This window comes from Haliotis rubra, unplaced genomic scaffold (genome assembly GCF_003918875.1).
Source record: "Haliotis rubra isolate DU_JTF1 unplaced genomic scaffold, ASM391887v1 Scf2, whole genome shotgun sequence".
Classification (NCBI taxonomy): domain Eukaryota; kingdom Metazoa; phylum Mollusca; class Gastropoda; order Lepetellida; family Haliotidae; genus Haliotis; species Haliotis rubra.
Window position 1 is genome coordinate 1,291,255 of NW_025766002.1, and position 144,179 is coordinate 1,435,433.

Here is a 144,179-nt window from a genome sequence, read left to right on the forward strand (position 1 = left end):
TCTCTCTCTCTCTCTCTACCTCTCTCTCTCTCTCTCTCTCTCTCTCTCTCTCTTTCTGTGTTTGTGTGTGTCTGTGCGCGCGCGCAAAAACAAAAAAGTCATCATGGTTTTTTTATTGAGAATATTATCAACAACAAGAGCAGAGGAGTGCGCCAAAAAGGAGGGGCGCGGAAATGACTCGCTTAACAATGCCAATACCAGACGTGACCACCATTTGCCTTGATAAAAGCGACAGAGGGCATTACATGGTTGTACACAGCTTGAGGGATGATCTTCAAATTCCAACCAAAGATAGGCCAACCTTAGCTAGCTTTACCGACTGGTTCTGGTCCAGACGTTGTCGTCATCCCAGGCATGTTCAATGGAACGAACGTCACCGGACGGCCATGGTAGTATAACAAGTAATACTGCCTCCATAAGTCTGTTACAACATGTGTAACGGCTGGATGGGTATAATCCTGCATTAATGTAACGGTACGTCCCTGCATTTACACAAAGTGTACAACATGATCATGGCACCGTACGCCATTCAAATTGGCATTAACAAAGAAACATTTTACCTAACATCTGAAGACCTTGAGGAAACCTTGCATCGATAAAACATTCTCCTGAGACGCATGAAGACCCTTTCACGACCATGAGAACTGTCAAGATGAAACCTGGACTGATGTGTGAACAGTCTACTGTTCTAGTCTTGCCTTCTGAACTTCCGCTCGCGTCTTCATGAAACTAGGTGTTTCTGCCGGTGATGTGAAAACAAGAACTGGATGTCGGGACCGGATATTTTTCATTTTATCCCAGCTGACAGGACGGTTATAAGGCAAAGCAATACCGAGATACAACCAGCCCCAACTATGCTTCTAGATTTGTCAGCATCATACCCGAGACAAAGGTGCATATTCTTGTTCATTTGATTCGCCTCAAATTATGTTTCTGGGTTTACGAACATCATACCCGTACACGTATTCGTGGGTTTCGCCAAAAAACTTCAAAGATATTCAGAACTTTGGGGTTTCCTTCCAGATTAACCTGAGACTCCATGATATAAATGGAATGCTGTTCAAGCTGCGTTAAATCCAACTCACTCACTCACTCACTCACTCACTCATTCATTCACTCCAAATCACCAAACCACCCACCCACTTTGTGTTGTGCACTGAAAACATTTTGTAACTGTGTTCGCCAAACTTTAGGAAGCTTGTATGTTAAAGTTATCTTTAAAATATTAAAATGTAAAACATTTATCTTTGCAACATCTGCATAGAGTGTAAGGTGTATGTCTTGACAAGTGAAATATCCAGCTGGTAATCTGAAAGAATGCGTCCTTCAGGCTTGTCGTGACATGCATTATCTATAGAAAACATTTAAATAGAATCACAATGTATGATACTGAGCAGAAGCAAAATGAGTGTCCAAAGAGCTGTTTTGTTCTGGATTGTTGGAACTTTTGTTATCTGTGAGTGTGTGGAGAAACCTCATATTGTGTTTATCGTAGCTGATGACCTCGGATGGAACGATGTCGGATTCCGGAACCCTCAAATGATCACCCCTAACCTGGACAGACTGGCCAAAGCTGGTGTCATCCTCAACTCATCTTACGTCCAGCCTCTATGCTCGCCCTCCAGAAGTTGTTTCATGTCCGGGTATTTTCCGTATCACACTGGTCTACAAGATAGCGTTGTTAAGATAAACGCAGCAAAATTCCTTCCGGCTAACTTAACAACAATCCCGCAGAAACTGAAACAACTTGGTTATGATGCCCACATGGTTGGGAAGTGGCACCTTGGCTTCTGTAACTGGAAGTATACACCCACAGACAGAGGCTTTGACTCCTACCTTGGATATTACGCTGGAACGGAGAATTATTTTACTCACATTAGAAAGGATGACGAAGGTAACGTGGGACTGGATTTTCGCCTCAACAAAACTGCCTATAGAGACGCCAACGGAACCTATTCTACACATATATTTGCAAACAAGGCCGTTGAAATCATTGAGAACCACGACAATAGTAAGCCACTTTATCTATACCTTCCTTTCCAGGCGGTACATGAACCTCTTCAAGTTCCACCTAAATATGAAAACATGTACAAGAACATAGAAACCATAAATAGAAGGATATATTGTGGAATGGTAACTGCGTTAGACGAAGCTGTAGGAAATATCACTAAGGCATTAGAAGACAAAGGTCTCATGGACAATCTACTGTTGATCTTTACAACTGATAATGGTGGTCCCACATTTATTGCTGCCAATAACCTGCCTTTACGGGGAGCCAAACATACTCTCTGGGAAGGGGGAACGAAAGGAACTGGATTCATCTACAGTAAAACCCTTCTGAAGAAAACGGGCTACCTCAACACTGGAATGATGCATGCTGTGGACTGGTACCCTACTTTGGTGGAGCTGGCCGGTGGTGAAAACACAGATCCCAACATGGACGGAGTCAGTCAGTACGATATGCTGATCAATGGTGGACCCAGCAAGCGGAATGAGTTCGTCTACAACATCTATGACGAGATTGATGCAGCTGCAATCAGGTACGGAGATCTCAAGCTCATGCAAGGGAGTCCAGGAATTCACAATGGTTGGGCTCCTTTGCCACATCTGGGAATTGATGAAGGTGTCTATGAAGCTGATAACCAAGTGTTCCCTCCCTTCATGCTCTACAACATTACTGCAGATCCAACCGAACACTTCGACCTCTCAGCCAAGTATCCTGATCTTCTGGACATGATGAAGAAGAGGCTGGTGAACTGGAAGAAGTCTCGTGTTCCTGCCCAGAACAATTCTCCTGTTCCTGCATCCTACCCCAAGAACTTCGGTGGCGTATGGAGTCCTGGGTGGTGTTGATTTCTATATCAAGCAGACACTTCCTGTTGCACAAGTATTCTAAGGCTGTGAATGAAAGAATAGTGATGGAAACTGAGAGTTCGCTACATAACATTTACTTGATTTAAACGAGAATACTAACGCCAAATTGTTTTTTCATAGGGGTTAAGCATTCTAAAAGTCACCTTTCTTGATTTAAATTGAAGAAATCGCAATAAACACGCACTCGTCTTTCCGCCTTTCACAAAAACACCCGACAGTTAATGAGCAGAAGCTGCTATCACGTGACATGGCGTCAGATGTAGCTATTGCCGATGACTTCCACTATGATCTTATCGGACATCTTGACAGTGACCATAGATTCTGAAGCAGTTAAAAATGTTCAAGATGTCATTTTTGACATGGATGCTTGACCGTATCAGTATAAGCCGATTTTAAATCTTGAAAGGGAACTTACACTGACGATAAAGGAGAATGAAGCAAGGCACTTTCAACTTGTCTGTTACACGTCCTCAATACAAACTGTTTTGAACCGCAATGTAAACATGAACATATCTATTCCGAAAATGGCATAACGGTATCTTAATAATGTAGTATGCATCATCCTCGATAATCTCCAGGGTATATGTTACGATAAATCTTCACTATAAGCTGATGCCTCTACGTCTCGGCACGATGATGTTATTACCTCCCTTGGCTGGTTTTTATCCAATCAGGTGTCTACGCTTGGAAGTTGAGCGTACCAATCACAACTCACTTTCGCTTCTTTTATCTAACAGATCAAACTTGGCAACACAATTGTTGCAGAGGTACTCTGAAAGAGGTAGAAGGAGTTCTTGCATATATTTTTTAAGGTTTCAGACCTGTCAATTTGTATGTATGATTTCCCCATAAATCTAAGTCGCACTGGGAACAAACTTTCGCGGCTGCAACCGCTATCTTTGGTGACACTGGCAAGCTCGGTTGTAACGGCGGCTTATCCAATTGGCTACAGTGAGAATGCGGAGCCAGCAAAGGAAGCCATAGATGCATCCAGGGTACTAGTGGAGATTTATCGTAACGTATACCCTGGAGGTTATCGAGGAAAAGTATGTATCTGAAGTACTGTTTCATTGAACTTCTGTATCAGTAAAATTGGCTGAAATTCAATGGAATACATACATGATATTGCTGATCGGATAGGAGGCTCAGCATCACTTTTTAACGACGTGCTGAACGTGCGACTCGAGTTGACACTTAGTTTATATCCGCGCACAGTAATACCAGGCATATCATTCCTTGTTAGTCGTATTCTTCTTATTAATTAAGGGGCAGTGGGGTAGCCTAGTGGTTAAGGCGTTCGCTCGTCACGTCTAAGACGCGGGTTCGATTCTTCAGATGGGTACAATGTGTGAAGCCCATTTCTGGTGTTCCCCGACGTGAAATTGCTGGAATATTGCTAAAAGCGGCGTAAAACTAAACTCACTCACTCACTCACTCTTATTGATTAAAGCCGTTAGTATTTATACATCCAAACATCATACATAATAATAGTCCATTTTTCATGCGCATTGCTCCATGCACAATGCATGCTCGAAGCGCACAAACAATCTGATTATTATTACCCCGTCTGTTATCGAGAAAAAAATGTGAAAATACACAAATGACTGATCAATACAAACGACAGCTATCACAGCCGAGTGGGTTGGATCCTACTAGCATGTATTGGGACGTTTGGCTGGGCTGATTACGTAATGATCTTGTTACTTTTGTTGTTGTTATTGTTCATAAAGATTAGGGGTTTTTTTTGTCGGATAGGTACACATTAAGGACGCTTTTTGCAACTTGTAAAGCCCCCTCGTAGCGAAACGGGGAATCCTGTGACGTCATTAGGAAGCCTATTGACACCTGTGAATCCAAACCTTTCTCTGGCATAAATCTGTCGTTTCACTTGGAAAACGGAAGAAATGGTGGCACTTTCCACTGTTCGATGATGCCGTGCATCCCCAGGCAACGCAATACACCATCTTACCATTTTTAAAAAACGACAGAAAAAAGCGGTTGACATTACTGTGTAGCTTGGTGTTTGTCAATATGGCCGACTTTAGTCTCATATGACGTCACGAGTTAAAAGTCAACGTGGTAGAGAGCAGAATATGCATCATGGCCGAAGCTGAGATAACAGAAACAGTTTTCGCGATTAAAATATAGACAAAAATACTTATTTAATTTTAGTTGAGATGTAGTGTATGAATACAAGAACATTACAAATGTAGATATAGATGCTAGCATAGTCCTAGACTAACGCTTAGTCTCTGAATATATAATTTTGATAATAACAAACAAGCCCATTTAAATTGAAAAGGAGCCCCAGGGAGACCAGAGATTCAGAACCTGAGGAAATCTAGACTTGCTTTATTTAGGACTTTAGCACTGCAGAAAGGAAGTATTCAGGGACTGTGAGACAGACTAGCATAGTCCCAAATATCTGCCGAATGTGGTTTACGCCTTTTTAGTAATATCCCAACGCCAGTTTTGTGTTTTAATACTCAGCAGTATTCCATCCATATGGTGGCGGTCTGTAAATAATCGAGTCTGGACCTGAAATCCTCCACACATTAACCATATAATGTTCATGAATGCTGTATTGAAAGATGTGAGCGCATTAGTGCAGTGGTAAGGCGTCTGTCCGGATTCGATCCCCGGTGGAGGCACCTAGGTTCGGGTCCCAAGGTAGGCACATTTGTGTAGTATCCTCGGACAAGATACTTAGATCCACATTGTCTCAGTTCACCCAGCTGTGAAATGGGTACTCGTGAGGATGTGCGGGCAATGTGAGTGATAAGTTCATTGAGCCTAACAGGCAGGATGGCTGTATGCTCCCCGTGGAGTTGAAAAAGTATCGGATAATACGATGGTGTCCTATGACCGGGGATAGTAATGTACGTAGCGCCGTGAGCAGGTAATGTGCCTGGATAGGTTTAATCCCATAAGAACTACATCCCATTTGAACTACATCCCAAAATAACTACAGGGATTAATTAGGGATTAATTATCTGGGTAGAGGCACCCCCACGGCATGTAATGAGTACAGCCCACCAGCTCTCCCTGAAGAACTACGGACCAGTAACTATGTTGTTGTAAAGGACAAGAGAGAAGGGTATGCTGTAGTTAGTGAATGTTCTTGTATTCATATGATAGAAAAACAACAAGCCAAGCTTAGTATATTAGAGTAAAGGTAAAGGTATATTGGAGAAAAGGTGAAATACAAAGGAAATAGTTTTTAAGTTAAAATAGTAGTGTTATAGACTGCAATCCAGGACCTCGATGCAGTACGCTACTTATTGAAGCTGGGCTAAACTAGTTCTACATGGATCAGATTGAACACTGAGGATGAAAGTGACTCTAAATTATCACACTAAATGTATAAGCCTATCTATAGTATAGACTTTATCTGCACAAAATCTTTCGCTGTTCAACGGCTCTTCAGGTGTACAATGAAAAGTGTCATGTGTTGTTTTAAGCTGTAGTTCTTATGGGATGTAGTTCTTATGGGAGGACACCCCTGGATATGAGCGCCATATGCAGCCTTATGTTGACTCTTTTTGTCATGAATCTTTAGGCATAGATAAATACGTTACACATTATCTCCTTTAGTTCAGGTTCAGATTGGACATTTCTGTTTGAACGAATTTGTAAGGACCTTTGGAATGGGTACATATTCATGTTTTAGAGTCCAACCAAAAGTTGGTAGTGTCGATGAAAGGTTTTTGCAGAATACTCAGTTATCACACTGGCCTTACAGTATTTAATATGACACTTATAATAAGCTATTTGATAAAGGATTAATGTAGTGATTTGTGGTGAGTCGTTTCGTCATGAATCTTTAGGCATAGACATAAATATGAAGAGTGCTTTAGTTCAAGTTCAGATGGTACATTTGCTGGACCATCCAGCAATATATTTGAATATGTTTGAACGAATTTGTTTGGACCTTTGGAATGCATACGCTTCAGGTTTTAGAGTCAAGCAAAAAGCTGATAGTGCCTATGAACGGTTTTGGCAGAATTCTTCCTCAGTTATATCACATGTGGCATTATTTGATGACAGTAGGCTGGGACGGAAACAAATATGGGCCCGAATCTAATGATTAGCCGAATATCTTCATTTTCACGTACACCGACAGATGCATCGGATCACACTACATGAGACATCCAAATTCAATAATCAGCTATCGTTTAAAACGTTTCCACAATATCCCGGTTTAATATAAACCAGTGCTAAAAAGAAACTATACACCGCAAAATATTACATAAAATTCAAAAAAATATAAATGATGTCATAACACCATACTGAGCCATGTCACACACGTACAGACCCATCATTTCCGGGAACAAACGGCGAAACAAGTTAACGAATCGCCTAAACTGTCGAGTGAGTGAGTGAGTTTAGTTTTACGCCGCACTCAGCAATATTCCGGATATATGGCAACGGTCTGTAAATAATCGAGTCTGGACCAGACAATCCAGTGAACAACAACATGAGCATCGATCTGCGCAACTGGGAACCGAGGACATGTATCAACCAAGTCAGCGGCCTAAACTGTCGAGAGCTGTCGGAATGGCCCAACAAGGAGCTGACCACACCGTCATTGCCAGAACCTGCGAATGCACCCGAGCACCTGTCATCAGACTGGTGCAACAACTAAAACAAAAACAGGTAATACATCAGACTGGCCTAGGAGTGGTCGACCAAGTGTGACAACGGCCGGCGATGATCGCCACATCCGGACAATTCATCTAAGAAATCGTTTTATAACGGCGACGGCATTAGGATACCGTATCTGTCGACATACAGTGTACCGGCGACAAAGCGAACATGGTATTCGAGCACGTCGACCCAACAGCTGAGTGCACTGTTGAGCTCACAACTAGTTAATACCAAAAATTAGCATGCTATCAGAAGGGCACGAAGAGGTTAGCCTTTTCGCGAACACCTTGTGTAATCCCTGAGTTTCAATGATCCATTTATTGTTTTTACACAGCTTTTTTACTCTTACACCAAATGGAATCTGTTTCTGAGGATAGACCTGGTTTTCTATTATTTATAGATGTCCTGTCCTTTCAACAATAACCCCCTACACAAGGCGACCAATGTGCCCGTGTTGCTGTATACCCAGACAGGTGAGGTAAGGGATATCACGCCTGGGATATAATAATAAACAGTGCATTTATGATGCGCTAATCTCACTAGGTGAATGCTCATAGCGCTACGAATCTGATTATTATAACCCCGGACAACCCAAGATGCGTGTGAGGCGCTAGAAGGTTAATAGTGGCATGACTTATCACACTCTATACCCATTTTCTAGTGGGTGAACAGAGGCAATTTTGAACAAACTCACTTTCCTAAGGTGAGACCACATGTATCACATGTGCTTCGTCACGGGGCAGGAGTCAAGCTGCAAAACATGGTCACCCATCCATGGACTCTCCGCGCTCAACGTTGCTTAACGTCAACTGATTTGTGACCTGTGCTGTATGCATAGGACCACACACCACCATATATATATATATGTTTGGGTTAGGTTTAAAGTACACATCATTTCCCTTAATCTCTTGGGAGTAGTGAAACAAATGACGCCACATATTTAATAATATGAATAGGTTTTGTGGTACCAGCACAAACACATGTTGTGGCAAGTCAACTGGCTATATAGATCCGTTTGAGTGCATTACCTAACTGATAAGTGATATGACTCATTGATTGAGAGACTGTTCTTTCACATAAAGACAATTGATTTTCCCTTCAACAATCGTACTAATCTGAAAATATGTGATCATGTACCAGTCAGATTAATGAGCACGATGAAGGCCCCAGGTCTCCCGGATATGACAACACACGACTATCAAACTACTATCAAACTCACAGAGCCTCATCACATTGGTTTTAATATATTTATTTCAACTTCGTGTTATACAGCGTATAGGATGTTCGCCGTAGATTTTCCAAAGTATAAACATCAATGAATACCAGTACAGAAACAGATGACAGGCTGAAGCTATTCATGGTATGATTTGCACATATAATTAACTTAATAAATATCAGAAGATATTATACATGAAATACTATTTTGAGTGGTTCAGAATACAGGATGTCCTCCGTACATTTTACAGAGAATAAACATCAATGAATACTAGAACAGATACAGATGGCAGGCTGAAGCTATTCATGACATGATGGTCTTGCAAGAGTAAAAGCCTTGGGGACCCAACATTCATCCCAGTCGTGTCTATATGTTTCCAAATAGGTAGTTCATTTAGGAACAATTAATCGGAGATTTTGCAACTACAGGGCATTCAACGTTATTCATTTTGAAACGCGAACACATATACATGTACATAAAAATACATAACCACCAAACACACATTCACAGGTATTGCTTTTGAAAGCTCAGTACCACCAGGATGAAGTACAACATGGCGCACATGTTTCCCCAGAGAAAGATCAGCTGTCTTAAACAGCTTTCAGATTCTTGTATTTAATTAAATAAGCGTAATTTGGATAGCTAGCACGATAACACTGTCTTTCTGATATAGATCAGTTCTTTCACAATTTATCACCCATCGCATTCTTAGAAACAATCAAACACATCTGAAAAAGTTCCACACATGCATCCAGCAACAGGTATGTTAGAATAGAATATTTCATACAACGTTTCACTGATGCCATGTTACCATGTACAGGTATAATGTTTTTAGTTACGTTGACGACATCAGCACAGATTCCATGGTATGTGCCTTGACCAGTAGATTATCTAGATGGTAACCATACTGAAAGAACGCATGTCGTCACGATTGTCTTATCTATCACAAACATACCTAGAGAAGCACAATGTGCCATATTGAGCAGAAGAAAAATGAGCCTCCTACGAGCTGTATGTATTCTCACGACTTTTGTGATCTGTGAGTGTGCGGAGAAACCTCACATTGTTTTCATAGTTGCGGATGACCTCGGTTGGAACGATGTTGGATTCCGGAACCCTCAAATGATCACACCTAATCTGGACAGACTGGCCAAAGCGGGAGTCATCCTCAACTCCTCTTACGTCCAGCCTCTATGTTCGCCCTCCAGAAACTGCTTCATGTCGGGGTATTTCCCGTATCACACTGGACTACAAGATGGCGTTATTCAGACAGAGGCAGCACAATTCCTTCCTGTCAACCTGACAACAATCCCTCAGAAACTGAAACAACTTGGCTATGATACTCACATGGTTGGAAAGTGGCATCTAGGTTTCTGTAACTGGAAGTATACACCTACAGAGAGAGGCTTTGACACCTATCTTGGATATTACTCTGGAATGGAGGACTATTTTACTCACATATCACAGAATCACGGAGGTGACATGGGACTGGATTTTCACTTCAATAAAACTGCCTACAGAGACGCCAATGGTACATATTCTGCACATTTGTTTGCAGACAGAGCCATTGAAATCATCGACAACCACGATAAAAGCAAGCCACTTTATATGTACCTCCCATTCCAGTCGGTACATGAACCTCTTGAAGTTCCGCCCAAATATGAAAACATGTACAAGAACATAGAAACCAAAAAAAGAAGGATATATTGTGGAATGGTGACAGCGTTAGACGAAGCTGTTGGCAATATCACTAGGACATTAGAAGAAAAAGGGCTTATGGACAATCTACTATTAGTCTTTACAACTGATAATGGTGGTCCTACGTATAAAGCTGCTAATAACTTGCCTTTGCGAGGTGCCAAGGCTACACTATGGGAAGGGGGAACGAAAGGAACTGGATTCATCTACAGTAAATCCCTTCTCAAGAAGACGGGCTACCTCAACACTGGAATGATGCATGCTGTGGACTGGTACCCGACATTGGTGGAGTTGGCTGGTGGAGAGAACACAGATCCCAACATGGACGGAGTCAGTCAGTACAACATGCTCATCAATGGTGGAGCCAGCAAGCGAAATGAGTTCGTCTACAACATCTATGACGAGATTGATGCAGCTGCAATACGGTACGGAGATCTTAAGCTCATCCAAGGCAGTCCAGGAGCTCACAATGGTTGGGCTCCTTTGCCACATCTGGGAATTGATGAAGGTGTCTATGAAGCTGATAACCAAACGTTCCCTCCCTTCATGCTCTACAACATCACTGCAGATCCAACCGAACACTTCGACCTCTCAGCCATGTACCCTGAGCTGGTGGACATGATGAAGAAGAGGCTAGAAATCTGGAAACAGTCTGGTGTTCCGGCGCAGGACAATTCTAGTATTCCTGCAGCAAACCCAAAATACTATGACGGTGTATGGAGCCCAGGCTGGTGTTAATTTCTCTGAACTGATAAATGGACATTTCAAACTGCATCATTTCCATTTATTTTCACGTACATACAATTTCTTAATAAAAATCTTTATTTCAGAAAATGGAAGGAAAAAGTTACGATAATGAAATCAATCGCTCTTGAAGAAACCATGCACACTTTGCATAAGCATTGCCAGGACGTCAAGGTGGCAAGGTGCGAAGGTGGCAAGGTGGGCGAGCTGTCAAAGGCGCCGCGCTAGTAAGCGAAAGGTGCCTGGATCGATCCCCACTTGTGACCTGGTGTAAAAACCTTGGAGCTAACATTACTTGCAGGCTCTTTCATTGTTGTCACAACCCCTTGTGTGCAGTACACAACCCTCTGCACTTAAAATAACCCACTAATCCGATGGTAGGTGACCAAATGGTGGACACACGAACACGTGCAGGCACCTAGTTGCGGGTATAGTAACGTGAAGTACCATTGGGCAAAGGACTGTGACTATGTGTCCCAGTTCACATAACTGCAAATGGGTACCTTGTGAGGATGAGACTGTGTGATAACTCGCTGCTCCTAACGGGTTACATGAATTGAATACTCCCCAGGGAGTTGAGTTGGTTAAAAGAATGCCAGGAAAAAAGACCGTTGATCAAGGGAACACTCCAGCGCCTTGAACGTATACTAGTTGCGTGGATATGTGCGCTATATAAATATCCTATAATAAAGTCAAGTAGACGCTACGTATCTTGTATTCAAAGAGCATATCCAAATTCAAACAAAATTCAATAAAATTATATAAATCATAAGAAGATTGTACGATGAGCATTCTTCTAATAGTATTTCAAGTAGGTATTTTTAAAGCGTCACGAACTTAATATGCCACCATATCCACCAGCATACAAAACAGACAGACAGACACAAAATGAAACATTTAACAATACACAAATACAAAGTGCAAGATATTATGAAGTCACCTTGCCTGAAAATATTTATAACCTTCACTGAAACAGTTTCACATGGCCAATAGGCCGACGTTTGGATTTGTTTTCTATTTTTATGCTTTTGACATTTTTGGTGCATTAAAAAGGCCAAATGCGGGATACTAGGCAAACCGCAGCAATGGAGAATATTGCCCAACGAAAAAGGCCAACCCGTGCCTAAATTTGGAGGAAAAATGTTAAGTTGTAATTCGACGGTGTTGCATTTGATACGGGTATCCCAACCCACCACAACTGCAACAATATTATTTCACCTGTTTACATCCAACACCTTCAAAGTATAGAAGCCTTCTGCCAAAATCGGACTGGTGGAACAAATATGTACTTGGGATTATAATCTTTTAAGTTTTTGTTTTTGTGGTGTCATCTTGCACATGAAATGAAGGTTGTCAGATATCTTTATATCTTGAATAAACACCATGACTAGTCTAACAAAAATCACTACAATTAAGTGAAAAACATTTTTATTTATATTTTTGTCTAATTCTAAGGTAAAGTTTTTGTAATGTAGTGTTTAAAAAGTAAATATAATGATGAGATTATTATAGAAAGATACTACATTCAAATATGTTGTAATAATGTTTCAATAATTAAAAAACAAAAGCACCACAATGAACTTTTCGTCACTTTGTATTTGATCCGTTTGTTTGAGTTTTTTGGTAATTACTAAAAGTTTGTGCTACAGATTTTGTAACCACTAAAAACAAAACTTGACAAGACTTTGCATTGATTATGACGGGTACCACCGGTAAACATGGTTATGCTCACCTTTTCGCGATCACCTGGTGTCATTCACTATTTCACAGTGATTCATACACACATCCTGTCATCGTATCGCATGGTGGCAATCACTGGATTGTCTGCTCCAGACTCGATTTGTTTACAAACAACATCGTATAGCTGTACTACTGCTGAGACAAACACTACCCATCAAAAGTTTAGACACACTTAACGCACTCGCTAAATGTTATGTATGTATGCATATTATCAGTTGTTCGGGCTCAGGGAACATAAACAAACATCGAGGGTACATCAACCCATGCCCCCCTCGTGACCAGTGAACAACGTATTTTTCTTACCGAACACCTTGATATGAATTTTAAATTGTTTGAAGCACGGGTACAAATCTTTTTGTAGCCATCGCTAGATTTTGCGGACAAGAAAAACACATTTAGAGTTATCTCCCTTCCATCGATTTGCACTCGCAAAACATCGGTAATTTCCGTACATCATACGTGATTCAATGTTATTCGAGATAAAGAATTACTACCACGAAGTACAGAATGAGTTGCCATTAACAGCGGGGTACATTGAACTGTTACTCGCTTGTAAGCGGGGTACATTGAAGATAATAGAAGAGCGCTCAGACAATCAGAAAGCGACATTTATGTGTGCGGTAAGATAAATAGAGAATACTACACGAGGTCTCATTACATACCAATTGCACGAAACGAGTGTCCTTCCTATGGTATCTGACCGAGCGAAAGCGAGGTCAGATAACATAGGAAGGTCACGAGTTTCGTATAATTCGTATGTAATGAGACCGAGTGTGGTATTTTATTTATTACCCACGTCTTACATGCATTTAAATTGACAAAATAGCCTATATTTGTTATGTTTTTGGTTTCAAACCGAAACCGGTTTCATAAAGAGGTTGCGGAAGAGTTTTGTACTGTAGTACAATATTTGCATGACGTCACACTAATGACATCACTGCCATGGTAACCGACGTCACGATGCATGTCAGTTGTCATCGCCTCGTACAGCCTCCTACAGTAAACTACTCCGTTGCACCTCGTTTCTTGGTTTCCAGTTGCTTCATTCGGTTAACATCACTGGTGGAAACATTGCGTTTATGTTTTTCGACGGATATAATGTCTCAGTTCGACTCACAATTAAACAGCGACACGGCAACGTTCGCAATGTTTACATTCCCACAATGCATTTAGTTGTAGAATGAATGAATTCACGTGTTTGTTATGAATGAAAAAATAGTTACGTCAGAATGTGACCTAATTGAAAGGTCATCGGTTATCCAATCAAATCGTTAGAATTTCAGGTCAAGTCGTTACGACACAGGTCAACGCGATACGACACTTGTGTAACGTACGAGATTAATATGCAACTACCCATACGTTGACCACGTGGGTAATAAATATATATATTACCCATCAAAAGTTTAGACTCACCTAAAGCATTCACTATATGTTATGTATAGATATGTGGTTACATCGAAGATGAAATTCTCCACTAACTTAGAGGAAGCAACTGCAAACTTTATGCAGATGAATTGCACGAGGATCACGCATCACATTGCTGAAAAGCATGTGCAAATATCGTGCATGTGAACAGTTGCGTTTTGTCACATGCAACGTAAAACACAACTTTGCAGATTCTGATACCTTTCGGTATGGACTTACCGAAACAAATCATCAAAAATGCAAATTCAACTTATAAAGTTGAAAAATAACGCGATGAAAAAAACCGCGCGAAATCGGAGTTCAACCGATTCACTAATTTTCCCCCGACTTTTCGGGGAAAACTGGTTTCAACAACTGCGCTGCGCTCATAGCACGTGCGCAGTGAAATAGGTTCGCGCAGCTTGGAAGTGGGTTGTCCGGTGAAAACTCGGTGAAGGCTTTGGTGTGAGCTATTTTTCTAATGTTTTGTTGATATTTCACAGGCGCGAGCTTTTTATATGTTATGACAGTAGATTAACTGTTTATATAATTTCATTTGTCTATTTCACCACACGTTCTTCTTACCGAGTCACTTTCTCAGTTCGATACTTAAAAGCAATGTCATTATTTAGCGTTGACACAATTTCAAACTGTGATATAGATATGTCGTTGTCACAGACAAAACTCAATGTCTGTTTATTGACACCTATGTGTCTGCCTGCCTGTCTGCTAATGACCATATTCAATACACAACTGCGATCACTGACCAAATGCAATTTGAACTTAACACCAATCAGGCTATACACCATAAACAAAATGCATTGATTTATGGCCCGAGTTCGGTCTATGTCACATTATGTAATTACACAGACAGGCAGGTGCGATACTTGTACACATGACATGTTATGATGTCTGTTGATTGCAAAATGTTATGCACAAAAAATGAGCATGTATTTACAAAACCCAACATCTCTATATATACACACACAATTAGCCGTGAGGGGATCTGCAAATGAACCAGCCGTTACACTTGACTGCACACCCACCTGCTCTGACTGGGTTCGGTATCCCGGCTGCTTCGTTTCTTGGGAAGTAAACCCAAGTACACAATATTGCACTTTTGATTTGCGATTGTACGCTTATAATTTTGTTTATATGTTTTTTCATAACCAGCAATGTATATTATATGTCATGAATAAGTGATAATTGTGTTTTAATTATGTTTGATTTTTTGGTTGCATGTGACCTTTAAGAATTCACCAATTTTCACTGAGTTTCACTGTGTAAACAGTACATTTAAACAGTATGGAATATTTTGCAAAATCTATATATAGTTTAGGACAGTTAGCTGAAGTAAGTGGCTAAATTTACATTAGTGAGTCTTAACCTTTGATGGGTAGTATATATAGTCATGCTACAGTCTGGATTGTACAATCGACTCTTTCTTATGGATGTGGAAAGGGTTTTGTCTCCTGAAAACAAGTATTAATGTTTAGTCACTTGGTATTTTCAGTATTTATAATTACTAAAAACATTTGTGTAGCAAGTAGTACAAAACCCGACATTATAGATGACCTTGGGCCCAAAACAAGGTGGAACTGTCTGAAATTCAAGACAATTTACATTACCCTCTTGTATCAGAGAGACCACCAAAATATACCCCTGGCGCTTGCTTGTAAGATGGGAAAATTATACGACACCAAAGACTGCTTTCTCCTTCTTCACGTCAATACGTATGTACTAAACGAGATACTTGTTCACTGCAACCCCAGAGAATTAACAGTTTCCAGCGTTTGACGAAGCATATTTCGTGGATCGTTAAGACAAATTAGTAAAGAAATTTACAGGAATGGATCACTGACAACAGCGAAGAAACGAAAGGTCTAAGCCTGTCATGTTCTACCGGAACCACCATCTAGGCAGACGTGTGATAACTTCGTGGTTTTGGTGAATTCCTCTGAATGTCTGCCATAACATGTACGCATGCCAAGAATGGTTGTCACCCCCTTCAATTTTTTTAATTGGAGAGGGGGTGTGGGGTGGGGGTCTGAGGTGTGTTTGGGGTTGGGGTGGGGAGGGGGCGACAACCATTATTGGCATGAGTATATTCTGGAATGATTAAACCAGGCCTTTAATGATGAATCCTTGATTCAAGGCTTAGCTTTGTCATCCAAAATCTTGTCGAATGACAAAGACCTAAAGCAGCAAATCAATTGCAGAACTGGAGACATCTTGAGTTGATAGTATATTGCTCGATTAGAAAATGGAAAACCAAAAGAGGGAAACAGTTGGTTCACATGATAACTGCTACTTCTCATAACGTAATGTTTCCAAAATTGACAAAGATACTGATCACAAAATACATTTCCAATAGTTTCTGGAACAGTGTGTCTTTGTCAACAATACAGTAATAATACAAAGAGAAGCAATTAATAGAAAATTAAAATATTATACCTGGATGGTAGGCGATATTTTGCCTCGTTTACATTCACCACAACCAAAGACACACAGACATAAAACAGGCATACACACAGACACAGACAGACGTTTAAAAATCAACTGACATTCTTCTTTTAAGCTGCTGGACTACAATATGTAATATAGGCCAGTCTAGTATCTTTTTGATATTCATCGCATTTGTTAATTACTGTGTTATGAGAGTGTTTTTTTTGTAATTTTGTAATAACATTGATCAAGTGATACTTATCGCATCATATATGTTCTATGGTAGTAGTATTTGTAGCGGCACGCCTTGTTGATAGCGCTTCAGAGTTGCCTCCTTTAGGGCAACTATTTGTATAACTTTCTGTTTTGACTTCCGGGTCTCGTCACGTCTTGTGTTCACGATACCTTTCGTGAATGTTCTGAGAGGATAATGATGCCGCCTGGCTTTACAGGAATTCTCTAGAATCTATGTGAGAGCTATATAAAGGCTGGTCAGTGGATTTGTGTACATCTATCTGCCATCGTCATCATCTGAACTACATTTCTGACTGACCCAGCTCGTCTATATTCAACATATGTCATTGTAAACAACCTTCAATCAGTATGTCTGCTCTCACTGTAAATGTCAAGACTCTGGTGTGCTAATATTTTATATTTGTGACCCAATATTTTAGATTTGTGACTCAATTGCATTGTATTAGATATCTGTATTGTCATTCATTTTAGTTTGCCCATTGTTTGCTCAATATATTATTGAATATTTTAGACTTGTCTGTGTTCTATTTTGCTGGTTCAAAGGGGACTTTTAAACCTTTTATCACGGGAAAGTATTAACCTCAACAACTGATACACGCTCATTTTTCTTGATGTATTTGTAGTGACGGGTTATAGCAATATTGTATGTTTAGCTCATAATTAGTTGTCTTCTTTAGTCACAAAATCAGTCCAAGAAAGTCTACATAATATTTGGCAAGTCTAGATTACTTTCATGAAATGACTCGAGGCTCATTTGAATATAATTTTATCAAGACAATTTAAGAACTGGATTTTTTTCACGTAAAATATGTACATTTCAGAGACAAAGTGATAGTGCAGCCTTATCATAGACCCCATACCTTTAACATGTCATATGACAACTGTGTTTGGTATGCAAAGAATGTCTTGCTGTTTCACCAGACAGGTCAGATTTAGATATAGGTAGGGAACAACATCTAAAAATAGATATTTTAGGCTCAGGGCCCAGTATCAAGTTGATAAATGTTCAGTCAAATTGATTACTGAGAAAAAAAGAAAATATGTGAGTAACATGCCATAAAAGTGGGATGATGAAATGACTCAATTACGCAATGTCAATATCAGGTGTGACCACAATTTGCGTTGATAAAGGTGTGATAGCGACGGCTCATTGAGGACATCAGATGTTTGTATGAGGGATGATCTTCAAATGTCAACCAAAGATAGGCCAGTGTTAGCCAACTTCACCGACTGGTTCTGGTCCAGACGTTGTCGTCATCCCAGGCATGTTCAATGGAGGGAACGTCATGGAACGGCCATGGTAGTATAATAAGTTATACTGCCTCCATTGGTCTGTTACAACATGTGTAACGGCTGGATGGGTATAATCCTGCATTAATGTGACGTTACATCCCTCACTTGCACAAAGTGCAAAACACTATCTTGGTACCGTACGCCATTCAAATTGTCATTAAAGAAGATAAGTTCTACCTAAAATGTGACAACCTTGAGGAAACCTTTCATCGTCCCGAGACGCACCAAGAGCCTTGCATGCCCACTAGAGCTGTCCAGATGAAAAATAGATACATCTGTGACCTGCAAACTGCCCCAGTCTTGTCTTCTGAACCTCAGATTGAGTCTACACCAACCTAGGCGTGTCTGACGGTGACGGTAAACCAGGACTGGATGTCGCAACATAAAGGTTGTAAGGCAAAGCAATACAAAGGCGAAGCAATACAAAGGTACAGCCATTTATCAAATATGTGTCCAAATATGTAGCTAACATACGTTTAAACCGAATAACAAAGAACACTATTTTGTGAATTCGGCTGGATGGGTATAATCCTGCATTAATGTAACGGTACGTCCCTGCATTTACACAAAGGGCACAGCATGATCATGGCACCGTACGCCATTCAAATTGGCATTAACAAAGAAAACATTTACCTACCATCTGAAGACCTTGAGGAAACCTTGCATCGATAAAACATTCTCCTGAGACGCATGAAGACCCTTTCACGACCATGAGAACTGTCAAGATGAAACCTGGACTGATGTGTGAACAGTCTACTGTTCATGTCTTGCCTTCTGAACTTCCGCTCGCGTCTTCATGAAACTAGGTGTGTCTGCCGGTGATGTGAAAACAAGAACTGGATGTCAGGACCCGATATTTTTCATTTTATCCCAGCTGACAGGACGGTTATAAGGCAAAGCAATACCGAGATACAACCGGCCCCAACTATGCTTCTAGGTTTGTCAACATCATACCCGAGACAAAGGTTCATATTCTTGTTCATTTGATTCGCCTCAAATTATACCCGTATACGTATTCGTGGGTTTCGCCAAAGAACTTCAAAGATATTCAGAACTTTGGGGTTTCCTTCCAGATTAACCTCCCAATTAAATGGATCAGCCTTCACTTCTTCTAAATGTACACACATATTTGACATAGTTCTGTAGAGGTAAGTCTGCATTGGAAGTCAACGATATTTGCAATCTTTGTTTCCCCCGATTTTATCAAACCATGTCACCAAAAATATGGAAATGTAATACATGTGATGTAAGTTACAGGCATTGCTATAACAATTATGCTTTCAACATCTGTATAGAGTTTGTGTTGTATACCTTGACAAGTGAAACATCCAGCTGGTAATCTAAAAGAATGCGTCCTCTAGGATTGCCGTGGCATGCATTATCTATTGAAAACATTTAAATAGAAGCACAATGTATGATACTGAGCAGAAGCAAAATGAGTGTCCAAAGAGCTGTTTTGTTCTGGATTGTTGGGACTTTTGTTATCTGCGAGTGTGCAGAGAAACCCCATATTGTGTTTATCGTAGCTGATGACCTCGGATGGAACGATGTCGGATTCCGGAACCCTCAAATGATCACCCCTAACCTGGACAGACTGGCCAAAGCTGGTGTCATCCTCAACTCATCTTACGTCCAGCCTCTATGCTCGCCTTCCAGAAGTTGTTTCATGTCGGGATATTTCCCTTATCACACTGGTCTACAAGATAGCGTTGTTAAGATAAACGCAGCAAAATTCCTTCCGGCTAACTTAACAACAATGCCACAGAAACTGAAACAACTTGGCTATGATGCTCACATGGTTGGGAAGTGGCATATTGGCTTCTGTAACTGGCGGTATACACCTACAGAGAGAGGCTTTGACTCCTACCTTGGATATTACACTGGTGATGAGGACTATTTTACTCGCATGGCACACAATAAGAATGGTACAGAGGGATTTGATTTTCACTTCAACAAAACTGCCTATAGAGATGACAATGGAACCTATTCTCTGCACATGTGTTTGCCAACAAGGCTGTTGAAATCATTGAAAACCACGACAATAGTAAGCCACTTTATCTATACCTTCCGTTCCAGGCTGTACATTTACCTCTTGAAGTTCCACCAAAATATGAAAACATGTACAAGAACATAGAAACCATAAATAGAAGGATCTATTGTGGAATGGTAACTGCGTTAGACGAAGCTGTAGGAAATATCACGAAGGCATTAGAAGAAAAAGGTCTCATGGACAATCTATTGTTGGTCTTTACAACTGATAATGGTGGCCCTACTTTTGTTGCTGCCAATAACCTGCCCTTACGAGGAGCCAAAAATACTCTCTGGGAAGGGGGAACGAAAGGGACTGGATTCATCTACAGTAAATCCCTTCTCAAGAAGACGGGCTACCTCAACACTGGAATGATGCATGCAGTGGACTGGTACCCGACATTGGTGGAGCTGGCTGGTGGAGAGAACACAGATCCCAACATGGACGGCATCAGTCAGTTCGACATGCTCATCAATGGTGGACCCAGCAAGCGGAAATGAGTTCGTCTACAACATCTATGACATAAAGGATGCAGCTGCCATAAGATACGGAGATCTCAAGCTCATGCAAGGGAGTCCAGGAGATCACAACGGTTGGGCACCTTTGCCACATCTAGGAATAGATGAAGGTTTCTATGAAGCTGATAAGCAAACATTCCCTCCATTCATGCTCTACAACATTACTGCAGATCCAACCGAACACTTCGACCTCTCAACTAAGTATCCTGATCTACTAGACATGATGAAGAAGAGGCTAGAGAACTGGAAGAAATCACGAGTTCCGGCACAAGACAATTCTCCTGATCCTGCAGCTAACCCCAAATACTTCGGTGGTATTTGGAGTCCAGGCTGGTGCTGATATTCAAAATACAAACTGTCTCACGGACGGAAATGGGGCTTCATTTGTATTCAAAAAGAGAAAGCAAATTATACTGTTAATGTTGCCTTACTTGAAATATGTATAAACCGGATAAAATAGGATAACAGAAAAATGATTGGCTTGTCAAATCATTGTTGTCTCAAGTTGGGTTATTCTATTATAGAGGGTCTCGGGAACAGACAGGCGTGACCACAGATACAGTTCATCTTGACAGGACATCAAGTGAAGATTCGTTATCCTGTGTTTCATGTAACAAACTAAATCCAAATTAGAATATATTCAAATTAATTACGCCAGAATGAAATACACTTATCATCAACATTGTTTTGACAGTATTCAGGTATAACACATGTTGTATTTGGGATTACACTTTCTCAGTAAAGTACAGATTCTAGTACTTTTGTTTGCTTGAGTGCCATCCGGGATTCGAACCCTCACTCTGGTCAGGCACCCAATCGCCAGCACAGAAAGTTATGCGCCGTCTAACCCACTCAGCCAGCGCAGTTTCCAAAAAAATGGAAGTCGGACAACTGGTAATCTAGACCACGGGCTTTGTGTACCCGTCTGCTTAGTGTAAATAGCCACGGCTCCCACTGCCCAAAGCTATGAGTACACATTTAGAAAGTGGTCAAATGTAACACATGCTATATTTGGGATTACACTTTCTCAGTAAAGCGAGCCGTGCCAATTTACACTTACACTTACAATGTGCACTAACCTGCATTGACGCATAATGTATACCCCGTCAGCACCAGAAGATAACCAGTCTCGATTATACACATAAACAGATTCCATTGGGTTTAAAAGACAAAAGAAGAGGCGAAATTATTTCAGTGGATCACTTAAAATCTTATAAAATGTTCTGGTTTTCTGTAAGCCGTGGCATGACGTACGCGCAGTTTAGGTTGAAATTAACGTGTTTTCCACAACATTCAGAGGCACGACAATAATTAACCTTTCTTCAAGTTTCAATACCAAGTGTGTGATCTTCAGGTGTCAAAAGCATGCTAAACGTGAGTAAGTTCATTGTGCACAAACTGCAGGTACCACGCAAAATATGTGACATCCAATAAATCCATTGCAACATGTTTATTCAGGCTTTATATGAGCTTTCAAATAACTTTTATTTTATGCAATTTGATGTTATGCACAGTTACTTTTTTCAGTTAGTATACTTCCCCTTTCATGCAGCTACTACAATGCATGCCACTGATGTTTAATTGATTTTAATTTTTACATAACGTAAAACACTGAGATCATTGCACTTTGTCCAACAAGTAAACATCCCAACAAGATGTCCAATGAAAAACGTTACGGTATGCGAAAATGTGTTTGTTAAAGAAGAAATGTAATACAGTGATTCATACGAATATATACATTGGTAGCGTTTTTGGGTAGACTGCACTGTACGGGTCCCCGGAAGTTTACGCTACAGACATGCGCAGAAGCCATATTTACATCGAAGCGAGCACTAACGCTGACGCCATTTTTTGTGTACTCTAGCGATTGACAATATCGCTGTTTTGGCCTATTCAATAGCCGTTGGATACTAATCGATAAAATTTTCTAGCCCTTTGTTCCCCTTCAAAACTGATTTAGGGTTAGTATTATTTTCTGGGTTTGCCAATTGCAATTTTGATTCATATCTTTTATAAGACGCTTAGCATAAAAATACCCCAGTAATGTATTGTTTCGTGTTAGCCCTTGACATTCAATAAGTATTAGTATTATATAATTCCACAATAAAATATATTTTAGCCCTAAGATGCATCAATGTATCATTCATTTTTCATTTTCATTTACAATACTGACTGACTGAGTTTGGTTTTACGCCGCTTTTAGCAATATTCCAGCAACATCACGGCGGGGGACACCAGAAATGGGCTTCACACATTGTACCCATGTGGGGATTCGAACCCGGGTCTTCGGCGTGACGAGCCAACGCTTTAACCACTAGGCTACCCCACCGCCCCTCATTTACAATAAACAAAATAGGAAGTGTATGTGATATCTAGCAGATCATCTCCATTTGTTGTCTCCAGCGTTAGGACAACAAATATCAAAATGCTTCACTTACCACGTACTCTGCTGAGGCATTGAACTCATCTGTAGGCATGTTTTCATTTCCATCTTCATTTTCTTTGTTTTCATTTTCATTATTCGTGGTTTTGAATTAATCATGTGTTTTTGGGGATCAAATACACGGCGGATAAGGTAAAAAATGTAACAAAAGGATCATCGGAACAACGTAACAACTTTTTCATCACAATATACTCAACAAAATAACTATCATGCAATCCTTTCGTAGTTCCATAACCGGTCCGGGACGCTTTCACCGCTCTCCACGTACTCTCAGTTTTATTGGTACACGCACCATTCTCTGCATTCACAAATTCCTTACTATGATTCACTGTCACATGCTCATATCCCATCTCATTCAGTCTGGCATACGCCTTCCAACAATCAGAATGAATTACTGATTCCAGTCGCACCTACTTTCTCAAAAGGGTATCCGCATCACGCTCTACAACTTCCAAAAACATCCTGTTACTTTCCTTCTCGATACCCCCAAACACCCACACACCATCCACTCGCCTTCCTCGATGAAACTTGCGCTTCCCAAACTTACTCTCATCAATCTCCACTTCAATCCCTGGCCCACCTATCATCTCATTCTCCTCTTCCATCACAAACAAACACACATCTCTGCAATAATTAAACCAGTCAACTAAAGTATGATCCGACCCCAGACGCAACTGCTTTTTCACAAAATTCTCTCTCACTTGATAAACCCAATAAAATGTCAATTTCATAAATTTACTAACGGACAAATGATAATTTAAAAAACAAGAATCACGCTTTGCTACAATCTTATAATTGCATTTTTTATTCGAACAACGCCACACATACCCCTCACTCCGACTGGAATCCTTTCGCTTCCCGATACTACCACTGTCAAACCTCACACACTTCCCACTGAAATCTCCAATCAAACGAGCTATATAGAATACATTTCTACTTCCGGGTCGGGGACCCGTAAAGTGCAGCTTTCCCGCGTTTTTGTTCTTATTCCATGCAACGTGATGTATTATGGTTGCTATGATACATAGGTTTTGTAAATACACTTTGTTCCTAACATTTGCATAGATTCTGTGGGGTACGTCTTGACAGGTGAAATATCCAGCTGGTAATCTAAAAGAATGTGTCACCCAGGCACGCCATGATATGTGTTATCTTATAGAAACCTTTAAATAGAAGCACACTGTACCACACTGAGCAGAAGCAAAATGAGTTTCCTAAGAGCTGTATTTATTGTTTTTGCTTTTGTAATATGTGAGTGTGCAGAGAAACCTCACATTGTGTTTATCGTAGCTGATGACCTCGGATGGAACGACGTCGGATTTCGAAACCCTCAAATGATCACTCCTAACCTGGACAGACTGGCAAAAGCGGGAGTCATCCTAAACTCTTCTTACGTCCAGCCTCTATGTTCGCCCTCCAGAAGCTGCTTCATGTCGGGATATTTCCCTTATCACACTGGACTACAAGATAGCGGTATTCCGATAGACGCAGCAAAATTCCTTCCCGCCAATCTAACAACGATCCCACAGAAACTGAAACAACTTGGTTATGATGCTCACATGATTGGAAAGTGGCATTTAGGTTTCTGTAACTGGAAGTATACACCTACAGAGAGAGGCTTTGACTCCTACCTTGGATATTACTCTGGTGATGAAGAATATTATAGTCACATGGCTCTGAATCGTAACGGTACAGAGGGATTTGATTTTCACTTCAACAAGACTGCCTTTCGAGACGACAATGGGATCTACTCTGCAAATGAGTTCACTAATAGGGCTGTTCAAATCATTGAGGGCCATAACAACAGTAAGCCACTTTATCTGTACCTTCCATTCCAGTCTGTACATATACCTCTTGAAGTTCCAGCTAAATATGAAAACATGTACAAGAACATTGAAAACCAAAACAGAAGAATATATTGTGGAATGGCGACTGCGTTAGATGAGGCTGTGGGAAATATCACTAAGGCATTAGAAGACAAAGGTCTCATGGACAATCTATTGGTGGTCTTTACAACAGATAATGGGGGTCCCACATTTGTTGCTGCCAATAACTTGCCTTTACGAGGAGCCAAAAATACTCTCTGGGAAGGGGGAACGAAAGGAACTGGATTCATCTACAGTAAATCTCTTCTCAAGAAGACGGGCTACCTCAACACTGGAATGATGCATGCTGTGGACTGGTACCCGACATTGGTGGAGCTGGCTGGTGGAGAGAACACAGATCCCAACATGGACGGAGTCAGTCAGTACGACATGCTCATCAATGGTGGACCCAGCAAGCGAAATGAGTTCGTCTACAACATCTATGACGAGAGAGAAGCAGCTGCAATCAGGTACGGAGATCTCAAACTCATGCAAGGGAGTCCAGGAGCTCACAGTGGTTGGGCACCTTTGCCACATCTGGGAATAGATGAAGGTGTCTATGAAGCTGATAAGCAAACATTTCCTCCATTCATGCTCTACAACATTACTGCAGATCCAACCGAACACTTCGACCTCTCAGCCAAGTATCCTGATCTACTAGAAATGATGAAGAAGAGGCTAGAGAACTGGAAGAAGTCTCGTGTTCCACCACAGGACACTACCGCTGTGCCTGCAGCGAACCCAAAGTACTTCGGTGGTGTATGGAGTCCTGGGTGGTGTTGATGTCTCACAAAAATACATTTTAATGCATAATAAAATACCAACGGTCACAGCTACTTGTCAAATCGAGTTTCAACTGCATCAAATAAATAATGCTAAAATAGTGAACATAGAAAGATTACAAGAATGGATCAAACATAATTGAATGTAACCCGGATACCTTCCATTACCACAAATGAGTGAGTGATGATGGTTTTACGCCACGTTTTGCAAAATTCCAGCAATATCACGGCGGGGACACCAATGGGTTTCACACATTTTACCCATGTTGGGAATTGAACCCGGGTCTTTGGCTTGACGAGCGAACGCTTTAACCACTAGGCTACCCCACCGCCCCTACCATAAATGAACTTTTGGTCACAGAAATATAGGTATCTTTTTCATAAATATGCATCCACAATATATTATCCATAAATGTCTGAATGAATCCAACAATGCTAGATGTGTAACATCGTTAAAGGCTTCGGGTGGGCTCATGTATTTCCGAGGCTTGAGAAACGGACAACTAGCAAGTGTGAGGATGCGTCATCGTGTCACTCACCTAATGTGCTACCATCAATGTCGCGCAGACATGGACACAAACGTAACGGATTTCATGGAACACATACATCTAACAGTGAACAAAAAACGACAATACATGATAAAGACTCACTGTAATCTGCCACGCCTTTCTGTCCTTCATGATATTTTGGTGCTCTTGAAGTTTAGGATCAAAATATGTGATATAGGCCAGTTATATATCATTTCGATATTCATTAAACTGTAACTAAAATCGACAAAAAACATTTCCATAATTACAATATAGATATGGTACAAAAGAATACGTTGTCTTGACTATCTTCAGAAATAGATTCCCTCTGGTGTAATAGGCAAAATAGCACCGAAAAATAATGGATCGCTGAACATCAGCCATGACCCCAGGTGTTCGCGTGAAAACGTAAATACTGTACTGTCCGAAGCCACACAGTGTTAAATATATCTATTAAAGGCAATGTCCATTCACGTTTCCGACTGTATAATAAGCACATATACTAAGCAGTATGAAAGTGAGCGGGAGTAACTATTTGAGTGGATCACTTAAAATCAGTGATGACACCAAATGTTCTATAAAAGAGTAGGCTTCTATAAAAGAGTAGGCTTGCCAGTCCCTACCAGAAGCACCTTACGCACACAATTTGCTACAATTTCGCACACGTCGTACAACAGCGCTCCTGCCATGCGACGGAGGGTGTCAACAATCCAGACAATCAAGTGTAAAAGTGAAGTGATTCTGATGCTATAATGTACAGAAAAGGTTTAAATGCATGTCAGTTGTTCCCCATGGACAGAGACAGGGTTATGTGGTACAAATCAAAACAGGTCATTATGTTACTTTCTCAATGATGCGTCAAATTTGAATATGTTTCCCTGAAAAGATTGCAGAATCGTGTATGTTCTATTACAATTTGGTGGAAAGAGTATGCTTGACTGCACCTGAGTAGTTGTAAAATGTAATGGCTCGAGTCTGAAGATGCTCGTCTTAGCTGGAGAGTTGACTATTGACTAGTTGAAGTCATCCCACTTGTGTTGCAATCTTAGGGAGTGTCTTTAGTCATTTTGAATCGTTACGCACATATCAAATACTAAATATGAAACGTATGAGGGGATTCATGTGGTCATCCAGTCATACGTTTATCATTTTGGTGGTACTAAAATAATAGTAATTATAAGTGCGTTTTGATAACCCAAGCTGCCTGTGAGGCGTCAGAAGGTTAAAAGTCACATGACTTATCCCTCTGGTACCCATTTTCTGCTGGGTAAACAGAGGCAATTTTGAACAAACTCACATGCCAAAGGTCAAACCACATGTATCACATTTCCTTCTGCACTGATTAGGTCATAATTAGTTTTCTCTTTCAATTGAGGTAGTGAGTTTAGTTTTACGCCGATTTAGCAATATTCCAAATTTGTTTCTGTGTCATCCTGAATGCCACAAAAGGTGTATTTTATCTCTGACCAAAATCCGCTATATTCAACCCAACTTTAGAAACAGTGAAAAGCATTAGAGTGACGTGTAAAAAGATTTACTTTAAAAAGAACAACGATTTTTTGGATAAGTTATTCACATTTGAAACATGGTGTCGTACGTCTTTCCGTGAGCTTCATGTCATTATGAGTTCAGGTTTTCTTAAATGCAAGGTTTTTTTAGAATCAAACATTAAGTTACTCAATTCAACAACACAGTAGCGGTGAAGACGGATGTTTTTACTTAAGCGTTTATGTCAATATATTTCATATTCACTGACTAATTCTAACATTTCTTTGATGGGCTTTTTAGAAGTTGAGTTGATGAAGAATAATGACAATTTTTATGGATATACTTGCTTGGCAACGACATTAGAATCTATGTCGAAACGTCGCCTCCACAGAATAAAAGAAGTTTTATATCCATAATAATTATCATTATGCTTAATCCTAACATCCAATGAATCAGCACATCAGTCAAACCAAAATCAAAATTGTTTTCTGCAAGTACAATGTAGACTGTTCCATTTTGTGCTTCATCAAAAAATGATCGTCTGGAAAGTGTCGATGTAAGCATTCCTTCCAAAGATAAGAATTTAAACTGACAAAAGTAAGGTTAGTCACATGTTATGTTATCTTTGAAACAACCTTATAAACGAATGCGTTTTAAAGCACATGTTAGACACAACATGCATTTGTCATCAGCTATAAGCCTCCTTTTGACCGCAGTTCTCTGTGACTGTGCAGAGAAACCTCACATTGTTTTCATAGTTGCTGATGACCTCGGATGGAACGATGTTGGATTTCGGAACCCTCAAATGATCACACCTAACCTTGACAGACTGGCCACAGCGGGAGTCATCCTCAACTCTTCTTACGTCCAGCCCCTGTGTTCGCCCTCCAGAAACTGCTTCATGTCAGGATATTTCCCTTATCACACTGGACTTCAGGATGGCGTTATTGGGACTGACCAAGCAAAGTTCCTTCCTGCCAATCTAACAACAATCCCACAGAAACTGAAACAACTTGGCTATGATACTCACATGGTTGGGAAGTGGCATCTTGGCTTCTGTAACTGGAAGTATACACCCACAGAGAGAGGCTTTGACTCCTACCTTGGATATTACTCTGGTGCTGAGGACTATTTTACTCACATAAAAGCGCCATCCGATGATGAAGAGGGGCTAGATTTTCGCTACAACAAGAGTGCCTATAGAGATGCCAATGGAACGTATTCTGCATACGTGTTTGCAGACAGAGCTGTTACAATCATTCAGAACCACGATAACAATAAGCCACTTTATATGTACCTTCCATTCCAATCGGTACATGAACCTCTTCAAGTTCCAACTAAATATGAAAACATGTATCAGAACATAGAAACCAAAAACAGAAGGGTATATTGTGGAATGGTGACTGCGTTAGACGAAGCAGTTGGCAATATCACGAAGGCATTAGAAGAAAAAGGGCTTATGGACAATCTATTGTTGGTCTTTACAACCGATAATGGTGGTCCAACATATGATGCTGCTAATAACCTGCCCTTACGAGGAGCCAAAGATACTCTCTGGGAAGGGGGAACGAAAGGAACTGGATTCATCTACAGTAAAAACCTTCTCAAGAAGACGGGCTACCTCAATACTGGAATGATGCATGCTGTGGACTGGTACCCGACATTGGTGGAGCTGGCTGGTGGTGAAAACACAGATCCCGACATGGACGGAGTCAGTCAGTACGACATGCTGATTAATGGTGGACCAAGCAAGCGAAATGAGTTCGTCTACAACATCTATGACCACACTGATGCAGCTGCAATACGGTACGGACATCTTAAGCTCATCCAAGGCAGTCCAGGGATTCACAATGGTTGGGCTCCTTTGCCACATCTGGGAATTGATGAACGTGTTTATGAAGCTGATAACCAAGCGTTCCCTCCCTTCATGCTCTACAACATCACTGCAGATCCAACAGAACACTTTGACCTCTCAGCCAAATACCCTGAGCTTGTGGACATGATGAAGAAGAGGCTGGTGAATTGGAAGAAGTCTAGTGTCCCGGCCCAAAGCACTTCCCCTGTTCCAAAAGCGAACCCCAAATACTATGGGGGTGTTTGGAGTCCTGGGTGGTGTTGACAGAAGCTAGGATGGGATACAAATTAAAAGTGCTCGGCATAGTTATTAAATATCCAAGATAGACTTTTTCGCATTTGATTGTCTGCAATTAGATTCGTATTTCTGATCATTTATTCGGATTTGTTGGTGACACCTTGAAACCAAAATGTAGAAAGTTAGATACAAGTAAAGATGTGTTTCGTCAACAAATTACCAGTTGTCCTGTTTGGTGTAAGGGGTGACTTAAGAAGTGAGACGGTCAGCCTTGCTGACTTTCGCTGATGATTGTGATTTCAGTTACTGACCCACCGTTACTGTCACCGACTTACGAGAATGTGGTGGTTAGACTTACTGACTTGGTTGATGCTCATGATATGAATAACTGGATTGTCTGGTCAAGACTCTAATATTGAAATAGAACCGACAAAACCCTATCCCTTTCTTACGGATGTGGAAAGGGTTTTGTCGCTTCTATTTACAGCTGCATGATGTTGTTTGTAAACAAATCGCGTCCGGACAACTGCCGTCACATAACTGGAATTTGTTGGGTGTGGCTTTAAACAAACAATCAATAAAATGGTAAAACACCCAGTGGGACAGGTCGTCTAAGGCGCTATAATTCGCTGTTAAGAGTTGTCTTCCTGATATGTATGTTTATATCGTAGGAATAAAACCTTACTCACTCACTCACTCACCAGCCACTCTCCAACTCACTCACACACTCACTCGCTTCTATACTACTGGTCTATTGATGTCAAACTCTGTGCAAGCATACACAGGAGCACTAAATAAGTACCATCTGAACCGAAAGGTAAGTGTTTTATTGGTACGAGCAAGCGATCATACCCCGGCATACTAGAATGCACATGTAAAGCACGTGCTTCAAACTATATCTCTACAGCTCTGGGACGCATGTTCACGTGCTGCGAAGCCGCCAAGTATATACGGGTACACTTTTCATAAATGCAATATGCGCACATAAGTGTTCTGAACTGATTTAGAATAACTTTTCTTCACAAGTCAAGACGCGGACTTTCAGAAAATACATGATGGCAGAACAATGGTATAGTATACATGGAGAAGGGATGTCCCATCGCAACATCCTGTCCTGTCAGTGCTTACTTGAACATTTACCACGCAGTTGTTAGTCCACTTGTGAGGAAGCCCTCGGACATCGATAAAGCAGAGGATCCTGAAGACTGGAAAAGACAAATGACCATGATGACCGAGTCCAAATTAATCTCGTAAGACGCAATACAATGACCCATGCCGAAGAACTGCACCGGCAGTGGAGAATGGGAGTGTGACTAAAGTACTGTCGGAAATAGAAAAAAAACTGTTTTTAGGCTGTTACTCTGTATCCCTAAGATTTACACAATTGCAAATAGTATATGTCGCAATAATCCACATCGGCCTAACTTGGCGTCAGTGGGATGCTTAATTGGATATCCAGAAAGCACGTTTACTCGTACAATCGGGCAAAAAATACGTATAGCTGCATGAGATGCATGAGGTACAAGGGTCCATCTCAAAGATATTTGTTCTTTTTCATGTGAGTTGAATATGTCTCATTTAACATCTTGTGTGTCTTTCTTTCATAAGGTTTATGTGAAAGAGTATGATACCCATAGAAAAGCTTAAATCAAACCATCGTATTTTATGTCTCAAAATATATATGTGGCATGACCACCCGAAGATCAACAGGGCCCCGTTCCTCAAAGCGATCGTAGCGCTACGACAGTCGTAAGTCTATGTTAAAGTATGGGAGTTACGATCACCTTAGCGCTACGATCGCTTTGAGGAACGGGGCCCTGGGACTGCATATTTTTTGTAAATTGTTATGACATGCCGTTTACTTCCCCAGTGTAATTCCCCTAAAGGATTATCTCATCTTAGCTGGTATCTCTATCCAGATATCTACCCAGTCCGACCCCAACCACCGTCTGCGACACCCGTCCGGGTTTTGCTTTTGAGACGACCCCTCCTACCGGTTTCTTTTTGTAGTGATAGTCAGACTCCAAAGTAGCTACATCCTTAACAGTTTCAGTATTAAAGTTATCATTGTAACGCCTTTTGTTGACTGTAGTTCTCTCTCTGTGTGTGCAGAGAAGCCTCACATTATATTGATGCTGATGACCTAGGCTGGAACGATGTTGGGTTTCGAAACCCTCAAATGATCACACCTAACCTGGACAGACTGGCCAAAGCGGGAGTCATCCTCAACTCTTCCTATGTCCAGCATTTGTGTTCGCCCTCAAGACACTGCTTCGTGTCAGGATATTTCACATATCACACAGGACTACAAGATGACGTTATTGCAGTAAACGAAGCAAAACACCTACCGGCCAATCTAACAACAATCCCTCAGAAATGAAACAACTTGGCTATGATGCTCACATGGTTGGGAAGTGGCATCTTGGTTTCTGTAACTGGAAGTATACAACCACAGAGAGAGGCTTTGACTCCTATCTTGCATGTTATTGTGGTGCTGAAGGATATTTTAACCACACGATAAGGGGAGGCCATGGTGAAGTAGGACTGGATTTTCGCTATAACAAGACTGTCTATAGAGATGCCAATGGAACCTATTCTGCACACGTGTTTGCAGACAGAGCTATTGAAATCATTCAGAACCACGACAATAGTAAGCCACTTTATCTGTACCTTCCATTCCAGTCTGTACATATACCTCTTGAAGTTCCAGCTAAATATGAAAACATGTACAAGAACATTGAAAACCAAAAGAGAAGAATCTACTGTGGAATGGTGAGTGCTTTAGACGAAGCTGTAGGAAATATCACTCAGGCATCAGAAGAAAAAGGCCTCTTGGACAATCTATTGTTGGTCTTTACAACTGATAATGGGGGTCCCACATTTGTTGCTGTCAATAATCTGCCTTTACGGGGAGCCAAAACTACTCTCTGGGAAGGGGGAACGAAAGGAACTGGATTCATCTACAGTAAAAACCTTCTCAAGAAGACTGGCTACCTCAACACTGGAATGATGCATGCGGTGGACTGGTACCCGACATTGGTGGAGCTGGCTGGTGGAGAGAACACAGATCCCAACATGGACGGAGTCAGTCAGTTCGACATGCTCATCAATGGTGGACCAAGCAAGCGGAATGAGTTCGTCTACAACATCTATGACGAGATTGATGCAGCTGCAATCAGGTACGGAGATCTCAAGCTCATCCAAGGGAGTCCAGGAATTCACAACGGTTGGGCACCTTTGCCACATCTGGGAATTGATGAAGGTGTCTATGAAGCTGATAACCAAACGTTCCCTCCCTTCATGCTATACAACATTACTGCAGATCCAACCGAACACTTCGACCTCTCAGCCAAATACCCTGAGCTTGTGGATATGATGAAGAAAAGACTGGAGAACGGGAAGAAATCCCGTGTCCCGGCCCAGGACCCTTCTGTTGTTCCAAGAGCGAACCCGAAATACTATGGCGGTGTTTGGAGTCCTGGATGGTGCTGAAACAAACTAAGATGGTACACACATTCAATGTGCAAGACATATTTTTGCAACAGATTCTCTGTAAATGCTATTGACATTGACTGCATTTGCCAACCGCAGTGTTTATTTACGAACATTTGGTGCAATATGTATGAAAATAATAAACAAAATAATAATCGATCTATACATTTTAGTCTGGATATTATCTGGTTTTCTTCATCAGGTGAGCATTCCGTGAAGATTCCATAGGATGTAATAAGCGCGTTACTCCCGCAATCAACCACCTTCTCACTCTCATGCACAAACACACTTACTTACTTTTTTCTCGATATCAAAATAGAAGCAAGCGGATTTAAAGAAGATTATATTTTCGTGAGTGAGTGTGGTTTTAACAATTATCGAAAAATGTCACGGCAGGGGACATAAAAAATAGACTTCACAGTTTGTACTCGAAAATCCGGTCTTTGACTCGACGAGCAAATGCTTTAATCCATCGGCTTTCCCACCGTCCCTAGATGTTTTGTTTTAGCAGTTGGCAACTTGTAAGTATTAAGTTGGAGCACGTGTACCTTAGTCATGCAAAGTTTGCATCTCTTAGCTGTCCTTCGATCGATAAGTAGATTTGCCTTTGGTCCTTTATATTAAGAAAATATCCATTCCTTTGGGCTTTACTGTCCCTGACATACCGTGAAGTAGCTTCAATACTGTTCAAACGGGCGGTGTTAAGTTCAACTCACTTTCAAACAGCCTTGTAGAAGAAATAGGAATTAGTGCCCTGGTGTATTGATTGTAATTTTGACAATTGGCCGAAGGGAAAACTGTTTCGAATCTTTGGTGGTGTTAGTGGCAGCTTCTCTTCGCCGTTGGTGTCGCTGTTTAGAACATATATAAGATATCAGTTGAAGATATCAGTGTCCGTGACAACATTAACACTGTACTGTTAGCCATAAAATGTGAAACTAGTCGTAGCCAGGCAACAACACACTCTGCATCACCTTCACTGAAACATTATGAAAGTGAAAACACTTCGGCTACTGAGAAAAAGATTAAATTCCCGGGGTCCAAGTGCCGCCGTCTCCGACCGGGTCCTGAAGCCCATGAAGCCAACGCATCAATGCAAATTGCCTTCTCAGAAACATCACTGAAAAGGATGCGTTCAGACCTATTTGTGTGATTTTTAACGGATTTATATTTTAATGTTTCACATGAACCCATTTTTTTTTTCTCGAGAGCGTGACATGAGTTGTACTGTGATAAATCTCAGGCCAAATACATGAGAGATGGCAGGTATGAAAATATGTTCTAACCAACGTTCATTTATGTTGTATTCTTTCGACATCAAAATCAAATTAAGGAGTTTCTGTATAAACACGTTGCTGAGGGTTATGAGATATTGTAACTGACATATTTAACTAATCACTGATCTGGAACTAACTGTCAACTATCCATTAGTTAATAACTAAATGTCAACATTAAATTCCTGTACAAATGTTACCATTACCTGGTGTACCAATACGTAAGAGGCGACTAACGGGATCGGGTAGTCAGGCTCGCTGACTTGGTTGACACATGTCATCAGTTCCCAATTGCGCAGATCGATGCTCATGCTGTTGATCACTGGATTGTCTGGTCCAGACTCGATTATTTACAGACCGCCGCCATATAGCTGGAATATTGCTGAGTGCGGCGTAAAATTAAACTCTCACACTCACTGGTGTATCAATATACCATTATATTCTCTAATTGTTGTATCGATATTTCATTATTTAATCAGTAACTGCCCAACAAACATCTTTCAGTGCCATCTTTATCGTCATGGCCAGTCGAGACAATAGAACATTCAATAAAAGTGGCATAGCCTTTCAGTAATCATATAAAATATCTGCTGAAAGCAAAGTCAGTTGTACCGATTCCTACTATACTGTAAGGATGGTCCTGAAATTCGCCATCTTGAAGACTAATAGTTAACCAATATGTCCGATATTGCACAAAGCACTTGGTGAAACTTTGGCAAAGCATTCTTCCTCATGTAATTATGTTCCTCAATTCCAAACAGTATCAAAAGCCGCAAAAACCTATAAATTTCAGTTAGATAATTCGGAAGGTTATAAGGAAATAATTCCTTTTCAGTTAGCAGCATACTGTACAAGCTCACGATACTGCTACAGGGGCTGATAATATACTCAGCAGCAAAAAAACATCAGTACGAATTCAAAATTAGATAGGCACTGTAATCAAATCATTACAGAAATTGACATAATAAGCGGATCAAAAATGTTTTTTGTGTACAATATCTTGACACATCAATGAATAACTCAGCACAATTTCAAGACATTACGCGAACGTTTGCAGTCCATTCAGACTCTTGACTTCAGTATCTAGTGTGACCACCACGAGCGGCAATAACTGCAGCACAGCATCTATGCATGGAGTGCACCAATCGATTGATGAAGGCCATTGGTGCCTGGAACCACACTTTGAGAAAGGCATGGCGCAATAAATCGGCTGTGTTCGGCCTTGGTATGACATTATTCAGACTCCTCTGAATTTCATCCCAAAGATGTTCAATTGGGTTTAAATCAGGACCTAAGGGTTAGCCACTGCATAATGTTGACACCGTTCTGCTGTAGGAAGTCCCGTGTAGCTCTGGCAGTATGGGCCCGGGCGTTTTCATGGTGGAAAATGTTGTTCCGGTGCCGTGCGAAATGTGGTATGACGTGGGATCTGAGAGCTTGGTCGATGTAGCGCACCGCTGTGGCGCCGCCTCCTCTCCCCGGACCAAGGTTCTGGAACACCCAAGGACCCACTCTCTGGTTCAGACCTCTTCCACCCATACCATGATGCTGCTTGCACCTCCCCATGAGTCTCTTTCCATAACACATTGGTCTGAGTAACGCTGGCCACGTCGTCGCCATATTCTTGTTCTGTCATCTGCAGTTGATACGCAGTACCGACTCTGATCAGTGAACAGAACAGTTCTCTATTGCCTGTATCACCAGTTATGGTGTTGTAGGGCAAACTGTAGACGTTCACGCCGATGACGTGGGGTGAGGATAGGTCCATGGTAAGCTCTACGGCAATGGAGGTTCCCGCTGTTAAGACGTCGGCGTACTGTATCAGTACTGGCGCGCTGTTTCGGATGCCTGCATGAAGGGATTCTGTACCTGCTGTCGCACAACATGACGGTCTTGTCGTCTTGTGGTAACCCACTCATACTCCATCATGTCCCGTTGCATCGTTAAAAAGGTACATGTTAAAAATTGAACCACCAGAATTCTGCTCTCTGTCAGCTTCCCCGCAAGGCTGTCACTGCTGGTGATCTATGTTTGTACACTTTGAAAAGCTTGGCCACAATCCAGTCCGAAATGATGAAAACAATGTTCCAAGGAATTCCAAGTTAGTCGCATGTACACAAAGCAGCACTGTCACTCTTTGGCCGCATGCCGGGGTAGAGGCACGTCATAAAAATCAACAGTCTTTGATGAGTTACAGGTCGTAGGTCGATCAGAAAATGATCTATTCTTCGATTCTACACGGATCAGATTCGACAGTCAGTAAAGTATTTGCCACTATCACTTCACATTTCAACCTTTCGCAAAATGTAAACACTGGCTCGTCCGCCATTTCAAACTGTTGCGTAACTGTCAACACCTACTTCCAAGAAAATAAGTAGGTCAGACGATTCCATTATAGTGTGGCCAGGGTGATACAGTAACACGGCACACAAAACAATAGGTTGGTTTCGGTCGTGTGGAGTTGGGATTATAAAACACAAGCTCTTAGGTATTACATTATTGCATTGAATAAACAGTAGTTTGTTTTCTTTGGACAGATTTTTTTTTTTCTATGTTGCAATGTCAAAAAGAATACGAACTGCCCCTACCATTCCCATCACAAACGAGTTCAATACGTCTCTCGTTCCATGCCGGATTAGGCAGTGTCTTCCGCAGAACGAAAAGTTCGTTTTTAAATCGGTTATGGTAGAATGGAGATAAAAATACTGTGTTTGGAAATAAGATGAATGTTAGACCGAATTGATAGTCTCTAAATTAATCATTTGAAACCTCACGCTACATGTTCGGCTTCAAATAAAATTTAGAGACTATCAATTCAGTCTAACATTCATCTAATTTCAAACACAGTACGTTTATCTTCTAATTAATTACCTTGCCACGTTTCAAAAGAAGAGTATTACATTTGTCGAGTCTAATTATCATGCCAATATCATTAGAAAAGGATTCAACAAGAAGAACCTGTTCTTTCAAAGTGGTATCTCCTTTGGCAAGGAGCTCGATGTCATCAATGTAAAGGAGATGACTAAGAGGTGTTAGGGATCTGTCCTGAGGAGGTCCAGGATGGTAACCCTCCTCTTAACTGAGCAGAAAGCTCAAAGAATTTAAATACAAAAACAAAAGACTAAAGGAGTCCCCCTGGAATATTCCCCTTCTGATTCGAATAGATTCTGAAGTCTGCACCTGCCCTTGCGAGTACTTCTCAAGTTGAGTCGACCAGCAACTCGTTAAAGACTTGTGTAAATCAAGTAGTCACTCAGGGAGGTCAATACAACAAAGAGGGACAGAGCCATATGGGTTTTTTTTATTCAATCCAGCACATGGAGAGGTTGCGGTGGTATGTTTTACACTCTTCCAAAATCATTTTCTGCACAAGAAGTTGACCCTTGCACCCTTCTGCTCTCTATAAATAATATCATTAGAAGAGCAGTATGATGACACGAGATTTGTCAAACACCCTGTGAAGTGTTTATATCGTGTATTTAAACAGGTTATAGGACGGACGTTTTTAGGATCAGTCAGCCTATTGTGCGAATTTTGCAGAATCCTGGAGGAACATCGCCTGTGTCCATGAGAGAATTGAAACAGTACAGTAATGGTGTTTGGACACATGGGAACAGTTTCCAGTACCGGTTTCGAATGCCATCAGGCCCTGGAGCTGTATTTGATTTGGACCCTCTTGATTACACTTTTCAGGCAATCTAGTGAGATGTAGCAGATAAACGACCAAGCTATGTTCTCGTGCATTGTATACGCATAATCACGGACCCATGGTGCCTCAAGGTTACAGTCGCGGGGTACAGACCACTACTGTTTCCAGAACCTTTCTCTGGCATCCATGGGAGGTCGTTTATCATGTTCACTATCACCTTTTGTTTTGAGTTGCCTGTAAAAGTGGTTTTCATTGATTTTAAAGAATTTTGTTCTTGTTTTCTAATTTTTCCTTTAATTTTGCCTTAAGGGAATTAACATTTAGGAGAAGTACCTTTTCTTTCGTTGTCTTAAATTGTAATTTTAGTTTTCTCCAAATTGACGTTTGCCTTTTAGACACTTGGTTCCCTGACGATCCTATTTTAAGGTACGACTCTGTCCAGGAACTGGTTTTTGCTAGTTTCAGTACTTGTAAGTTTAACCAGAAACCGGTTTTTCTTTGGTCTTTTGTTATTGTCATTAGATACTTTTTCTTGGAAACTGTGTGAAGTTCCTCTAAAGTTCGAGCAGCGGCATAGACACAACAATTCACTTCATGTAGCGAACAGTCCGCAATACGTTTTCATTAAGTAAATCAATTTCATTTTGGGGGAAAAACACGTTTAGTTGTTTAATTGGGCTCCGTTTCTCTAAAAGTAAATCACAAATTTCCTCATAAATAGAGTTAAACAAAATGTAAACAGGGTTCTCAGAAAGATCTGCAACACGAGGAATAAGAAGAATGATAAGCAGAAATTTCGGGGCCAATTAGTTCTGTGCCGGAAGAGTTTGTTTCGAAAAGAGGAACGAGGTTCACGCGGACGTCCATTAAAAGTTTTGGGTCTGCTGCCACTTGGACATTCTGCTCTTGCAAAGGTTCCTGATGGGCACCAGTTGTGGGTTCAACTGGCTCACGGCGCATGTGATTTTTAAGTCGCCGGAGGTGGTCTCAGATATTTTGATCCGACAGGTAAGCATGCATTGGCATGGCATTTTCTCAATGCAGCTTAAGCAACTGACGTGACGTCACTCGTGGAATTCTCTCGTGTTCCCATTTTGTTGAAAACGTCTCCAGAGAGATGAGATGGTGTTTCGATAGACACCAAAATGTTTGGCCACTTCAGTTTGGGCCCTTCCAGTCTCCAGCATATCCACAGCACGTGCTGAATCTCTGTAAGCCGTGGCATGACGTACGTACGTGGCATTAACGTGTTTTCCACAACAATCAGAGGCTGCAGAATAATCAACTGCTCTTCAATCTTCAATATCAGGTGTGTGAACTTCAGGTGTCAAAAAACATGCAAAAACCGAGTAATTTCATTGTGCACACAGTGCGATAGGGGACATCAAATTTCATGCAAAGTGCTTTGCTACATGTGTATTTAGGTGTTTTTTTATCAAGACAAATGTGCACGGACGCACACACGGACGCACTGCCGGACGGAGTGCATTTTAATACCCTCCGCAAAACGCGTTGCGGAGGATATTAAAATGCACTCCGTCCGCCCGTGCGTCCGTGCGTGCGTGCGTCCATGCACATTTGTCTTTCCCGGAGCAGAACTTTTAAACCGTTCAATATTTCTTCACCAAACTTGGCACATAGATTGGTCTGATGGTGTACTGGTGCCTTTTGGTAGTTTTGGATTTAATAATTATATTTTTTGCGTTTCCATGGCAACAAGTTTGACTTTGACTGAAATTGGAGTTGGTGCTCTTTCCGGAGCAGAACTTTAAAACCGTTCAATACTTCTTAATCAAACTTCTCACATAGATAGGTCTGGTGGTGAACTGGTGCCTTTTGGTAGTTTTGGATTTGTAAATAAAATATTTTTTGCGTTTCCATGGCAACAAGTTTGATTTTGATTGAAGTTGGTGTTAGTGCACTTTTCCGGAGAAGAACTTTAAAACCGTTCAATATTTCTTCACCAACGTTGGCACATAGATAGGTCTGGTGGTGAACTGGTGCCAATTGGTAGTTTTGGATTTCTGATCATGATATTTTTTGCGTTTCCATGGCAACAAAGTTGACTTTGAGTGAAATTGGTGTTAGTGCTCTTTTCCGGAGCAGAGCTTTGAAACCGATCATTATTTCTTCACCAGACTTTCGACATAGATAAGTGTGGTGGTGTACTGGAGCCTTTTGGTAGTTTTGGAATTCTGAATAAATTATTTTTGTTTCCATGGCAACAAGTTTGACTTCGACTGAATTTGGTAGTAGTGCTCTTTTCCGGACCTGAACTTAAAACTGTTCACTATTTCTTCACCCAACGTGGCACATAGATTGGCCTTGTGGTGTACTGGTGCCTTTTGGTATGTTTGGTATTCTGAAATAAATATTTTTGGCGTTTCCATGGCAACAAGTTTGACTTAAACTGAATTTGGTGGTTGTGCTCTTTTCTGGAGCAGAACTCTAAAACCATTCAATGTTTCTTCACCAAACATGGCACATACATCTGGTGGTGTACTGGTGCCTTTTGGTAGTTTGGGTATTCTGAATAAAATATTTTTGGCATTTCCATGGCAATAAGTTTGACTGAAATTTGTGGTTGTGTTCTTTTCCGTAGCAGAAATCTAAAACCTTTCAATACTCTCCTTCCACTTTTCTATATACACACCAGAACATTTGACATAATCATAACTCGTAGACATATTCATGAAGAGTATTTTGCCATTGCGGGGTATATTGATGACTTTGTCTTCTTGTTTTCAAATAACTTTTATTTTATGCAATTGCATATTATGTACTGTTACTTTTTTCCCTTAAAAATAGTACATTTTTTTTTAAAAGGAAATGGAAACAGTAGCATGATATGTTGACAACAAACCCTATTCGGTAGAACGAGGGACAACATTGTGCAGAATCGCAAGTCTGACACTGAGAAGAAAGAACATAGGTTTGAAGCTTACTACAATATGGGGTTGATGCGCTACATCCCGATTTCAAATTTTCAACATTAGACTCATAGTGACGAAAAACATTATTTACCAAAGCCTGTTCGTCTCCCTCGCCGCCATCTTTGAGGATATTTATGCTGTTTCGGATGCTATGACTGCCGTTTTGTACGCTCGGCAACCGTTCTCTGGCGCTCTTGTAACTGATACGCGAGTTTGTTTCCATTTCAAACGATTAGTTTCCCATTACAGATGCGTTTGTTTCAGTTTAAGAGGAAATTGTTGCAGTTTTGGAAAATTATTTTCCTATTTTGGTGATTTTTGTTCTGATTTGGTGTTTATGAGTTCAGTTTTGAGGATTTGTTCACCGTTTATATGGCAGGCCTAGGTATGATCATATCTGATTGGGACTTAGGCATCACAAGGCAAAGAATTGACTCGTTTAAATCAAATTCAATCTCGTAACATAAAAAAACATATTCATAGAAACTGGGTTGGCACTTTTGGATAAAAGATTATGCAATATAAAACCTTGTGCTCTACTTGTTTACATAAACTCCAATACGGCGACAATGTCTATAGTTTTCATTCTCAAGGACTAAATTTTAGCATCCAATTATTTGATCATTATGACAATACAAAATTAGACTGTTCTATTTAACACGTTATATAATCATATTTTGGAATGTGCTGGCAAACCTAAAGATAAGAATGCAAGCTGGAAAAGGTAGGGCCAGTCACGAGTTATGTTATCTTTTAAAGAACTCTCATATACGACTACCTTGTGATACACTTGCTTTCATACAGCAATTATGTCAGTAGTGTTTATACATTTCATAAGTTTCATTAAATTTTGACATCAATAATTTGGTGCTTATGAAATACAAAATTAGCTGTGCGTTTATAGGCCATTGCATATACAATCATGACGTTCTAGTTAACGTGTGATATAACCATAGTATGGAATGTGTCGGCGTAGGCATTTCTTCCAATGACACGAATTCGAGCTGATAAAACTAGGGTTAGTCATGAGTTAGGTTATCTTTGAACTCTTTCATACGACTGTATTTCACTGCATACACCAGACACAACATGAATTTCACATCAGCTGTGTGCCTTTTTGTTACTGTAGTTCTCTCTGTGTGTGCAGAGAAACCTCACATTATATTTATAGTTGCTGATGACCTTGGATGGAATGATGTTGGATTCCGGAACCCTCAAATGATCACACCTAACCTGGACAGACTGGCCAAAGCGGGAGTCATCCTCAACTCTTCTTATGTCCAGCCTGTGTGTTCGCCCACAAGAAATTGCTTCATGTCAGGATATTTCCCCTATCATACTGGACTACAAGATGACATTATTGATGTAAATGAAGCGAAACACCTACCGGTCAACCTAACAACAATCCCACAGAAACTGAAACAACTTGGCTATGATACCCACATGGTTGGGAAGTGGCATCTTGGCTTCTGTAACTGGAAGTATACACCCACAGAAAGAGGCTTTGACTCCTTTCTTGGATATTACTCTGGTGCTGAAGGCTATTTTAACCACACGCGAAGGGGAGGACGTGATGAAGTAGGACTGGATTTTCGCTATAACAAGACTGTCAATAGAGACGCCAATAGAACCTGTTCTACACGCGTATTTATGCACAGAGCTATTGAAATCATTCAGAACCACGACAACAGTAAACCACTTTATCTCTATCTTCCATTTCAGTCTGTACATGCACCTCTGGAAGTTCCACCTAAATTTGAAAACATGAACAAGAACATAGAAAACATAAGAAGAAGGATCTATTGTGGAATGGTGAGTATGTTAGACGACGCTGTTGGTAATATCACTGAGGCATTAGAAGAAAAAGGTCTCATGGACAATCTATTGTTGGTCTTTACAACTGATAATGGTGGGCCTACATATACAGCATCTAATAACTTGCCTTTACGCGGCGCCAAAAATACTCTCTGGGAAGGGGGCACAAAAGGAGCTGGATTCATCTACAGTAAAACCCTTCTCAAGAAGACGGGCTACCTCAACACTGGAATGATGCATGCTGTGGACTGGTACCCGACATTGGTGGAGCTGGCTGGTGGAGAGAACGCAGATCCCAACATAGACGGAGTCAGTCAGTATGACATGCTCATCAATGGTGGACCCAGCAAGCGAAATGAATTCGTCTACAACATCTATGATGAAAGGGAAGCAGCTGCTATCAGGTACGGAGATCTCAAGCTCATGCAAGGGAGTCCAGGAGATCACAACGGTTGGGCTCCTTTGCCACATCTGGGAATTGATGAAGGTGTCTATGAAGCTGATAACCAAGTGTTCCCTCCCTTCATGCTCTACAACATTACTGCAGATCCAACGGAACACTTCGACCTCTCAGCCAAGTACCCTGATGTACTGGACATGATGAAGAAGAGGCTGGAGAACTGGAAGAAATCCCGTGTCCCGCCCCAAGACCCTTCTCCTGTGCCAAGAGCGAACCCGAAATACTATGGTGGTGTTTGGAGTCCTGGGTGGTGTTGATCCAAACTGTAACTGGTTACATATCATATATTACAGATTTTGTCTTCACATTTAATTTTCTGTAAAAAGATATTGGAAGAGGTGCAAATTGGTATGCGACTTCATTGGTTATACACAAACATGTCGAATGATCCTTAAAGGATAAATAAAAATAACTATTAAATGTACAGATGTAGTTTACTGAGTCAAGGTATTACGTGCTTTCTCAATTAAGAGCTTCAAGATGAAGGTACGGGCTAGAATTATTCTTCAGCAATCAATGCTTGTTGCACAAAACGAGAAACGGGACTATGTGGTAAGGTAGAGGCATACCTTCCTATCAAGAACGGTGGGTGGACTCTGGCGATAGCAAACACTAGATTGTCTGGTCCAGATCTGATTATTTATCGGTGTCTTGAATATTGCTGGGAGTTAAATAAAGAAAATGCTCGAACATTTGAGGGTCTGCCATTTGAGGGATGCTAAATCTTTTGAATGTGTGTATGAATGATCTCAGCTTCGACATGACTATATTTACGCGCCATTGGTTGAAAACTACTTAGAGCGAAGCAAAACAATTTTTGCACTAATTCACTGAACCATCAACTCAGGAAAAACAACTAAACCAATCACTAACTGCCGCAGATTTCAACAGCTGTGAATTTTGTTTGGAGTAATTATAATTTCAGAACTTAAATTTGTGTAAAGGACACAGCAGCTGTGACAATTATATGAATGGACCATTGAAAATCAGTGATGACACGAGATGTTTGCGAAAAGGGTAAGAATGTTCTGCCTTTCAGGTAGCAATCGCAATTCGTACAGTTTGCCTTAAAATGTAAGTAAGAACACCCCTTTATTTACAGAGTGCCGCGTGACGGCCCTCTGTAAATAAACCAAATAATCAGGTGATCGGTGAGCCTGTAAGTCCAATTGTTATTTTTAATTGTGGCGGCTACGTAGAAGTGCAGAGAAGACATTCCAGTTTGTGTCTGTAATGGACTACATTTGACCAAGAAATGCAGTTTGCTTCCCTTGGCCGTGTGGGATCGAATCTCCTACTGGCCCAGAAAACTCAGAAACATTATCTTCGGTAGTTTATGGACACCATTCGCATGTATTTCCCAAAGTTGTAAACCTCTCAGACATGTTTTACTCAGGGTTTCCTCTCCCTCAAAGCTAAAACATGGTGAAACAATTGAAACAATGTTCACAGGGGCGGCACAGGGCCTGACTCAATGTCTCCAAAACATCTTTTTTTATAAACATATGGACATATGTGCTCCTGTGAATTGTATGCTTGTGGCAGATGTTATATTCCATTGAGTTCAAGTCGCTTACAATATATACAAGTTTCTTTTTGTTTTTTCTCGGGTAGGCGTGTTCCCCATAACATTAACATTGTTATGACCGTATGCACTGTGCCTCTGTGTCTCTTTGAAGTAGAATCTTAATCGTAGCAAAGCAAAGACAAATGCCTTTTCTACCACTCAAAGAATTCAGAGAGTAATTTATGTTTACAGAAGGAAACCTTCAGGATCTTTTTGCACTGTATTGGTCTGTTATTGTACTTTATTTTTTTATAATTTCTGGGTCTGTACTCATGTGCAAGCAGTATTTAGGGAAATGGAATCTAAGTAGCTAAAGTTCTGTCAACAACAAAAAAACTGACAATACATGTTGTTTTCATAAAATAAACTGACGTACAAAAGAAAGTTTTTGGTGTTTTGGGATTATAAGTCACAAACATTGTGCATGTAGAGGCAAAGCAGCACATATATTTATCTAGTGCTCTGTAATATTAACTGAAGAGAATGTGTGTATTTAACCTTGATCAAGACCAATTGCTTCACAAATACTTTATAAACCAACTTTCATTTCAATATTCTGTATTTGGACAACAAACATTTTTCTGTGCAAAGACATAGGAAATAGTTATAAAAATTATGACGGGAGATATCTTTGACAAGCTATTGACAAGTCTATAATTTATAGTCAACATTCAATTTCTGCGCAAATGATGCTATGTGGTGTATCAGTATGCCATTCCATTATTTCATCGAAATGTTTGGTTGTTTAATAAAAGCCGTACGTCATCTTACAGTTACATCTATATAATGATTGTCAGTTGACACAATGGTGCCTATAAATATATGCGACAAACCCTTCCAAAATCGTTGAAAAAAGTTTAAGGAATACCTGTCCAAAGATTTTGATTACTACAAAAGCATGTGTTGTAGAATCCATATGGAAATTATCCCAGGTGCTCATTAAACACCCCTGGCCGTATCCTGGGCCACAAAGCAGTGCAGAAGTTAAAATACACTTTGATTCGCTGGGCCCGGCAATATATTTATTATAAATTATGTGTAACATCAACATATACTGGACTTGGAGGCGAGGAGCCCGTCTTGAGAAACTGGTAGGTAAATATGTCGTTGATTTTTTGACTGCATTGTGGTTTTGGTTTTGGTTTTTAACATATGGCACCCAGCTGTAAAAGTCGTTGGGGTAAATGCGGATCCTTTGAAAACAGCGATTGTGTCAATGGCTTTCATAGTGAAGGTGTAAAACCTGATATCATATCCTTCTAAAGCAATGGCAATACAAAATTAATACTGGGGCTTCTAGCCACGAGATATTCAATCTAGACTGCTCTCTTTAATGCGTGGTGTGGAATGTGTCTATGTAAGCATTCCTTCCGATGATAAGAATACCAGCTGACAAAAATACAGTTATTCGCGAGTCACGTTATCTTTGGAAGAACCCTTATATACGACACTGTTCTGTCGCGCACAGCACATAAACATGAATTACATATCATTTGTGTGCCTTATCGTGACCTCAGTTCTCTGTGAATGTGCAGAGAAACCTCACATTATATTTATTGTCGCCGATGACCTGGGATGGAACGATGTTGGCTATCGGAATCCTCAAATGATCACACCTAACCTGGACAGACTGGCCAAAGCGGGAGTCATCCTCAACTCTTCCTACGTCCAACCTTTGTGTTCACCCTCAAGAAACTGCTTTATGTCGGGGTATTTCCCCTATCACACTGGACTACAGGATGACGTTATTGCCGTAAACGAAGCAAAACACCTACCGGCCAATCTAACAACAATTCCTCAGAAACTGAAACAACTTGGCTATGATGCTCACATGGTTGGGAAGTGGCACCTTGGCTTCTGTAACTGGAAGTATACACCCACAGAGAGAGGCTTTGACTCCTATCTTGGATACTACTCTGGTGCAGAGGAGTATTTTACCCACATCCATCAGAGATCAAGCGAAGTGGGGCTGGATTTTCGCTTTAACAAGACTGTCTATAGAGACGCCAATGGAACGTATTCTGCTAATGTGTTTGCAGACAGAGCTATTGAAATCATTAGAAGTCATGACAACAGTAAGCCACTTTATCTGTACCTTCCATTCCAGTCTGTACATGAACCTCTTGAGGTTCCAGCTAAATATGAAAACATGTACAAGAACATAGAAACCATAAGCAGAAGGGTCTATTGTGGAATGGTGAGTGCGTTAGACGAAGCTGTTGGTAATATCACTCAGGTATTAGAAGAAAACGGTCTCATGGACAATCTACTGTTGGTCTTTACAACAGATAATGGTGGGCCTACATATACAGCATCTAATAACTTGCCTTTACGGGGAGCCAAAAATACTCTCTGGGAAGGTGGGACGAAAGGAACTGGATTCATCTACAGTAAAAACCTTCTGAAGAAGACAGGCTACCTCAACACTGGAATGATGCATGCTGTGGACTGGTACCCGACATTGGTGGAGTTGGCTGGTGGAGAAAACACAGATCCCAACATGGACGGAGTCAGTCAGTACGACATGCTCATCAATGGTGGACCCAGCAAGCGGAATGAGTTCGTCTACAACATCTATGACGACAGGGAAGCAGCAGCTATCAGGTTTGGAGATCTCAAACTCATGCAAGGGAGTCCAGGAGATCACAATGGTTGGGCTCCTTTGCCACATTTGGGAATTGATGAAGGTGTCTATGAAGCTGATAACCAAGTGTTCCCTCCCTTCATGCTCTACAACATTACTGCAGATCCAACCGAACACTTCGACCTCTCAGCCAAGTACCCTGATCTACTGGACATGATGAAGAAGAGGCTGGAGAACTGGAAGAAATCCCGTGTCCCTGCTCAGGACCCTTCTCCTGTTCCAAAAGCGAACCCAAAATACTATGGTGGTGTTTGGAGTCCTGGATGGTGCTAAACAAACTAGGATGGGATACACATTAAAGGTGCAAGGAATATGTTTGCATCAGATTTTCTGTAAATATTTTTGTCATGGGCTGCTTTTGCCAACTGTGGTGTTATTTACGACAATTTGGTGAAATATGTATAAAAATAATAAATAGTGTATCGATCTATACATTTGAGTCTGGATATTATCTGGAGGGTTTTATCAGGTGAACCTTCCGTGAAGATCCCATGAGGTAAGTAAAAGAGACCGAGGCCAATGGGTGATGAATCAGACAGTCAATAAGGTGATAAGACATCCTGTAATGCATGTCATTCAGTCGCCTGTGTCGTATACATTGTTGGAGTTTTGCTAAAAGCACGCTCACTCCCGCAATTAACCATTCACCTACTCACTCTCTCACGCACCTACTTACTGTTGATGTCTGGGTATTAAAATAGAAGCATGCGGATTCAAATAGATTACATTTTCGTGAGTGAGTGTGGTTTTAACAAGTATCCAAAAATATCACGACAGGGGACATCACACTTTGTACTCGAAAACCGGATCTTCGACGTGACGAGGAAACCACTAGACTTTCCCACCGTCCCTTGATATTTTGTGATTTATTTACCAATTGACAACTTGCGTTGACAAGTATTGCGTTTGATGATGTTTACCTTAATCATGCGAAGCTTGCATCCCTTAGTTAAATATACCCTGGAAATTGCCTTTAGGCTTTACTGTCCCTGATATAGCTTCAATACTGTTCAAAAAGATGGCGGTAAGCTCAACTCACTCACTCTGAAACATCCTTGTAATAGAAATAGGAATTAGTGCCCCAGTGAATAGATTGCTATATTGACAGTTGACTGAAAGGAAAACAGTTTCGAACAGTTTAGAGGCTCGTCGTCGTTGGTCATTTACATGTACAAGACATCAATTGAAGAGTTGTGTCCGTGAAACATTAACACTGTACTGCTAGAAGGTGTCATCTTGAAGTAGCCATAAATATAAAGCCATGTCCGTAGCCATGCAACACTTGTACAAGAGTTCAAGCGTGGGTTTATAAATAACAGTCTAAAAGTATATCAAAGATCATTTGAAGTTTCAGGCATGTATCACACAATCTGAAGAAAAATTTACTATCTCGACTAAAACCAATATATTATTATAGAGATGGATGTCGTTAGAAATGTTGCTAAATTGTTACAATTTTACGGCTATGAACGTAAGTTGTTTCAATTAAAACGCGTTAAGAAATGTATGACTTATTGATGCAGTATCCACAGGTCTAAAGGAATGTGGTTCTGCATTAGTTTAACTGTTACTTATAATGTCGGCCGGCAGAAAATTATATTACCATCGGCTGCTGCAATGGTAGCACAAAAGCCCTTGCTTCTGCATTCTAAATAATCTCCAGAGTGTACATCTCAATAAATCTCCACTACTGTAGTACCCTGAATGCATCTAGGCTTCGGCCCGATAATTGTATCACCTTCCTTTGCTGGCTTCGCCTTCTCACAGTAGCCAGTCAGATAAGCCATTACCACCGAGCTTGCCATTGTCAACAAAGATAGCCGCCGCGGCCGCGAAGGCAAATTGACAGGTCTGAAACCCTAGAAAAATATATGCAAGAACTCTTTCTAGCTCTTTCAGGGTAGGAGCTGTGGGGTAGCCTAGTCGTTAAAACGTTCGCTCGTCACGCCGAAGACCCGAGTTCGATTCCCCACATGGGTATAATGTGTGAAGCCCATTTCTGATGTCTCCCGCCCTGATATTGCTTGAATATTGCTAAAAGCGGCGTAAAACAAATCTCACTCACTCACTCTTTCAGGGTACCTCTGCAACAAGTGAGTTATGATAGAAGCCTTGTGATCGGTACGCTCAACTTTCCAGCGTAGACACCTGATTGGATAAAAAGCCATCAAGGTAATAGAATTATCCAGAATGCATCCAGGGTACTAGTGGAGATTTATCGCAATTTATCGAGATTATGTTGTTTCTGCAGTGAAAATAAAACTCGCATCAGTACACGTATCACTATTTGTACGAGCCGGTATTTCCCCTTGAAGAATACCCTAAACAAATACAGAGCTTCAAACCCCAAAGAGAAAAAGATTGAAAGGGACGCACTCCCCGAAGACCTCCCTCCCAAAGAATAATTCCCTACTCTGAAAAGTCATTAAAATCAATCATGTATTCAGACTATTTGTGTGTGTTTTTGTGGGGTTTTTTGGCGGATATATATTTTAATGATTCACGTGAACCTAGCTTGCCATGAGATTTATCAGTTTCTTCTTGAGAATGTGACGTGAGTTGTACTGTAATAAATGCTTGAGTCTCAAGCCAGATGGGTGAGCGTTGGCAAGGAGGAAAATATGTTTGTGTCAATGGCTTTCATAGTGAAGGTGTAAAACCTGATATCATATCCTTCTAAAGCAATGACAATACAAAATTAACACTGGGGTTTCTAGCCACGAGATGTTCAATCTAGACTGCTTTCTTTAATGCGTGGTGTGGAATGTGTCTATGTAAGCATTCCTTCCGATGATAAGAATACCAGCTGACAAAAATACAGTTATTCGCGAGTCACGTTATCTTTGGAAGAACCCTTATACACGACACTGTTCTGTCGCGCACAGCACATAAACATGAATTACATATCATTTGTGTGCCTTATCGTGACCTCAGTCGTCTGTGAATGTGCAGAGAAACCTCACATTATATTTATTGTCGCCGATGACCTGGGATGGAACGATGTTGGCTATCGGAATCCTCAAATGATCACACCTAACCTGGACAGACTGGCCAAAGCGGGAGTCATCCTCAACTCTTCCTACGTCCAGCCTTTGTGTTCACCCTCCAGAAACTGCTTTATGTCGGGATATTTCCCCTATCACACTGGACTACAGGATGACGTTATTATCGTAAACGAAGCAAAACACCTACCGGCCAATCTAACAACAATCCCTCAGAAACTGAAACAACTTGGCTATGATGCTCACATGGTTGGGAAGTGGCATCTTGGCTTCTGTAACTGGAAGTATACACCCACAGAAAGAGGCTTTGACTCCTATCTTGGATACTACTCTGGTGCAGAGGAGTATTTTACCCACATCAATCAGAGATCAAGCGAAGTGGGGCTGGATTTTCGCTATAACAAGACTGTGCATAGAGACGCCAATGGAACGTATTCTGCTAATGTGTTTGCAGACAGAGCTATTGAAATCATTAGAAGTCATGACAACAGTAAGCCACTTTATCTGTACCTTCCATTCCAGTCGGTACATGCACCTCTTGAGGTTCCTCCTAAATATGAAAACATGTACAAGAACATAGAAACCATAAGCAGAAGGGTCTATTGTGGAATGGTGAGTGCGTTAGACGAAGCTGTTGGTAATATCACTCAGGCATTAGAAGAAAAAGGTCTCATGGACAATCTACTGTTGGTCTTTACAACAGATAATGGTGGGCCTACATATACAGCATCTAATAACTTGCCTTTACGCGGCGCCAAAAATACTCTCTGGGAAGGGGGAACGAAAGGAACTGGATTCATCTACAGTAAAAACCTTCTGAAGAAGACAGGCTACCTCAACACTGGAATGATGCATGCTGTGGACTGGTACCCGACCTTGGTGGAGTTGGCTGGTGGAGAAAACACAGATCCCAACATGGACGGAGTCAGTCAGTACGACATGCTCATCAATGGTGGACCCAGCAAGCGGAATGAGTTCGTCTACAACATCTATGACGACAGGGAAGCAGCAGCAATCAGGTACGGAGATCTCAAACTCATGCAAGGGAGTCCAGGAGATCACAATGGTTGGGCTCCTTTGCCACATCTAGGAATAGGTGAAGGTGTCTATGAAGCTGATAACCAAACATTCCCTCCCTTCATGCTCTACAACATTACTGCAGATCCAACCGAACACTTCGACCTCTCAGCCAAGTACCCTGATCTACTGGACATGATGAAGAAGAGGCTGGAGAACTGGAAGAAATCCCGTGTCCCGGCCCAGGACCCTTCTCCTGTTCCAAGAGCGAACCCGAAATACTATGGTGGTGTTTGGAGTCCTGGATGGTGCTAAACAAACTAGGATGGGATACACATTAAAGGTGCAAGGCATATTTTTGCATCAGATTTTCTGTAAATGTTTTTGGCATGGGCTGCTTTTGCCAACTGCGGTTCTATTTACGGCAATTTGGTGAAATATGTATAAAAATAATAAATAGTGTATCGATCTATACATTTGAGTCTGGATTTTATCTGGATTTTTTCATCAGGTGAACCTTCCGTGAAGATCCCATGAGGTAAGTAAAAAGAGACCGAGGCCAATGGGTGGTGAATCAGACAGTCAATAAGGTGATAAGACATCCTGTAATGCATGTCATTCAGTCGCCTGTGTCGTATACATTGTTGGAGTTTTGCTAAAAGCACGCTCGCTCCCGCAATTAACCATTCACCTACTCACTCTCTCACGCACCTACTTACTGTTGATGTCTGGATATTAAAATAGAAGCATGCGGATTCAAATAGATTACATTTTCGTGAGTGAGTGTGGTTTTAACAAGTATCCAAAAATATCACGACAGGGAACATCAGGCTTCACACTTTGTACTCGAAAACCGGATCTTCGACGTGACGAGGAAACCACTAGACTTTCCCACCGTCCCTTGATATTTTGTGATTTATTTAGCAATTGACAACTTGCGTTGACAAGTATTGCGTTTGATGATGTTTACCTTAGTCATGCGAAGCTTGCATCCCTTAGTTAAATATACTCTGGAAATTGCCTTTAGGCTTTACTGTCCCTGATATAGCTTCAATACTGTTCAAAAAGATGGCGGTAAGCTCAACTCACTCACTCTGAAACATCCTTGTAATAGAAATAGGAATTAGTGCCCCGGTGAATTGATTGCTATATTGACAGTTGACTGAAAGGAAAACAGTTTCGAACAGTTTAGAGGCTCGTCGTCGTTGGTCATTTACATGTACAAGACATCAATTGAAGAGTTGTGTCCGTGAAACATTAACACTGTACTGCTGGAAGGTGTCACTTTGAAGTAGCCATAAATATAAAGCCATGTCCGTAGCCATGCAACACTTGTACAAGAGTTCAAGCGTGGGTTTATAAATAACAGTCTAAAAGTATATCAAAGATCATTTGAAGTTTCAGGCATGTATCACACAATCTGAAGAAAAATTTACTATCTCGACTAAAACCTACATATATTTTTATATAGATGGATGTCGTTAGAAATGTTGCGAAATTGTTACAATTTTACGGCTATGAACGTAAGTTGTTTCAACTTAAACTTAAGAAATGTATGACTTACTGATGCAGTATCCACAGGTCTAAAGGAATGTGGTTCTGCATTAGTTTAACTGTTACTTATAATGTCGGCCGGCAGAAAATTATATTACCATCGGCTGCTGCAATGGTAGCACAAAAGCCCTTGCTTCTGCATCCTGAATAATCTCCAGGGTGTACATCCCGATAAATCTCCACTAGTACCCTGGATGCGTCTAGGCTTCGGCCCGATAATTGTATCACCTTCCTTTGCTGGCTACGCCTTCTCACAGTAGCCAGTCAGATAAGCCATTACCACCGAGCTTGCCATTGTCAACAAAGATAGCCGCCGCGGCCGCGAAGGCAAATCGACAGGTCTGAAACCCTAGAAAAATATATGCAAGAACTCTTTCTAGCTCTTTCAGGGTAGGAGCTGTGGGGTAGCCTAGTCGTTAAAACGTTCGCTCGTCACGCCGAAGACCCGAGTTCGATTCCCCACATGGGTATAATGTGTGAAGCCCATTTCTGGTGTCTCCCGCCCTGATATTGCTTGAATATTGCTAAAAGCGGCGTAAAACAAATCTCACTCACTCACTCTTTCAGGGTACCTCTGCAACAAGTGAGTTATGATAGAAGCCTTGTGATCGGTACGCTCAACTTCCCAGCGTAGACACCTGATTGGATAAAAAGCCATCAAGGTAATAGAATTATTCAGGATACATCCAGGGTACTAGTGGAGATTTATCGCAATTTATCGAGATTATGTTGTTTCTGCAGTGAAAATAAAACTCGCATCAGTACACGTATCACTATTTGTACGAGCCGGTATTTCCCCTTGAAGAATACCCTAAACAAATACAGAGCTTCAAACCCCAAAGAGAAAAAGATTGAAAGGGACGCACTCCCCGAAGACCTCCTTTCCCAAAGAATAATTCCCTACTCTGAAAAGTCATTAAAATCAATCATGTATTCAGACTATTTGTGTGTGGGTTTTTGTGTGTTTTTTGGGGCGGATATATATTTTAATGATTCACGTGAACCCAGCTTGCCATGAGATTTATCATGTTTCTTCTTGAGAGCGTGACGTGAGTTGTACTGTAATAAATGCTTGAGACTCAAGCCAGATGGGTGAGCGTTGGCAAGGAGGAAAATATGTTCTAACCAAATTTCATTTATACTGTCTTCTTTGACATCAAATTCAAATTAAAGAGTTTCTGTATGAAGACGTTGATGAAGGTTATGAGAAATTGTAACTGACATATTTGACTAATCACTGATCTGGAACTAACTGTCAACATCAAATTCATGTACACATGTTATCATTACCTGATGTGCCAACATGCCGTTATATTCTCTAATACATGTATCGATATTTCTTTATTTAATCAGTAACTGCCCAACAAACATCCTTCAGTCCCATCTTTTATCGTCATGGCCAATCGAGACAATAGTACATTCAATAACAAGAGACATAGCCCATCAGTAATCATATAAAATCTCTGCTGAAAGCAATGTCAATTGTACCGATTCCCACTATACTGTAAGGGTGGTCCTGAAATTCGCTATCTTGAAAATTCATCGTTAACCAGTAAGCCCGATATTGCAAAAAAACAACACTTGGTGAAACTTTGGCAAAACATTCATCCTCATGTAATTATGTTCCTCAATTCAAAAAGTAGCAAAACCCGTAAGAAAAACCTATTAACTAGAGTTAGATAATTTGGAAGGTTATAATGAAATATTTCCTTTTCATGAGCAGCATGGTGTTCTTGTACAAGCTCACGATACTGCTTCAGGGGCTGATAACATAAGTATTCCTGAAGGTCTTCGGAAATCATTGTCCCACTACCTAAACCTGGACGTTATCATACGGATCCTTTAAGTTATCAATCAGTTTCATTAACAAGCTGCGTTTGCAAAACATCGAACGCTTTATAAATAATCGGAATTAGTTTGGTACTTGGAAACCAACAATCTACTTACTAATAAACAATATGGTTTCCGTAAAAAGATCATTTAGTGCGCTCAGAATCATTTGTAAAAAAAAGCCATAATTAATGGAAAACATGTAGTGTCTATCTTTTTCCACCTTTAAAAGAAATGGAATTTACTGATAAATTTTGAAAAACGCATATATTCCAAACTAGTAAGTAAAATAATAAATTTGGACGAAGGAATAAACAAATGTTAGCGACGGTACCTGAAAGGTGGTTGAAGTACTGTAAAATAATCCTAATGCAATGGACGTAAGATCAATTTCATTCAAAGTATTTTTCATTCTCATTGTTCTTAGTCGTAGTATTTTTATTACTTTCAACTGGTTGGTTTATCTGTCTGATCATCGCAAGTAGGCAAATGGATGGTTTAAATACAGCTTGGTTACCATGCAGGTAACAGAAGTATCCAAAGTCCTTAGTGATTATATACCTGTGTCAAATATCTACCTGTGATTTCTAGTTCTTTTACTGTCCTTTCTGGGCTTATAAATCACCATCACACAGTGATGATATCAAGTTGTAAGGGAAAAGGTGATCGTACGATGTCCCATCCATGGCACTGGTACAAACACATGCAAAGGAATGGCAATTGTTCACCCGAACACACCCAAATGTATCGTACATAATTTCTGTCCCTCTTACATTCCATTTTGAAATACAAAGATGTTATCAATTAGGAAGTTCATCATTTCATCTAGTAGGTTTTTTTTGTTAAATACATTTCAAATGAAAGTTACATTCTTTTCTTGACATGTTTTTCGAAACCTTTGAAGATGGACATGTAACTACTAATATAGAAGTACATGGTCCCCACGTTCAGTGATAAAAGGCACATACATAATGGAATGCAGTTTTTATTAAGTCTGTTGTGCGAGATGGTGGTTTACAAATATGAAAATCATATGTTTTGACACCGTTGAATATTGTACTTATCAGAAATTACAAGCAGAGGTTATGAGAATCCTCAGAACATTGTTTATGTTTGTCTGAAATACTTTCAGCGTTTATAATGTTGTTGAAGAGTGCGCTCGTCACGCCAAACATCCGGGCCCTATTCCCACATGTGATGCAAATTTCTGGTGTCCCAACCCGTGATATTGCTAAACCTGGCGTTAACCCCCTCTGCTCACTCACTCACACACCCACTCACTCACTGCTTCAGAGCATTAGAATTTTTGGTTAATCCTCTTGTACATTTGCTCGACACAGTAATTAATCTCTCTTTGTGCTTTTGTTTCTACAGTTTTCAGTTTCCAGCTCAAAAGTAAAATGAGTTATAGACACAAGTCAAGAGTTGATAGTAATGACGCATTGATTTCTAACAGTTTGTGCAATTCTGAAAGTCACACAAACTTTTAGGTTGCAGTGAAAATGTAAGCATGTTACATATTCAGTGACCCGCCGTGATGTTGCTGGAATATTAATAAAAGCGGCGTAAAACCAAACTGACTCACTCACTCACCCATATTCAGTGACTAATTCCTGATATCCAAAAATCTCGTGATCATGACCGTGCAAAATTAATATTGCGCTTTTTAGCGTCTATATGTACAATGTGGATTGTTCTTTTTACAATGCGTGATATAATCAGTCTGGAATGTGTCCATGTAAGGATTTCTTCCAATGATAAGAATTCAAATTCAGGTAAGGCACGTGTCACGTTATCTTCGAAAGATCTCTTATATACGACTGCGTTTCACTGCATACACCAGACACAACATGCATTTCACATCAACTGTATGCCTTCTTTTGGCTTCAGTTTTCTGTGAGTGTGCAGAGAAACCCCACATTGTGTTTATAGTTGCTGATGACCTCGGATGGAATGATGTTGGATTTCGGAACCCTCAAATGATCACCCCTAACCTTGACAGACTGGCCAAAGCGGGAGTCATTCTCAACTCTTCTTATGTCCAACCTTTGTGTTCACCCTCCAGAAACTGTTTCATGTCAGGATATTTCCCCTATCACACAGGACTACAAGATGACGTTATTGTGGTAAACGAAGCAAAACACCTACCGGCCAATCTAACAACAATCCCTCAGAAACTGAAACAACTTGGCTATGACACTCACATGGTTGGGAAGTGGCATCTTGGTTTCTGTAACTGGAAGTATACACCCACAGAGAGAGGCTTTGACTCCTATCTTGGATATTACTCTGGAATGGAGTATTATTTTAACCACACGAGAACGGAAGGCAAAGATGAAGTAGGACTGGATTTTCGCTATAACAAGACTGCCTACAGAGACGCCAATGGAACCTATTCTGCAAACGTGTTTGCAGACAGAGCTATTGAAATCATTCAGAACCACGACAACAGTAAGCGACTTTATCTGTACCTTCCATTCCAGTCTGTACATGCACCTCTTGAAGTTCCAGCTAAATATGAAAACATGTACAAGAACATAGAAACCATAAGCAGAAGGATCTATTGTGGAATGGTGAGTGCGTTAGACGAAGCTGTTGGTAATATCACTCAGGCATTAGAAGAAAAAGGTCTCATGGACAATCTACTGTTGGTCTTTACAACTGATAACGGTGGTCCCACGTTTAGAGCTGCTAATAACTTGCCTTTACGGGGATGCAAAAACACTCTCTGGGAAGGTGGAACGAAAGGAATTGGATTCATCTACAGTAAATCCCTTCTCAAGAAGACAGGCTACCTCAACACTGGAATGATGCATGCTGTGGACTGGTACCCGACATTGGTGGAGTTGGCTGGTGGAGAGAACACAGATCCCAACATGGACGGAGTCAGTCAGTACGACATGCTCATCAACGGCGGGCCCAGCAAGCGGAATGAGTTCGTCTACAACATCTATGAGGACAGGGAAGCAGCTGCTATCAGGTTCGGAGATCTCAAGCTCATGCAAGGGAGTCCAGGAATTCACAATGGTTGGGCTCCTTTGCCACATCTGGGAATTGATGAAGGTGTCTATGAAGCTGATAACCTAGTGTTCCCTCCCTTCATGCTGTACAACATTACTGCAGATCCAACCGAACACTTCGACCTCTCAGCCAAGTATCCTGATCTACTGGACATGATGAAGAAGAGGCTGGAGAACTGGAAGAAATCCCGTGTCCCGGCCCAGGACCCTTCTCCTGTTCCAAGAGCGAACCCCAAATACTATGACGGCGTATGGAGTCCTGGATGGTGTTGACACAAACTAGGATGGGATACATATAAAATATCTAAGATATACTTTTTCGCATTGATTTTCTGCAAATGATATTGGAACAGACAGCAACTTTGCATGCGACTGTATTGTCTGTTAAAAAACATTTGGTGATTCCTTGAAAAATATGTAAACATAATAAATAGTGAAATGATACGTACTTTTGAGTCATGACATTACCTGGGTTTTTTTCTTCATTACGTGCATCTTCTCGTTTGGCGTAAGATGCGACCGGAGGCATCGGCAGGTTAGACAATCAAAGTGATACAACATCCTATAGGATCATCTAGTCGCCTGAGGCACTGTAATTCATTGTGAAAAATTGCTTGAATATGTGTTTGATTCCCTGTTGTGTTTAGGTATATATCATAAGAACATTACTAAAAGTGGCGTAAAAGCGAACGCTCTAACCACAAGCTCTAACACACACACACACACACACACACACACACACACACACACACACACACACACACACACCCTTAATATTTTGTGAGAATTTGAGAGAAATTGCCTTAATTCAACTGACAATTTGTAAGCATTACGTTGGATCACATTTACTTGAGTTATGCATAGTTTGCGTCCAATAGATGCGCTTCGATCGATAGGTAGAATTTCTAAGTCTCCCAATCGCCCTGCCTTGGCAGTAAATCAAAGAAATTCCAATTAGTCTTGGCTTTACTGTCCCATCATGTTGTGAACTAATAATAATAATAAATATGCATTTATAATGCGCGCAATCCAGACAGATATGCCTGCTCAAGGCGCTACAAGGGGATTGTATAAAGATAAAAGTCAGGGAGTGTTGACTGGATTTAAATGTCACTATGATACTTGGAGAACATATGGGTCTTTAGCCTTGATTTGAATTTCTCAAAGGTTGGACACAGTTTCAACTCTGATGGAAGTGAGTTCCAGAGGATAGGGGCAGTGCTGGAGAAGGATCTGTATCACATTGATAAATGTCTTCAGTCGATATTTAGGAACTTGGAGGAGATTTTGGTCACTTGATCGGAGTTTACGTGCTGGAGTGTGTGGAGTCAAGAGTTCAGATAGATAGTCAGGGCTGGTGTTATGGAGGCATCGATATGTGATAAAGAGAAGCTTGAACTCTATTCTAGCTTTTAATGGCAACCAGTGGAGGTCTCTGAGCACTGGTGTCATGTGCACATGTCTTGGTGTTCTTGTGATGATCTGTGCTGCAGAATTTTGCAGCACCTGTAGCTTAGATAGCAGTTTACCACTGATGCCCTGAAGCAAACTGTTGCGGTAATCTAGTCTTGATGTTATTAGACCATGGGCAAGTACCTTTGCAACTTCTTATTAAATGTCGAATGTTGCTGATGGATCGGAGATGATAATAACAGGTTCGGCTGATGTGGGTAACCTATTTCTCCATGGATAGGTGTGCGTCCAGAAATACTCCCAGATCTTTAAGGTGGTCACTGAGAACTATTTCCGTATCCGCTATCAGAATGGATTGTTCTTCTACTCTGGCCAACTATTGCTTAGTGCCAATCAGCATCACCTCTGTTTTTTCTCCATTCAGTTTTAGCTTATTTGCTGTCATCCATGACTTAGTTGTTGCCGTACAATCAGACATGCGGTGGAAGAACTCCTGAAGGTTCTTGGGTTTGAATTTGTCCATCATTTGTGTATTGTCAGCATATCCATGGTGAAGAAGCTTGAGGTGTTGGATGATGTTAGCCAGATTTGCCGTGTACAGCGTGAAGAGTATCGGACCTAAAACAGATCCTTGTGGAACACCACAGTGTAGTTTGACGAAATCGGATTTTTCATTGCCGATGATAACTGCTTGTCTACGATCTTCCAAGTAGGATGAAAACCACTTGTGGCAGTTACCACGGATGCAAGATTCAACCAAAAGACGGCTTAGGAGAACTTCATGGTCGATGGTATCGAATGCCGCTGGCAGATCGAGCATGACAAGGGAAGCCATGAAGCCATCATCCAATGCAGACAGTAGGTCATTGAGGACACGTATCAGGGCTGTTTCGGTGCTGTAATATTGGCGGTATGCGGATTGGAACTTGTCAAGGATAGTATTGACAGATAGATGGACCTTTAGCCTGGTGTTGACAGCTCTTTCTAGTAGCTTGGACAGGAAGGAAAGGTTGGACACAAGTCGGAAGTTCTTAGGGTCATTAGGATCCAAGTTCGGCTTTTTGAGGTGAGGTCTCACAACTGCCTGTTTAAAGTGAGAAGGAAATATTCCAGATTTCAGGCTCATGTTTACAATTTCTGTTATGATAGGAAGCAGCTGATCTAGTAGCTGCAACAGAATCGCTGTTGGGATCGGGTCAAGGTCACACGTTGTAGGCTTGGGAGCAGTTATGAGGTCAGAAATCTCATTAGAGGAGAACGGATGAAAGTTAGTAAGTGGTTCACCACTGAAATTCTGTGATGATATGAGATATGATATGTGTTCAGCTTGTGAGTCAGTTTTGAGTGTATTTCTTATCTTGTCTATCTTGGTTATGAAGAAGACATTGAATGACTCAGCGAGGGCTTTCTGGTCTGAGAAAGAAGGGAGTCTACTATCGCTGTTCTTGCCCAGCCGTGATTTCATGAACCTGTGCATATTCCTGGGGTCTCGTTTTGAATTCTGCAGGGTATTCAGACAGTGCTCCCGTTTAGCTTGGGATATAGCTTTAGTTGTGTTGTTTCTAGCCTGACAGTAGAGTTGCCTATGAACTTCAAGATGGGACTTACGCCATTTTCATTCAGACGTTCTTCGTAGAGATTTCGCTTCCTGTACCTGTTCATTATACCATGGAAGACCGTGACGGTGAGTTATTTTCTTCTCCGTGGGAGGGGTATGTGTATCGAGCAGCTCATGTAGTGTCAGGTTGTACAACTGTACAAGCTGGTTACATCCTAGGGAGTATCTTTAGTCAACAAGTCTGAATATTCTAGGTCTGCCCGAAAAGCATCCATGTCAATGCTCTTCAAGCTTCTACACAGCACGTATTTGTGGTCGGGTTTTGGTTTATGAAGGTTGGTGTTAACAAGTACAAGGTGGTGATCTGACATCAGTCTGTCTTCTACTGACACGCTGGTGATGATGTTAGAGTCATCACGAGACAAAACCCAGTCGAGAATGTTTCCTGATTTGTGTGTTGCCTTATCAACGTGTTGCTGAAGACCGTGCGTATGGAGGAGAGATACGAACTTTTTCACATCAGGTTTATCTTCATAAACATCGTGCAAAGCAGCGACGATAAGCTCAACTCACTCACAACTCACTCACTCACTCTGAAATGTCCATGTAGCAGAAATAGGAATGAACTGATTGTAATTTTGACAGGTGCTGCTCAGTCGGTTACAACATGTGCAAAATATCAGCTGAAGAGTTTTGTCCGTGATAACATTAACACTGTACTGATGAACTGCACTTTGAAGCAGACATAAAGTATGAAAATGTGCGTGTCGAGAACCAGATATTCAAGAGTTCACACGTCGGTTTATGAATAACAGTCTTAAAAGTATATTAAAGATTATTTGAAGTTTCAGACAGAATCTGAAGAAAAACTTAATAGCTCGACTAAAACCTATATCTTATTATAGAGATGGATGTCTTTAAATAATGTTGTTAAAATGGTATTTTTTACGACTATGAACGGAAGTTGTTTCAACTTGAACACGTTAAGTAATGTATGACTTATTAATGCTGTATCTCCAGACTAAAGGGGTGTGGTTCTACATCACTTTAACTGTTACTTATGATGCCAACATGGCTTCGCGCCGGCAGAAAATGATATCACTGTCGGCTACAGCAATGTCAGCACAAAAGCCCTGCTTCTGCAGTGAACATAAAACTCGCATCAGTATACTATCACTATTTGTAAGTGCACTAGCTGGAACCTACCCTTGAAGAATAGCTTAACAAAATACACAGCTTCCAACCCAGAAAAGAAAAAAAGCTTGAGCTGTCGAGTCACAAGAGCTGTGCTTGGTTACCATGCAGGTAGCAGAAGTACCGTAAGTCCTTAGTCATTATATACTTATGTTAAATATTTACCTGTGATTTCTAGTTCTTTTACTGTCTATTCTGGACTCAATCACTGACTGAAAGGATGAATTAATAATCTCTATCACACGGTGATGATATCAAGTTGTAAGCAAAAAGGTGAGCGTACCCTGTCCCATCGATGACAGTACTACAAACACATGCAAAGGAACGGCAATTGTTCACCCGAACACTCAAATGTATTGCAGGTAATTTCTGTCACTCTTATATTACATTTTGAAATATTATTTCCTCCTTATTTTACAGCAAAACCTTTGAACGCTTTCCAAAGACCTTCATTGTTGTAACCCCTGTTCAAATATGACTGGCGTATGAACATCAAAACGACTTCAAGCAAGGACGACAACTCTATTGCCATTTCATTCCAACAGTCATAAACATTGCTGAAGCACTCGAGAGTTTCTGCTGTTAAAAACAATTAAGCTGTTTTAAACAATTACAATGAAGATGATTACCAGCTGTATACCATATATTTCCAAAGGTATATTTCTAAATAAGATTATTTTCATTCCTGCTGTTATAAGTCCCCCCAAAATAAACAGGTTCAGAGTATTCTCAAATTGAAGAATACGTGGAGTGTCCAAATATGATTTGGTTTACGGGATGTCTAGCAGTTGTCTCACCCTGCATGTTCAACATTGCTTCCATAAACCTTTAGAAATTTAAAATAAATACGTTGAAAATAGTGTGAAGGACTGCAAGATACAGAAGTTACAAAGACCTTATCAATTAGGAAATTCAGCACTTCATATAGTGGGGTTTTGTTTGTTAAATACAATTCAAATGAAAGTTACAATCTTTTCTTGACAAATTTTCCTAAACCTTTGAAGAGAGACATGTAACTACTAATATACAAATATATGGTCCCCACGTTCAGTGATAAATGGCACATACATAATGGAATGCAGTTTTTATTAAGTCTGTTGTGCGACATGGTGGTTTACAAATATGAAAATCAATTGTTTTGACAACGTTGAACTTGGTACTTACAGAATTACAAAATTAAAGTAGGTCAAGCAGAGGTTATGAGAATCCACAGTACATTGTTTATGCTTATCTGAAATACTTTCAGCGTTTATAATGTTGTTAACGGGTGCGCTCGTCACACCAAACATCCGGGCCCTATTCCCACATGGGCGATGCAAATTTCTGTCTGGTGTCCCAACCCGTGATATTGCTAAACATGGCGTTAACCCTCGCTACTCACTCACTCATTCACCCACTGCTTCAGAGCATTAGAAATTTTGGTTAATGCTTGAGACAGGGGTTTCTAATACATTGCTCGACACAGCAATTTATCTTTCTTTGTGCTTATGTTTCTAAAGTTTTTATATACCAGTACAAAAGTAAACTGTGTTTTAGACAAGAGTCAAAAGTTGATAGTACTAATGCTTGGTTCAGTTAGATTTATTCCTCCTTTAACAAATGGCATAATACACAATGTTCATTTCTGGGAAATCAAAACACTGTGCTCATCTCTATAAATTAAGCCCGTCTGCCTACTCTCAAGCCTGTCCTCAAAAACGGGTTGGCATGTCTTTCAATTAGATTCGCTGGTGTTTTGTTCTAACATTTTCTGCATTTCTGAAAGTTACACAAACATTTGGCTGCAGTGAAAATGTCAACATGTTTCATTTTCAGTGACTAATTCAATACTTTCGTTATCATGACCGTGCAAAATTAATATTGCGTTTTTCGCGTCTACGTGTACAATCTGGATTCTTCATTTTCTGTGTGATATAATCAGTCTGGAATGTGTTGATGTACGCATTTCTTCCAATGATAAGAATTCAAGCTGGTACAAATAAGGTAAGGCACGTGTTACGTTATCTATAAAAGTTCTCTTATATACGACTGCGTTTCACTGCATACACCAGAAACAACATGCATTTCACATCAACGGTATGCTTTCTTTTGGCTTCAGTTCTCTGTGATTGTGCAGAGAAACCTCACATTGTGTTTATAGTTGCTGATGACCTCGGATGGAACGATGTTGGATTCCGGAACCCTCAAATGATCACCCCTAACCTGGACAGACTGGCTACAGCGGGAGTCATCCTAAACTCTTCCTACGTCCAGCCTCTATGTTCGCCCTCAAGAAACTGCTTCATGTCAGGATATTTCCCCTATCACACAGGACTACAAGATGGCGTTGTTGGGGTAGACGAAGCAAAACACCTACCGGCCAATCTAACAACAATCCCTCAGAAACTGAAACAACTTGGCTATGATGCTCACATGGTTGGGAAGTGGCATCTTGGTTTCTGTAACTGGCAATATACACCCACAGAGAGAGGCTTTGACTCCTACCTTGGATATTACGGTGGTGACGAAGACTATTTTAACCACTCGAGAATGGCAGTCAAAGGTGAAGTAGGACTGGATTTTCGCTATAACAAGACTGTGTATAGAGACGCCAATGGAACGTATTCTGCAAACGTGTTTGCGGACAGAGCTATTGAAATCATCGAGAACCACGACAACAGTAAGCCACTTTATCTGTACCTTCCATTCCAGTCTGTACATGCACCTCTTGAAGTTCCAGCTAAATATGAAAACATGTACAAAAACATAGAAACCATAAGCAGAAGGATCTATTGTGGAATGGTGACTGCGTTAGACGAAGCTGTTGGCAATATCACTCAGGCATTAGAAGAAAAAGGTCTCATGGACAATCTATTGTTAGTCTTTACAACTGATAACGGTGGCCCCACGTATAGAGCATCTAATAACTTGCCTTTACGGGGAGCCAAAAATACTCTCTGGGAAGGTGGGACGAAAGGAACAGGATTCATCTACAGTAAAAACCTTCTCAAGAAGACGGGCTACCTCAACACTGGAATGATGCATGCTGTGGACTGGTACCCGACCTTGGTGGAGCTGGCTGGTGGAGAAAACACAGATCCCAACATGGACGGAGTCAGTCAGTATGACATGCTCATCAATGGTGGACCCAGCAAGCGGAATGAGTTCGTCTACAACATCTATGACAACAGGGAAGCAGCTGCAATCAGGTACGGAGATCTCAAACTCATGCAAGGGAGTCCGGGAGATCACAATGGTTGGGCTCCTTTGCCACATCTGGGAATTGATGAACGTATCTATGAAGCTGATGACCAGAAGTTCCCTCCCTTCATGCTCTACAACATTACTGCAGATCCAACCGAACACTTCGACCTCTCAGCCAAGTATCCTGATCTACTGGACATGATGAAGAAGAGGCTGGAGAACTGGAAGAAATCCCGTGTCCCGGCCCAGGACCCTTCTCATGTACCAAGAGCGAATCCGAAATACTATGGCGGAGTATGGAGTCCTGGATGGTGTTGACACAAACTAAGATGGGATGCACATTAAATATTCAAGAAATGCTTTTTCGCATTGATTTTCTGTAAATGATATTGAATTAAACCGCAACGTTGCATGCGACTGCATTGTCTATTAACGAACATTTGGTGATTACTTGAAGAATATATAAACAGTGTAATGATACATACATTTGAGTCTTGATATTACCTGGTTTTTCTTCATTACGTGCACCTTCTCGTGTGACGTAAGGGGCGACCGTAGGCATCAGATGGTCAGAGATTCACTAAAATGATACAACATCCTATAGGACATGTAAGGTTTACGTATATATCGTCATTCATTACTGAAAGTGGCGTAAAAGCGAACGCTTTAACCACTAGGCTACCCCACCGCCCCTTGATATTTTGTGAAATGTCTGGTGAAAATTTGAGAGTAATTTTCAACAGACAATTTGCAAGTATTACTTTGGATCCCATTTATCTAAATTATGCACAGTTTGCGTCCAATAGATGCGCTTCGATCGATAGGTAGAATGACTAAGTCTCTCATTCGCCCTGAAAATTGCCTTTGGTAGTTTATCAAAGAAATACCGATTAGTCGGGGCTTGATTGTTCCATCAAGCTGGCGTACTGTGAAATAGCTTCATTGTCGTTCAAAGCAGAGGCGTTAAGCTCAACTCACTCAGAACACCCTCACTGTGAAACATACAATAGAAATAGGAATGAATTGATTGTAATTTTGGCAGTTGGCTCTATGGTGGTATGGTGATCAGCCTTCAGTTGCTGGTGATCTATAGCACGTTTTATATTGTATTGTTGTCTGTAGTTATTTTTTTTTAAGGTAGCGTAATAGTTTTAGATTTAGAGCTGTGATACTCTAGTAGTTTTAACTTTATTGATATATGATATAATCATTAATTGTTCTCGTCACGATATGGCTGAAATATTGCCGAAGTGACGTTAAATATTAACTCACTCACTCACTCACTCTATGGTAGCGTGAGTGGTGGCTGCTCTTCGCCGTTCATGCTGTTAGGTTGTTTACAACATGTACCAGATATCAGTTGAAGAGTTGTGTCCGTGATAACATTAACACAGTACTGACAGAAGCCATCACTTTGAAGCAGCCGTAAAATATGAAACTGTTCGTAGCCACGCAACAACAAATGTGCGTCTCGAGAACCAGATATTCAAGAGTTCAAGCGTCGGTTTATGAATAACACTCTTAGAAGTATATCAAAGATGATTTAAAGTTTCAGACATATCTCACTGAAGAAAAACTTAATATCTCGATTAAAGCCTATATCTTATTATAGAGATGGATGTCTTTAAATAATGTTGTGGAACTGTTAGTATCTTACGACTATGAACTGAAGTTGTTTCAACTTGAACACGTTAAGTAATGTATGACTTATTAATGCTGTATCTCCAGACTAAAGGGGTGTGGTTCTACATCACTTTAACTGTTACTTATGATGCCAACATGGCTTCGCGGCCGGCAAAGAATGATATCACTCTCGGCTACAGCAATGCCAGCACAAAAACCCTGCTTCTGCAGTAAAAATACAACTCGCATCAGTATACTATCACTATTTCTAAGTGCACTAGCTGGAACCTCCCCTTGAAGAATAGCTTCAAAAAGTACAGTGCTTCCAACCCAGAAAAGAAAAAAAGCTTGAGCTGTCGAGTCACAAGAGCTGTGCTTGGTTACCATGCAGGTAGCAGAAGTACCGTAAGTCCTTAGTCATTATATACTTGTGTTAAATATTTACCTGTGATTTCTAGTTCTTTTCCTGTCTATTCTGGACTCAATCACTGACTGAAAGGATGAATTAATAATCTCTATCACACAGTGATGATATCAAGTTGCAAGCAAAAAGGTGAGCGTACCCTGTCCCATCGATGACACTACTACAAACACATGCAAAGGAACGGCAATTGTTCACCCGAACACTCAAATGTATCACAGGTAATTTCTGTCACATTTTGAAATATCCGCCTTGTTTTACAGCTAAACCTTTGAACGCTTTCCAAAGACCTTCATTGTTGTAACCCCTGTTCAAATATGACTTGTCAAATGAGACGTTTTTGGAAACGTATGTAGGCATTGGTGAGCCACTCGTGGTATTTCGAGACAAACCGAATAAAGACTCGTGTCAATCTGGAAGGATTTCATATTGGCGTATGAACATCAAAACGACTTCAAACAAGGACGACAACTCTATTGCCATTTCATTCCAACAGTCATAAACATTGCTGAAGCACTCGAGAGTTTCTGCTGTTAAAAACAATTAACCTGTTTTAAACAATTACAATGAAGATGATTACCAGCTGTATACCATATATTTCCAAAGGTATATTTCTAAATAAGATTATTTTCATTCCTGCTGTTAAGTCCCCCCAAAATAAACAGGTTCAGAGTATTCTCAAATTGAAGAATACGTGGAGTGTCCAAATATGATTTGGTTTACGGGATGTCTAGCAGTTGTCTCACCCTGCATGTTCAACATTGCTTCCATAAACCTTTAGAAATTTAAAATAAATACGTTGAAAATAGTGTGAAGGACTGCAAGATACAGAAGTTACAAAGACCTTATCAATTAGGAAATTCAGCACTTCATATACTGGGGTTTTTGTTTGTTAAATACAATTCAAATGAAAGTTACATTCTTTTCTTGACAAATTTTCCTAAACCTTTGAAGAGAGACATGTAACTACTAATATACAAGTATATGTATGGTCCCCACGTTCAGTGATAAATGGCACATACATAATGGAATGCTGTTTTTATTAAGTCTGTTGTGCGAGATGATGGTTTACACATATGAAAATCAATTGTTTTGACACCGTTGAACTTGGTACTTACAGAATTGCAGTAGGTCAGGCAGAGGTTATGAGAATCCACAGTACATTGTTTATGCCTGTCTGAAATACTTTCAGCGTTGTTAAGGAGTGCGCTCGTCCCGCCAAACATCCGGGCCCTATTCCCACATGGGTGATGTAAATTTCTGGTGTCCCAACCCGTGATATTGCTAAACATGGTGTTAACCCTCGCTACTCACTCACTCACTCACCCACTGCTTCAGAGCATTAGAAATGTTGGTTAATCCTTGAGACAGGGGTTTTCTAATACATTGCTTGACACAGCAATTTATCTTTCTTTGTGCTTATGTTTCTAAAGTTTATATACCAGTACAATAGTAAACTGTGTTTTAGACAAGAGTCAAAAGTTGATATTACTAATACTTGGTTCAGTTAGATTTATTCTTCCTTTAACAAATGGCATAATACACAATGTTCATTTCTGGGAAATCAAAACACTGTGCTCATCTCTATATTAAGCCCGTCTGCCTACTCTCACTGACTGACTGACTGAGTTTAGTTTTACGCCGCTTTTAGCAATATTCCAGCAATATCACGGCGGGGGACACCAGAAATGGGCTTCACACATTGTGCCCATGTGGGGAATCGAACCCGGGTCTCCGGCGTGACGAGCCAACGCTTTAACCACTAGACTATCCCGCCGCCCCTCAAGCCTGTCCTCAAAAACGGGTTGGCATGTCTTTCAATTAAATTCGCTGGTGTTTTGTTCTAACATTTTGTGCAATTCTTAAAGTTACACAAACATTTGGCTGCAGTGAAAATGTCAACATGTTTCATTTTCAGTGACTGATTCAATACTTTCGTTATCATGACCGTGCAAAATTAATATTGCGTTTTTCGCGTCTACGAATACAATCTGGATTCTTCTTTTACTGTGTGATATAATCAGTCTGGAATGTGTCGATGTACGCATTTCTTCCAATGATAAGAATTCAAGCTGGTACAAATAAGGTAAGGCACGTGTCACGTTATCTTTAAAAGATCTCTTATATACGACTGCGGTTCACTGCATACACCAGAAACAACATGCATTTCACATCAACTGTATGCTTTCTTTTGGCTTCAGTTCTCTGTGAGTGTGCAGAGAAACCCCACATTGTTTTTATAGTTGCTGATGACCTCGGATGGAACGATGTTGGATTCCGGAACCCTCAAATGATCACACCTAACCTGGACAGACTGGCCACAGCGGGAGTCATCCTAAACTCTTCCTACGTCCAGCCTCTATGTTCGCCCTCAAGAAACTGCTTCATGTCAGGATATTTCCCCTATCACACAGGACTACAAGATGGCGTTGTTGGGGTAAACGAAGCAAAACACCTACCGGCCAATCTAACAACAATCCCTCAGAAACTGAAACAACTTGGCTATGATGCTCACATGGTTGGGAAGTGGCATCTTGGTTTCTGTAACTGGCAATATACACCCACAGAGAGAGGCTTTGACTCCTATCTTGGATATTACTCTGGTGGCGAAGACTATTTTAACCACTTGAGAATGGTAGGCAAAGGTGAAGTAGGACTGGATTTTCGCTATAACAAAACTGTGTATAGAGACGCCAATGGAACGTATTCTGCAAACGTGTTTGCGGACAGAGCTATTGAAATCATTCAGAACCACGATAACAGTAAGCCACTTTATCTCTACCTTCCATTCCAGTCTGTACATGCACCTCTTGAAGTTCCAGCTAAATATGAAAACATGTACAAAAACATAGAAACCATAAGCAGAAGGATCTATTGTGGAATGGTGAGTGCGTTAGACGAAGCTGTTGGCAATATCACTCAGGCATTAGAAGAAAAAGGTCTCATGGACAATCTATTGTTGGTCTTTACAACTGATAATGGTGGCCCCACGTATACGGCTGCTAATAACCTGCCTTTACGAGGAGCCAAGACTACTCTCTGGGAAGGGGGAACGAAAGGAACTGGATTCATCTACAGTAAAAACCTTCTCAAGAAGACGGGCTACCTCAACACTGGAATGATGCATGCTGTGGACTGGTACCCAACTTTGGTGGAGCTGGCTGGTGGAGAGAACACAGATCCCAACATGGACGGAGTCAGTCAGTACGACATGCTCATCAATGGTGGACCCAGCAAGCGGAATGAGTTCGTCTACAACATCTATGACGACAGTGAAGCAGCTGCAATCAGGTACGGAGATCTCAAACTCATGCAAGGAAGTCCAGGAACTCACAATGGTTGGGCTCCTTTGCCACATCTGGGAATTGATGAAGGTATCTATGAAGCTGATAACCAAGTGTTCCCTCCCTTCATGCTCTACAACATTACTGCAGATCCAACCGAACACTTCGACCTCTCAGCCAAGTATCCTGATCTACTGGACATGATGAAGAAGAGGCTGGTGAACTGGAAGAAATCCCGTGTCCCGGCCCAGGACCCTTCTCCTGTTCCAAGATCGAACCCGAAATACTATGGTGGTGCATGGAGTCCTGGATGGTGTTGACACAAACTAGGATGGGATGCACATTAAATATTCAAGAAATGCTTTTTCGCATTGATTTTCTGTAAATGATGTTGAATTAAACCGCAACGTTGCATGCGACTGCATTGTCTATTAACGAACATTTGGTGATTACTTGAAAAATGTATAAACAGTGTAATGATACATACATTTGAGTCTTGATATTACCTGTTTTTATTCATTACGTGGACCGTAGGCATCGGATGGTCAGAGATTCACTAACATGATACAACATCCCATAGGACGTGTTATGTTTAAGTATATATCGTCATTCATTACTGAAAGTGGCGTAAAAGCGAACGCTTTAACCACTAGGCTACCCCACCGCCCCTTGATATTTTGTGAAATGTCTGGTGAAAATTTGAGAGTAATTTTCAACAGACAATTTGTAAGTATTACTTTGGATCCCATTTATCTAAATTATGCACAGTTTGCGTCCAATAGAAGCTCTTCGATCGATAGGTAGAATGAATAAGTCTCCCATTCGCCCTGAAAATTGCCTTTGGTAGTTTATCAAAGAAATACCGATTAGTCGGGGCTTGATTGTTCCATCAAGCTGACGTACTGTGAAATAGCTTCATTGTCGTTCAAAGCAGAGGCGTTAAGCTCAACTCACTCAGAACACCCTCACTGTGAAACATACAATAGAAATAGGAATGAATTGATTGTAATTTTGGCAGTTGGCTCTATGGTGGTATGGTGATCAGCCTTCAGTTGCTGGTGATCTATAGCACGTTTTTATATTGTATTGTTGTCTGTAGTGATATTTTTTTATATGATAGCGTAATAGTTTTAGACTTAGAGCTGTGATACTCTAGTAGTTTTACTGTTCTTCGTCAACAGGTTTTGATTTCTAATTTTATTGATATATGATATAATCATTAATTATTCTCGTCACGATATGGCTGAAATATTGCCGATGTGACTTTAAATATTAACTCACTCACTCACTCACTCACTCTATAGCAGCGTGAGTGGTGGCTGCTCTTCGCCGTTCATGCTGTTAGGTCGTTTACAACATGTACCAGATATCAGTTGAAGAGTTGTGTCCGTGATAACATTAACAAAGTACTGGCAGAAGCCATCACTTTGAAACAGCCATAAAATATGAAACTGCTCGTAGCCACGCAACAACAAATGTGCGTCTCGAGAACCAGATATTCAAGAGTTCAAGCGTCTGTTTATGAATAACAGTCTTAAAAGTATATCAAAGATGATTTAAAGTTTCAGACATGTCTCACTGAAGAAAAACTTAATATCTCAATTAAAGCCTATATCTTATTATAGAGATGGATGTCTTTAAATAATGTTGTGAAAATGGTATTGTACTGTCGGAAATGCTAGAAAAATGCTTTTTGGCTTATATTTAAAATTCAGAAGTATTACAGTTACCTAAATAACAAATATCATTTTAAGAAACATCTACCTATGTAGATGGAGGGACTAAATTTTGAGACATGCCCTAAAATGCGTTTTTACTGATGAAAATACCAAAACTTAGAAAAATAAGGGGTAGTGGACGTTATTTGATACAAACATTAACTGCCTGTGTTACGTCATCAGCATGCACGGTATCGACAGGTGAAATTGACACCTAAGCACACGCTCGGGCGAGGGGTCATCTCAATAGATGTTTTCTTCAAAATGTTGAATATGTGTACGTATAGTATACCTATTGGTTATGTAAGGGATCATTTGTGTATGTGTGTTTGTTGTGGAATAAATATACGAATTACTGTACATTGGAAAAAATCCTATCACTTGTGTTATCTTATCGATTGATTGTAGAAATGTGCAACGTTTTAATAAATGTTTTGCATGTCAACAATATATTTCATTGCAAATATATGGATGTAATTCGGTCAGTTTAATCTAGTTGTGAACATTGGCCACAGATTTAACGAAGTCACTGGTGTAGCTTCTTTAAAATATATATATTCTTCTTCTCCTAACGTTTGTAGACCGCCCCTCTAAGTACTCAACGTGTTAAAGTTGTCAAGGATGGTTTTACGTCCCGGTGTTGCTTTTGAGACGGTCCCTGTCGTGTCTGAATTGTTTACAATATTGTTGACTTGTTGGTAAGACATACCAACAGCTCTACAAGTTCTGTATTAAACCATTTCTATACTAATGAAAGGTTTACCTCTGTCTTTTTCAAGCACAAACAACTTATAAACCTTTGCAACAATCGTCTGTAAATAGTTGGCCATAGTGGACGCTGTGATAAAGATGTGCATCCATCACGGGAAACTTATTTATCAAGACTTAACATTTATATTAATATTTCTTCAATAAAGAAACGATAATTAAGTAAAGTAACACAAACATTCAACATTTATTTGTTTAAGAAAAACGTTAATTTATATTTTTACACCACCTGTATTATTAGCATACATGTAAAGACTATTTCAGATTTCTGTTGTTGAACTGCAAAAATCTTAGGTTGTTGTTTTGGTACCAAATTCTCTCCTGTAAACTGCCCTTTAAATGCATGGGAATGTTAAATCAATTAAAATAAAAATTAGGTACACTATAGGTGAGTTGATATATTGACAACATAATACATTTATCACCTTTCTAATGATATTGAGGCTAAAAAGCATTTTTGTAGCATTTCCGACAGTACTTTAGTATCTTACGACTATGAACGGAAGTTGTTTCAACTTGAACACGTTAAGTAATGTATGACTTATTGATGCTGTCTCTCCAGACTAAAGGGGTGTGGTTATACATCACCTTAACTGTTACTTATGATGCCAACATAAAAAAAACATGATATCACTGTTGGCTACAGCAATGCCAGCACAAAAGCCCTGCTTATGCAGTAAAAATACAACTCGCATCAGTATACTATCACTATTTGTAAGTGCACTAGCTGGAACCTTCCCTTGAAGAATAGCTTCAAAATATGTTGTCAAACTCCAGTTTGAGAGTGTGAACATTCCAACAACTCGCCACCAACACCAATTTCATACTTGTCAAACTGTTGTCGATAAATAGGATCGATCTCTTTTCTCACCAACCTTTCCATCAAACATTCGGTGTTGTCAAACTCGAGTTTAAAGTGTGAAGTGTTGTCAACTTCGTGTTGTCCAGAAACAACCAATCACAGTCAACGAAACTGTCACGTGATGTTTTGATCGTCCGGTCAACCCCACCTCCAAAATGGCATCGCTCAAGTGCCACGAAAGTTTGAAAACGCGAGTTTGGCAACTTTAAAATTTTAACAACATGTGTTGTCAAACTTTAGTTTCCCGTGTGAAGGCCGCTTTAATGTATGAATATGCCATTATATTCTTTTGATTGATGTATCGATTTTTCTTTATTTTATCAACAACTGCCCTGCAACCATCCTTCAGGGACATCTTCACCATCATAGTTTGTCAAGACAACAGTACATTTATTACAAGCGATAAACCCTTCCGGTGTTCGAATGAAATCTCTGCTGAGTCCATTGTACCGATTCCCACTATACTTTATGGATGTTCCAGAAAATTACAGGTAACGGCTCTAAATCTTACATCATCTTGAAGATTAATTAACAATTATTAACAAATATATCCGATATTGCAAAAACACTTGGTGAAACTTTGGCAAAACATCAAAAGGTGGTTGAAGTACCGTAAAATAATTGTCCACTTGAGAAGGTACGTAAGTCCAATTTCATTCAAAGGATTCTTCATTTTTCTGTGTTCTTAATCGTAGTATTTTCGTTTATTGTAACTCTTTGGCTAAACTTTCTGACAATCGCTAGTTCCCAGAAGGATAGTGTACATCCAGCTTGGGTACTGTGCAGTTAGCAGAAGTGAGTGAGTGAGTGAGTTTAGTTTTACACCGCACTCAGCAATATTCCAGCTATATGGCGGCGGTCTGTAAATAATCGAGTCTGGACCAGACAATCCAGTGATCAACAGCATGAGCATCGATCTGCGCAAATGGGAACCGATGACATGTGTCAACCAAGTCAGCGAGCCTTACCACCCGATCCCGTTAGTCGCCTTTTACGACAAGCATAGTCGCCTTTTATGACAAGAATGGGTTGCTGAAGACCTATTCTACCCCGGATCTTCACGGGTCCAGTTAGCAGAAGTACCTTGGTCCCTTGTGTGGTGGCCTAACTGTGGTTGTTGGTAATCTATAATAATGTTATTTAGTATTGTTATCAATACTCATATTTTAATAAATATATAGAAGTTTCAAATGTTCATTTTGTCTTTTGTTGACAGATTTTATAGTCATATATAATGTGTTGTTTGTATATAAATCCTGCCCCATCGATGGCACCAGTGCAAACACATGCAAAGGAATGGCAATTGTTCACCCGAACACTCAAATGCATCGCACGTAAATTCTGTCAATATCCTCCATGTTTTACAGTAAAACCTTTGAAAACTTTCGAAAGGCCTTCATTGTTGCAAACCCTGATCAAAGAAGTGAGTGAGTGAGTTAAGATTTTAAGTCACATCGGTAATATTTTAGCCATATCGTGACTGTAAACAAGTTGTGACTTCACCATTAATACATATAAATAATAAAAAACCTGCCGACGAAGGACAGTAAAATCACCTAAGATATCACGGTATCAAGGAATAAAACTAGCAACTCTCTCTAAAATTGGATTTCAAATTAGGACAATACAGTATATAAATGGGCTATGGATCGCCAACAACTGAAGGTAGATCACCATACTAGGGACCATGGGGACTTACATTACTTTTGCTACCTGCATGGACCCTAGTTGGATTTACATCATCCCTTCAGCTGTCAGCAATTTTTGACAATCTAGCCGTAAATTAAAAGAACATTTATGCTACGATCAAACAAGTAATATGACTTGTCAAATTGTCAAATGTGTCCTGTGACGTTTTCTTAAATGTACGCAAAAACACAAAAGTTGTAAAGTGATAACACAAAAGGCTGGGGATGCTAGAATATTAGGGACCAAAAGCGAAAATCGACTGCTGGAAAGTTAGAGTCATCCCCCCTGCCATACAGTCTGAGTGAGTGAGTGAGTTTAGTTTTACGCCGCACTCAGCAATATTCCAGCTATATGGCGGCGGTCTGTAAATAATGGGAACCGATGACATGTGTCAACCAAGTCAGCGAGCCTGACCACCCGATCCCGTTAGTCGCCTTTTACGACAAGCATGGGATACTGAAGCTACCTTCTAACCCGGACCTTCACGGATCCCATACAGTCTGATGGGATAATTGTTTGTCATTCAGAATCGTCACAAACAGATCTACGTATGAACGGATGGGACGGTTTCGCGGGGTTATTTTATGTCAAGTGTTAATGTTATGTAAAGGGTAAATAGGTGCAAGGAAATTGGCCATTTGGCCATTACTGAATGCATTCAGATCATTGATATACACGGAGCTTAAGTTAAACGTCTTGGACAATATTGTTTTGATTTGGCCAATCCTGGAAGTCGGTTAGATAAAAAAACAGATATTCAAGGACTGAATAACAGTTAGATGTTGGGAGATGCTTGCATGTACCTCTTGTCCTGACCACCGAGGTGCACAAACATGTCATCATTTAGGAAGTTCAGCATTTCACATATTGTTTTTATATAAATTTCAGATGAAACTTACTTTCGTTTGTTGACAAACTGTCCTGAACCTTTGAAGACAGACATGTAACCACTTGTATGTATGTATTTGGTCCCCCACGTATAGTGATAAGTGGCACAGAAATAAAGGAATGCAGTTTTAATTACGCTTGTCGTGCGAGATTGTGTTGTACAAAGTCAAAAATCAAATGTTTTGACACAACTAACCTTGATTCTTTTCAGAGATTACTATAATTCAAGCAGAGTTTTTGAAAATCCAGATTATTTGTGCTTTGTCGCAAATACTTTCTTCGTTTATCGTGTTAAAGGATTCGCTCATCACGCCGAAGATCTGGGTTCGATTACGTGTTACGCCAATTTCTGGTATCCCTCCATACGTGATATTCCTAAAACCCTCACTACTCACCCACGCACTCACTCACTCACTCACGCGTGCCTAGTATGGTGATCTACGTTCAGTTGTTGGCGACCTGCAGCCTGTTTTTATAGTTGTTTTACTGTCCTTTGACGACAGGTTTTATACTGTACACATAATCTTTCTTATCAAATTGGTTCTCGTCACGATATGGATGAAACATTGCGGATGTGATGTTAAATCTTCACATAATCTTTCACTCACTCACTCACCGATACCCACCCACCCAATACCCCACTCCACCCACTCACTCACTCACTCACTCACTCACTCACTCACTCACTCACTCACTATAGTAGCATAATACACTAAATTAATTTCCGGAAAATCGAAATGCTGTGCTTCATCTGCATTCTATAAAGCCCGGAAGACAACTCTTAAACCTGTTGTCCAAAACAGGTCGGCAAGTCTTTTAATTCGATTCTATGGTGTTTTGCTTCAGACATTTTGTGCAATTCTGAAAGTAACATAGCCTTTAAGCTACAGCAATAACGTCAACATGTTTCATTTTCAGTGACTCAATCCTGACATCCAATACTGTTGCAGTCATAACCATGACAAATTAGCATTGCATTTTAGCGTTTACATACATAATCTCCATATTTTTCAATGCCTGACATAATTAGTCAGGAATATGTCAATGTAAGCATTTCTTCCACAGATATGAACACAAGCTGGTTCAAATTAGGTCACTCACATGTAACGTTATCTTTAAAAGATCTCTTATATACGACTCCGTTTCACTGCCTACACCAGAAACAACATGTATTTCACATCTGTTGTATGCCTTCTTTTGACCACAGTTCTCTGTGAGTGTGCAGAGAAACCTCACATTATATTTATAGTTGCTGATGACCTGGGATGGAACGATGTTGGATTTCGGAACCCTCAAATGATCACCCCTAACCTGGACAGATTTGCTACAGCAGGTGTCATCCTCAACTCCTCTTACGTCCAGCCTTTGTGCTCGCCCTCCAGAAACTGTTTCATGTCGGGATATTTCCCCTATCACACAGGACTACAAGATGGCGTCATATTGGTGAACGAAGCAAAACACCTACCGGCCAATCTAACAACAATCCCTCAGAAACTGAAACAACTTGGCTATGATGCTCACATGGTTGGGAAGTGGCATCTTGGTTTCTGTAACTGGAAGTATACACCCACAGAGAGAGGCTTTGACTCCTATCTTGGATATTACTGTGGTGCCGAACACTATTTTAACCACACGAGAACGGAAGGCAAAGACGAAGTAGGACTGGATTTTCGCTATAACAAGACTGTGTATAGAGACGCAAATGGAACGTATTCTGCTAATGTGTTTGCAGACAGAGCTATTGAAATCATCGAGAACCACGACAACAGTAAGCCACTTTATCTGTACCTTCCATTCCAGTCTGTACATGCACCTCTTGAAGTTCCAGCGAAATATGAAAACATGTACATGAACATAGAAACCATAAGCAGAAGGATCTATTGTGGAATGGTGAGTGCGTTAGACGAAGCTGTTGGTAATATCACTCAGGCATTAGAAGAAAAAGGTCTTATGGACAATCTATTGTTGGTCTTTACAACTGATAATGGTGGGCCTACATATACAGCATCTAATAACTTGCCTTTACGGGGAGCCAAAAATACTCTCTGGGAAGGGGGAACGAAAGGAACTGGATTCATCTACAGTAAAAACCTTCTCAAGAAGACAGGCTACCTCAACACTGGAATGATGCATGCTGTGGACTGGTACCCGACATTGGTGGAGTTGGCTGGTGGAGAGAACACAGATCCCAACATGGACGGAGTCAGTCAGTACGACATGCTCATCAATGGTGGACCCAGCAAGCGAAATGAATTCGTCTACAACATCTATGATGAAAGGGAAGCAGCAGCAATCAGGTACGGAGATCTCAAACTCATGCAAGGAAGTCCAGGATCTCACAATGGTTGGGCTCCTTTACCACATCTGGGAATTGATGAAGGTGTCTATGAAGCTGATAACCAAACGTTCCCTCCCTTCATGCTCTACAACATTACTGCAGATCCAACCGAACACTTCGACCTCTCAGCCAAGTACCCTGATCTACTGGACATGATGAAGAAGAGGCTGGAGAACTGGAAGAAATCCCGTGTCCCGGCCCAGGACCCTTCTCCTGTTCCAAAAGCGAACCCGAAATACTATGGTGGTGTATGGAGTCCAGGGTGGTGCTAATACGTAATTTGTTTGGATACATGGTCAGATGAAAATGTTTGTTTTTTTCTGTAAAAGATATATTTAGATTGTATGGTAGCCTGCGGCTTCTGTGTTTATATGCAAATACTTTGACGATCAGATAAGGTGACTATGATGTGAAACCGTCCATGTATCACTCATAACAAATAAAAGATACAAGTCTGGATGTAAACTTGTTTGCACATGATATAACAAAATATCAGAATCATCCCAATATATTTCTTGGTTTTGTCGGCCATCCAAAGCCTGTGGGTGTCACCGAAATGGTCCACGTCTACGACCTTCAATATTTTCGGCTTAATTTACTCAAAGACGGTATCAAACCCAACTCCCTACCTCATGGGAATCACCCTTGATGTCAGTTTTATGCATATAGTAAAGTATGTAAAAGATAGGTAAGACTTTTTATATCAGAAGCAGTATAATGTCACCTGAAGACGTAATTTACGTAATGTGTATTCGCAATTTCTTGCTGATGAAATGTTTGGATAAATTAATGATTAAGAGTAACACGCTCGTTGTACCTAGCTGCAAACTGACTCGACTGAAAGATATCTTTACATGAGTATGAGTGAGTGAGTAGGCTTTTACGCTGTTTGGGCAATATTCCAGCAATATTACGATATGGGGAACACCACACATTGTGCCCATGTGGGGAATCGAACCCGGATCTTCAACACCTTAACCACTATGCTACCCCACCGCCCTTACATATGAGTGTAGATGATAGTTGAAAAACATGTTACATCTAATCACAAAATGTATCAGTGTGTTGACCTGGTTCACCGAAACGCAAGGATCCATCCATCATTACGTATCTGGATCCATCTTTACGTATCTGGATACATCATTACGTACCTGGATCCATCATTACGTATCTGGACCCATCATTGCTTATCTGGATCCATCACTGCGTATCTGGATCCATCATTACGTACCTGTATCCATCATTACGTATCTGGACCCATCATTGCTTATCTGGATCCATCACTACGTATCTGGATCCATCATTACGTACCTGGATCCATCATTACGTATCTGGAAACATCATTGCTTATCTGGATCCATCATTACGTATCTGGATCCATCATAACGTACCTGGATCCATCATTACGTATCTGGAAAAATCATTACGTATCTGGAAAAATCATTGCTTATCTGGATCCATCATTACGTATCTGGAAACATCATTACGTATCTGGATCCATCATTACGTATCTGGAAACATCATTACGTACCTGGATCCATCATTACGTATCTGGAAACATCATTACGTATCTGGATCCATCATTACGGAAGAATGCCACTCACTGCACAACGTATATATGCACGAATATAAAATGACAACGAATTTATATGCCAGATTGTAAAATGAGCTTATCAATTCATCTTCCTATTTCAAGCTAACCTTTGTGTACAGTTATGCAGAAAACATAAGTCGAACACCTCGATTGAATATAACAGTTCGTACAACAAGCTCGATTCTTTATGAGAATATGTTTAACTGGATTTATACCGTACCTGACACATTGTCACACAGGATGTAATTATGGTGTGATCATTGTCCGCACACACGTACAAGGTATAGCAGGGCGCGATTTCTTGTTGTTTCCATGGTTACTGGCGATAGCATGCAAGCACGTGCAAGTACAAAGAATAACCAGGTGGTGTTTATATTAGCAGGAAAGTCTGAGAGGATGGATGCGGCTTTGTGTCAACCACTCCTTACTTCCACTCCTTACTTGATAAGTGATATGAAGTTTGTACATGTAACTTGAGTTGGAAGTTACCTTTCAAGTATTTGGGCACCGTTGAACGTCGCTTAAACAATAACACACACAGACACACATCACAAAGAGAGAGACAGACAGACAGATAGATAGATAGATAATAATCGCATTAAGTATAACATTGATAACATTTCATAAGTAATGTACTAGCAATGTACTAGCCTCCTAGAGTGAGTGAGGTATTACCCCGCTTAGCAGTATTCGAGCTGAGTGAAGGAGATCTGTAGATTATCAAGGCTTGACAAGACGAGTCGGTGGCTGTATCATAAGAATTGATCTACGCATGTGATCTATGATGACATACATTGACCAAGGAAGCGAGTCTGACCTTCTGATTCCACAAGTCTCCTCTTACTTGGGTCGCTGAAGAACAGTTCCACCCGATCTTCACGGGGCTGGTTCCTATAATTGTGTAAGATCGTGCAAATATTCCGTCTTATCTAATCCAATTTCTATATCTACAAACAAACTGGGTGACAGTGAAAGTGGAAACAAATTGTACATTTCCTATTGAGCAGCTGGAAGACAGATGGTGCGGCATTAAACAATATTCCCGTGTTGGCTTTCTACTTAGGACTCCAGACCTTCTAGGTTATAAATAAACATTTTCAAAAGCTTAATAAGTCTCACGCGGAATATCACAGCCAGTTTAAAGTCAGTACTTTGTAGTGAACTCTGATTTTTATTACACACAGAGGATAAAATCTTAAACATAACCAACCGTGATTACATCAACAAGCTCTAATAAACACGTGTTTATCCCCACAGACAGTTTAACAGACTCCATGTCTAAATATTTAACCAGTATCAGAACTTTCAACAATCCATAAAACTGACCCCTACTCGGCCCACAAAGTAGGGGACAGCTGTGCTTGTTATGTCACGCTTAGGTCAATGACCTTTTACCTGTTGACCCGGAACCGAAAGGTGTAAAAAGGAAGTTACGTGTATCAATGGCATCCGACCTTGGACAATGTATACTAATTAAACTATCTTTGTACGAATTGTATACTTTCACCACTTGTCGGGATGCTAGGATAAACCCAATGGCTGTAATTGCCGCTCCTTGAGATGCGGGCTGGTGTAGGTAAATATTTTGAGATACTCGGGTAGAAGGGTGGGCGTATTAGTGAGCGCATCAAGTGTCAATTGGGTTAAAATAGATGTAATTCATTTCAAGCCTAAAGTTTAGAAAGAACTCCATACACGCATGCGCTATCTCTCATATAAATATGCAGTATGATGAAAAAAATTCACACAGAAATTAAATTAATGTCGCATCTTAATTCTATAAATCATCAGGCTCGGTGACTTGGTTAATAGCCCGACATTGCAAAGATCGCCCACCGAGCTGTGAATGGGTACCTCGTAACTTGGTGCGCCTAGTGGCTGCAAGAGTTGTATACTCCCCAGGGAGTTGAGATTAATAATACGATGTGCCGCTGGAATTGACATCCAATGATCGAGGGGAAAACCAGCGCCTTGAGCATGTACTAGTTGCGTGGATATGTGCGCTATATAAATATCCTATAATAAATATTATATAATAATAATAATAATGATACATGAGCTGTTGATCATTACATCAATCACGCTATTGTCTGGTCCAGACCGTCGTATAGCAGGAATACTGCTGCTGAGTCACAAACACAACATTTACACACTTTCCGTTGAATCTGAACATCTACTGACGCGCTACTGAGGATCTGTGATTCATCCCGTCTACTTGTCTTGTGTTTTCATTAACTCCACTATAAGTCTAGTGATGTTGATTAGGAGTGAAATGATACAGAGATGGGTATCTTGCTAGTGTGGTAGATCCTTGTCACCTGAAGGAGCTGCGTTGTAGCATCAAAGAGAATGAGAAAAACACAGCCAAACACTGTAAGATCTCTTGTACACACCATTGGTATTTTATCATTACGATTAAACTGAAGGACAGAGAAAAGTATTCTTCTCGGCTGATCTTATCATATGTTTGATTTTCGGTTGAAAATATTTAAGTTAGCGATGTTGAATGGAAAGATTAAATGTACCCGCGTTTAGTCAGCCCTCAAAGAATACTTCTTCATGGGTTTTTTAAATACAGTTTGTTTTGAAAGTTTTAAACATTTTATTAAAAATATATTCTAACACATTTGCATTTGTATCTAAATGTTTAGAGAAAGTGGTAGCTGGCAAACTGAAGGTGCATCTTGAGACAAACCACCTCGCAGAATCGTTCCAGTCAGCCTACAAGACATCTCACAGTACGGAGACAGCTTTATCCACAATGATATCCTTGTCAATATGGGCCAGAAGAAGGTGACATCGCTTGTGCTCCTTGATCTATCCAGCGCATTCGATACCATAGATCATACAATACTCCTGCATCGACTTAAACATCACATTGGGGTAACAGGAAATGCGCTCAAGTGGATCTCTTCATATTTGCGAGGCCGCACACAATCTATCAAAATCGGAAATGTACAATCATCAAAGTCACCATTGTTATATGGTGTTCCCCAGGGATCAGTTCTCGGCCCCCTTCTGTTCAGTCTACATTCTCCCCATTGGTGGCATTATCAGGTGGTATTTCATTGGTTTCCACATATATGCGGATGATACGCAACTCTACATTGTCTTTGAATCAGACGATTTTTCACTCAATATTAACTAATTTGAGCTCTGCTTCAGGAAATCAAATCGTGGATGATCTCCAATTATTTGATGTTGAATGAGGAGAGACAGAGTTTCTTCTCATTGGCTCCAAACATCAACTCATAAAGTTGAAGACTGCTTTCCATCACCTTCACTTCGTATTGGTGACACAGACATCCTACCATCAGAAAGTGCCAGGAATCTTGGTGTCATCCTTGATTCCAACATGTCCATGGATGCACACATCACCTCCATCAGTAGAGCCTGCTACTACAGCATCCATAATATCCGCCACTACCTTGATACTGACACCTGTAAACTTCTGATGTCTTGTCACTCGACTACTGTAATTCACTATATGCCAACCTCTCTACTAAATCACTCCAGAAACTACAAAGAATCCAAAATTCTGCTGCCAGATGTATCACCCACACTCATCGTCATGACCATATCACCCCAGTACTACAGTCTCTACACTGGCTCCCCATCTCTGCAATAATTACCTTCAAAATCCTCATTCTGACTCATGACTGCCTCTACATTGATAACTTTCCCGACTATCTCAAACATCTCGTCTCCGTGTATGTACCTCAGCGAAGTCTCCGATCCTCCTCTGACTCTCTCCTCACCCAACACAGATCTCCAAACCAACTGTCTGACCGAGCCTTCTCCTGTGCCAGCCCTCAACTGTGGAATTCTCTTCCAAAGGAAATCAGGAACACTTCATCGAAAGAAACATTTAAATCTCAGCTAAAGACCCATCTATTCACTGCTGCCTTTCTGTAAAATTATATGAACTATTTCCTTCCCCAATATTGTCACAGCGCCACTGAGCATCTCTATGGTGGATATTAGGCGCTTTATAAATACATTATTATCATTATTAGTATAATACACAGCTGTTGTTGGGTATCTTAGAAATCTTATAATTGTAAATGAATAAGTCTAATAACATGTGTTTTCTGGGTCGGTTTCAAGGTAAATTCGCTTATATAGCGGCATCCTATACAGCACAAAATATCTGAACTTATACACAGCAGTCGTAATTCAAAATTAATAACTAGATGTTCTGCAGTTGGGTGATCAGTCACTTGATTGTCTGGTCAGTTCACATCCCGCCATAGCGAGCGTACTCCAGCGCGGCGTCGGTCTATACATACTTACTGTTTAAGTAAATTGTGTAAATGGCGAGTGCAAGTAGGGCAGGACATGTTTACGTTTTCCGCGAACTTGCTCTCATTACTGACTTTCAGTGGTCTATTCATATATTTTACACAACTATTTGCTCTATACACCAAATGTTATCTGTTTCTGAGGAGGGTCAAAGCTTGGTTCCTCCTGAGAGGGTACGTAAGTCCCAAAACTTTCAAAGTCAATTTAAACTTGCCAGGATTTTTAAACGTAGCATTCTTGTCATTTTAATTGTGGCTAACATTTCTTACAATCGCCAGCAGCTGAAGGGATGGTGTAAATCCAACTAGGGTCCATGCAGGTAGCCAAGGTACTGTAAGTCCCCATGGTCCCTAGTTTGGTGATCTACCTTCTGGCGTTGGCGATCTATAGCTTGTTTTTATATTGTATTGTCCAAATAGTGCTATCAGTTTTAACTCTCCATACTAGTTTTAGTTGTAATTGTGATATTCTAGTTGTTTTACTGCCCTTCGTCGACAGGTTTTTTATAATATACATATATTTCATTTCAATATCAAATGTTCTCGTCACAATATGGCTGAAATATTGCCGATGTGACGTTAAATATTAAGTCACTCACTCACTCACTCAAAGCTTGGTAATCTATTGCACTGGTTGTATATATCTAATTTCTTGTACTGTGAGAGATAACAAACCGAACACAGAGATAGGCAGTAACAATGACATCAAAGTCACGACGAGACATACGGACCTATTAAAGGTTAATTTCATATCAATAAACCTCTGACTGGAAGCAATTAAGCTGTCATTTTGAAACAAGATTTGCCTTAAATCCACACAATATGTACATGGAACGGCCTAACCTGTACTCAATGACAGAGTTGATTGACAGGCCGTTGTCATAACATGGCATTCAACCACAGAAATTGTCATGGTGTAGCGTATCAAATTTCAAAGTCAATTACAGCTCCCTGAAAGTAAGGCGGCGACATAACGTAACGGTCAAACAACCTGGCCATTGATGACCGTAAACGGACACAAACCCGGGTGACATTACACCAGCGTGTGGCCATGCTTTATGATTAGGACAGACGCACCTGCTGCCCTTTACTCCAGCTGTTAGGTCCGTGTCACGTGATATCATGAATTATTCAGTGATATTTACATTACATGATACACTGCTTTCGAACAGTTTCTCACGCTAGCATATCCGTGTGTTCGGTGATGAACAAGTTCGGCTGGTGTGTATGTAAAGAGACGGTCGATCACTCCGACATTTTGTTATTCAACTGGAAATTAAGCGTGGTCCCATTTTCAAAGTTTCAAAGCTAGAGTTTTCTGATTTTGTTTAAAGTATATGTTCAGTTTACATATAAAGTGATTTCAGAATATGCTTAATATTTTCAATTCTCTCATGTTAGAATATACTTCGAGACGCCATGTTCCACACCATACAGAAGTTCACGGAAGTTCACATCCACCAGAACGCCACCACTCACCCACCACCAACCTCAAGTGTGTATCACTTCTATTGCCGTTCAAAATGTTGATTTCTAATGTTTATCTTTCTATATTGTGTAGCGTTTAAACTGCAACGGATATATACGTCGTTATATTTGTATAGGTGGTTATGAAGTAAACAACAAAGTGGGTGGATACATGGTGTTCAGTATCGCCGTCAGCACTTATACGAGATATGCATATTATCGATTGTGACAGGCAATCCAGTGGTTGATAGCATGAGCAAGGCACGATGCATCTACCATACACCACTACAGTATAAAACTCGAAAACTCGAATTCCTCAGTACCACTGAAAACAGAGAATCTTCAGAAGTTCGAGAAATGAAGAACCCTTTTCAAATCTTTGAGGTAAGTATGTTTCACTGCATACTCATTCATAGAAGAACAAGAAGTAGAAATAGATGGAGGAGGGGAACGAAGGAGGAGGAGAAGGTGGAGGAGAGAAAGAGAAGAAGGTGGTAAGGAGTAGGAGATGGACGAGAAGAAATATAGGAGGCGAAAAGAAAAAGAAGGACGAGGTGGAGAAACGAGAGAAGGAGGAAAAGTCGAAGAGAAAGGAATACAAATACGGAGGAGAAAGGGAGGAGGAGATGAACGAGGAGGCGAAGAAGGAAGGGAGATAAAGAATGAGGGCAAGAGGAGAAAAGAACGAGAGTGAAGAGGAATTAGGAGGAGAAGACGTATTTTATTAAATACTGTGGCAATACAAATATTCAGTAAAAGCTTACAGTGTCAGGCCATATACCCTATAAAACAGACAATAGTCCATTTACTCAAATTTGATTTTTTTATATAAAAAATGCTTACACAGATGAAAATATACAGCTCCGAACCAGCTGTGCTGTACCTTCTCTTACTTAAGTTAATAATCCTTTTCACTAATCATTAAGTCATAAAGTAATGACGCGACAAACTAATACACATCAATGGATTATGCTGTGGTCAATTAGTGTTATATACTCTGGGATAGTCCACGTTTTACTGTCCCCGCCCATATCAACTCCCCGACACCTCTTCATAACCCCCAACAAAACGTACCCGCCGCAGGGATAGTATAAATAAATTGTCCTGCTACACCTAAAAGTTTCATTTTTGGAGCTCAGGGATAAAACCAATGACCGCTCTGTGTCCCTGGGCGTTGTCATCTGTAACTGCGTCAGTTACTGTCCCTCGGCTGGACATCGCCGACGGCGGTCAAGCTGCGACTGGACAAAGAATCCTGCCCTAAGCTCTTCCTAGTGTTCGTCTACATTTGTTTTATCTCAGAACGTTTGTTTTATCTCAGAATGTCACAGATCACGACAGATAGAAAGTTGACGCTTAGGTTAATAAGGACACTAGATATATGTAAACACGTTTCAGAATCGGGAAAGAAGACATTGTGTGTGTGTGCGTGCGTGCGTGCGTGCGTGCGAGCGTGCGTGCGTGCGTGCGTGTGTGTGTGAACCGTGATCTGGTGTGAACCACCCACGTGTACTTTTGATCACACTAGAAACACGCCTTGTTCTTTTAAAAAATATAGATACTTTTTCTTGTATTTTGTTTGGTTCCGTTGGAGACGCCATCTACCGAAATATCAGAATACTACAAATAGCTATAAAAGTTCGCCTAAATTTACAATACACCTCAATCTAGAAACACCCTTCCCATTCCAACGTGCGAAACAGGCAGTGTTACGTGTCTCAGCCTCAAGCCACGGTCTGTGGTAACCCTGGGGACCAACCCATACATTAAAAGCCAACCCAGACATCGGGGGACAATGTGATGTATTGCATGTTCAGAAGCGGAAGTTATCCCACCATTGCGTCATTTGATTGGCAGATCGGGAGTTAATGTTGTCTTTTATGGCTTCCACGTGGTCGGTCAATGTCAAGGCTGATGGACGCCATTTAGACGTGTTTTATCGTTCCTAGCGACCGATGTCAATGAATGAATGGGTAGCTTTGATATACCCTTTCTTAGACAGGGATTCGAATCAGTCGCATAATATTGTAGTATATAAATATATATGATGTGTTCTGGGGCCTCGTTTCCAAGTGTAATGGTTGTTGGTACACCATTACGATACAATTATGTTGGTTGGGTCATTGAAAAGCCAACTAATGGAGTAGAAACCTAATGGGCAGGTCCACGAAGTGGATCTAGAAATATTACCAAGCGTATTGCACACTCACTATTTGAACACGATAGCGAAATAGCCTACACGTATTGTACCCTTAATACCCCGTATCCATTACTGATCAGATCAAAAGGTGAGTCAGCAGGAAGAATAAAAGAAATCAGAAGCCCCATATAACATTGTGGTATTTAAGAATGTGGACGTCAATGTTTCTGTTCGGGTTTCCCTGAGAGAATCAACTTTTTTAATTATAATGTATGTCAAGTTATGCTGGACATTGCCCTTTAGACACTAATGGAACAATAATGGTTCTGTATACCAGTCCATTCGGTTTATGAATCTGTCGACGCAAGAAAAATAAAAATCGGTACAATATGAGCATGTATGAGTAAAATATAGACAAAATAAAAGCATGTATGTTATTTCCCGCATTGAGTAAAATATTATGGTGAAATTATATCTCATTTAATCATTCTATCGATGTAGATATATACTTCCCATCAAAAGTTGTAAATATAGCCTTTACTTCGGGCAACTGTTCTAAACTACCTTTTGCAAAATATTTCATGCTGTTTAAAGGGTACTGTTTACACGTGAACTGATGTATTGTAAACAAATTCGTAACGTTGAAAGGATTGTTGTCATGAGTTCAATAAATGATAAAATTCAGTGAAAATTGGCGAATTCTTAACAAAACTTTACACTATGAACCTCACTGTGGTTTAAAAGCCTAGTTGACATTTTGAGGAAAATATTTAGGATTTCATTTATTTATGCTCTTGATATTTATGCTTGGTCACACAATCTATATTGTCATCAACGTAATATTGCTTTGCGGGTAAAACAGAGCTTTGCATACCCATATGCAACAAGCTTATTTCCAAATTCACATAAAATATATGTTATAAGCAGAGTCAATAGTACAGTTTCTACCATGCCTGGTTTATAAATCACTAATTATTTATGAAACCAGGTGCTCGCGAAACGTTCAGCGTATCCTGCTACACAAGTGGCACCCTTCACAAACACATGCAAAGGCAAGGCATTTGTTCACCTGACCTCTTAGTCTCTACCTGAAGAAGATTTCACAATACAGATCTAGAATCAGTAATGCCAGTGTATTGAACCGTGTTGAATCTATCCGTAATCTGTACCCACGGACAGTGGCAAATGATCGCACCCATTTGTGTGAACCAACGGGTCGGGTTAAATGCCGCTTTGAACAACATTCCAGTGATATCACACAACGCACTGGAGCGATTGTCGTGTTGAATAACCAATGGTAATAATCATAGCGAGTAATGGGGTTCGAACCCACGAGCACATGTTTTGACACGGTTGATATACGCATCTGCACAGTCAATAACAACGTCTACGAAAACGGACCAACTGGGCCCCTTCACCCCTCACCTCTCCATGTGCTTTATAGCTGTAAATGCATTATATAACTATCCCTTATATTAAAATACCAGCACTGAAATTCCAATGACATTACATAGAGAACTCACCCGGTACACACAGACCATATGCATGTACCTTCAGTGCAAGCTGAACTCGCTGACTTTCATTTCCACGTTTTCAAATAGGCTGCAACCTGCATACAGGTTATGGAATACATGAATATGATATATACTGTGTCATGACTTGTGTCACGTCTCAGTGGGTTAAGATTGACACAAGAAATAATGCTTAGAAGTGTGTGATAAAACAAACAGTATTGTTCGTTGTTATCCTGATCAAATTAGTCCTTTCGGCTGCCCTAAATATGTTGGCGGTCGTTAGTATAAGGGCACTTGCTGTCTCATCAGCAGGGACTTGTATATATTGAGACTGACGGTACTTGTTGAAGCGGAAAGGTTCCCATGCATACAGTGGCAGACAGGTCGCGAGTTACTCTGTGGTAATGCTAATGTATTACCTAATAGTTGAACAAATGCCAATGATATTTTTATACTACCTGTCCATGAATTTATGATGAACACCATGTTTGTGCATAATATAGTATTATAACAGATTCTGATTTGGGTCTCAATCTATGAGTTCTTAACACACAGTACTCAAGAGGTTATGGCATGGCAGATTAAATGCATTAAAAATGAAATAATTAGGTGAGTAACAAATGTTTGATGAACAAAACGACTCTGTGAACATCTTGATGGTTCCGGGACTGGGCTATCGATATGCCATGAACGGACTAGAGAGAGGATGGGTTGTTCACATCATTAATTGATTGACAATACCATGTCATGTACAGGTGTAGTATGTGTCTGTATCCTGTACAGGTGTAGTATGTGTCTGTATCCTGTACAGGTGTAGTGTGTGTCTGTATCCTGTACAGGTGTAGTGTGTGTCTGTATCCTGTACAGGTGTAGTGTGTGTCTGTATCCTGTACAGGTGTAGTGTGTGTCTGTATCCTGTACAGGTGTAGTGTGTGTCTGTATCTGTACAGGTGTAGTGTGTGTCCCTGTACAGGTGTAGTGTGTCTGGATCCTGTACAGGTGTGTGTGTCTGGATCGTGTACAGGTGTAGTGTGTCTGGATCCTGTACAGGTGTAGTGTGTCTGTATCCTGTACAGGTGTAGTGTGTCTGTATCTGATCCTGTACAGGTGTAGTGTGTGTCTGTATCCTGTACAGGTGTAGTGTGTGTGTCCTGTATGTAGTGTGTCTGTATCGTGTACAGGTGTAGTGTGTGTCTGGATCGTGTACAGGTGTAGTGTGTGTCTGGATCGTGTACAGGTGTAGTGTGTGTCTGGATCGTGTACAGGTGTAGTGTGTGTCTGGATCGTGTACAGGTGTAGTACAGGTGTAGGTGTAGTGTGTGTCTGATCGTGTACAGGTGTAGTGTGTGTCTGGATCGTGTACAGGTGATCGTGTACAGGTGTAGTGTGTGTCTGGATCGTGTACAGGTGTAGTGTGTGTCTGTCAGGTGTGTGTGTCTGGATCCTGTACAGGTGTGTAGTGTGTGTCTGGATCGTGTACAGGTGTGTGTGTGTCTGGATCGTGTACAGGTGTAGTGTGTCTGGATCGTGTACAGGTGTAGTGTGTGTCTGGATCGTGTACAGGTAGTGTGTGTCTGTATCCTGTACAGGTGTAGTGTGTGTCTGTATCCTGTACAGGTGTAGTGTGTGTCTGTATCCTGTACAGGTGTAGGTGTAGTGTGTGTCTGTATCAGGTGTGTGTGTGTCATCCTGTACAGTGTAGTGTGTGTCTGGATCGTGTACAGGTGTAGTGTGTGTCTGGATCGTGTACAGGTGTGTGTGTCTGGATCGTGTACAGGTGTAGTGTGTGTCTGGATCGTGTACAGGTGTAGTGTGTGTCTGGATCGTGTACAGGTGTAGTGTGTGTCTGTATCCTGTACAGGTGTAGTGTGTGTCTGTATCCTGTACAGGTGTAGTGTGTGTCTGTATCCTGTACAGGTGTAGTGTGTGTCTGTATCCTGTACAGGTGTAGTGTGTGTCTGTATCCTGTACAGGTGTAGTGTGTGTCTGTATCCTGTACAGGTGTAGTGTGTGTGTCTGGATCGTGTACAGGTGTAGTGTGTCTGGATCGTGTACAGGTGTAGTGTGTGTCTGGATCGTGTACAGGTGTAGTGTGTGTCTGGATCGTGTACAGGTGTGAGTGTGTGTCTGGATCGTGTACAGGTGTAGTGTGTGTCTGGATCGTGTACAGGTGTAGTGTGTGTCTGGATCGTGTACAGGTGTAGTGTGTGTCTGGATCCTGTACAGGTGTAGTGTGTGTCTGTATCCTGTACAGGTGTAGTGTGTGTCTGGATCGTGTACAGGTGTAGTGTGTGTCTCTGGATCGTGTACAGGTGTAGTGTGTGTCTGGATCGTGTACAGGTGTAGTGTGTGTCTGTGGATCGTGTACAGGTGTAGTGTGTGTCTGGATCCTGTACAGTGTGTAGTGTGTCTGGATCGTGTACAGGTGTAGTGTGTGTCTGGATCGTGTACAGGTGTAGTGTGTGTCTGTATCCTGTACAGGTGTAGTGTGTGTCTGTATCCTGTACAGGTGTAGTGTGTGTCTGTATCCTGTACAGGTGTAGTGTGTGTCTGGATCATGTACACAGGTGTAGTGTGTGTCTGGATCGTGTACAGGTGTAGTGTGTGTCTGGATCGTGTACAGGTGTAGTGTGTGTCTGTATCCTGTACAGGTGTAGTGTGTGTGTCCTGTACAGGTCTGTCTGTATCCTGTACAGGTGTAGTGTGTGTGTCTGGATCCTGTACAGGTGTAGTGTGTGTCTGGATCCTGTACAGGTGTAGTGTGTGTCTGTATCCTGTACAGGTGTAGTGTGTGTCTGTATCCTGTACAGGTGTAGTGTGTCTGGATCCTGTACAGGTGTAGTGTGTCTCTGGATCACAGGTGTACAGGTGGAGTACAGTGTGTCTGTATCCTGTACAGGTGTAGTGTGTGTCTGTATCCTGTACAGGTGTAGTGTGTGTCTGGATCGTGTACAGGTGTAGTGTGTGTGTCTGGATCCTGTACAGGTGTAGTGTGTGTCTGTCCTGTACAGGTGTAGTGTCTGTCTGTATCCTGTACAGGTGTGTAGTGTGTCTGTACAGATCAGTCTGTATCCTGTACAGGTGTAGTGTGTGTCTGGATCCTGTACAGGTGTAGTGTGTGTCTGGATCGTGTACAGGTGTAGTGTGTGTCTGTATCCTGTACAGGTGTAGTGTGTGTCTGTATCCTGTACTGGATCCTGTACAGGTGTAGTGTGTGTCTGTATCCTGTACAGGTGTAGTGTGTGTCTGTATCCTGTACAGGTGTAGTGTGTGTCTGTATCCTGTACAGGTGTAGTGTGTGTCTGTATCCTGTACAGGTGTAGTGTGTGTCTGGATCCTGTACAGGTGTAGTGTGTGTCTGTATCCTGTACAGGTGTAGTGTGTGTCTGGTATCGTGTACAGGTGTGTCTGGATGTGTACAGGTGTAGTGTGTCTGGATCGTGTACAGGTGTAGTGTGTGTCTGGATCGATCTGTATCCAGGTACAGGTGTAGTGTGTGTCTGTATCCTGTACAGGTGTAGTGTGTGTCTGTATCCTGTACAGGTGTAGTGTGTCTGTCTGTATCCTGTACAGGTGTAGTGTGTGTCTGTATCCTCTGTACAGGTGTAGTGTGTGTGTGTCTGGATCGTGTACAGGTGTAGTGTGTGTCTGGATCCTGTACAGGTGTAGTGTGTACAGGTCTGTATCCTGTACAGGTGTAGTGTGTGTCTGGATCGTGTACAGGTGTAGTATGTGTCTGGATCGTGTACAGGTGTGTGTCTGGATCGTGTACATGTAGTGTGTGTCTGGATCCGTGTACAGGTGTGTGTGTGTCTGGATCCTGTACAGGTGTAGTGTGTGTCTGTATCCTGTACAGGTGTAGTGTGTGTCTGGATCCTGTACAGGTGTAGTGTGTCTGGATCCTGTACAGGTGTCTGTATCCTGTACAGGTGTAGTGTGTGTCTGTATCCTGTACAGGTGTAGTGTGTGTCTGTATCCTGTACAGGTGTAGTGTGTGTCTGGATCGTGTACAGGTGTGTAGTGTGTGTCTGGATCCTGTACAGGTGTAGTGTGTCTGTATCCTGTACAGGTGTAGTGTGTGTCTGTATCCTGTACAGGTGTAGTGTGTGTCTGTATCCTGTACAGGTAGTGTAGTGTCTGTATCCTGTACAGGTGTAGTGTGTGTCTGTATCCTGTACAGGTGTAGTGTGTGTCTGGATCGTGTACAGGTGGTAGTGTGTGTCTGGATCGTGTACAGGTGTAGTGTGTGTCTGGATCGTGTACAGGTGTAGTGTGTGTCTGGATCGTGTACAGGTGTAGTGTGTGTCTGTATCCTGTACAGGTGTAGTGTGTCTGTATCCTGTACAGGTGTAGTGTGTCTGTATCCTGTACAGGTGTAGTGTGTGTCTGTATCCTGTACAGGTGTAGTCTGTATCCTGTGTGTCTGGATCCTGTACAGGTGTAGTGTGTGTCTGGACAGGTGTAGTGTGTGTCTGTGTCCCTGTACAGGTGTAGTGTGTGTCTGGATCCTGTACATGTAGTACATCCTGTACAGGTGTAGTGTCTGGATCCTGTACAGGTGTAGTGTGTGTCTGGATCCTGTACAGGTGTAGTGTGTGTCTGGATCCTGTACAGGTGTAGTGTGTCTGGATCCTGTACAGGTGTAGTGTGTGTCTGTATCCTGTACAGGTGTAGTATTGTCTGGATCCTGTACATGTGTAGTATTGTGTCTGGATCCTGTACATGTGTAGTATTGTCTGGATCCTGTTCATGTGTTCGGATCATGTACATGTGTAGTATTGTCTGGATCCTGTACATGTGTAGTATTGTCTGGATCCTGTACATGTGTAGTATTTTCTGGATCATGTACAGGTGTAGTATTTTCTGGATCCGGTGCATGTGTAGTATTGTCTGGATCCTGTTCATGTGTAGTTGGTGTCTGGATCCTGTTCATGTGTAGTGTTGTCTGGATCCTGTACATGTGTAGTTGGTGTCTGGATTCTGTACGGGTGTAATGTGTGTTTGGATCCCGTAAGGTGTTGGATCGTCTACGTTTCAGTACATTATGTTAATACAGAATAACCTCTGCAACTCGAGTTATATATAACGATATATATAATTTTAGTTCGAGCAATGTATAAATTTCGAATATCTCTTCACAACGTTCGAGTCAATATTATTTGTAAAACGCCATTGTTAGATACCTCATACAGAACCTGTATGTACAGATATATTTAACTCTTGTGATATTAATGCACTACGCTTGTTAGATTCATGTGTGCAAAATAATTAAGATAAAAGTGAAAAAATCTTACACTCTGGACATGTGACCTACATAACATTATCTTACAACTTTTCTATGCGCCATGTGGCCTGAATTACGCGAACCCCTTACCGCAAACCTGCCACCAGCGCACCTGCTCATCCGTTTAAGAATCGGTGTTCAGCAACCGTGATCGTCGACACAGGCGGATAACGGGCTGATTTTGTTAATGTCATAATATCCCAACTGCACAGACCAAAGCTTTATAATGTCAGTCACTGGATCGTTACAACATCAACAAACGAAACAATAAGCCCCTCTTTCATCCAGCTCAGATTAGTTGAACATCATTATTAGGGCAAAATCGCAACGTTTTACTTCATTACACCTCCCCTTGCCTGAAGCATCTTCGGATCCGGGACAGACACATTCTTGTCACGTTCTCACGTCACGTGCAGATTTCCGTCACGGATATTTCTGAGATCCGTATTTAACGATCTATCGGAACTTACATGGTGTCGTAACATTGAAATGTCTCTTATGTCAACATGATTATATGCTGTAGAGAAGTGAATTAAATGCAACACAAAATTTAATTTATATTTCTTTATTTTGTATTCAAATAATTATTTCACATTCGTATTGGCGTGAACGTCAAGCACAAAACGCACCACACCTGTCAACCCATATTTCTGAAATGGAATTTCTCAGAGTTTTAAAGTATATAACATATATATATATCAAAAATCAAAATGTGGATATAATGATATGACAATGATGAAATGAACACAATATGTAAGGGCATTTGTCAGGACACAATGTACATTTCAAAGACAATGAGACACTGAACAAAAGTGCGTCTGATCTAAGTTATGTAGAGTGAGTGAGTTGGTTAGTTAGTTTACGCCGCTTTTAGCAAAATTCCAGTAATATCACGGCGGGGGACACCAGAAATGGGCTTCACACATTGAACCCATTTGGGGAATCGAACCCGGGCCTAAAGCGTGACGAGCGAACGCTTTAACCACAAGTCTACCCCACCGCTCCTTGACAGATGGAAGTGGTAATGTCAATATTCATTTCACACATAGCAAGTTAAAAAACGCCGCGTTTAGCAACGTTCCAGTACTATCAATGCGGAGACAACAGAAATGGGCTTCACACATTGTACCCATGTGGGGAATCGAACCCGGGCCTTCGGCGTGACGACCGAACGCTTAAACCACTAGGCTACACCACCGCCCCGGAATATCATCAATGGTACCGACTGCACTAACGTAAATTGCACTGTATTAGGGTGATGAGGTTTTACAGTATAGTAACTAAATAGTAACAAATAGTCGACAGTAACTAAATGTACGCGAGTGATATACTTACTGTGGTAAGAGTGTCCACGGGGAGTAAATGCTCGGTACGGTAAAACATGTAAATGTGTGTTGTAACATTCATAAATCAGTTTACCCACTTTTGTTCAGTATCAGTATAATATAGGACACGAGACAAAACTATATACATGATGATACAATATAATACCCCTACAATCCCGTAGACTAGGACACACGTACACACACAGACTCTCTGTACAGCACAACCTTGTGAATGAGGACACCTGGACATAGAAGTCCATGGCGGTATAGAAACAGGGGATGGCGTGTGGGATTTGAAGAAGGATCATTTTTAAAACACCCACCCACAATAGTTACTGAAGGCATGTTTACGTTGGATATCTGAACGTTCAAATCAACATATGGATTTACAATTGAAACCTTCAAAGTAGGAATTGCAGGGAACACAATGGTTCATCGCAAATGACGCAAACACGTTGACGTTCCGATTAGGAAGTAAACCGTTTCATTGCACAGTTGTGTCCTCCTTCAAACCATCCCGGGTTCTGGATCATATGATCTATATTTTGAAGTTCTTGGAACTCATAAGGAATCTTGGGACATTTTGCTGGAGCACCAGAACCAAATGTCAGTCAGACATCTTCAGAAAGTTTGAAGCGGCACTCATTGTTCGAGAATGTTCTGAAAGCACTGGCATCATAAATTACAAACACAAAACATGCATGAACGTATTCACAGGTCCCTTTATATAGCACATCCACCCCTCCCGTACGTGGGGGTCACCTTCCTACATGCATACCTGATGTGTTCTACCGGGTAGTTGGACCCGTGGTATGCCGTACATGATGTAGGGTTTTCCAGGCAGGCCTGTCTGAGCAAGTCTTTGACAAGAATGAGCATTATCTATGACAGATCTGATGGTATTGGTAGACAGAGGTTTCCTTTCCAGCTCCGAAGACCTCACAATCACCTTCTTACCATGTTTGATAAGGATCATGGCCACGAGTTGCTTGTTGACCTGGGTGCGCCACTTCATCCAGGAGTGAAACTCACGCTGGGCCTTGGGATGTATAGCTGACGGGAGGAACTCGAATGTCTTATCATTGAGAATCTTCCTTTCTACTTTGTTCAGATTGACCCTCACAGTGTAGTTCATCTGCCTTGCATCCTCAAGGTCGTAATCAGGAGCAATGCAGCTGAAGACTTCTACATCCTCGTTGGAGTTATCTGTCGGGTAGTCGGGGTCTATTTCCCGAACCTCCTCCTCTGTGATGTTTAGCTGTGTTAGTTCCGGGTACAGGGGGTAGTCTGGGCGCAGCAGGGTTTGGTAAGGGGAGGTGGGTTCCACTGGAGTATCTTGAGGGCCGAACTGTAGCCCCTCGCTGAAGTAGAACTGGGTCAGATCTGGGTAGAGTCTCTCCGGGGGAGGGGCTGTTACTCCTGAAGGTGGCATTCTGGGTACTAGGTTGAAGCGGACTTGTTTCTGACTAGATTTGGTGCTACGGGCAGCTGAAAACAAGAACACGATGTATTAGTTGGGTGTCAATGCATGGTCAAAATGCTTTTTATCTCGATGAAAGGTGTTGATGGGAATTTATTGCAGGGTCTGTGTGTTGTGGAAGAAGCGATCTTCAGAAATAATTCCCATTTTGCATTTGGAACAGGAGTACCTGATAAACTTTTATCTTCTAGATCTAGTATATAGAAAGTTGCCTAATGAGAGTGAACCATCCTCGATAATGCATATTTTATGTATCTGACTCAAACCACGTGATACTTCACTTAACCGTCCTACCAATTTGCACTGAGGATCGAAAATAATTTTGTTATAAGAGTGAGTAAGTGAGTATGGTTTTCCGCAGCTTTCAGCAATATTCCAGGAATATCACGGCTGGGGACACCATGGATGGGCTTCACATATTGTACCCATATGGGGAATCCACCAAGGCCTTCAGCGTGACGAGCGGACGCTTTAAACAATAAACTACCCCACCGCCCCTTTTATTATAGGAGAGATTGCGATGATGATATCACTTCCAAACAAAACTTTGGTCGTAAATAGGCTCTGGATACAATATATATATATATATGTATATATGTATATATGTATATATGTGTATTTATGTGTACAGCATAAGCAAGGATGAGAATAAACAAGAACGTATGTAAATATTGGAAAGGAAAACCTTGGTAGTCCGGAATCCCGTAAGTCCGGGAACCCGTTACTGTTAATAATTATTCAACTTCTTCATATATGTAGCTAACACACTTCAAACCTACAACTTCAGTAACCATTTCGCCTGTTGAGACAAGTACACAATACAAACAAATTTGATACAATCGTATTTGCTTGAGTGCATAGTTGATGTAAAATATGCTGAAGCGTATTATACTGTTCTCATACATCGTGGAGCAAGTGACAGTTCCTCTTATGACGTCACCACATGTAACAGAGAATGTCGTGTAGACTTTACATGAATACAACATCATCTTACACATATCCGGGACAAACCTGGCGAGCCCCACCCAGACACACAGTCTGATGCCCCACCGCCCTTAGAACAAACACGTATCTAGACTCTCCGAGACGACACTGAAGACATGATACTGTTTACCCCCACTCACACTGCCAACTGAATCTATGAGGGAACACAGTTAACGCCTTGAATGAAGGTATATATTAGTCAACGTTGCAGCATTGTTATTACGACGGACCGTAGTAGGTCGAGATTAAACCAGACAAAGTACTTGTTGATGGTGGGAAGTTGTTACGGTATGAGGCCAGGTGGGTTGAACACCTTACAAGCATTGCCAGGTGGGTTAAACACCTTACAAACATTGTCAGGTGGGTTGAACACCTTACAAACATTGCCAGGTGGGTTGAACACCTTACAAACATTGCCAGGTGGGTTAAACACCTTACAAACATTGCCAGGTGGGTTGAACACCTTACAAACATTGCCAGGTGGGTTGAACACCTTACAAACATTGCCAGGTGAGTTGAACACCTTACAAACATTGCCAGGTGGGTTGAACACCTTACAAACATTGCCGTTCGGGTTAAACACCTTACAAACATTGCCAGGTGGGTTAAACACCTTACAAACATTGCCAGGTGAACACCTTACAAACATTGCCAGGTGAGTTGAACACCTTACAAACATTGCCAGGTGGGTTAAACACCTTACAAACATTGCCGTTCGGGTTAAACACCTTACAAACATTGCCAGGTGGGTTAAACACCTTACAAACATTGCCAGGTGGGTTGAACACCTTACAAACATTGCCAGTGGGTTAAACACCTTACAAACATTGAAATATCAACAACACCAGCGAACAATCATTCTCGATCATCTTTAACAAAGATTCATGGGTGGGCAATGATACATTGTGGTAAAACTATATGAAGGGATCGTTGAAAAATAATTTGTAATCGCTTCTTATATACAACTACGACTTTGGACATTGCAATCAACGCAAAATTATTAAATATCTCCTTATTAAGTTAACATTCATTCTCGTTAGCGTCAATCCGATATTGTCTACATAAAATATCAAGTGACCTTTTCATATTTTGTAATATTTTTTTTTTCATTCTTCTATTAGCGATAATAGTATGCGATAAGTAGTAGCTATCATAACAAGTATCATATAATGATCACTATTATAGCATTTACATGTTTTTTACATTATTATAGTGATTGAATTAATATATTTACACATAATTAGATTGTTAAAGAACTAAGTAACTTAAAATGACATACATATGAAAAGTAATCTCATGATGGTTATAATGGTAGTTGTTCTAGTCAGAACACGATAAGTCGTGGTTAACAATGTAATGTAGCTTAACGTATTAACAGAGTATTAACCGTACACTGTTGCAGGGCGCTGTTCCAATTTTACAATACAGGCAGAAATTCTGCACACAAAAAACAACTTTAAAAACCTTTTCGTTAATCTTACAGAACATAACAAGGTGTGTCGATGTAGCCTGCTACCTGGAATACTACAAGTAACAATATGTTCACAAGTAGCAGAGACCATTAAGTTTTAACAACACATAACCTTTCGACCCCGTTTCAGGGTATCTGCTGAAAATCACGATTCAGACTGCTAGTTGGATATATAAAACGTATCCACCCGAAAATAATGGACAATTACCTTTTCGACGTTTGATTGCAGTTCTGTGGTGTTTACTATGGTCAGATGACCCTAACTGACCACAGCAACAAATCCGTCCCAACATAGTTGGCGGCCATTCAACAGTACCTGTGACATCGTTACCTAGGACGTGGCGGCGTTGGTGTGCAAATATATTAACAAGACATCCACTCCGACTTGAGCTGGTCGAGAAAATAACGAATATTGACTCTCCGGGGAGTTTTTTAAGGTGGGATACATCTTGTGAACACCTCAGCGTTCACACTCTCACAACATTGACAGACATAATTCAAATTGTATCAGGCTGAAAGTAGCTTGTAGCTTGGGTTTAATTCACGCTTAGTGTTATAAATGTGTTCAAGACCCTTCATTAAAGTTCTGAGCACTGTATAATATACACGTATCGTGCCTCACGGGAGTACTGTGTGTCATTCGAGTGGTTTAAACTATCATGTAACTTCTTGTCAGGCGAGTTGGTTCTGTGAGAAGGGGCGTTGTCATTGTTTCCAAACACCCCACATAATAGTTTTGTGTGGATCTTCAGGGGGAATGTGCGTCTGCTGACGAGATTGTTTTTGTTCTTTTTATGATATGAAATATTTTTGATGAACAAAGTTTCATCATTTGCCGGGAGCTACATAAACCATTCATGATAACGTCCACCTATAAGAAACTTGTACAAAAGCAGTATTTGATCGATTCTTGAAGGAAAATGTTTTTCACATTAAGGTTAAATTTTACATGAGTAGGAATTTTAAATATTAGCAAAGTTTAAAGAATTCGAGTTAGTGTCACCAAGTCCGAATGAACCTGAAGTGTCTGTCTGTCTGTGTCGGTGTTGTTGTTTAAGAACATCAGGTCACCACTTGTTACATTCATGTAATACCATTCTTGGAGCAGTATTGCCATTTAAACCATTATATAGACATACTCACCGTAGCAGATGAGGCATAAGGGATACTGTATGACAAAAATAAGATATTACCTTAAAATGTATGCAGTACAACTCTCCAGGCGTGTCCTTGTAATTACAGGTATTCTCAGGTGAATGTAAGTATACTGAAGGGTGACAGGTACGTATATCTACCTGAGCACGTCATAATGTCTTGAGGCGTTGATTAGATAATGCGAGAGTCAGGACCATCTATCAGAGAATGTCCCTGTGTTGGGGGTAGGGGCTGTCCCCTAGGGGTACTGATTAGGGTGAAGAGATTACAATTGTAATTAACACTGGGGCTAAACAGACAGTTGTAATTGCTGCGTACAACTGGCTTCACTCGTTTCGAAATTCAGTCGAAAGAGTATTGAGTGAGTTTGGTTAAACTCTGCTTGGAAACGTATTTCAGTCATCTCGTTGCGTCAGCTTCATGCGAGTGAGTGAGTTTACCCCGCTTTTAGCAATATTCCAGCAATATAACGGGGGGGGGCACCAGCTAAGGGCTTCACACATTGTACCCATGTGGGGAATCGAACCCTGGTCTTGTTCGTGACAAGCGAACGCTTTACCTCTAGACTACCCCACCACCCGCTTCGTGTGAGAGGGACGAAGTGTGTCAGTCTTTACGTTTAACACTTGGTGAAATCCATGATCCCGAGTAAGATGTTAACACGTAATCAGTGCGACTCTGGGCTTCGAACCCCCAAAAGCCATAAGGGTAACTCCTGGAAGTTGGTATGATGGATAAGGGATTCTATAGATACACAATTGTCTGATCGGCATTCAAGAAGTTGGTGACCCAAAAATGAAACATTCAACTTTATGGATGACAACGTCTTGTTTAATGCATAGAGCGACGTTTCGATGTAGATTTTACATCGTTATCAAGCTAAAACGATGTAAGAATCTACATCGAAACAATGCTCAATGCAATAAACAAGGAGGTGTCATCCATAAAGTTGTATGTTTCATACACAACTCCTGTTAAACAATGAATGCGACGTTTCGGTGATGGCATAAATAAATAATGCTTATGGTTTATCACTTTAACTTACAATCAAACATGGTTCCATAAATTGTAAAACTGATTTATGTTGCTGGAGTAGATTCCAGAGTAGCTTTACTGCAGGGCCATTATGACTACTACCTAAAGCCAACTGCCACCTAGCTCATTAAACAGTGATGATATGAAGGGGTAAATCAATCTCACTACTGAACAATGCCTGCACCAAGGTTGGCATAGCACAATGTGTTGTATTGATGGTACACACCTTTGACTGCACAAGTTTAAGTATCACTAGAGAGTGAGTGACAGTGAGCCACCCGATGTATATTTCAATCACAACGTGGAAACCCAGTGCCGGAGATAAGCATGTTTAATTCAGGTCTTGGTTGGTCACGTTGCTGAAACCGTCGACTACTGACGTGAGGATGACAAACCATAAATATAGGGTCAAATCTAGGAATTGAAAGAAAGATCTGCATTCTGGTGGACCTAAGGGACGCAACTCTGCTATGTTATTACTGCAGGTAAATGTACAATTTGATATGGCGAAATGGGGTAACGTTTAGTGAGTGATTTTAGTTGCTTTTAGCAATAGTCCAGCAAAATCACGGCGGAGGACACCAGAAATGGGCTTCACACAAAGTGCCCATTTGGGGAATCGAACCCAGGTCTTCGGCGTGATGTGCGAACGATTTAACCACTAGGCTACCCCACTGCCCGGTAAAGTTTAAAGAGAGCGACACTAAGTTGTTTAAATATCATCAATGTCACAATGCGAATAATTGGTGTATTTACCACTAGTTCTAACGCTGTAATCTTTGGATAGACAGCACGACTACATTCCTGTCAGATAAAAACATGCCATGTATCAAGTCCCAATAAGTTCGCAGGTCAAGAATTAATCAGGCTGCCAAACACGGCATACTTTACTTGATAACAAGGTCACAACCTTGATTCCTATCACATACTAACATGGTGCTCTATTCAGCCCTTTAACGACATTGCATAAGCGCGAACCCAGATATAAATACATTCAGTTCCCTTATCTTGATCTTTTGGGGTCGAGATTTCTCCAAACCAGTTCGTGACCTTTTTAGTCAGAATAAATTAAGCAACTTCGAAAGTCAGTCCTACTGTTAAGCAAGAAGATTGTTCCCGGTAACATTCCATAAGCGTCTACAGCACAAGGACCATTGTGTAATGCGTCTGGGCCATTTTGGTCTTGCTTGACCAGCGGTCAACAATAGCCTGGACAAGCTATTTGATAGATTGTGTCATGGGACATGTTGAACTAGCACAAGGTGATGTGTGACCTACTTGATCACATATACGTAACCTCACAGGATCAATGCCAAGCAAGCTGAGGGAGGATTTACTTGCCTTGGTGGCCTGTCTACCGGCGCTGGCCCACACATAATACAATCTTGGAAATGACATGCTACTTCAGTTAAAATACCTAAACCAAGTACAGAAACTTTTAAACGACATGATTGTGTGTCCAAAATAGATAGGACTATTGAGATCGGATGTGCATTCTGGGTGTTACACAGTACATTAAAGCTGTTGTGCTAATTTTGACTTCGGCGAAGTTTCATATATATATCCCTTATTTATCCATCTACTTTCAAAATATATTTTCTAAATAAACAAAGTCCGCTGATAAACACTAGACAGAAGATATACGCCGGCTGTGTTGATAAAAGCATAATCTACATATACAGTAATACGTTAAACGCATTGCGTTGGTACGAACCATTAAACAGTTAGGGGAAGTTAACATTTAAATCTATATCACATATAGCCTAAAGTCTAAACCTATATTAACAGTAAGCTAGCAATACAATAAACATAGCATACATACTTTGTAGGCAACTCCACAACCCAGTTCGCTGTCCAAATATCTACTTAGAGCTCTGTTCCCTCCGAGCTGCAGACACAGTCTGTCATGTCTCGCTGTTGTGGCGCTCTTAAATTACACGCTTGCTGAATTATATTTCCTGATCTCATGCGCACCACGTGTTAATGACACGAGTCTCTCCATCTGTATGCTTCAACACAACACCAAAACATGGTTCTTTGTCTCCAAGATGGACCCTCTGAGTCAGCTAATGCTTTGATTCACCTAACCAAATAAACTGGCATTTGTCATGGTAGCCAACGTTTGGAGACCATCCCAAATATGGTGATTATCGGCGAGGCAATCTGGTCCTAATCTCTGAGATGACCAAAGGATTAGAGGATTAGCCTTTAGAAGTAAGGGAAGTCATTTTCCGGTTTTGGTTTTGTTTATTTTGAAATTATCCTACTGGTCACGGGGGAGGTTTGTGTAAACATTCGTATCGCGCATCGCTTTGTAGAATGTTATAACAACGTTTGGTTATATTCGGAAATCAAAAGGCCACGTTTTACATGCAAAGTGTGAAAGATCATAAAGTGATAAAACGGGATATTTGCCAGATATGACACAAGTCAGTCCGCCCGCGATTTTATCATGATATTTTATTGTTATGTTTAAACTGAACATAAGCATCTTGGGGAATATATTCATCAAACGCGTGTATTCAATGTCGTAATTATTTATATTAGAAACGTTGAACGTTGCATACACAACTTCGAATAACACAAAGACCATTGCTTTTTGACTTATTTAACTAGGTTTCTTCTTTGAGAAGCATTTAGAAGTTGGAGCAGTAAGGAAGGATAACAATATATGGATGAACAGCTTCTTTGTTGCTGTGAGAGCGATGTTTCGGTGCATGGTTCTAACACCGTTATCAAGCAAGTGATGAGGAGTTTCATGAGGAAACTGTCATCACTTGCTTGAAAACGGTGTCAGAACCTACACAGAAACATCGCTCTCACAGCAATAAAGAAGTTGTTCATCCATATATTGTGATCCTTCCCTATTCAACTAGATTTCCCCATCATACGGATTTTATTGCTCGGGAATATTCACATACACATCGAACGAATTATTGCGCACGTGAACAATGACTAATTTGTCTCGACGACAATAGTGCCTATACACATGGGACTACTTCGTCAGCATACAACATCTTCAACGTTGTAAGTGAGTGAAGTATCATATTTAGAGTCACAAAGGAATCATATATATTTTCAGCAAACACTGGTCTAAAACAATAAGCAACATCTTGGGTTAAATGACTTTCCGATGCCATCATTGTACTCGCGAGATCACAGACGGAGAAACCTGATAAATGACCCCATAATGTGCTACAGAATATCCCCCAGTGTCATTAGATGATAAGTTCACATAACATGTACATGTACCGGCGTGCTGACCAATGACTATACAACTTAGCTACATCGGATAGACAGTGATTAACACGTAAACTACAGCACCCTGTAGGATTAAAACATACTTTAGCGTATCCAAGTAGCACTGATGAGGATGGGGCCTGCAGATTTAAGACAGCATGCTACGGCTTCTTGATACTTTTCTATTTTAAAGCCTTCATTTAGATCACTAGTTCTATTACATTTATATTCAAAATGTTTCACGGGGTGATCGAAGGTAAATCATACTATAAGAATTTTGAGTATATTTTCAAATCTAATCATTTTTCATTCATTGTTTCACTTTGAAAAAAAATAGGACATCATCGATCTTTTTAAATTGAATGTTACTAAATGTTAAAAGACATTTGGAATAAATAAAGGGTGAGTGAGTTGAGTTTGAAGCTGCACATGTCAGTTTGATGGGGTTCAGATAAGGACACTGGTATTTACACTTTCGCTAAATCCTGAACAGGGGCGTGATCCGTACAAACCATAAGTCTAGGATTCGCCCCCCAACAAGCGATCGGACCTAGCAAGTACGTGAAGCATTTTACCTTTATAAAGTGACGAACTATATAATAGAGAAAGGAGAGAGAGTGAATGGGGTAAATACAGGGTCAGTTGCTTATAAACATTTCAACCAGATGAATACAAGACTTACCAGATGTGACTAGATGTTATAATATGCATATATTTATTCCTCTGAAGTCAACCAATCATTGATTCTGCTACACATACATAAATACCCAGCTGTTTAGTCACATATTCATCTAGTGAAAATCTTTACATCCAAAGTACTTCGGCCGGATACATTATAACTGCATATCCACGTGTGTGTCTGTAAAGCCACTCAATGTACTGACCCTACACCTGGCCAGGTAATATACAACAAACAGGAAAAGGACGAGGTAATCCAGGTGTAGCAGGCCAAGACGCACAGGTGAGAGAGTACAGTCAGCCTACTGCTTGAGTACCGGTCTATACTCAGCACTTACTGTAATGCTCAGGGATTAAGTATTGTCTATGCTATAACTGCATTGTAGGAAGCTACGGATGAAGCGACTTGTCTGGACTTGATGTGGTTTTTCTGGTATGAAACAAATCATGGGTCTTTATATTTGATTTGACGGACTCAGAAACATAAGCCGATGAGTGTTCTGTTGGTATTTCGTTATTTTATCATCAGTAACTGATAACTGATCTTTTTTAAACAAAAACGTCTTAACGCAAGACCCATTTTGTCGTAAGAGGCGACTAACGGGATCAGGTGGTGACTCGTCGACTTGGCTGACACATGTCATCGTAACCTGATTGTGCAGATCAATGCTCATGCTGTTGATCACTAGATTATCTGGTCCAGACTCGAATATTTACAATATATTGCTGAGTGCGGCGTTAAGCAAGAAACAAACACATCTTAACGTGAACTATGAATGGACTCATTCGGGATCTATTCCTTTTTTTATTTCATTTATAACATCTTTGTTTTCAGTACACGCTATTCATCACACCTTAATTTAGTTAAATGGGTAGAACGCCTAATAACTACTACTTATCGGTGTAAATATTTATCACTTACTCAAAAAAATGCTGAGATCTATTTATATTTTTTCTCTACATAATGTCACCAATATCCATTACTTACTAACGCCGACAACGATACTACTGGGGGAAGTATAAGCCTAGATCTCTCTCTCTTCAGAAACTGTCAGTCACGTTAACATGACACTGATATAAACGCCAGACGTTGCGGGAATCAATACAATAACACCGTTATTCCCACACCTACTCGCTATACAGTGTATATACATTCCCCTGGTGCTGTTATATGTCACGTTATATACACCCAAGGGCTAGATGCCACCCCGGTGGTTGTGAACATCACGCTTCAGTGGGCCTCATCATAATATCTACACGACTTTCGTACAGCTAGTATTAATTACGACTTTTCAACGCCAACAGACTTTGTTAATGGCTGATTATGCAAAAGGTGGATTAGTCTGGGGTTAATAAGCTGTGGGGGATGAATGAGTCAGTGATCGTATGGGGATCACATCAAAACATTTCTCATATAAGTATAGTAGTTCCTTCTTATCAGCAAACGTTTCGAGACATGCATTCCGTGATATCCCTGGTAACTCACTCTCCGTCAACTCAAGTCGACGTGCCGGTAGTACCACTCGGCTTTAAATTTGTCTCGAACTACCGATAACTCGATGTTTGGGCCATAGCTTGTGGACTTAATGAGATTTTGCTGTATGTACCTATACGATTGTACAACAGACTAGGCTTTCAGAAAACTTTTTATGATAATGGTTAAGTCATGTTACTTTTATATGGAGTACATCTGCATGTCAAGTGCACCATTTAGAGTGAATGAGTGAGTGAGTGAGTTTAGTTTACGCCGCACTCAGCAATATTCCAGCTATATGGCGGCGGTCTGTAAATAATCGAGTCCGGACCAGACAATCCAGTGATCAACATCATGAGCATCGATCTGCGCAATTGGGAACCGATGCCATGTGTCAACATAGTCAGCGAGCCTGACCACCCAATCCCGTTAGTCGCGTCTTACAACAAGCATAGTCGCCTTTTGTAGCAAGCAAGGTTGCTGAAGACCTATTCTATCCCGGATCTTCACGGGTCCACCATTTAGAGAAGAAACCAAGCAAGTTTGGCAGTTGTCCTTTATACGGCAATGGTGTCGATTTCACAGTGACCTTAACAGTGCACTGTTGTAAATATGCACATCAACCCAAAGAAATGTAAACACATTTGATCGGATGAGTGGTTTCACAAAAATGTATCATATTTCATGAATTATCTCAAATAATCTCATTATCCTTTGAGAGAAACAATCGCATGTTATTAAGTATTTGATTAGATCTAAATAAGTTATAATATTATTCGCGAGATGACCGATAATATCCCTGTGAAATACAACATGCTGTTAATGAACAGATGTAGGAGAGTTCATTTCTAATCAATAATAGATTCAGTCACTTCCTTGTCTCTTCATTACCACTATGGAATCTCGTGTAGTGCACGAGCCTCAGGCGACAAGCCCGTGCTGCACGTGATCGATAATCAGTTTCACCCGTCTCGTCATCTGGTCTGAACCTGTCTATAGTGGCCTGTGATATAGATGTTTATATGCTTCTGTTGTCATTTTAAACTTCACATACAATTGTTTCTAAATAGCAAAATATAAACAATCGAAAATAATTTTCACAGATATTGAATAGCTATGTTGTAGGAATTGTCAACGAGTTGATTAAAGTAGAGTTTAACGGCATGATCAAGTGGAGTCTAACGGTGATGTATAAAAGCAATATCATACGTGCATTGTCAATACGGTGATGTTTTATGCTGACGCCTGGTGTTTGGTGGTCTGTAATAAAACAGTACCCCCTATCCCGATGATATGAGTGTTAACGGTCTCCCCGAACGATGACGTCACACACGAAAGGACCAGTCCAGTCAACACGACCCAATGTTTCCTTAATCCGTTAGCCATAGCAATGATACAAGGATATTGAATGCAGTGACTCACGCGCCAGATTGGGGAAGGAACAAAGACCTTAAACACCTACCTGAATTGTCAAAAAAATAAGATGTCCTACTTCCAGTGGTCAGTCTAAATCTCCGATAGTCTGCTAGGGTCCAGTGATAAACAGACAACCACCCCGAACCAGCTGGGACCTATGTGCTTATCTGCGGCCGTGTACAACGTGTGCAACATAAAAATAGACACGGTCTTTGTGTTCATCGATCCGGCCAATCTGATTGGTCGGTGCGAGCGGCAATCAGTCACATGACCAGGTCTAGTGGATTCGCCCATGCGTAATCTGAGTTTGAGAATCAGTGGGGCGTGGCGGTGTTGCGGAGTTTGGACAAAGCAAGGCTGTGAAACAATATGAAAAATCGTTTGTATCCTGGAGCGGTGTTTTATCGCCAACCGCGTAGTAGTGGGTGCATAACATCCTCTGTGATGCTCGGTCGGGAATGACTTCACAAATTGGCATTCCGACGTATCCTGTTTTGAATGTTCTGATCTACCATAAATAATAGTCGCTTTAAATTTCAATCTCGTACACGAGCTATAGGACTGTTACAAGAATATCCAGTCCCAAACACTCTGCATTTTGAAAACTTAATATTGCAGTTATTATATTTACAAGTTTGTGGTTGAATAAGCTTCAATACTGCTTTATAGTGAATCTTCAATTAATGAGTACGAACTCAGTAATGACCATGACAAATTGTGAGCTTGTAATTACATGGTGCCATGCACATCTATATCTAGATTGGATATGGTTTTCAATACGAATGTTAAAATGATATTAAAACCGCACCACAATACTCAAACTGTATTGTTGCAATTCGTATGCTTGTTCATTTAAGGTAATATATAGATATATGATAAATATAAAACTAACGGGCCGCGGAACTATGTTAATAAGTGGCTTTGTTGTTATAACGGGGAAAGAACAGCAAAACTACATTTGAACATAGTCCCGCGTCCCGTCAGTTTTGTATTCATTATTTTAGCTTATTTGGAGTAAACATGAAAACGATGTCTTAGAAACATAAATCCTCAACGCTAGAGAACAACTAGCCTCGATAATCCGCCCAGATTCCTTAGGGAGTAAAAGGCTAAGTAGCGGTAAATAATATATGATTTGCTTACCGAAAATTAGCGATAACACCATTTGTTTGCAAAAAGGTAATTAAGCACACCCTTGTGCGTGTGTGAGTGCGTGAGTGAGTGAGTTTATCACCGCTTTGATCACAGTGTCTCAGCTTCATGTTTTAATTGTCCGAAGTGATAAAAAATGTCTAAAACGCATACCAGCTTAGTGACCTAATATTTGTGAAATGGTGTTAAACAGATTACACCCAGAAACATAACTGAGATGAACCGGTACTCGAACCCACATTCATTGGCTTCTGACTGACTGACTGAGTTTGGTTTTACGCCGCTTTTAGCAATATTCCAGCAACATCACGGCGGGGGACACCAGAAATGGGCTTCACGCATTGTACCCATGTGGGGATTCGAACCCGGGTCTTCGGCATGACGTGTACAAGGAGAGCAACACCGCACAGCCCATTGCGGCGTCTTCGATAACTGTGTAAGTATGAGTACGTATACATATTTGTGTATGGTAGCGTTTACATGAAAGTGTATGTAAGAAGCTGTATACATGAAAGTTTATTATATTAAAGTCTGTGCATAAAAGAGTTTTGTGAATGTATGATTACATTGAATGTGTACAATATGGAAGTATATATAAGAAAGGATATATATTACAGTGTACACGTGAAAGTTGCTTTGTGTTTTGTTGGGGTGGGGTGTGTGTGTGTGTGTGTTAACGCCGCATTCGGCAATAGTTCAATTATGTGGCGGCGGTCTATCTGTAATCGAGTCCGGACCAGACAATCCAGTGACTGACATCAAGTGCATCGGTCTAGGCAATTGGGGATATGATGACATGTGTCAACCAATTCAGCGAGCCTGACCACCCGATCCCGTTAGTCGCCTTTACAGGTGAAAGTGTTACATGAAAGTGTGAGTTTATCACCGCTTTGATCACAGTGTCTCAGCTTCATGTTTTAATTGTCCGAAGTGATAAAAATGTCTAAAACGCATACCAGCTTAGTGACCTAATATTTGTGAAATGGTGTTAAACAGATTACACCCAGAAACATAACTGAGATGAACCGGTACTCGAACCCACATTCATTGGCTTCTGACTGACTGACTGAGTTTGGTTTTACGCCGCTTTTAGCAATATTCCAGCGACATCACGGCGGGGGACACCAGAAATGGGCTTCACGCATTGTACCCATGTGGGGATTCGAACCCGGGTCTTCGGCATGACGTGTACAAGGAGAGCAACACCGCACAGCCCATTGCGGCGTCTTCGATAACTGTGTAAGTATGAGTACGTATACATATTTGTGTATGGTAGTGTTTACATGAAAGTGTATGTAAGAAGCTGTATACATGAAAGTTTATTATATTAAAGTCTGTGCATAAAAGAGTTTTGTGAATGTATGCATACATTGAACGTGTACAATATGAAAGTATATACAAGAAAGGATATATATTACAGTGTACACGTGAAAGTTGCTTTTGTTTTTGTTGGGGTGTGGGTGTGTGTGGGTGTGTGTGTGTTAACGCCGCATTCGGCAATAGTTCAATTATGTGGCGGCGGTCTATCTGTAATCGAGTCCGGACCAGACAATCCAGTGACTGACATCAAGTGCATCGGTCTAGGCAATTGGGGATATGATGACATGTGTCAACCAATTCAGCGAGCCTGACCACCCGATCCCGTTAGTCGCCTTTACAGGTGAAAGTGTTACATGAAAGTGCATGTATTTTAGTGTATGTATAAGGTATGTATGATGGTATACATACAACTGCAATATAAACATGTATGCATGAAAAACAATAGAAATATATAGAAGTTCCTTTGATTTGATGAATGCTTGACATTAGTACAGTGTGCGCTACTGAGTGAGTGAGTTTGGTGTTACGCCGCTTTTGGTAATATTCCAGAAATATCAAGGCGGGGAACACCAGAATTGGGTTTCACATATTGTACCCATATGGGGAATCGAACCCGGGTCTTCGGCGTGACGAACGAACGCTTTATCCACTAGGCTACCCACCGTTCCTGTGCGCCGCTGAGGTCCACACTTATACTAAACACACGTATATGGGAAAATACAAACTACATTCCCTGTGACAGCTGGTGATTTATTATACATTTTTCGCATCGACATACCATTCTTCATATATATAAAATACATGCACAATCACCACTTTCAGAAACCACCCACGTCATACCACCGATTTTGATTAAACAGCTCGTTATTGTAATGTATACAATCAATGCCAGACTCACATCCATACAGCAATGTGCAAATTACTGTAACGGCAGCTGTGAGCTATCGGTTCAATGTTCAGATAATGACAAACTTACCTAATCACACACACCTCTCCGTAACAGCTAGAGATGCTATAACACTCACCTTACCAAGAGAGTCTATTGATCAAAACACAACCACACTACTTTCAGTGTGGGTAACACTTTGATAAACATCGTGGTGCAAATATGATGATAGCGATTACACATGTATTAACACACGTGGTTGGAGCGTGGCATCACATACCTATGACGCTAACACCCTTTGTATAATGTGGCCGATCCTTAGGTATTCAACAGATTGCGGAAATCGTATTTTTTCGTTTTTCTTATCCATGATTGCTATCTAAAAACAAACCATGCAATTCGTGTTGACTTAACGGTAAACACGTACCTGTAGTGCAGTAACCCCAGTACAGGTATGCTCAGAAGTACTGTGTACTTCCTATAGTGAGTGTTTCTTACACTACGTCGTCAACATTGTACATAGGAAAAGGTGTGTGCAGGTAAATGTGTACGCAGGATAGATATATTACATAGACGTTTCCTCTAACTGTGGCAAGGATCCTACAACCGCCGGCTTCAGATAAAGGGTATGATTCAGCTTGATTAAATCAAGCACAGGGTTTCAAATTTGCGCTGTGTCACCGGGTACGTTTGATTTTTTGATTAATAGAATAAAATGGTTGTCCGTAATTTGAAAGATAGGTGATGAGATATTTCCGCCATCTGCTAGGTTATTGCTAGGTTACCCTTTACCAGAGTTCGTGTCATAAATTAAAAATTGAAACTGGGCGTTATGAAATTATTGATCGGGAGAAAAGATATTGTATCTACTGTAAAGAAAATAATGTAAATGCAATTGAAGATGAATACCATTTCGTTTTAATTTGCCCAAAACATACAGTACACCGAAAACAGCTGATTAAACCTTATTTTTGGAAGAAACCAAGTGTGTTGAAATTTTTGGAATTATTAAGAAACACATCTAAAGATGGTATTGCAAAATTATGTAAATACATAAAGTTATCCATGTAAGTACCGAAATGTTTTGTCCAGCCTCCTTTTGTAAATGTAAAAAATATGTATATTTCAATGGAAAACCATATTCTATCATGTATACAGTGTAAAATGATGACGAGGGGCATATAGCCCAAGTCTTTACTGAATAAACAATCGAATCGAATCAGCCTGAACGAGAATATACAGTAAATACAGAGTGGGTAGATGCAGGTCATGGAATGAGGGATGATGTTGAGATGAAGCTCCTGACAACCTCTGTATACTGCTGAGAAGGTAGTCATAGAGGCTGACACTGCACGATCTGTGTGGCGATCATGAATAGAACCCCTGTCCTCTATTTGTAACAGGAAAACTGTGGGCGTACAAACGTCTACCTTTCTGAGCATACATACCGGTGTATATACAGAGAAATGTTCGTAAAATTGTATTTATTCTTGTATATATGTGTTTTGTTGTTCATAGGACTTGGCGCGTGGGTAGGATACAAAAGCGTGTAAATTCTTTTAATGGGCGTTCATAATGAAATTCTTTACTTTTCAGTTTGTTCCGGCGCGAAATAGTCCCCCACTGCGCCATGCGTGTTTTTTACATGAACAATTGATTTGCCTCTGCGTGTGTTTGCGACGAGTCGCGGGTTGGGCAGGATAGGCTCACCTTTTCGTGAACACTAGGTGTCATAACTATTTGATAGTGTCACAGACACAGTGATAAAGACATGGTCATGATATAGTGGGAATCGTATGGTGGTTTTTAGCAGACAGTTATTGCTTTTAGCAGACATACCGCCTCCGTGGTGTAGTGGTTAGAGCGTCCGCCCGGAGAGCGGAAGGTCGCGGGTTCGATCCCCGACCGCGTCATACCAAAAGACGTTAAAATATGGTACTTGTTGGTCCCTGCCTGGCGCTCGGCATTAATGGGTACATCAAGGACTGGTCGGCTCGGAGTCAGTATAATGTGTCTGAGTGGGGTATTCATGCTTCACTGCGGCATGGTATCTCAGTGAGCTAGCGCTATAAAACCAGCTTCAGTCTGGGCTAGTACAAGCAGCCGCACATACAAATACACACGCATGCACGTCGTCATATGAGCGAAATATTCTCAAGCACGACGTTAAACCCAATTTCACCTCACCTTTAGCAGACATTGATTGCTTTTAGCAGTCATTTCGTATGATTGTGAAAAAGCCTATGTCGCTTTTATTGTCCTAATTTCATATGGATTTTATGTGACTTAAGACACAACTGCTTAAATAGTTGCTTATCAAAAACAGACAGATGTGTTATAGTCTCACCACAAAATGTACAATGTTATAAATTTACATAAACAGTTAGTCACTCGTTTCAGGTATAAGTTATAAAGTAATGTACCTATTTACATACATGATATGCATCCCATCGTAATGGCCAAATACAATATACATGGAATATCAAACCAAAAATATATTGATAGAAAAGTACCTTTCATTGCACAATAGAGATTTTGTAAAACATAAAAGCTGGCTTTGATGAGGTTGGAGGAGTAAAATATAGCGATACGACAAAATAAAACACAATGTCAGTTAATCCGTATACGTCTTTATAAATGTACGAAGTAAAAGGCTATAACAAGGTAGACGTCACTGCAGTAAAACATGGTACTTGTTATAGACTGAATCCTGGCTGTTAAGTTCTTTCATCCAGAGGCGTGCTGGCATATTTCACTGTTCCCTCGTGTATTGGGGATACTACATATCTGTATAAGGATAACTGCATTATGATATTTTTCCACAGACACCACTGACTCCAAAATACTGACTTTATATATTCCGTTTGTGCAATTGTACATTATGTTTACCACTATCTTGTAAAACGTATTACCAGCTGTGTAAACCCGTTACCTGGTGAAGTATTTACATAAGCAAATTTTGATTTTAACCAATCCAGATTTCTTAGGAAATAAATATATGTTTAAACCATATCCATATATCGTTAAAGCGGTACAATGGTTTCTGGGTATGTTTTTCGCATCATTCAGCCCGATTTCCTCACTGATTCAGAATGTAATCATCCTTAACTTTCGCATACATTTTAAATCAAATCTTTGAAGGGCATTTAGAAGTGGAATGATTAAGAAAAGAAAGATTTATGGATGTCAACTTCTTTATTCATATGATGAAGGAGCAAGCATACACTCCGAAACGTAGTGTTATTCACAATAAAGAAGTTGACATCCATAAATCTTTCTCTTCTTATACATTTTAAATGATATATAATTTGCATGTACACCCTTGTTTTAATGAAGACCCAAGGGAAAGCTGGGCGAATACTCTCCAGGGAGTTAGGCTCTCATTCCCGAACATGTTCTCACACTCATTGCAGGATACACAGTCAACATTATCACCATGCATTGTTTTCAGCGTGTACAGTATTATTGCTATCAATGTGGAAGTCCTCTATAGTGAAGCACGTCACGTAAGTGGGAGCTTAGTCGTCCCAGCAAGTCATTCCCACAGGCGACCAACACGACGAAAACATGTCACACGAAACAGTATTTGGCTAGTGACCACCACATTATGTTGTTTCATATTCTGGCCGACATTGTAAGTCATTGTACGTGTGTGACGTGTTTGTCTTCCCTCTGGTATTGCCGAGATACACCTGAACTAGAAGTCTATCCAAAATATAAAATATAATTTACGTTTTCATGCACTTTATGTTTTGTCAATATGTCGATGATAACATGCTTTGTATTTTGCTACTAGACAATACAGATACTGTAAATTGTTTTTAGTGTAAGCAACTATTAATTAACATCTATTAACGAATTCACATATGCAGCTATAGGCAACTGACTGCTCCAGCCAACTACAACAGCATGGAGTACCCCAAGGCGACGTTTTATGCCCTATTCTATTTATGAAGGTTTGGTGAAGCCACATAGCCCGTGGCTTTGCAGCATTATCTGAAACTGGTTTTCAATAATCATGTCGTGAATCTACCTTTGGCTTACTCCCTAATGTTGACCACCAGTTGTTAATAACCAGTACGATAGCCACAGCGTTTCCATTCCAAGGACCATAAACGACAACAGTATGAGGAATGGATGTGTTAATATAGATTAACACACAGAGGACGATAAGCCATCGGTGGTTGAGTAACACCCTTTAGTTACAGCATAAACTACGCATATATTATCACAGGACGTATATATCGACCAATCTACACCCAATCAGTGTAATCAATATCCGTATTTGTAACAGGTTTGTCATACAAAAGTGCATGCGCACATTTAACACATTATGTTGTTTTAGATATATGTTAGGTAACAAAATACACATTTGTGAAATCACCAAAGTAATGTAGTGAAATGTTTGACCAAATGAGTCACACGTGATATGCCATAGTCATGTGCACATAGTAATTACAGTACAACCAGAAATTATTGAGAATTTAAAGATTGTAATTTTTTTTTCACTCATTACTCACGTATTAATGTGAATATTAGCAGAACATAACTCCAGATTCAAAGACAGGTGAACAGTTAGTATTTTGTCAAGTCACCATGGGCAGCAATGCAGGCTTCAATGCGGCGGGGCATACTACTGATCAAAGAAGTTAGAAAGTCGTGGTCCATGCTGTCCCAATATCGGACCACCTCTTCTTTCATTTCTTATTGACACTTTCCTTCATAAGTCCCAAAACATTTTCTATTGGATTCAGGTCAGAGCTATAGCTTGGCCAATCTAATAATGTCATATTTTGGGTCCGAAACCAGGCCTGTGAATGCTTTGAACGATGTTTTGGGTCGTTGTCCTGCTGGAAAATCCAAATATTTCCATAGAACACGTGAGCAGATGGAAGTAAATGTCCCTCGAGAATATCTGTGTACCGCTCACTGTTCATATTCCCTTCAAATACACAGAGGGCGTTGCCCCTAACACAGATATGCCACCCCACACGTTAAATTTCGGACTGTACTTTGGGCGCTGATACAAAGGTTTTTTCAGTTTGTTTGGTCGAGAATTTCAGTGTATTAGGAAACAGCCACACAGAAATTTCATCTGAGAAAATCACATTGTCCCAGTTAAAATTTCTATGCTGTAAGCACCAGTTCAACCTTCGCTCCTTTTGTTCAGGTTTCATGATCGGTGATGGAATTCCTCGACTTTTCTGCCAACCCATTGCATGCAGCTCAGTTCTAGTTGTCTCCTTACAGACAGCCACAGTTCCTCTATCAATCATATCCAGCCTTAAGTTTTCTAAACTCCTTCGTTTGTTTTAGAAACAAGAATACCAAGCCGCCTCCTGTCACCGACAGTCAATTTTCTGGGCCTACCTGCGCCTCCCTGGTGCTCAATGCCATATCCATTTGCAATATTTTTCAAAACATGATAAACAGTGGACAAAGGGATGCCTGTTCTACTTGAAATCACTTTAGCTGATCTGATGTCCTTGTTATAATACTCTAAAATCAACTTCCTCTTCTCTAAATCATCCATACTGAGGATCACTGAAAATGTCGTCTGCTAGCAAGTAAACAAAGGGGGATAATTCTTCACAAACTAATGAAAAAGGATTAACGGAGTTATCTCTCTTGAATGAAACCAAGCACTTGATAGCTGGTCAAGGTTGTTTATACTAGAAATCCAATTAAACATATTAAACTAGCCACATAAAGAAACTGTGCACATAGAAAAGTCCTTCAGAATTGGAATACAACACAGAAAAGACGACATGATGTAGACACTTTATAAGCTGAAGTATCGGACCTCAACAACATGTCAAAAGAACATGAACAATATCCGTAACGATGACGTCAGAAGTTCAAAATTGAGTCGGGGGTCACACGTCGAAATCACAAAGTCAATAACGGGTATGACCATCATGCGCGTGAAGCACAGCAGTGCATCGACGACGCATAGAGGCTACCAAATTTTCCAAATGAAGGCCTGGGGAATGGTTTGGGACGTGGTCACTGCCGTCTGGAACCTGTGTCTGATATGAGTCACCCGAATCCATCTGTCCTGTCTTGGCGTCGTTACTCGGGGACGCCCAAAACGTGGGTGGCCGGCGACGTCATTACTGTTTCCCTAACGCCTGACCAATGCAGATATCGTGTTACGATGGCATTGGAAATGTGCTGCCACCTGTTGTTGGCTCATGCCTGCTCGAACCATTCCAATGGCTTCGTGACGTTGAGCACATGTCAATCTTGGCATGATGTGCATGTGACTTTTATTGTGAATTTGTGAACGTTTGAATGACCCAAGATCAAGCTTTCGACAGTGACAGCAATTTCTGAGTTTCACATGTTGTGTGCAGCTGCACAGGCTGCACGTGCAGTAACACATTGCAAGTCCATAGGCCACCATCAATGACGTCACGTCGCCTTAAAGATGCTGTCTGCCTATCTCAATACTTGCTATGTTCACACCTTTATTTTATGCATATGCTTTATATTTACTGTGTACACAGTTTCTTTATGTAATGGCCAGTATATATAAACTACACCGTTTCTGAAGGGAACTATGAAGGGCCGAAAACGATAAGTTTTAGTCATATATCTCAATATTTTTTTCAGGATGTAGATACTTATCGCGTTGAAGATACGTGTGTTAATGAAATGTATTTTAATGATAATTCGTGAGATCATATTTGTACATGAGGTTTGAATGTGTTGGGATGTTTTGGGTCGTTGTCCTGCTGGAAAATCCAAAAATTTCCATAGAACACGTCAGAAGATGGAAGTAAATGTCCCTCGAGAATATCTGTGTACCGCTCACTGTTCATATTCCTTCAATAATACACAGAGGGCGTTGCCCCTAACACAGATATGCCACCCACACGTTAAATTTCGGACTGTACTTTGGGCGCTGATACAAAGGTTTTTCAGTTTGTTTGGTCCAGAATTTCAGTGTATTAGGAAACAGCCACACAGAACTTTCATCTGAGAAAATCACATTGTCCCAGTAAAAATTCCTATGCTGTAAGCATCAGTTCAACCTTCGCTCCTTTTGTTCAGGTTTCATGATCGGTGACGGAATTCCTCGACATCTCAGTTCTAATTGTCTCCTTACAGACAGCCACAGTTCCTCTATCAATCATATCCAGCCTTAAGTTTTCTAAACTCCTTCGTTTGTTTTTTAGAAACAAGAATACCGCCTCCTGTCACCGACAGTCAATTTTCTGGGCCTACCTGCGCCTCCCTGGTGCTCAATGCCATATCCATTTGCAATATTTTTCAAAACACGATAAACAGTGAACAAAGGGATGCCTGTTCTACTTGAAATCACTTTTTAGCTGATCTGATGTCCTTGTTATAATACTCTAAAATCAACTTCCTCTTCTCTAAATCATCCATACTGAGGATCACTGAAAATGTCGTCTGCTAGCAAGTAAACAAAGGGGATAACTCTTTACAAACTAATGAAAAGGATTAACGGAGTTGTCTCTCTTGAATGAAACCAAGCACTTGATAGCTTGTCAAGGTTGTTTATACTAGAAATCCAATTTAACATATTCCTAATATATAAACTACACCGTTTCTGAAGGGAACTATGTAGGGCCACAAACGATAATGTTTTAGTCATATATCTCAATATTTTTTTCGGGATGTAGACACTTATCGCATTGAAGATACGTGTGTTAATGAAATGTATTTTAATGATAATTCGTGAGATCATATTTGTACATGAGGTTTGAATGTGTTTAGGATATTTCAGGTTTCGTTTTGATTTAAAGATGCACGAATTTTTCAAATCCAGTTTTCACGTGTAGGGAGTTCAACCAAAAGTTCTGTGTGGCTGTATCAACCAAAATCCTTCAGCGAAACGTGTTTATTTCTTTGTTGACGCACTCCGCTTATAAGACGGGGATCTGTGACAATCCAGTGAGTGACATCATGAGCATCGATCAACACAATTTGGATAGAATGACACGCATCAACCAAATCCTTGCGTTGGATCACTCGATCCCGTTAGTCAGACAAACGTATGGGTTGCTGAATACCAGTTCTAACCCGGGTCGGCATTGGCATATAAACATGTAAAGCCTGCCCTGAAGTCATACTGCTGATTTGACCTTTTGAAACAAATACTTAACGTTAATGCAAGGGAATAACCAGTCTTCAGTTAGACTCCATTTGGCACAATAGGGCACAATTAACAAACAAAACATTACAAAACTACTTTAACCCACCACCCACTCAAAATAGTATCTCTTATCCGACGCTGCGACACGTGAAGATCCGGGTTAGAATTGATCTTCAGTAACCCATGTTTGTCGTAAGCAACGGGATCGGGTGGTCAGGCTCGCTGACTTGGTTGACACATGTCATCGGTTACCAATTGCGTAGATCGATGCTCATGCTGTTGATCACTGGATTGTCTGGTCCAGACTTGATTTACAGACCGCCGCCATATAGCTGGAATATTGCTGAGTGCGGCGTAAAACTAAAGTCACTCACCTGACGCTGCACAGTGGTGACGGCGGCATGTAAACAAACCAGATAATCACGTGATCGGTGTACCCGATGATCTAGTGACACGATAGTGCATTCATCTACTAGCTTTGTTGAAACGAATAAAAACGATATATTGCTTTTGATTTACGTCAGATGTGAACAAGTGTGGGGATTGTACTCCTCGTAAAGTAATGTGAACCTGTGTCAAAGAAGAAAGAGCACTGTAGCTACCGAGGTTTGTTGAATGGGACGCGGGAGATTAAAGCGTCCAGAGTTACCTCCCATTGTATGCATACGCTTCATTCGCGTCTTATCGACACTTTACGGAAACGTCCGTGTGGTGGCAGTGGAGTCAAGGTGCCACGATTTGTTGTTTCCACAAGATGAACCGAAGCGACCGGGTCTTAGCAAATAATTCTTTTGTGAAATTTAAATATCCTGCAAAATATTTAAAGGCCTTGTTAAGATGCGTGTATCTATCATGGTTGATGAATTACAGTTAAAATACTGGGATCATACCAGGACGGTCATGAACAGAACGGACAACTGTGATACCACAGCTGCAAATCTCGGTTACTTATTGACATAATGATAACGATAGTCTACTTGTATTAAGGTGGCGATACTATACCATCATTAATAGAAGTGAGTGAGTGAGTATGGCTTTACGGCTGGCGGGGACACCAGAAATGGGCTTCACACATTGTACCCATGTGGGGAATCGAACCTGGGTCTTCGGCGTGACGAGCAAATGCTACCCCACCGCCCCTTATGTATAGAACGGAAATGTAGCATTTGGTTGTTATTTGACCGGATTGTTCTCCCTCGTGTGTTAGTGTGACCGAGTATAGGTAGGGTTAAACTTGGGAAGACACTTCCACATGGAAGTAACTATATCCTCTTACAATGGCGGAAATGTTTCTGAGGTCGGTTGGATATACAAAAAGAATTCCCCTATTTTCTACAGTAGCCACAGTTAAAGCTAATGGATTTATTTAAATAATGTTTCTTGAAATATGTAAGGTTTATTTTAAGCCTTTCTGTTAATACCTATTAATGTCGTAACTGTGTCTATTTCGGAGAAACAATGTTAGGTCAAGAGAGACCTCGAACTAGGAAGCAAACATTACCGGAACGTTACTTCCTTTGGGTGCGTTTTGGCTATTGTTTCCACTATTGATTGTTGCCCCTAAACTGTTTACAGAAGCAGAGGCAGATACTGTTACATTCTTCATTGCGAAAAAGGCATGTTGAAATTGGGGATACTATATACAAATAATGATGTACCAAACAGTGAGTGAGTATGGTTTTACGCCTCCTTTAGCAATATTCCAGTTATTTCGCGGCGGGGAACACCAGAAATGACCTTCACACATTGTATCCATGTGGGGAATCGAACCCGGGTCTTCGGCGTGATGAGCGAACGCTTTAACCACTAGGCCACCCCACCGCCCCGTACCACATAGAGTTGTGAAAGATCGTACAACACTGAATGATATATACAGATAATATATCCGTGGCCTACCCATATGACATTTGTATCTGTGTTGTATTTTTAAAATACACATCATAAATGAAAACAATCAAGACCAAGATCATGATAAAACGAAGATCAGCATATAGCTGACATAAGACTAAAAACACATTCTTTTCAGTGTGATCATTACAGTTTAAGCACAGTCTTCAAACTTTTGTTAACATATCTAGGTTCTTCCTGTTACACATGCTTTAAGTCGTGCTTAGGAGGCAGTAGAACTGAAACCAGAAACAGCCTGACTTATAATTGCCGTTGTATTGTTTGGAAAGAGTGCTTTTGAAAGTTAACATTCAACAAAATGCAACCATGCTGCAGAGCCGTCTTGTTTCCGTCTCACGCTACATGTCCAAAGCGGCGATCTTCATTAGTCATGGACATCAGTGTATAGATACACTGTACATCTGTCATGACACAATATGTCATATATTCTGTGCTCGCAATTACCTTGTGTTTGCCTTCAACTGGAACCACAACACTATCAGGTAAGATTCGTGGCAGGTCTGGATTTAAACCTGCTATATAGTCACTTTATGGTCACAAAATGTGTAATTTACTAAATAAATGAAGTAATGTCTATGTCAGGTTACATGTTTATACTTGGCCGGATTAGATTCTTGTCTGTACTTAGTATCTGGGTGACGTCAATGTTATAACCCACGGGGCGGTTGGGGTGAGTGAGTGAGTTTAGTTTTACGCCGCTTTTAGCAATATTCCAGCAACATCACGGCGGGGGACACCAGAAATGGGCTTCACACATTGTACCCATGTTGGGGAATCGAACCCGGGTCTTGGGCGTGACGAGCGAACGCTTTAACCACTGTGCGTAAATCGGCGTAAAACCACACTCATGCACACCCTCGTTATAACCCATCGCCCCAAACTATCTGTTTATTTCTACTTGTATACAAATTTACAACTCCTCGCCCAAAGCTTGTGGCTATTTCCTCAATGTTATAAACGAAATGGTTTAAAATATAACCAAAGGTCACTTTGGTGTTTGTGTCCTGTGATCATATGACCAATGGTTCCAGTACGTTTATATCTACCTAAACTGACCGGCAAAAGGAAGTATACCAAAAGTTACCATTTCTCAAATTTTAAAGAAATAGTTTGCAGGTAAATTATACACTGAAACATGTCGCCCCAACGTAGCAATTTCATACCTGCAGTGAAATGCACGTGCACGTCGTGAATAAAACGTCGAAGTGGTAAATTGTATAAGCCATGATTTTGGGCCTCTGTCAGTGTTCCACATGCACTAAGGGTATAAAATTTAGTGTGCGGACAGGTTACACATGCAGTTTGAAAAAGACCACCACGACTATCAGCAGTTGAACGTAAGATGGCTATAGGTATGCTCCAGATAGGGTCGACACACGCCAACGTTGCAAGAACCTTCGGCTGCACCCGAGTAGCCATCTCTAGACTGCTGCAACGTTACAGGCAAACGGGCCAGACACAGAACAGACCAAAAATTCGAGACCGCGAGTAACAACACCAGCTGAAGACCGACATTTGAGGACGTTACACCTGAGAAACCGTTTTCTGACGGTAACGTCATCAGCGGCGAATTCCCTTGATCACCGCGTCAGTCGATACACGGTGGATAGACGTCTTCGGACAGCAGGTATCAGAGCCTACAGACCCTTCAAATGACATGTGTTGACCCCTGAACACAGACGTCACAGATAGCGTTGGGCCCGAGTTGTTCGTCGTTGGCAGCGACGAGAGGAACAACGTGAACGTTCTACAGTGGCCAGCACGTTCTCCAGACATGTCCCCGATCGAGCACATGTGGGATGCACTAGACAGACGCGTGCGGAAACGCCCTAGCCCACCACAGAATAGACAGCAACTTGCACAAACCCTCTAGGACGAATGGCGTCGCATACCACGTGACTTGTCCGGCGTCTGTCGTCTTCGGCTAGAAGGAGAGTGCGTGCCTGTATTGATGCAAGGGGTGGACATACAGAATACTAAAGTGATGGTAGTGAACATTTATTGTGTGTTACTCAGTACCTGCTTATCCTCCATGTGACTGAACACTGGTTTTCAGGACCCCCAGTGAAGTTGTGTCTGACGCCACGTGTTTCTGTGGTATGCGTGTGATGTTTAGCTCAGGTTGAGGACAGATGTTGTTAACACCACTGCATTATGTTTTGTGTGTCCAGGTAGTCTAGGACAAAGGTAATGATCTCTTGAAAACCTTGTATACTTTCTTTTGCCGGTCAATTTATTAGAGATTTTATAACTCACGGTCCCATCTGTGTTTATATCAACCGGTTAGAGATGATATAACCCACCTGTGTTTATATGTACCTTTTAAAGATTATACAACCCATGATCCCACCTGTGTTTATATCCACTCGTTGATGATGATATCACCCATGGTCCCATCTGTGTTTATATCCACCTGCTAGAGATGATGTAACCCATTGTCACGTCTGTGCTTATATCCACCTGTTAGAGCTGATATTACCCATAGTCACGTCTGTGTTTATATCCACCTGCTAGAGATGATATTACCCATAGTCACGTCTGTGTTTATATCCACCTGTTAGAGATGATATTACCCATAGTCACGTCTGTGTTTATATCCACCTGTTAGAGCTGATATTACCCATAGTCACGTCTGTGTTTATATCCACCTGTTAGAGATGATATTACCCATAGTCACGTCTGTGTTTATATCCACCTGTTAGAGATGATATTACCCATAGTCACGTCTGTGCTTATATCCACCTGCTAGAGATGATGTAACCCATTGTCACGTCTGTGCTTATATCCACCTGTTAGAGATGATATTACCCATAGTCACGTCTGTGTTTATATCCACCTGCTAGAGAAGATGTAACCCATTGTCACGTCTGTGCTTATATCCACCTGTTAGAGCTGATATTACCCATAGTCACGTCTGTGTTTATATCCACCTGCTAGAGAAGATGTAACCCATTGTCACGTCTGTGCTTATATCCACCTGTTAGAGCTGATATTACCCATGGTCCCATCTGTGTTTATATCCACCTGCTAGAGATGATATAACCCATTGTCACGTCTGTGTTTATATCCACCTGCTAGAGATGATATAACCCATAGTCACGTCTGTGTTTATATCCACCTGCTAGAGATGATATAACCCATAGTCACGTCTGTGCTTATATCCACCTGTTAGAGATGATATTACCCATAGTCACGTCTGTGTTTATATCCACCTGCTAGAGATGATATAACCCATAGTCACGTCTGTGCTTATATCCACCTGCTAGAGATGATATAACCCATAGTCACGTCTGTGTTTATATCCACCTGCTAGAGATGATATTACCCATAGTCACGTCTGTGTTTATATCCACCTGCTAGAGATGATGTAACCCATAGTCACGTCTGTGTTTATATCCACCTGCTAGAGATGATGTAACCCATAGTCACGTCTGTGTTTATATCCACCTGTTAGAGATGATGTAACCCATAGTCACGTCTGTGCTTATATCCACCTGTTAGAGATGATATTACCCATTGTCACGTCTGTGCTTATATCCACCTGCTAGAGATGATATAACCCATAGTCACGTCTGTGCTTATATCCACTTGCTAGAGATGATATAACCCATTGTCACGTCTGTGCTTATATCCACCTGCTAGAGATGATGTAACCCATTGTCACGTCTGTGCTTATATCCACCTGCTAGAGATGATATAACCCATTGTCACGTCTGTGCTTATATCCACCTGCTAGAGATGATATAACCCATAGTCACGTCTGTGCTTATATCCACCTGTTAGAGATGATGTCACCCATTGTCACGTCTGTGCTTATATCCACCTGTTAGAGATGATATTACCCATAGTCACGTCTGTGCTTATATCCACTTGCTAGAGATGATATAACCCATAGTCACGTCTGTGTTTATATCCACTTGCTAGAGATGATATAACCCATAGTCACGTCTGTGCTTATATCCACTTGCTAGAGATGATGTAACCCATTGTCACGTCTGTGCTTATATCCACTAGAGATGATATAACCCATGTCACGTCTGTGTATATCCACCTGCTACCCACCCATAGTCACGTCTGTGCTTATATCCACCTAGAGATGCTACCCATTGACGATATATCCACTTGCTACCCATAGTCACGTCTGTGCTTATATCCACCTGCTAGAGATGATATAACCCATTCTGTCACGTCTGTGCTTATATCCACTTGCTAGAGATGATATAACCCATAGTCACGTCTGTGTTTATATCCACTTGCTAGAGATGATATAACCCATAGTCACGTCTGTGCTTATATCCACTTGCTAGAGATGATATAACCCATAGTCACTATTACCCATAGTCACGTCTGTGCTTATATCCACTTGCTAGAGATGATATAACCCATAGTCACGTCTGTGCTTATATCCACTTGTTAGAGATGATATAACCCATAGTCACGTCTGTGCTTTATATCCACCTGCTAGAGATGATGATTACCCATAGTCACGTCTGTGCTTATATCCACCTGCTAGAGATGATATTACCCATAGTCACGTCTGTGCTTATATCCACCTGCTAGAGATGATATAACCCATAGTCACGTCTGTGCTTATATCCACCTGTTAGAGATGACATTACCCATAGTCACGTCTGTGCTTATATCCACTTGCTAGAGATGATGTAACCCATAGTCACGTCTGTGTATATATCAACTGGTTGATGGTGATACAACCCATTGTCCCATTTGTGTTTATATCCACCTGTTGGAGATGATATAACCCATAGTCCCATCTGTGTTTATATCCACTCGTTGATGATGATATAACCCATAGTCCCATCTGTGTTTATATCCACTCGATGATGATATAACCAATAGTCCCATCTGTGTTTATATCAACTGGTTGATGATGATATAACCCGGAATATCTAAACTCATGACAGGCGGAGTATATATAGAAAATGTATTTTCAAATCTGATCATCAACATGAAACCGTGTTATTATTGTTTATTAACATTTCCTTCTTTCACATTTTCATATATATAATTAAAATACGTTTCCTTGACTTGTGTTCCAAAACAATCAATCGTGAATTTAGTTTCCATAAGCTGAGGTCATCTTCGTGCATGTATCTTATGTGCAGCGTCCGAGTGTATGATGTACATCCACACCTAGACATACAGCTGTCAACAGGGAACGATGCTTTTACTGTCATGTAATTCCCCTCTGTGATTGTTGTCTTCCCTGACTCCCGTTCTCTCTTACAGCTCAAGCAAACCGGATGTCCACGCCAATAAGTACCGGAAGTAGTTGCACTGACACAGCTGGGGCGAACTGCGCAGAAGGTACAGTGTTTTGTGTCTCATGCAGCAGTGATTCATGTTGTCAACGTGGGAATATATTTAGTATAATGGGATTGACTTAGCTTTTAGCAATGTAGATAACCAATGCTTGCAACGGTGTCAGTGTCAGCGTTGTCACTTTTAATTATCTCGATCCCGAATCCAAAGAAACCGATGTTTCATATTTCATTACTTGTACATTACTAATGAAAATGTTATCAATGTTATATTTAATGTGTGTGTGTGTGTGTGTGTTTGTGTGTGTGTGTGTGTGTTTGTGTGTGTGTGTGTGTGTGTGTGTGCTCATCTGTGTGTGCGCTCAACTGTGTATGCGTGGGTGGGTTTTTAGGTTAGGGGAGGTGGGGAGTGTTTATCAGAGCTTTTGTTCAATGTTATTGCTTCTCATTTCCAATAGATTTCATGGAGTTAGTTTTACTGTTTTCAGGGCGGAAGGGCCACGCATTGTACCATTGGTGCAATCGAAACCAGGTTTTCGTATGAGAAAACTAGCAACTATTGGTTAAAGCGTTTGTTCGTCATGCCCAACGCCCGGTTTCACTTCCTTCTATAAGTACAATATGTGACGTCCATTCTCCGCTGTGTGCTGATGTTATCTCTTCACTTTCCTTCGTGCAGATGGACATCTTATGCCATATGTGGTTAAAATTGCCATTATCTCCGCCTCAATAGTCGGGGTTATCCTTCTCCTCAGCCTCGTTGTGTGTGTCTGGCACTTCGTACGGAAGCGGTGAGCATTGACAATATTCACTGCATGTTGTTTTACGCCGTGGGCCTCGGCAAAGTACAGGGCGACGTTGGACAAAACAACCTTAGAGCTAAGACTACCTTAAGTCTATGTTAAGGTATCGGAGTTACGGTCACCTTAGCGATAAGATCGCTTTGTACAACGGCACCCTAGTTTATACCTGACAGAACTAGGAACGATCAGCGACACGTAAACGGTCTGGTCACAATACGTTAAAAGATGGAACTTGTCGTTTCCCTGCCTGGCGATGAGGTGAGAAAAGAAAAAGACTCGGAGTCGTGTTGAATCAATTGTTTACCTGTTTCAGACAAGACAAGTTTAAAGTATCATGTTGCCATATCATGTTGCTAATTTCATGGACCGGAATTTAGTTCTTTTTAAACTTCTTGAATAAATATTATTAAGAATTTTTAAGTGTCCAAATAGTCTCTGAAGACATGATGTTATATGATAATAAAAACAGTGTGAAGTCGTCACGAATAAAGATGTAATTGTAATCGGCCGGTGATCGATATTTGTTATCATGTCCAAGTAAGGGTGAGGTGCTTGTCAGAGGAGTGTCAACAAAAATATTACCTACTTAGGGGTGGGTCATACTACCAATGTTTTGATATTTAGTTTCAGTAAATGAATGCTGTTTTACGCCGTAACCACCACAAGCAGCTCTATCACGGGGGTTTAAAATATACCATTCAAACAAAATGTGGGGGATATTGGATTTACAAGATTAATAAAATGCAAATGATGAATCCAAGGAGGATGAAGAGAAATTAAGGAAATATATGACAATTTATTCCATTCCCTTGGAAATGTTTCATCTGTATGGATATATATTACTTTTTCTCATATGCATTGACATTGGCCAGTGGTATGCTCGCAAAATGGAATATCCCCTACTTTTTTTTAATGGTATATATACTCGACTGACCATATTGTAACCTCCGGGTACAATGAAACCAAGGTCACCAAGATTTTTAACCGACATTATTAACACGAACCTGCAACGTTTAACGAAAACTCTGTTTCCTACAGGAGGTCTGAGAAAGTCATTGACGTCGAGGCATCAGCGGATTTCTGCCAATCCGAAGACCCTCGAATACATCTTCGTCGACTCGAAAGAGACGAAGCATCACGGGCGATCAGAGATGCTGCCAGTGTGTTCAGCTGGGGTTCTGATTTCCAGGACGAAGAGAGCCGAAGGAACTACGAGAATCACGAATTGATTGGGGGCATGCCAAACCGGAACCGGAAGTCACGTGGTCAGATTTACGCTAACACCCTCGTCATTGGTAGCGACAGAACTCAGGAATCGTCAGCGTTTACCAATGTAAACTATGAGGAAATGACTATGTGAGGCAAGGCAAATGCGGACAGCAACAATGTAACCTAATGTTAGCATGATATGTTGAATAACTAGCCAAATATGTCACTATAGACACTCAACCGTCTCCTGACAGACTGTATAATACATTATATTCTACTTTACAGTTATGTACATATTATTAGTTCGTATGTCTTTTACATTAATATTTTCGATTGTACAATTGCAGGTAAACTATTTTCTACATTGTATTTTCTTTGGACAGGCTTGGTCATATTGAAATAAAGTATATTCATTGTAGCAATGTTTTATGTTTGTATGTTTGTTACAACGATTTATGGATTATCTGTTCCTCGTGAATAAAGGCTGTTTTTTAATATACAGCATACATACATACATACATACATACAGCCATACACACACCCATTTCATTGCTTCTGAAAGTATTTTATCAATGATTGGCTGAACAGATGTAAATAAAGGATGTAAGGATATTTCGCGGACCTTATAACGTTTCACACTTGAAACCCCGATTACGAAATATCTATTACAGTGCACCCTGGTTATAATGCCACCCTGGGTATAATGTCATGGTTTGCCAGAACGGACTTGTACATATAATCTAAAATTAACGTGACACATTAAGTAAGGGTGCAAAAGCATATGAAAGATATCATTACAGGGTTTCTGGATTTTCTTCACAATTAATTACTGAAGAGCTGACAACGTCATTGTGTCAATCAGAAACAAAAGTAATTGGTATTAGAAAAATCGGAGGAAAACGAAACTGTGTGACCAAGCAGCCAGGTGCATCTTAATTAACATGTCGCGTTGAGTTAATGGCTTCTTAGGAATAAATGCGTAATAACAGGTAGTGTTTCGGTGAACTGAGATATCTGTTAATATGGACATCGTGTAAAAGGCCCGAATTGCATAAGGGTTTAATTAAAAAGAAAATCATATATAATATTGACTAATGGGATTTATCTAATAGAACCCTCGCCTTGACTGTTTATCCTGAAATGGGTTATGGACATTGTTTAACTTGTTTGTTTGCTGGTACAGGAAGGTGAGGCCATTAGTGATTTTAGAAAAGACGTTGGCCCCACTATTCTTGCGAGTCACGTCCATCATGGAGAAAGAGAATGACCGAGAACTCCTCTTCCAAGACGTTTTTGTACCCCGAGACCCAAGCAAAAGATGGAAACTACCTTAGATAGGAAGCCGACTGTTGCTGGCCAAATCCGACATCATCTCCACACAGATCGCACGTACCAAAACACCTGAACACAATGACCATCGCCTACAGCATCTCTTCACATCTTTAGTAGCAACCTTCCAAGATTGTCAAGAGGACAATCTCCACCTCACTTCAGCCCAAGCCCAACCGACAAGACCAGATTACGCCAAAGTCAGATTTGGCAATCAGGGGATAAAATCAGCATATTAATTACGTACGAAAAATGCACAGAATTCATCTTCATTTGTTGCCCTTCCCACAGTATCACCCGCCACGCTAATATCAGAGTATTAAACTCCCAAACATTTCAGCCAGACCACAGGGCTGGTTAGATGTAAAACTTGCCAGCCCTGACGAAAACTTACCTGCCCACAAAATATACTTCCTTTCAAAAGTTTAGTCTCACTTAAAACACTCACTGTATGCTATGTCTATATATATGGTTACACCTAAGATTGATGTCTCCACTAACTTGGGGGAACCAACTGCAAACCTTATGCAGATGAATTGTACGAGGATCATGCATCAAATTGCTGAAAAGCATGTGCAAATATCGTGCATGTGAACAGCTGCGTTATGGTGTAAGGTTTTGTGAAGAATTCGCCAATTTTCACTGATTTGTATCAGTTATGGAACCCATGACAGTAAACAGTATGGGATATTTTGCAAAATGTAGTTGAGAACAGTTGACTGAAGTAAGCGGCTATATTAACACTAGTGAGTCTAAACTTATGAAATGAAGTATATCTTCATATCAATGTCCAAATTTTAACCCGACCGTAGGGCAGGTGAATTTGAGAATCTGTCAGTCCGTGTTGAAAATAACCCGTCGCGGGCGGTCGGGCAGGCAGATATTTCGAACGCTGCTAATATCCGTATTCCATGTAGGGGAATCGAACCCGGGTCTTCGCTTTAACCACTAGGCTACCCATCAAGCCCCACAAAGGGTACTAAATCCTGCCTGCCTATGAAAATCTAATGGAACAATAGTTTTTAATCCTTATTGTACATTTTAGCTGATTACCTGTGTTCTATTTGTCAGGTTTTCTGTAATCTGACGTCATCATCTACGTACTAGTTGTTATCTATAACCTAGCGGTTCTCACAACACAGAATGTTGATTCCCAAGCTGAATTTAAAAAGTTAACCGGATATCAGCCAGCAAAAGTTAACCGGAAATCAGACAGCAAAAGTTAACCGGATATCAACCAGCAAAAGTTAACCGGAAATCAGCCAGCAAAAGTTAACCGGAAATCAGCCAGCAAAAGTTAACCGGAAACCAGCCAGCAAAAGAGTTAGCCCTCAATAATGCAGATTTCAGGCGTTTACCAAATAGTGAAACCATAGAGCACATATGGTGTTGACATATACAGACCGGGATTCGAGCCCGCTACCACACGTTTCTGGCATGCCCAAGGTTTTAATTAAAAAATAATGGTACATATTGATGCACTCTTTAATAACGTTGAGGCATAGTCTGTACGTATTGACTGATTACTTAACCTCGGTAAACATCAACAGGGAACCGTACCCGTTCAATCCTTACCAAATACAGAGAAATACGAACCATTCAGAGTAATGTTCTGGAAACGATCACTACCCTCGTTTGAGGGACGGAAAATGTTTCTATGTCCCTCACCATACTTTGTTCTGGCGAGGTATAAAAAAAGAAACCTTTAAAGTAAATATGTTTATATTTTCTCTAGTATTTTGCAGCAATGAAGTTCGGCTCTTAAGCTCAAAACAGCATCGACCCTTATTTTTCAGGCAAATATATTACACGTAATACAACAGTCACTTCGCCATTGTTGTCAGCCTTGTTCCACGGTTTAACCCTACACCTAGTAATACGATCCATCACTCCATATCAGAATTCATTCCAGCAGGGAGACTATATAACGGGGAGTGGTCACTCCTCGAAAAGCACCTTAGCGTATGCCTCGGCTCGTCACGTGACTAGTGTAGCCAATATGGCGGCAGCTTAGTTTTTAAGATTGAACCCGGTTTATTTTCAACAGCTGATTACATTCGCTGAGTGTTGTGACAACTGAAAACCTACATGTAGAAGATAAGTTACCTATTCTGTCACTTCAATTTAAGTCAAACAATTGTTATTAGTGTCAATATTAGTACAGTAGATTTGTAGTAAAGTTTCAAGTCGGCATGTTGTAGCTCACTGGCTTCAATTCTCGGTACACAGCGAAGAAAGACTAAATTCTATCGCTAAAAACTTCTTTCACATTTTTAGAAGGGAAATATACTTTTAGTTGAAAGGTATTTACAAGTAATAGTGATAGTTTTATAACTTTAAAGAAAATGTTAGGGTGTATTTGAGGTGTGTGAAAAGTGTGACATATAGCCGATCTGATCTGATCCGACATTGAAATACTACAGGGGTTGGTTGAGTGTTTCTAGTTATTGTTCTAAAAACTTCTTTCACATACACCTTTAATTTTTATGAGGGGAATATACCATCAGGTGAAAGGTGTTTGCAAGTAACAGTGATAGTTTTATAATTTTAGAAAAATTGTTCGGGTGTATCTGTTGTGTGTGAAAAATATGACATATCGCCGACCTATTCTGATCCGCCATTGATGCTTGTGATGCTTGAGTTTTATAGTTCTGAAACTTCTTTCTTTCTTGTTGATCTTAATATTTGACAAAACTGTAAAGGTGTTTACAACGCTTTGTGATAGTTTAAACTTTCTGTTTTTGAGGGGTGTGACAGTGTCAGTTGACACTTTGTCAATGCCCATGCCATTCCACACATGCAATAAGATATCTGAATTAATTACTAATGTAAAAGATGTCTCAAAATAGATTTTTTAAAAAAGGACAGCTGATGTTAACACATGTGTTCTAGCGATAGTTTTGCGTTCGTTAACATGTTTGAGGAGGGATGGCCGTGGTGTATAATTTATTCTTTCATTCATTCACATATGTATTTCTTTCTTTTGTTCTTTTTCTTTATTTATTTCATTCACACATAATTCTTGCTCTTATTTCTTGCTATAATTCATTCATTCATTGTAAAATTCCAACTGATACAATAAACTGGCTGAAGTACTGTTAAACGCTGCCGAAGTTGCGCTGGGAACGAACCAAGTCACTGTGTGCGTTGGAGCATGACGAGGCACACGCTAATTAGTACAAATGGTAAATAAAGCAAGCGAGTGACCTATCCCTGTTGTAGATTATCCCTGATTCCAGGTATAATTTGTGTCAGCACATAGAATACACAAATTATGTCATTCATCCTCGCTCCAGAGGGCAGTCAGTGGTCCAGATTTAGTATTTCTCGTATCGGAGTAATTATTTAATCTAAGATGGGGTTACAAGTTCAGGTTTGATGTGATGGATGTGTTACACGTAACATGCACCTGGGCAACAGAACAATGTTCAAGACACAATGGTAGTCTAGACCACAGACTTTGTGTACCACTCTGATGAATATAAACTGGCACGGCTCCCACGGCCGAAAGCTATGAAGAAAGTGGTCAAATGTAACAAATGTCTTATTTGAGATTACACTTTCTCAGAGAAACGATCAATTGAGTTACGACACCCATGGATCTGAGGAGCAACACCATAATGCGTTGACTGGTTAATCACTAGCATCGTGCCAGGATGAATGTGTCAAATGTCAATGTTTACCTGTTTACACGTCGTACAGGTGTAGTACTGCTGACTGCGGCGCCAAACATACAACTACTCAGCATATAGTCAGAATGGTACAATGGAATATTTCTAACGGATGTGGAAAGGACTTTGTCGTTTCTTTCTCTTTATACATATTGGTTTTACAAATCAGAAATATATTGTTCAAAAGATTCGCCCGTATACGCTCAGAGATTTTCCTTGGTATCTATAGCAATCGATTTTTTAAGGAACAACTCAGATTTCTGCGCCTCTTTGCTTTCCGTATTTTATTAGAAAGTTAAATGTCAACTATACAAAAGATTAGTGTTGGGAATTGGTTGAAATCTCACAATTGATGATTGGTTTATTACCAACGACCAATCATCGAAAAAAATTGGTTAGCGTCATTTTGTAGATTTTCCTATTCAGGTTGTAGTTGCAGATAAGTATAAAGAAATAACATTTGGTTCTCTGTTGTTTTTTTGTTTTATTTAGAAACTGCACAAATTACATTTGCAAATTTCACATCCAGTGGAAAATGATTCAGTTCCAGTGTAACATAAACTTCCCAGATTCTTCAAGAAATATTCAGTCATGACTTTTCAGAAAGTGAAGTGAGTTTTCTAAGAATTAAACACGTTTTCCGGCCCTGACAACGTCCTAGATATGTTCCATCATCAAGTATTTCAAACTCTATTACAGCGGTTCCAAAATCGTTTGTGTTCGATTATGAGAAAATGTGATCGATTGCTTGGTCGTTTGGCCACTGCGACCAATCTTCGATTATTTCAATTAATCGGAACACCACTACAAAAGATAAAGCCAGACTTGTACAGATTAAATATTAATACCCATATCAGTGTGATTGTCCACGTGAAAATGTTGTACATTATGTTTTAGAATGTCAATCTCACGTTTCACAAAGAGCTGTCATGTTTGCTCGTTGTACAAATCCTGTAGACTATAGAACATCATTATGCATACATCTCAGTTTACATGGAACATTAGGTCTCTCCACCCATGAGAACCAAAATGTTTTCAAATGTGTCCTTTTTCGTATAAGCCAAACTAAAAGATTTCTCTGTATAATATTCCTTTTATTCCTCACTCTCTCTCTGTGTTCTCCCTGTTTCTCACATTCAGCTTATTTACTAGGGCTGTAACGAAGCATCGAACTATCGATGGATTGCAATTGTTGAGTCTCCGGGTTAGAACTGATCTTCAGTAACCCATGCTTGTCGTAAGAGAAGACGAAAGGGATCGGGTGGTCAGGCTCGCTGACTTGGTGTATCCCAATTGTGTATATCGACGCGCATGCTGATGATCACTGGATTGACTGGTCCAGACTCTCATATTCACAGACCGCCGCCATAGAGCTGTAATATTGCTGAGTGCGGTGTGATACTAAATTCCAGTAAATTTTCCAGACAATCCAGTGATCAACAGCATGAGCATCGATCTGCGTAATTGGTCGCCTCATAGTAGCCTTTTGCGGCAAGCGTGGGTTGCTGAAGCTTCATTTAGAAATACATGAAGAAATATATGTATTTAAACACCAGTAGCAGCAAATGTCATAATGTAATAAACTACTGAAGTGTGAAGATCTTCTATGGAATAATTCCTGTTATAAATAATTTCAGTAATTTGTTACTTAAAGATGTGATTACATTTCTCCAGAGAATATTTCAAGGGAAAGTTTCAGTTTTCTCCGTACCAAATGATTTCATAATGAAGTTATTGAATCTAGCATCAGACATCCCTCCCCCCGGAAGAGTTGTTTCCCTTACCGGCAACGATCGAACCATGTTTGCACTTACTAGTTAAAGGGCTGTGTTCATCGCTAAGAGCAACGCTGACCGTGCCTGGATCATCTGGTCGTATGTTCGAGTCAAAGATTCGATCCAAATATAGTTCCTGGTCTTATAGAACCAAGGTTGTCAACCTGCACACTTTGGACATTCTTCAAAGAGCGTTATTCCACTCTGGATCCATAGCTGATGGACATTAAAGACCGTTATCCAATATGATTTGATAAAAATGATATCCGATGCAATATGACGAGTGTCTCAGGTGGTGCAGGATAAGCCCACCTCTTTGCGAACATCTGGTGATGATGCCAAACCTCTGGTACAGTCAGAATTGTACAGTAGACTTTGCTTCTAATTGAGATTTCCAAATTAACGTTAAATTCCCGACCACAAATTCACCCAAAACAACACGGGTTCTTTAACAACTCCGCTGAGACCAACAAACACGGCACGAAGGTAACAATGCAAAGGGTATAATTAAATCTAGTTTTTGAACTGACGGAAAAGCTTGCTGTCATGCCATCGACCGCTTGGGTACAGGATTCCACTTATTTACGTGTAAAGAAAAACAGCGATAATCATTCACAGGGTTTCCATATAAGTAAACATGCAATAAAGTACCTATGTAATCACCATTTGACCATCATTTTTATTCATCACAGAATACGTAATATCGAAACTTCTTTATAAACATCAAAACACTGGTAAATAGTCACAACAAACTCACAATATAGCATCCTCAATGTTTGAATATTCATATAACAGATCGCTGTGGCATCTTTCAACGTCAAACACTGTCACTCAGTATAATATGTGGTCACTGTAACACGCTTTAGCCTTTGAATATTTCAGTTTTGAAAAATAGCTTTTCATAACAACTCTCACGTTCCTTTCCCCATAGGCATAAAGTATGGGGTTCCCAAGAGAGTTACCCACAGCAAGAGTAGCTGCCATCCTCTCTGCAAGTGTAGGTACATATCGCCGGCTTCCTGTGAGGATGGCAGCAAATCTCAAACTGAAGAATGGTGCCCAAGACACAATAAAATACAGGCAAAGTACTGCGAGGAGCTTTGCTGCTTTTAGATTTCTCATAGCCGAGGACATGTATCTTCGCTTGATGCACCGTGACACGTAGAATTTCCTTTTTCTGCGAGCAATGAGAAATATCTTTAAGTATATGTATGTTAAGATTATTCCACTGAGAAAGAAACTTAGTCCTGCCACTAGAAAAAAGAACCAAGGCACCATGATGTATTCTGCACTGCAGGATGAACCGTCGAACTCGCTCCTCCTTAAACCCATCATTGGGCTAAACGAAAACAAGAAACACGTGGTCCACAGCATTAATGTCAGACAAACCACCCTTCTTTTAGAAATGATATCCCTGTAATGAAAGGGCCGTTTGATGCGAATATATCGGTCGATGCTGACAAAGGTCAAATGCTGCATGGAAACACAGCTGAGGGCAACTGTTGAACAATAGGAGAAAAGACACAGGCGGTAGTCTCTCAACACTCCAAGTTCCAGTAAAGCTTCAAGGGGTCTTGCCAATCCCATCCCGAAATCTGACAGCGCCAAGCTCCAGATTATGAAGTGCGTTGGTGTGTACAAAGACGATGTTGTCGCAAGGATATACATCACAAAACTGTTGACGATAACGATTAATAATGCCAGTATCATCTGTACGATGTAATCAGATAGACTTATCGCCGTGAAGGGGGTCAGAGAATATGAAATCTGACCTTGCCCTGAAGTGTTCCAAGTTGAAGCATTGTTTCCTGGTAACCAAAGTGTCATTTGGGACCGTCCTGATATGTCTGATCTGCTCGGCGTCGATGTACTGTATACAGCACTACTCTCCAGCCTTACCGACATTGTGGCTTGAAATGAATCAATACGATGAGCGGCACTGTCTTTCTAGCACAATTTCTTCTACATACGGCCCATTAACGCTAGGTTTCTAAGGTATGACTGGAAATAACGCAGTAAAGGCGTAACAGATTCAAAAGTTATGTTAAAAACTAGAACATTTAATTTTAATTTGTCAGAGTACTAATTGACAAACAAAAATCCAGGTTTTGAAAAGGGAGAAAAACATTTTTCGCTTGATATATGTATGTCCTGACCAAAAAAGTGACCTTAGCAATGTAAACCAAATCTCTGAACCACCCCTAACCGCTTCTGGTACTGGGGACTAGGGAACAGTATATGTCGCCAATACTCTTGGTGGTCGAGGACTGTTAGAATATAGGACCTGTTTCATAGTGCCCGTAGAAAACAAGAATTACCATCATCATCATCATCATCATCATCATCATCACCGTAATTATTATTGTTGTTTTTATTTGCAGATTAGAAGACATGAATGCTAACACAGTCAGGCTGATTAGGTTCACCATCAGGTCAGGGTCCTTGGTCCCGTTAAGCGCAGCCCAGACTGCGAATGAGACTTCTTGGAATCGCTGCCAAGTCGAAATAGAACCCATCAAGACCCCCCAGCCCTCTGCATTACCCGGAGTGGCAGAGGGCTGTGTTCTGTCTGAAGGGACAGACAATTCAATGACATAGATAATTTCATTTGTTTTGTCCGAGGTTGTATACGGTCCTATTCCAAAGAACGATCCACCCACGTTATCATGTCGCTTGAGATGCTGTGTTTGTGACAACACTGGCCATCTACTCACGGGGTGTAGGACAATCTCGTGGATTTCACCACATAATCTACATTTCATATTTATATTTTGACGTCAAATCACACATTGACGATTTCGATTTGGAAGTGACTGATCCTCAGCAGCAAAGAGAAATTCCTGTTTCACTTTTCAGGCTAGTCGATTTCATCCAAGCTGCTCATCTCCTCAACACACCCGATGATGATGATGATGATGATGAGTTGGAGATCTAACGTGCGCTTTTCGGCATATGCGTATTTCCCATTAGGTTGAACTACGACACCCATTTCTGTGCCGCCAGGCAGTGCAGGTGAGGTGAGGTGAAATTGGGTTTAACGTCGCGCTGGAGAATATTTCGCTCATATGACGACGTGCATGCGTTTGTATGTGTATGTGGGGCTGCTTGTACTAGCCCAGACTGAAGCTGGTTTTATAGTGCTAGCTCACTGAGGTACCATGCCGCAGTGAAGTATGAATACCCCACTCAGACACATTATACTGACTCCGAGCCGACCAGTCCTTGTCGTACCCATTAATGCCGAGCGCCAGGCAGGGACCAACAAGTACCATATTTTAACGTCTTTTGGTATGACGCGGTCGGGGATCGAACCCGCGACCTTCCGCTCTCCGGGCGGACGCTCTAACCACTACACCACGGAGGCGGTCCAGGCAGTACAGGGTCATCAACAACATCAGCATTGACATTGAGATCAAGATTATGTCCAACATCAATGGCTCGTTTACTAAAACTGTAGAATGATTTGTCTTCCTCGTGAGTTTGACATGTCTCACAAGAGAACCATCAGACAAATACGTGTATGCAAAACAAAATGTACAATAAAATTCTGTCATGGAGACGTTCACCAAGCTATGTCCACCCATTATAGTAAGTGAGTATGTTTTTACGCCGCTTTTAGCAATATTCTACCAATATCACGGCGGAGGGCACCAGAAATTGGATTCACATATTGTACCCATGTGGGGAATCGAACCCGGGTCTTCAACATGACGAGCGAACGCTTTAACATCTGTGCTACCCCACCGCTCCGCCCCGCCCCGCCCCACCCATTATAACTGATACATATAAACGACTGAGAGAAGAACGAGAGTGGTGGCCTCTATTGTCTTACATAATTCTTCAATAAAGGTGTCAATACTCTTAATTTCCTGTTTTGTCGAATCAACACCGGGTGGGGTAGCCTAGTGGTTACAGCGTTCGCTCGCCACGCTGAAGACCCGGGTTCGATTCGACACATGGGTACAATTTAATCCAAATACAATGACACTTGTTCCAGTAAACACACAACAACAAAATCAGACGCACGATGAACATAATACAGCTTATTATGTTTCTCTGCGTGTGGGCGAGTGACGTAAAATGAATGTTATTTCTCATCAAGAGTGAAGTTGAGATATGTATGGTTAACATGGCACCTAATAGGGTCGTTTAAAGTCAGTTATAAAATACCTAACGAGTAAAGAAGGGCAGATATTGGTTTCAGATTTTGAGTAGGGCACCATCAGTTCAATACATTTAGAGAGTCCTATTTTCAGATTTTCAGCATTCGACCTCTCTATGATACTGTTTGAAATACTGCTTCAGATAAAAATCTTAATATTTGATCAGTCGCTATAGTTGATGTGGAAGTGTATTTAACACTTATTGATTTGGGCTCACGGTTACATGAACAATTTTCACAAACACCCATACTTCGTGGCATTCAACACTTGCAATAGCCAGTTGACCATTTTCCGGCATTCTATATCCCTGCCATATAGCTGGAATATTGCTGACTGAGGCGTTAAACAACAAAACAACATTAGATCCTGACACAGTTTGTCATTTCTCAAGGAACAATACTTGGGATATACTGGACATATCTTGTTCAATTTAATATTTTTCATTGTAAGCCAAAAGTTTTAATGATATTAAATTGGAATGTGGAAGGTTTCAACTTTACAGGCTGGAGGAGGTATAGGTTGTTCAAATCCGATAAAATATCATTTGTTAATATTTGATCTAATGCAATACTCTTTGTTATTTGAGGAACATACTGATTGCCATGATGGCAAAAAAATAACCAAATTAAGAGGGTCCTAGTCAAAATGGTCACACGTCAAAACGGCCACAAAACACCGAAGTCAAAATGACCACATCAAAAAGTCAAAATGGCCATAGAAAAAGTCAAAATGGCCATAGAAAAAGTCAAAATGGCCATACATTATTATTTTTTTAATACTCATAACATTTTCCCATGTTGCATTATTTGATATCAAGATGTAAAAATGACAAAAGAAGATATATCAGACAAAACTTGATGTTTCTTACACATCAACAATCATATTTTCAACAAATAGCAAAACATATATTTGTAGGTTCTTCCTTCATGTACATGCACATTGGTACTATTTACTAGTATATGACATCTATGTAGATCAGTTACATAAAGTCAGAAACAGTTCATTCCACTGGTCCAGTCAGCTAGGCACACAAGCGGAGAAGTTCCACAGGGCTCAAATAGAACTGAACTGAACTGAACTTTATTCACTCAGGCTGCAAACTGCAGCATAAGAGGTACATAAATAATATTTACCTTTATACAGCATAAAAAATTATATACAAACGGTTTGATAGGTGCAGTGTACATCAAGCAAGTTACATATTACATTATTGAAATTATTTCTCAAATAAAGCCATAATTATTTTACAAAAACTGGAAAGTTAATTGAGAATTAAATAGGATATTCATTTTATGCATATTTGGCCTACTTCTGAATATATTTTTCTCTTTCTAATTCTAATTTGGGACATATAAATAAATAAATAATGAAATTCATCACCAAATTTATATATTAAGAAGCATAATTTTGATGATTTTCCGGTTATAAGTTTAGCCCCAAAACATGCCATGCTGCTTTTAATAGCATTTACAAGTGGGACTCTACCAAACTGGCCATATACCAAAATGTTAGGTGTACTTTTCCTGAGTGATACTAAATATTTGAGAAAGTGTAGATGAACATTTTCAAAGCAAGAAGTGTTTTCAAAACCCCAGACCTCACATGAAGATGACCTGAAAAGTATAAGAACAATTACAATAAACACAGAGATTAACAATTAATTGATCAATTACGGCTTAATTAGTTAACGAGGCACTTCTGGATTCACATCTTAATTAAGGTTACACAATGTATGTAATCACATGTTGATTAGTAATTAACGAGCCAATTAAAGTATAAGTGGTCAATTGGTCATTTTTTAATACCTATGCATCTTACCTTCATCTTCACTTGTGCCTCCTGAAGTTTACCAGGCTCTATGGGATGGGAGTGTGGTGAAGAGCCATCAGTAAAGGTGTCCTGGTCACTTATTGTCATGTTATCAAAACACTACCCAATGATCATAGGGTTTTGAAATTTAAGTATTAATTAAGAAAACAATGCGAGAGTAACTATACAGCTCAAAGTATTACCTAAGAAAACATCTCAAAGTACAGGGCAAAAAAACAAAAACATCTCAAAATATTAAATAAGTAACAATCTCAAAGTTAAGAAAGCATTTCAAGAACAATACTCATTAATATGAAAAAAACACCACATAATGTATGGCCATTTTGACTTTTTCTATGGCCATTTTGACTTTTTTGGTATGGCCATTTTGACTTTTCTGATGTGGCCATTTTGACTTTTCGGGTCTTCGTGTGGCCATTTTGACCATAAAAGCATTTCTATGTTTCATCAGCTGTAAGAATCCATATTGAAAACTATTTTATGCTATTATCCAGTTGGGAAATGTAATATATGTCTTGCTGAGAGGCTGATTACATAATTACTAACAATATTTGTATTGATTCAAACGTACTGCTCGACAGAAGAAAGCATACGATTGAAGATTAGATTTCGCCAAAAACATTACGAACGTTATGAAAACGACTGTGCAATATTACAGCTATATGGCGGCAGTAAATAATAGAGTCTGGACCAGACAATCCAGTGAACAAGAGCATGAGCATCGATCTACGCAATTGGGATACAATGACATTGTCAGCCAAGTCAGCGAGCCTGACCACCCGATCCCATTAGTCGACTCTTACGACAAGCATGGGTTACTGAAGATCAGTTCTAACCCGCATCATCACTGGTCTCTGTGTATTGCCCCGATGCGTGGGTAATGACAATTATTACTGAGAGTGGTCACTGTGTATG

At 40.6% G+C, this 144,179-nt stretch overlaps 14 protein-coding genes, 1 long non-coding RNA gene and 1 pseudogene across 15 annotated transcripts; 15 read left to right on the plus strand and 1 right to left on the minus strand.

Annotated features, from left to right (window-relative positions):
* The first annotated feature begins 1,385 nt into the window (after nt 1–1,385).
* On the plus strand, nt 1,386–3,063 carry LOC124275321 (arylsulfatase B-like). Its single transcript, XM_046710819.1, has one exon. The coding sequence runs from the start codon at nt 1,405–1,407 to the stop codon at nt 2,851–2,853; it is 1,449 nt and encodes a 482-aa protein (XP_046566775.1). The 5' UTR covers nt 1,386–1,404; the 3' UTR covers nt 2,854–3,063.
* Nucleotides 3,064–9,730: 6,667 nt separating this feature from the next.
* Nucleotides 9,731–11,209, plus strand: LOC124275250 (arylsulfatase B-like). Its single transcript, XM_046710730.1, has one exon. The coding sequence runs from the start codon at nt 9,731–9,733 to the stop codon at nt 11,171–11,173; it is 1,443 nt and encodes a 480-aa protein (XP_046566686.1). The 3' UTR covers nt 11,174–11,209.
* An 8,518-nt stretch (nt 11,210–19,727) lies between these two features.
* LOC124275322 lies at nt 19,728–21,336 on the plus strand (annotated as a pseudogene).
* A 3,154-nt stretch (nt 21,337–24,490) lies between these two features.
* LOC124275218 (arylsulfatase J-like) lies at nt 24,491–26,003 on the plus strand. Its single transcript, XM_046710705.1, has one exon. The coding sequence runs from the start codon at nt 24,512–24,514 to the stop codon at nt 25,952–25,954; it is 1,443 nt and encodes a 480-aa protein (XP_046566661.1). The 5' UTR covers nt 24,491–24,511; the 3' UTR covers nt 25,955–26,003.
* Nucleotides 26,004–28,623: 2,620 nt separating this feature from the next.
* LOC124275323 (arylsulfatase B-like) lies at nt 28,624–30,276 on the plus strand. Its single transcript, XM_046710820.1, has one exon. The coding sequence runs from the start codon at nt 28,645–28,647 to the stop codon at nt 30,085–30,087; it is 1,443 nt and encodes a 480-aa protein (XP_046566776.1). The 5' UTR covers nt 28,624–28,644; the 3' UTR covers nt 30,088–30,276.
* An 864-nt stretch (nt 30,277–31,140) lies between these two features.
* Nucleotides 31,141–33,552, plus strand: LOC124275251 (arylsulfatase B-like). The gene is given in 3 exon segments (XM_046710731.1): nt 31,141–31,310; nt 32,173–32,435; nt 32,438–33,552. Coding segments are annotated over 3 exon segments (1,548 nt in total).
* A 3,766-nt stretch (nt 33,553–37,318) lies between these two features.
* Nucleotides 37,319–45,076, plus strand: LOC124275220. Its single transcript, XR_006898238.1, has 3 exons — nt 37,319–37,535; nt 38,800–38,804; nt 45,065–45,076. It is a non-coding gene; the product is annotated as an uncharacterized LOC124275220 (long non-coding RNA).
* Nucleotides 42,483–44,107, plus strand: LOC124275219 (arylsulfatase B-like). The gene has a single exon (XM_046710706.1). The coding sequence runs from the start codon at nt 42,498–42,500 to the stop codon at nt 43,938–43,940; it is 1,443 nt and encodes a 480-aa protein (XP_046566662.1). The 5' UTR covers nt 42,483–42,497; the 3' UTR covers nt 43,941–44,107.
* A 1,651-nt stretch (nt 45,077–46,727) lies between the features above and the next one.
* On the plus strand, nt 46,728–48,326 carry LOC124275252 (arylsulfatase B-like). The gene has a single exon (XM_046710732.1). The coding sequence runs from the start codon at nt 46,728–46,730 to the stop codon at nt 48,165–48,167; it is 1,440 nt and encodes a 479-aa protein (XP_046566688.1). The 3' UTR covers nt 48,168–48,326.
* Nucleotides 48,327–50,752: 2,426 nt separating this feature from the next.
* LOC124275324 (arylsulfatase B-like) lies at nt 50,753–52,387 on the plus strand. Its single transcript, XM_046710822.1, has one exon. The coding sequence runs from the start codon at nt 50,789–50,791 to the stop codon at nt 52,226–52,228; it is 1,440 nt and encodes a 479-aa protein (XP_046566778.1). The 5' UTR covers nt 50,753–50,788; the 3' UTR covers nt 52,229–52,387.
* Nucleotides 52,388–57,147: 4,760 nt separating this feature from the next.
* Nucleotides 57,148–58,761, plus strand: LOC124275253 (arylsulfatase B-like). Its single transcript, XM_046710733.1, has one exon. It carries the CDS (start codon nt 57,148–57,150, stop codon nt 58,588–58,590), a length of 1,443 nt encoding a protein of 480 aa, XP_046566689.1. The 3' UTR covers nt 58,591–58,761.
* Nucleotides 58,762–64,518: 5,757 nt separating this feature from the next.
* On the plus strand, nt 64,519–66,098 carry LOC124275325 (arylsulfatase B-like). Its single transcript, XM_046710823.1, has one exon. The coding sequence runs from the start codon at nt 64,541–64,543 to the stop codon at nt 65,981–65,983; it is 1,443 nt and encodes a 480-aa protein (XP_046566779.1). The 5' UTR covers nt 64,519–64,540; the 3' UTR covers nt 65,984–66,098.
* A 3,772-nt stretch (nt 66,099–69,870) lies between these two features.
* Nucleotides 69,871–71,428, plus strand: LOC124275254 (arylsulfatase B-like). Its single transcript, XM_046710734.1, has one exon. The coding sequence runs from the start codon at nt 69,871–69,873 to the stop codon at nt 71,311–71,313; it is 1,443 nt and encodes a 480-aa protein (XP_046566690.1). The 3' UTR covers nt 71,314–71,428.
* A 6,640-nt stretch (nt 71,429–78,068) lies between these two features.
* On the plus strand, nt 78,069–79,715 carry LOC124275326 (arylsulfatase B-like). The gene has a single exon (XM_046710824.1). It carries the CDS (start codon nt 78,086–78,088, stop codon nt 79,526–79,528), a length of 1,443 nt encoding a protein of 480 aa, XP_046566780.1. The 5' UTR covers nt 78,069–78,085; the 3' UTR covers nt 79,529–79,715.
* A 16,390-nt stretch (nt 79,716–96,105) lies between these two features.
* Nucleotides 96,106–110,018, minus strand: LOC124275327. Its single transcript, XM_046710825.1, has 2 exons — nt 109,861–110,018; nt 96,106–98,369 (listed from the first exon to the last, which is right to left on the minus strand). Exon 2 carries the CDS (start codon nt 98,311–98,313, stop codon nt 97,648–97,650), a length of 666 nt encoding a protein of 221 aa, XP_046566781.1. The 5' UTR covers nt 98,314–98,369; nt 109,861–110,018; the 3' UTR covers nt 96,106–97,647.
* A 13,488-nt stretch (nt 110,019–123,506) lies between these two features.
* LOC124275328 lies at nt 123,507–130,914 on the plus strand. Its single transcript, XM_046710826.1, has 4 exons — nt 123,507–123,687; nt 128,453–128,530; nt 129,164–129,275; nt 130,326–130,914. The coding sequence occupies exons 1-4, from the start codon at nt 123,612–123,614 to the stop codon at nt 130,645–130,647; spliced, it is 588 nt and encodes a 195-aa protein (XP_046566782.1). The 5' UTR covers nt 123,507–123,611; the 3' UTR covers nt 130,648–130,914.
* Nucleotides 130,915–144,179: the final 13,265 nt, after the last annotated feature.

Bases quoted from the DNA above. Each gene is read 5' to 3' on its own strand.
- LOC124275321 (XM_046710819.1), top strand. From the start codon at position 1,405: ATGAGTGTCCAAAGAGCTGTTTTGTTCTGGATTGTTGGAACTTTTGTT.
- LOC124275250 (XM_046710730.1), top strand. From the start codon at position 9,731: ATGAGCCTCCTACGAGCTGTATGTATTCTCACGACTTTTGTGATCTGT.
- LOC124275218 (XM_046710705.1), top strand. From the start codon at position 24,512: ATGAGTTTCCTAAGAGCTGTATTTATTGTTTTTGCTTTTGTAATATGT.
- LOC124275323 (XM_046710820.1), top strand. From the start codon at position 28,645: ATGCATTTGTCATCAGCTATAAGCCTCCTTTTGACCGCAGTTCTCTGT.
- LOC124275219 (XM_046710706.1), top strand. From the start codon at position 42,498: ATGAATTTCACATCAGCTGTGTGCCTTTTTGTTACTGTAGTTCTCTCT.
- LOC124275252 (XM_046710732.1), top strand. From the start codon at position 46,728: ATGAATTACATATCATTTGTGTGCCTTATCGTGACCTCAGTTCTCTGT.
- LOC124275324 (XM_046710822.1), top strand. From the start codon at position 50,789: ATGAATTACATATCATTTGTGTGCCTTATCGTGACCTCAGTCGTCTGT.
- LOC124275253 (XM_046710733.1), top strand. From the start codon at position 57,148: ATGCATTTCACATCAACTGTATGCCTTCTTTTGGCTTCAGTTTTCTGT.
- LOC124275325 (XM_046710823.1), top strand. From the start codon at position 64,541: ATGCATTTCACATCAACGGTATGCTTTCTTTTGGCTTCAGTTCTCTGT.
- LOC124275254 (XM_046710734.1), top strand. From the start codon at position 69,871: ATGCATTTCACATCAACTGTATGCTTTCTTTTGGCTTCAGTTCTCTGT.
- LOC124275326 (XM_046710824.1), top strand. From the start codon at position 78,086: ATGTATTTCACATCTGTTGTATGCCTTCTTTTGACCACAGTTCTCTGT.
- LOC124275327 (XM_046710825.1), bottom strand. From the start codon at position 98,313: ATGCCACCTTCAGGAGTAACAGCCCCTCCCCCGGAGAGACTCTACCCA.
- LOC124275328 (XM_046710826.1), top strand. From the start codon at position 123,612: ATGACACAATATGTCATATATTCTGTGCTCGCAATTACCTTGTGTTTG. The intron at 123,688-128,452 runs GTAAGATTCGTG...TCTCTCTTACAG, and splicing joins TGGAACCACAACACTATCAG to CTCAAGCAAACCGGATGTCC. The intron at 128,531-129,163 runs GTACAGTGTTTT...TCCTTCGTGCAG, and splicing joins TGGGGCGAACTGCGCAGAAG to ATGGACATCTTATGCCATAT.